Genomic DNA, 107105 nt, shown 5'->3' on the forward strand with positions numbered 1-107105 from the left:
GGTGATGGAGGAGGGCACTTATGGGGAGAAGCACTGGGTGTTATATGGAAACCAATTTGACAATAAACTATTTTAAAAAATATATATATAGATAGATATCAAGTTATTCTGAAAATAAAAAATAAACATCTTTAAAAAATTAAAGAAAATTTATAAAGCATTCAAATATAAAAATAAAATATAATAAAACATAAAGTATATTTTTAAAATACTCTTGTATTTACCCCATAGCTTAAAATGAATATACCAAAGTGTTTGCTGATGCCATATTCCATTCCTAATGTTATTTTCCATTCCTCCACCCAGAGGCAATCATTATCTTGTATATTGTTTAGTTCTCCATGTTTGTGAACTTTATGTAAGCAGAATTAAACTATAACATTTGCCACCTACCTCCCACCTAGACCAACTCCTTAATCTTCTCCGCCCTGCTCTCTACCTGAGTTAAGGGAACTCCTGAACATATTCCCTTGCCCTGCTGTCAGTTTGCTTCTGACAACATGAAGCTCTCAAAGAAAACAGGAGAGAAGAAGAATTAAGTTAGAATATATCATTGCTTCCTAGTGGGACTAAAATTACCACAAAAAAATGAGATGGCTAAAAACAACAGAAATTTATTCTCACAGTTCTGGAGAAAAGAGGTCCAAAAAACAAGTCCCCTATGTGCAGCAGGGCCATTCTCCTCCGAAGGCTGAAGGGAAAAAAACTTACTCTATCAGCTTGTGGTGGCTCCTGGCTTGCCCCAACTGAGGCAGCATACATGATCTGTGCCTCCATCTTCACATGACCTTCCTCCCTGTGTCCCTAGGTCTCAAAGTTCCCTCCCTTCTCTCATAAAGATTCCAACATCATCAAGATTCTCAACTTTACATTTGTTAAGACCTGTAATGATATGTTAAGGTTGCCTTGGGTTGGCTGTGTCCCTCAAATCACTCCTTTAAAATTAGCTCTCACTCCTTGCATTAGACTTCATGTCTGTATTCCTCAAAAATTCATATGTTGAGGGGTGTCTGGTTGGCTCAGTCAGTAAAGTGTCCAACTCCTGATTTGGGCTCAGGTTATGATCTCACGATTTGTGAGTTTGAGCCCCACATCCAGCTCTGCACTGACAGCACAAAGCCTGGTTGGGATTCTATCTCTTTATCCTTCCCCTGATTGTGCTCTCTCTCAAAATAAATAAACATTTAAAAATTTAATAAAAAAAAATCTTCCCCAAAAAAGTACAGTAGGGGAGAAAAATTAAGTACAATTAAAATACCTTTCAGAAATAAAGCTGAAATAAAGATATTCTCAAAGAAACAAAAGTAGAGAGAATTTGTGGCCAGTCAATCTAACCTATAAGAAAGATGAAATGTTCTTTAAGCTGAAGAAAAAGGATACCAGATGAATATTTGGGATCTAAGAAAACGGAGTAATGGAAACAGAAACACGTGGATATGTGGATGAAGAGAAAAACTTTATTTCCTAATGTCTTTAAGAAATAACTAATTGATCAAAGGAACAAAAAAACCATGGGGCGCCTGGGTGGCTCAGTCAGTTAAGGCCAACTTTGGCTCAGGTCATGATCTCACGGTTCATGGGTTCTAACCCCACGTCGGGCTCTGTGCTGACAGCTCAGAGCCTGGAGCCTGCTTCAGATTCTGTGTCTCCCTCTCTCTCTGCCCCTCTCCACTCATGCTCCGGGTTTCTCTCTCTCAAAAATAAATGAAACTTAAAAAAATAAATAAATAAATAAATAAATAAATAAATTGTGCAATTTATAACATGGAGAAGTAAGAGATATTCTCAAAAGCACCAAGGACAGAAAATAAAAGAACACTGCTTTAAGGTAAAGTGATAAATTTTAATTTTTTTAATGTTTATTCACTTTTGAGAGACAGAGTATGAGTGGGGAAGGGGCAGAGATGGGGAGCCACAGAATCCTAAGCAGGCTCCAGTCTTCAAGCTGTCAGCACAGAGCCGTCCTGGGGCTCGAATTTAGGAACCAAAAGATCATGACCTGAGCCAAAGTGGAACACTTAAACAACTGAGTCACCCAGGTGCCCCTAAACTGACATATTTTAAAGTCAAATGAGGGGTGCCTGGGTGGCCCAGTCGGTTAAGCCTCCGACTTCAGCTCAGGTCAGATCTCACGTTCGTGGATTCGAGCCCCGCGTCAGGCTCTGTGCTGACAGCTAGCTCAGAGCCTGGAGCCTGCTTCCAGTTCTGTGTCTCCTTCTCTCTCAGCTCCTCCCCCTCTCGTGCTCTGTCTCTCTCTGTATCAAAAACGAATAAAGAACATTAAAAAAAAAATTAAAAAAAAAATAAATAAATAAATAAAGTCAAATGTGCTTAAGTCAAATGTATATTTTAAAACCTAGAGCTGTGGCTCTCAAACTTCTTGGTCTTAGGACCACTTTATACTCTTAAAAACTGGGTTCCATCTATCAACATGTACTATATGAGTTAAAACTGAGAAATCTTTAAATCTGTATTAATTCATTTAGAAATAATAGAAGTTAAAAACCCAATTCCATGTTGGGGCACCTGGGTGCCTCAGTCAGTTGAGTGTCCAACTTCAGCTCAGGTTGTGATCTCACTGTTCATGGGTGCAGCCAGACCCCACGTCGGGCTCTGTGCTGACAGATCAGTCTGGAGCCTGCTTCAGATTCTGTGTCTCCCTCTCTCTCTGTCTTCTCCTACTTACAATCTGTCTCTCTCTCTCTCTCAAAAATTAATTAATTAAGTTTTTTAAAAAACCAACTGTGGGATGGGGCGCCTGGGTGGCTCAGTCGGTTAAGCCTCCGGCTTCGGCTCAGGTCAGATCTCACATCCGTGGGTTCGAGCCCCGCGTCAGGCTCTGTGCTGACAGCTAGCTCAGAGCCTGGAGCCTGCTTCCGGTTCTGTGTCTCCTTCTCTCTCTGCCCCTCCCCCTCTCATGCTCTGTCTGTCTCTGTATCAAAAATAAATAAAACATTAAAACAAAATAATTAAAAAAAAAAACCAACTGTGGGGTGCCTGGGTGCTCAGTTGGTTAGGTGTCCAACTTCGGCTCAGGCCATGATCTCCCGGTTAGTGGGTTCAAGCCCTGCGTTGGGCTCTGTGCTGACAGCTAGCTCAAAGCCTGGAGCCTGCTTCAGATTCTGTGTCTCCCTCTCTCTCTCTCTCTCTCTGACCCTCCCCTGCTCATGCTGTCTCTCTCTCAAAAATAAATAAAACATTTTTTAAAAACCCCAAAACCCAACTACATGTTGGCATAAAGAACAATTGTTTTCATTTTTTTTCTGAGAGAGAGAAACATAGTACTAGTGGGAGAGCGGCAGAAAGGGAGGGAGACACAAAATCTGCAAAGCAGGCTCCAGGCTCTGAGTTGTCAGCACAGAGTTCCATGTGGGGCTCGAACTCATGAACCACAAGATCATGACCTGAGCCGTAGTTTATGCTTGACCGACTAAGCCCCCCAGGTGCCTCAAAGAACAATTTTTTAAAAAGAACAACTTTGAAACACATATTTTCAAACGGACTTTTTAAAAGTTTAGTGACAACAGCAACAGTTTTACACTGTGCAAATTTCATTTGTGTGTAGCTTAAGAAAATGGGGTCTTGGAGACCACAGAGGTCCTTAATCCACTTTAAAAACCGCTACCTTTAAAAAAACAAAACACAAAACAAAAACTGCTACCTTTGAGTGACCATTAAAGACTGACAGAAGGAAGAAAAAAAGACTGGAAGAAGGAAAAGAAGAGAAGCAAAACTAGTACGTCAACAGAAAAGATAAAATGGAACTTGAAAAGTGCTCAATTCAAGTCAGGAAAGGAAGAAACAAAACAACAAATAGAACATAAATAGCAACACAATAGACTTTAAACCCAACAATTCTGATAATCACATTTACTCTAATTTAAAAGGCAGATTGTCAAACTGAATGAAAAAGTTCTTTTTTACAAGAGATGTCCTTTAAATATGGACAACCACATAGGACTGTCAAACACTAATCATAAGGAAACTGGAGTTAACTATATTAATATCAGAAAAAGAAGGCTTCAAGGCAAGGATATTACCAGAATTCATAAAGATAAAAGTATCAATTCATCAAGGAGTAATTCCTAAATGTATATGCACTTATTAACAGCTTCAAAATTCATGACATAAATTCAAATAAAAAGAAAAATCCATAATTAGAGTTGAAAATTAACATTCATAGGGGCGCCTGGGCAGGTTACTCAATTGAGAGTCCGACATGGTGAGGTCATGACCTGAACTGAACTGACTGAGCCACCCAGGAGCCCCTGCATACATATATTTTAAATGATTATTTATTTGGGGGCACCTGGGTGGCTCAGTCAGTTAAGCATCCGACTTCGGCTCAAGTCATGATCTCATGGTTTGTGGGTTCTGTAAGAGTTACCTTAAGATGGCGACCGAGCGGCCATTATGCTGTGAGTTGGAGAAAAACACCACACACAGACGACTCCCACCCCTCACCTGCAGACCTGGAATGTCCCGCGCCAGTTTGAAAACTGCCAATCATGATGCCCCAGCTTCCCACCACCATGACAGAGGAGGCAACCTATCCCATCCCGCCACGTCCCTGAAATGCCCTTATTTGGTGGTCTGCCCTCCCAGGACCAGACCGGAAGTCTTTCGCCCATAAAATACCTCACCCCTCCCGTACCAGACGCGACTTCCCTGACTCCCCGCTCCCGGAGTCACGGAACCTCGCCCGGGAATCGCAGGTCCCAATAAAGGCTTTCTTGGCTCCATAACTTGGTCTCTTTCTTTCCTCTCATCTCCGCCTCCATCTATTAAACCTTACATTTGGTGCTGAACCCGGGAGGAGATAGAAGCTCAGCAGCTGGCTTCTAGCTGAGCTCTCTCCTTCCCATCCGGGGATCTTGCCTTGGTGCCGAAACGGAAAGTGCCCCGCCAGGCTGAGGCCCTCCTGTGGAGCTTCTGGTCCAGGATCCGAACTCTACCACGCCAACTAATCGGGTAAGTTCCCCGATTATCTGAGCCTCTGCCGCGGATCCTGTCCGGAATCTCCGCAGCGGCCGAACAACCCCTCCGCCGTAGCCCCAGGGGCTACTCTGGAGGTATATAGTCCCAGGGGCTATATCCACTCTGGCCTCCTAGGTTAGGGAGACATCCTAGGGTCAGGGACGAGCCAACCCTCCACTCCGAGTCTCGAGCCTGAACACAGGGACGCGTACTTCAGTCCCGAGACTTTAGGCCAGATAGAATGGGAACTTCCCAATCTAGGTCCGAACTCTCAAAACGAGCGCTCACCCCTTTCAATGCCTTCTAAAGAACTTCTGGCTTCTTGGTTACACTGGTGACCTTTGACCTGGAATGTCCATGCCAGTTTGATAACTGCCAATCATGAAGCCCCAGCTTCCCACCACCATGACAGAGGAGGCAACCTATCCCATCCCGCCACGTCCCTGAAATGCCCTTATTTGGTGGTCTGCCCTCCCAGGACCAGACCGGAAGTCTTTCGCCCATAAAATACCTCACCCCTCCCGTACCAGACGCGACTTCCCTGACTCCCCGCTCCCGGAGTCACGGAACCTCGCCTGTCTAGGAACCTCGCCCGGGAATCGCAGATCCTAATAAAGGCTTTCTTGGCTCCATAACTTGGTCTCTTTCTTTCCTCTCATCTCTGCCTCCATCCATTAAATCTTACAGGTTCGAGCCCTGAATCAGGTTCTCTGCTGACAGCATGGATCCTGGAGCCTGTTTCAGATTCTGTGTCTCCCTTTCTCTCTGCTCCTCCCCACTCATGCTCTCTGTCTCAAAAATAAATAAACTATAAAAAAAATTTTTTAATTTAAAATATATGTATACAAATAGATTAAAATCATAGAGTATATTCTCTGACAATAATTACGTTTTAAGTCAATTTAAAAAAAGATGTGTGTGGGGTGCCTGAGTGGCTCAGTTGGTTGAACACCCAACGCTTGATTTCAGCTCAGGTCATGACCTCATGGTCCTGGAATCAAGCCACATGTGGGTATGGGGCCAGCTTGGGATTCTCTTTCTCGCTCTCTCTCTCTCTGCCTCTGGCCTCTCCCCTTAAAGGGGGAGAAAGGGGAGATGTGAAATATCCCCAACTATTTGTTAATGAAACAATACATTTCTAAACATCCCATGGCTCAAAGAAGAAATCATAATGGAAATTAGAAAATATTCTGAATATACCAGAGTTTATGAGTATTAACCAAAGCACTGCTGGAAGAAATGTTTATATCGAAACAAAGGGCGCCTGGGTGGCTCAGTCGTTTAAACCTCCGACTTCGGCTCAGGTCAGATCTTACGTTAGTGGGTTCAAGCCCCGCGACGGGCTCTGTGCTGACGGCTAGCCCAGAGCCTGGAGCCTGCTTCCGGTTCTGTGTCTCCTTCTCTCTCTGCCCCTCCCCCTCTCATGCTCTGTCTCTCTCTGTATCAAAAATAAATAAAACATTTTAGGGGCGCCTGGGTGGCTCAGTCGGTTAAGTGTCTGGCTTCGGCTCAGGTCATGATCTTACGGTTCATGGGTTCGAGCCCTGCGTCGGGCTCTGTGCTGACAGCTAGCTCGGGGCCTGGAGCCTGCTTCGGATTCTGTATCTCCCTCTCCCTCTGACCCTCCCCTATTCCCACTGTCTCTGTCTCTCAAAAATAAATAAAGAACATAAAAAATTTTTTTAAATAAATAAATAAAACATTTTAAAAAATTTTATATCAGAAACAAGATACAAGAGGTGCCTTGGTGGCTCAGTCTGTTAAGTGTCCAACTTCAGCTCAGGTCATGAACTCAAGGTTTGTGAGTTCAAGCCCTGCATCAGGCTCTTTGCTGACAGCTCACAGACTGGACTGAGCCTATTTCGGATTCATGTGTGCGCACCCCTCCCCCACTCATACTACACCCCTCTCTCAAAAATAAAGTTTAAAACATTAAAAAAAATTTAGAAACAAAACATAAAATTAATGATCTACGTTTCCACTTTAAAAAGATTAAAGAGTAAGTTAAACCCAAAGTAAGCATAAGAAATTATAAAGATACAAGCAGAAATAAGAGAAAACAGATGAGCAACGGATATAAATCAAAGCCAAAAATTAGTTCTTCAAACAGACTAAATCCCTAGGTACAAAAACTAAGAGAAAGTAAAAAGAGAAAACAAAACATCAATATTAGGAACAAAAGAGGGAACATCATTACAGATCCTACAAGCATTAGAAGGACAATAAAGGAATGTATGAACAATTCTGCCAATACATTTGGTAACTCATGAAATCGGCAAATTACTTGAGTAACAAACTACAAAAACAGATAATCTGTTTATAAGTGCATACACATTTAGGAATGTTATGTCTTCTTGATAAATTGATGCTTTTATAAGACATAAAATGAAGTATATGAACAGCTCTCCCAAAGAAATTCATTTTGGTGGCTTCACTGATGAGTGCTATTAAACACCTAAGGAAGAATTAAAAATTTATTAATTAAGAATTAATCTCAGGTCATGAGTTTGAGCTTTAGAGTTTAAAGAAATAAATTAATTTAATTTAATTTTAAAAAAGGAAATAATATCTATCCTCCACAAACTCAATAAATTGAATAGGAAAAAAATTGAACAGGGAACAATTCCTAATTTTTTTTAAATTTTTTTAATGTTTATTCATTTTTGAGACACAGAATCTGAAGCAGACTCCAAGGTCTGAGCTGTCAGCACAGCTCCCGATGTGGGGCTTGAACTCACAAACTGTGAGATCATGACCTGAGCTAAAGTCCGATGCTTACCCGACTGAGCTGCGCAGGCGCCCCAAATTCCTAATTTTTGAGGCATTATTGTGTATTAAAACTAGATGAAATATCTCTGGAGAGCAATTTCCCTCATAAACATGGACATACAGGGGTGCCTGGGTGGCTCAGTCAGTTAAGTGTCTGACTTTGGCTCAGGTCATGATCTCATGGTAATGGATTCAAGCCCCGAGTCAGGCTGAAAGCTTATTCAGAGCCTGGAGCCTGCTCCGGATTCTGTGACTCCTGCTCTCTGCCCCTCCCCCGCTCTTGCTGTCTCACTGTCTCTCAAAAATAAATAAATGTAAAAAAATTATTTTAATAATTAAAAAAATATGGACATACAAATAATGAAATATCAGCAAATAGAATCCTGTGGTATGTAAAAATAATACATCAGGACCACATGGGGCTTAGATGTAAATGTAAAGTTAAATTCACAATCTAGGGAGTCCACCACATTAACAGAAAAACAACAAAAACATATGATCTTAATAAATACTGAAAAAGCATTTGACAAAATTCACATTCATGATTTTAAAAATTGTCCTGGCAAACCAGGAATAGAAGAAAACATCCTTAACTTGATAAAGGGCATCTATGGAAAAACTTTTAGCCAGTATCATACTTAAAGGTGAAAGATCTAGAACACAAAGATGTCTACTCTCACCACTTTAACATTCTACAAAGGTTCTAGAGTTTTCTAAACTACAATTTAGAAAAAGGAAATAAAAAGCATAGACTAAAAGGAAATAAAGTAAAGCTGTCTTTATTTGCAGATGACATAACTGTGACGATAATGTTAAGAAATCTTAAAAAAAAAAGTGAAGGTAGCAAGATTGTAGGATACAAGATCAATACACCAAAAAATTGTTTCCAAAAATATTTTTACAGGATCAAAACTAGGGACGAATTTAACAAAATATGTCGCAGACCTTTATTATAAAAAACAACACATTATCCAATAAAATTAAAGATGACATAGAGATATATCTCATAAGTGAAAATCTGTTAACTTTCAAGATTAGTTGGAAATAAAATCTTACCAAGAAAACGAATGTATACAGTACACAATGTAACCAGACAGAAAATGTGTTGGTTTGATTTCTGGAGAAAATTCTTGTTTCAATTCCAATTAGCAGCAACAAAAAATGAGCTTCAGATACCCAGCTCTTGCATTAGCTACAAACAAATTCACAAATTATATAGCAGCATTAAAAAGTGAATCCAGTAGGGTACAGGAATGCAGGCCAGGTCTTTGCAGGGCACAACAGCCTTCCAACGAGGCGTTGTACTCAAAGTATAACCTCAATGAACATTTCCTTTCCTCCATATTTTAGGTTGAGCCTTAGCTGGATTTTGAATTCTAGGAGGATGACCCTTGGGCGGGGGGCGTTGTAGAATGTGTTATCTGACCCCAGAACACCGGATGTCAAGTTCAGGTTCTTAAGCAAATCAACTAACCTTTAAAGAGTTCTCAACTGCCCTACACAAGAGTAAAATGGAGACTATCGATGCATACCAAAGACTAGAAATAACCGAATTACTCTAGAAACGCGATACTTAACACACAGTAAGCAGAAAATACACTCTCTTGGTTTGCATTTTTGTAGGTGTAGTTTAAAAGGAATTGGGGGTGGGGGGACACGTGAATTGAAGTAGTTTCAAGTCTTGGGGTCCGAGTCTCTCTCCCCCCCCCCCCGCCCGCCCCCGCAGGACTCAAGAGCAGCTTCCAGCTAGAGTTCCGGGGCATAAGGCCTCGGGTACTAAGGGATTCCAGGGGCTGCTGGGTCACACAGTCTCTGTGGAGTATCACATCCACAATGCACGTGGCAGTACGGTCGAGGTCTGGGACATTTGGGTTCACTGTGACAACTAATAAGCGCCACCGTCAACTGCCGGCCAAGCCTAGTGCCATGCCCAGAGCTTACGTCCGAACTGACACCACTCAGCAAAACAGCGGCTGCCTCGGGCAGACACAGAGGAGACTCGCAGACCTGCGGAGGGGACACCCTAGAGGTCAGCCAGGGGGCGGGGCTCGCCCTCACCACGCCCGAACGCGGTCGCGCCGGGTCTGCGCGCTCGGCCCTGAGGCTGGGACGCCCGGGGCAGAAACTCCCTTCCAGCGTGCACTTCCTCGGGGACGACAGGAGCTCAGCCTCGGCTCACTCTTCAGACTTTACCCGCATGTCAGCCAAACAAACCAGCAAGTGCCTCCGCACAGTGCCCGACGGCTCCTTGGCGAGGGCGGAGTCCCGCCGAGGTTCGCGTCCCAGCCCCGGTGCTCACCTGCACCACGCAGTAACCCAGGGCATCCTTCTGAGCGTCGGGAGGGACGATATTCCTGGGCGAAAGGCCCGGGAGCGAGAAGTGAACCATGGCAACCCCCGTCGGCTGGGCGTCGGGAGACAGCGGGAGTCGAGCGCGGACTCGGATCCCGCGAGAGGAGGTGAACCTAGCAGTGAGGCAGCGAAGCAGTGAAGCGAAGCAGCGCCCGCGCCCCGACTGCTCACGCAGTGATCAACGCTGGTCCGTCCCGGCCGCTGGGGTTTTAAAACGCCCGGCGTGGCCACGCGCACGCGCCAGCCCAGCCTCTCCCGCCTCCCGCGGAGGCTGGACCGCCGCAGACCCCGCCCCCAGCCCCGCTCTCTCCTCGCCTGCCGGTGCAGACCACTACCCCACCCTAGAAGGGCCCAACCGTCCTCCATTGGGCACACCAACTCCACCGAGAGAGCTCACCCAACTCCTTCTCATGCCTCTGGGACCAACTTGCCGAAAACCCACCTTAGGAATTGATACCTCACTCCTGTGAGGGCTCTAGAGTATGCCCACAGACTAGCTCTGTGAAATTGGAAAATAGAATATGTTTTTATTTATTTATTTTTAGTATTCTCTGTACCCAACGTGGGGCTTCATCTCACCATCCAAGACTGAGAGTCTACTGTCTGAGTCAGCCAGGCACCCCTTGAATATATATATTTTTTAATACTTTAAAATGTATTTTTTAAAGACCTTTCTCCTAAAACTGGTAATAACACCTCTTTTATCATTCTTTGTTGATTCAACAACTACTGACATTGAATGAATGAAGTATCAAAAACACTTCTGACTTCCTTTACTCGGCTTTCTTGTGACCTGCAAAGTACCAAGAAAATCCTTATAGCCTGCTCCAAGAAAGAAACCCTGAGAGAGCAGTAAATTAGTAAACTTAAGCTAATTTAAGTAAAAATAGGTCTTGAAAAGGGTAGTTCTTAAGAGTATGAGCCTTAAATTTGAATTCTGGATTGGAATGCCAGCTCAGTCATCTACTAATTTGTGAAACTTGAACAACTTAATTTCTGTGAAGCTCAACATCCCCATCAATAAAATGGGATAAGAATGTGTTAGCTGCAGTATTGGTGTAAAGATTAAACAAGATAACATACATAAAACTATGATAACACTTGACACATAACAAGTCCTTAAGAGGATTCAAAATTAGTTATTTTTTAAGTACAAATACTTAGCAAAATGCTTTCTTTTCACATTTATTATTTTATTTAATCCTCGTAAAAGAAAAAAATCCAGAGCACCTGCGTGGCTCAGTCGGTTAAGTGTCCGACTTCAGCTCAGGTCATGATCTCACTCCTTGTGAATTTGAGCCCCCTGTCTGGCTCTGTGCTGACAACTCAGAGCCTGGTGTGTGCTTCCCTGGGTGTGTGTCTCTCTCTCTCTGCCCTTCCCCCACTTGCCCTGTTTCTCAAAAATAAATAATAAACATTAAAAAAAAGTCTTTACAGTAGGTATCTCCATTTTACCCACAAAGAAACTGAACACCTGAGAGGTTGAACAGACAAGTTAAATTTTACCCATGTGATGAGTGGAAAACCTGGGAGTCAAAATCCAGTTTTCTGAGTCCCAGTGCCATCAGTGTTGGGAGTTTATTTTCAGTGGACTGTTTCATAACTTCTCCATCCTAAAACTTTCAATACCTCCTCCCCAAACATATTCTCAACTTCCTGTTTTACTGAAAAAAAAGAAAAGCAATAAATAAAATTGAAAAAAAAGTGCATCCCAAGTTCCCACCATCAACAACCTCTCTGTTTGGACAAACTGTCTTTGCCTTATTATTATCAGTAATAATATTTTGCTCTTACCTAAGTCCAGCTCCTGCACTTGGACTTGTTCACTGGATCTTATCCCCTCTTGCTTATTCAAAGACATCATCCAGCAACATCCTTTCTTTCTCCTGCATTATCATTTTTCCCATTTCTTGGATCACTGCTACTAGCACATAAACAAGCTGAGGGGCACATGACTGGCTCAGTGGGTACAGCGTGCAACTCGTGGTCTTAGGGTTGTTAAGTTTGAGCCCCACGTTGGGTACAGAGATCACTTAAAAATAAAATCTTTAAGGGGCACCTAGGTGGCTCAGTGGTTAAGCATCACCGTTGATTTTGGCTCAGGTCATGATCTCATGGTTCATGGGCTCGAGCTCCTGCTTAGGATTCTCTCTCCCTCTCTCTCTGCCCCTCCCAGGCTCTCTTTCTCTCTTTCAAAATTAATTAATTACTTAATGAATAAAAAATAAATAATAATTTTTTTAAAAAGCTTATCCTCTTCACATAATTAAAAACAAAAAAATGTTTTTGACCTAATTATTCAGGTTGTAAAAGTCAAAAACAAATGGAGACCACCCTCAAAAATTCCCTGAACAAAAAATAAAAAAGCAGTTGTACAAAGTTTAACTTATTTTGCAAGGCTAACTTAACCTGGGTCATTTTTGCTTATGTTTCTGAAAATAATAAGCAAAACTTAAAAGTATGAGATAACCACTGACTAATTCCTTACTATCTAAGAAAACTAATATTATAACAAACCACTGTGAAGAATAATCACTGCTTTCTCACTATAAAAGCTGCTTCATACCCCCAGAGTGTCATTCCATTTTTTGGTTTTCAGTGCTCTTGGTTTGGCAAAGTTTGGGTGTGCACAAGAAACTTTTACTAATGACTACTTTGGTGATTCATTGGTTTTCTATTACTTCTGAGCTTTTGAGAAGGTGCTACTTCCCTATCTCTTCTACTCTGTTTACAGTAAAACCTCTCTAAAGCGTGGTCTGTACTTGCTGTCCTCTGCCATTTTCTTTCACCCTGGCCACTCCACTAAACAGTTCTTGTCAACTTCCAAGTTGATAAATTCACTTTTCATTCTTCATCTTATTTGACTGTTCAGCAGCATTTGACCCAAGTGATTTCTTCTTCTCTAAAATACTCTCACAGGAGCGCCTGGGTAGCTCAGTAAGTTGAGCGTCCAGGTCATGATCTCAGCTCAGGTCATGATCTCACAGTTTGTGGGTTCAAGCCCCACATCGGGCTCTGTGTTGACAGCTCAGAACCTGGAGCCTGCTTCTGATTCTGTGTGTCCCTCTCTCTCTCTGCCCCTCCCCTGCTCACGATCTGTCTCTCTCTTTCAAAAATAAATAAATGTTAAAACATTTAAAAATAAATAAATAAAATACTTTCACAAAAAAATAATAAATAATAAATAAATAAATAATATACTTTCATTTGGCCTCCAGAATATATCTCTTCCTCCCCGCCTCACCTCTTTCTTCTTTCATTCTCTTCTCCTACCTCACTGGCTGCTCCTTCCCATCCTCTTGATTCCTAATCACTCAGAGATGAGTGTATGCCAGGACTTAGTGCTTGAATACCTCTCCTCTATCCATTCTTTTACTTGTGGGGATTTTATCTATTTTCATAACTTTTTTTAATGTTTTATTTATTTTTGAGAGACAGAGCATGAGCAGGGGAGGGCCAGAAAGAGAGAGAGACACAGAATCGGAAGCAGGCTCCAGGCTCTGAGCTGTCAGCACAGAGCCCGATGCGGGGCTCAAACCCACAAACCGTGAGATCATGACCTGAGCCAAAGTCGGACGCTCAGCCAACTGAGCCACCCAGGCACCCCTATTTTCATAACTTTAAAAGCAATCTATATGCTGATGTATCCCTATTTTTTTATGTCTACCCTATGCCTCACTTTTGAACTTCAAACTCATACCCAGCTTTCAACATATCCACCGGGATATATAAACAGCCTTAATGTGTCCAAAAGTAAACTCTTGATATCCTCTCCCTAACTTGCTTTTCTTGCCAGCCTTTCCTTTTTCAGTATATATAAGAAGTTCTTCATTTTCAGCTGCTTATGAAATCTTGAAAATCATTTTTAATTCCTCTTTTATGCTGTCTCCTTTTTTAAGTAGGTTCTACACCCAACATGAGGTCTTAGCTCATGACCCCAAGATCAAGAGTCCCATGTTCTACTAACTGGGCCAGCCAAGTGCCCCCTCAATTTTTATTCTTTAACACCTATTCTACCTGTTGGTTCTATTTTCAGAATGTATCTAGAGATTATCTATGTCCTACCTCTTCCCTGGGCCAACCGCCTGTCATTGCCCACTAAGATTTTTATAGTAACTTCTCTGGTTTCTCAGCCTCCACCCTTGCTCCACGAAATCTGTTTTCAACACAGCAGCTGGAATGATCATTGTAAATGGTCATGTCACCCTTCTAAACAAAACTCTCCAATAACCTCCAATCTCATGAAGAATAAAAAAATTCTTAAAGATGGTGTTCTAAGGGAGGTAAAACATAAGACTCTTTATTTTTTATTTTTTTAATGTTTTATTTATTTTTAAGAGAGAGAGAGACAGCATGAGCAGGGGAGGGTCAGAGGGAGAGGGAGACACAGAATCTGAAGACGGGCTTCAGGCTCTGAGCTGTCAGCACAGAGCCCGACACGAGGCTCGAACCCACAAACCGTGAGATCCTGACCTGAGTCAAAGTCAGACGCTTAACCAACTGAGTCACCCAGGTGCCCCCATAAGATTCTTAAATAGAGACCAAACAGAGGGTTGCTGGAGGGGTGTGGGAGGGGGGACAGGATAAATGGGTAAGGGGCATTAAGGAGTCTACTCCTGAAATCATTGTTGCACTGTACACTAACTTGGATGTAAATTAAAAAATAAGTAAATTATTTTTTTAAAAAGATGGTGTTCTACAAGGTTCTACATAATCTGTTCTCTCCATGTCCTTCTCTCCTTTCATCTTCTGTTACTCTCCCCTTTGTGTATCCCACCTCAACACTGTTGGGACTCCTTGGTATTCTCCTGCATGGCTCTCTTACTTCCTTCAAGTTTTTGCTCAAATACTGCCTTATCAATAAGGACTTCCTTGGCTGTGATACATTAAATAGCAGTCCTCACTACCATCTGTCCCCATACTGTTTGTCCCTTTTGTTCTGCTTTCATACTTAACACTATTTGTCATGCTGTATATTTCTTTAATTTTCTGCCTGCTCCTAAGGAAAGAAATGTAAGCCACTGAGAGCAAAGGCTTTGTTTCTTGTATTGCCAGGCTTAAAACAATGCCTTGCTTTTGAAAGTAGTCAATAATATGTTTTGAAAAAATACATGACTACCAGGAAAAAATGAATTGTAGCTACAGAGTTTCTCCTTGAAATCAGAGACAAGGCTGTAAGGAACAGGGAGGGTGAGTTTTGTGATAACCTGTTCCTCTACCCCTTCCTCACCTAATCTCCTCTGTGCCTATCCCCCACCTAGTTAGTTTTTCACTTCCGTTTAAGTTTCTGAAGATTTAGTCCATGATCCTAAATGATCTGTTAGCAGACTCAACTCTTCTAATTCTTCACCCACCTACAGTGAGGGCTCTACCTAAACTACAAGTCTGATCACCAGATTTCTTCCCAGTATAAAACACTTCCATGTCCCCATTGTCCTCAAATTGAAAATCAGACTTCTTAGGATGGTTTTCAGTGGCCCTTCATGATCTGGCTCCTGGTTCTCTCTCTAGTTTAAACCATGAATACTCTCATTATAATTTTTGCTTTGGCTAATTATGTACCAAAATTGTTTCACTTCCAGAAATGTACTTTTTAAAAAAATGTTTATTTTGAGAGAGACAGAGAGCCTGTGTGAGTGTGCGAGTGTGTCTGTATGCAGTCATATGCCAGCGTTGAGTAAGGGGCAGAGAGAGGTAGAGAGAGAAAGAATCCCAAGTAGGCTCCATGCTGCTTGCACAGAGCCTGATGCCGGGCTCAGACTCACAGACTGGGAAATCATGAGCAGAAACTGAGAGTCGGAAGCTTAACAGACTGAGCCACCCAGGTGCCCTCAGAAATCTACTTTTGCACACTTGTCCACTCTACCTCCCCCTAATAATTCCTATTGACCCTTTAATCTCACTTAGATGTCAATTCCTCTAGAAAGTCTTCAGTGACGTCCCCTACTCTCTTCCTGTCAACTCTGAAGAGAAGGTAGGGGAAAGATTGTGCAGATGCAGATAAATTGAGAAGTTTTAAGAAATTCAACTTTCGGGGTGCCTGGATGGCTGTTGGTTAAGCATCCGGTTTCAGCTCAAGTCATGATCTCATGGTTTGTGGGTTCGAACCCCGCGTCGGGCTCTGTGCTGACAGCTACCTCAGAGCCTGGAACCTGCTTCAGATTCTGTGTCTTCCTCTCTCTCTGACCCTTCCCTCCTCGCAATGTCTCTGTCTCTCAAAATAAATAAATAAATAAATAAAATAAAAAAGAAATTCAACTTTCTCGGTGCACCTGGGTAGTTAAGCATCTGACTCTTGATCTCAGTTAGTTAAGCATCTCAGAGCCGATCTTGATCTCAGGGTCATGAGTTCAGGCCTCATGTTGGGCTCCTTGCTGGGGGTGAACCCTACTTAAAAAAAAAAAAATAACAGAGCACCTGGGTGGCTCAGGCAGTTAAGCGTCTAACTCTTTGGTTTTGGCTCAGGTCATGATCTCACGGTTCATGGGTTCAAGCCCCACATTGGGCTCAGCAATGACAGGGTGGAGCCTGCTCAGGATTGTCTTTCTCTCCCTTTCTTTCCCCCTCCCGCCTCCCTTGCATGCTCTCTCTCTCTCAAAATAAAGACATAAGCTTAATATAAACATTTAAAAAATAATAAAATTAAAAATTAAACTTTGAAATGAAAGAAAACTGTAGTCAAGATCTCTTTAAATCATGGTTGACATTCTTTAAGAATTTTATAAAATCCCTTAAGCTTCATGGACCTGAAGTATAGAGGAAAGATCATGAGCTTTGATGTCAGAAAAGCCTGAATTCAAATTCCACTTCACCTCTCCTTTGGGCAGTTACTTAAAAGCTAATAGAACATTTACCCTATGTGTAATTTTTGGCTTTCAGATAGATAGGATGCTTTCTAATGTGAAGGTCCTGTGACTTTGAGCAAGTATTTGTCTCTGGGCATGGAAGAAGCACACATTGAGCTATTAACATCTATGATTTACCCATATCTATGTCTGTTAACTTTGGTTTATTTCTCCCATTGTGATCAGCAATGAAATCTTTATTATGGGAAGAGACTGCCTAGGAAATAAAGAAAGGAACTGGATGGAACCGCAGAGAAGTACAAAATGTCAGCAGCCCTAAACAGGAAAGGTTTAAATTGATTAAAGATTGGCATTAATGGTTAAATTGGATTTTCCCTCTGTATAGCACAGTGATTAAGAGCATAGATTTCAGAGCCTGAAAAGACCTGAGTCTTAACGTGTGACTCTGACACCTAATAACTTGTGACCCTGGCAAAGTTATTTAATATCTCACAATTTCTGTATCCAAAAAATGGGATAATTATCATCATTACAAGGTTGTTGCAAGGCTTAACTGAGAAAACATACATAAAAAGACTTAGCATAGTGCTTTCCTTGAAATACTTTCTGGTTACATTGGAATTCCAAGTCAATCTTTGGAATCTATCGAGTAGTTACCAGTGTCTGAAATTATAGACACCCTCCAATAGTACTTGGCACATAGTGTTAATTGACCTCAAATCTTAAACTATGGTTGATTTAGTCTGAGAGGTCGTTAAAGGGGAAATTTTTAAACCCACTGCTAATATCTACTAACAATAATGTGATTTATTTCATGAATCAGTTTCAGAGGGCTTTTGATTATCTTTGCTTCGCATTGAAAAACATTAGTTCTAATATTTCATAAAGTAGCAAAAGTTCTACAAATAGTGAAGACGCTAGTATCAAAACAGTGTCTAGGTTTAATCTACAAGTTCCTTTTTGTACTGTCTTATGATTTGAGGCAAGTCATTTGACCTTGTTAGGCTTCCCTTCATCTCTAAAGATAGGGGATATTTATTTTCCCTTACAAGGTATTTGAGGGTTAATGCAGTACTTGGATCATTATTCATAATATCTGCAGATTTGAAGGGTTTTATTTAAGGCTGAATTGATGAGACTGAGAATTAGGTAGAAGTAGTGTTTGGCAACTCTTTAATTTCCATATTCAAATATTACAATCACATCTAGGTATGTAACTGAAAAGGGTTCCTTTTATAATGTATATTAATGTGAAGTGACAGAAGAGCTAATTTTGTCTTTGTAATCCCTATGCCCAAAGTAGTGCTGAGCCAGCCAGGCCCCTGAGCCAAGGGTTTTCATTGTTCTTCCTCTCAGCTCTTAAGAGTCATAGCCCAGTCAAGAAGGGCTACTCATTAGAGATGGTCCTTGACTGAGTCACTGCAAGAGGATTTTTAAAAAAATCTTTTTAATGTTTTATTTATTTTTGATACAGAGAGAGACAGAGCACGGGAGGGGGTGGGCAGAGAGAGGAGACACAGAACTGGAAGCAGGCTCCAGGCTCTGCGCTAGCTGTCAGCACAGAGCCTGACTCGGGGCTCGAACTCACAAACGTGAGATCTGACCTGAGCCGAAGTCGGAGGCTTAACCAACTGAGCCACTCAGGCACCCCTGTGAGAGGATTTTGAACAGCTGTCCTACTGAAGGCATAGAAGTAAGCCATTCATTTGCAGCATCTGGCTATTAGTGTCATTTCCCAAACTTGTTCTAAAGGCTTACTTCTGAAAGCTAACAGCGCACTGTGGGTATTCCCAACCTGGGGCTTGCTCTTTCATAGGCTGGAAACTGTGTAAAGCTGAATTTTGAGACTGCATTAGAATCTTAAATTCTAAGTACAAAACTGATTGATGTGAGTGCCTCATCCCCTCCTCTCAATTCAAGGAGTTAATGCAGTTAGAACAATTCATTGGACTCCTAAAATGCAGATTAATGGGGAAAAGGAGATGGAAGGATCAAGGGAGGAAAGGAGGAATTTAGTCAAGAGAGACTGGGTCAATCTACATAATAAAAACTGTGACAAAGGGAGGGGGAAAGAACAGAGGAAGGCTTTAAAAAGTTTCCTTTTTGGAGTTATAATAAAACTTCAAAAAGCAAACCCAAACCCTGTCATCCTAACACAGCTAGTCTCATATTTGTGTTTTAGTGAAGCAATAGTATTTGTGTTGGGCATTCAGTAACAATTCTATAGCATCCAAACACAAACGCTGCCCTAGAACATCATCCTCAGGGGCAATCTCCACTTGTGACCACTTGGTGCACTCTTTTCTGCAACATTAATTTAATGCCTAATCACATAATGCCTAAGATCTAAGAAATCTCATGCTATTATGTAAAAATATGGTGGGGAGGAGAGGTCTGCCGGATTGGAAGTTTGGAAATAAGAATTGCAGTGCAGTCTGTCACTGGCTTGCTGTGTGACAGGCTCATTTTATTTAAGACTTAGTTTCTTCAACTACAAAATGAGTTTCTGAAACTATCTAAGGTTTCTTCCTGGCTTAAACCTTGTTTTAAGTGCATTTAATGTTATATCAGATAATTATCTCAATAGTTGTGTGAATGAATGTCACCCCAGATATTACGTTCTCTAGGAAGTCTTCTTGGGCTGTCTAATGGGTGCCCAGTCTGGATTAAATGTGATCTCTGTGCCTCAATATTAAGTACCGTGAATTGGCTTGTAATACGATTTAAAATAATATTTATCTGCTTAGTATTTCTTCTCCACAAAACTGTAAGTTCCCTGAGGGATTTATATATATAGAAATTCCAACACTTAAATAGTACTTAGCACAGGTATTTAATGAAATAAATGAATGGAGTTCCATCCAGTAGTAGAAACTTCTGCAGTAAAACCACTGGTAAGCAATTGTTGTAAGTTAATAACTAAGGAATCTCTATCTTGCATTAAAGCAAATAATCTAGGAATAAGGTAGACAAGACACACTTTACATAAAATTTATAACATTTATTTAGGCAAAAAAAAAATTCCCAAAACAAAACTCTGTACACACATTAATACCTAAGTGATGTCCTGATTTAAAATATAGCATGATTCATGTGCAGAACACTCCCATTCATCTGGCCAGGTAAGAACAGTGCCTTCAATCCAGATAATTGAGAGCCTTGGAAATGTATACACATTATATTTCCCAGTGAATTTTTCATATCCTTTGAAAGGAGTTAAACCCTTCCATCAAAATTCAAGCAAAAGATAGCTTTTCTCTCACAAGTCCATGGGAATTTGACAGTGGGAATTCTACAGAACTCAAGGGTTTTAGTTTTATTTTTGCTGATTATCTGAGGATAAATCTTGACATTAATATCGTCCCAGTTTTAAAGAAAAAAATGCACTCAGTAATTTCTTGCTTTTATGAAAGTGTATCTCAGCTTTCATTAGCTAAGTAGCTTCTTGCTTCTAAGCTGATTACAATAAGCTTAAGAACCCATTTGAACAGTTTTCCCAAAAGTTAGAAATTAAACACATAGTATTAATGAACTAGGTTTATGATTTTCCATAGAGTAATTCTGATAAATTTGGATTCTCTAAATATTCTTAATAGCCATTCTATCTAGTTCTAAAGTTTGGTTGTGCCATCCCAACGAACTTCGCTTCATCCAGAGAAATGAGAAATAGCATGGACTTTCCTGTAAGTTCCCCAAAAATATTGGGTGAGGGGAGAAACAGCCAGAGAAAGCACTTTCTCAGGCTACCCATCAGTTAATATAGAATGTCTTAGGTTAAAATTTGGGAACTAAGGAATGCATAATTAGAAGTGTACCGTGTCATGCAAAGTCTATGAGATACTAAAAACGATAAAGCAATTGCTCATTTAAAGCACATTCAGCAAATTCCTATCATACTGCTATTCTCATCACTGGATGAAGGTTGGATTTGCATTATTCCTAAAATAAACAGTACGTGAGTTAAACACTTAAAATGAAAAATGTGTCAATACAAAGCAAATGGTAAAGATTAAACATCCACTATCCACACAATCATTTGAAACTGCTACAATGGATTCGAGAGGGAAGTCGTGTTTGCAAACTTCTCTGTAAGCTGCCTTAGAACACTACTCTGAAGCCCTGCCCACATCAAGTTCCCAAATAAGTAACATACAGATAAAACTGCCCACATCAGCTGACATTATGATACTGCCTTTAATTTACACCTTCAGTTTAATAATACTGTTTATTCCAAAATAAATGTTGCACAATGACCAAATACTGTAAACATGACGGTAGAGGTGGGAGGAAAGGGGTGGGTTTTCCCTGCCACTCGTGACCTCTTTTCAATCTCAGGTTCTGCTGCAGGTTGTTCTATGAGGGCACCATGCATTTTGAAACACTAAGCCAAAACCATTTTTCATTAATGTACCATAATTGAGCACATTAAATATATTTTCATTAAAATGTGCTCCAAAGGGCTAGGAAGAGGCCCAATGCTATCTTGACACATGGCATAATTAAACATATAGCTAAATGAAAGTGACTAGGGAGGAAAAAAGGCCAACTCACAAGGTCTCAATAGTAAGTACAACTTCCTAGGCTTGACAGATTGAGGTTTTTAAACATGAATCTTTGAAGTTTGCAAACAAAAGAGATCATGAAATTAAATTCCCATAGCACCCTTTTATGGTGATTCACCTCCACCTTGGATAATTAAGTTGACTAGTGCCACTAAATGGCATTTCTGTCCAGGGGTAAAAAGCAGCAATATTTAAGGTCAATTCCTTGAACTGTGGTTCTGATATGATTTTTTAAATCCTAAATTAAGATCCGTAACCACTGAGTTCTTAGCCAGAGAGTAAACTAACCCCTTATTACTACTTAATTTATGTTTCTTTTCAACTGCCAAAACAAAAAGTGTAAGGACCATGAGGAAAAGTTTTATGATGTAAAGAACAAGATGCCTTATTTTTGGTTTAATTTTAGACTTTTTGTTTTACTCAATACCGACATGCATCATTATACTTTAAAGTCTAATTCCATTTCCTTTGGTAGATCTAAACCTTGCTGCTGCTTGTGGACTGATGTAGTGATACTTTACAATATCTGAGTGCACCAATGATTTGAGCAACGAGTGGTTCAACCCTAGTCTAAATTGTGCTTGAAACAGCACCTCTAAGCCACTGAAGCGGTAACCCGTGAAGGCACCAAGTACTGTTACATTCTACTATACACATGTAAAAGGGAGGCCTAATAGGTTCTAACTGTAGACACAGGCCAGTTATGCCTCATAATTTCAGTATACACATCTACTATACTTTAGCCAGATTCAAGACCTTACACACAATTCTGTGCCTTAGTTAGACATACAATTTTAAAAACCATCCCAACCACAAAGGCACTACAATTTTTATTTACGAGATGTGATCAATTAGTTTGCTTTTAAGACTCAGAAATATCCCACCATTACCAATGATCAAAGTGGTATATTTAAAATTAATTTTCAATATTCTTGAGTCTTCATCTATCAAGTTATTCTGAGTAATGAAGGGGTTATTGTTTTCTGTACACTTTTAGTTATTTCTGAAAGCAATTTGTAGAGATAAAAACCTAAGCCTAGCCTCTAAGGAACATGCACTTTTGTCTTGAACAGGGCAGAAGAGAAACTTGAAGCCAAACTTCTCAACTAGGCTTTCCCTTAACTTTCCAAGCTAAGAGGACTGGAGATAGTCAACATAGCTAGCGATTTCAAAGCTAGTGCAGGCCACCCTATTTTCTACATTTTGCCTTAAACATTAAAACCTAGGAAAAATGGGGAAAGCTAAAAGAATCTTCCATTTTCTCCCCAAATAGACAATCTGGGAAAATCTATCTTGTGCCTATAAAAATTCCTTAAACCAATTAAGTTAGAAGTAATCCACAATATAATATCGTTTTTAATGGTTCTAAAGACCTATTTTCTTTAAGTTTTCATCCCTGCAAAGGAGTATGAAATAATTCAAGTATGATTTTTGTGATAGTGGTATGAAATATGTATGTCAAAAATGTTATCAGCATAAGAAGCCAGCTCTTTTCTAAATTAAAATGCTTCTGAATAATCACCATAATTTAAACATATCATTTTAAATCTCTTTGAAAACAGTTTGGCCATCTTTGAAAAAAAATGCAATCATCTGAAATTGTGACTAACCTTATTCACAAACTAAAATTTTGGATGGAAATTAAATTTCTTGGTGACCTGCTGCCTCCCTCCTGCCATTACTGACATAATAACTTATTCTTTACTATGCTGTAACGGGTATCTTAAAAGGAAAGGCAATTGTCTAAAAAATACCCATGAAAAAATATTTCCTGTTACACACTACAACTAGAATCATTAAATTTAACAACAGTCCAATGTTTCTCATTCATATTTGGCAGTGAGGTGTGGACATCCTTCTCCAAAATGAGAACATTAAGATACATGTATTTTGGTAAGAAAAAAAAAAAAGAAAATTTAACTTCTTGTGACAAAATTTACTGCTGTTAACTGTAAATACCATGTGTAGTCTCTATTTCGCTGAATAAAATGACTTTGAAATAGAGGGAAAATAATGGTCAGTTTTAACAGGAGACAATTTCATAAAAATTCACATTTTCACGACAGTATGACTTCTAGAGATTCAGACAATTAATCTTTAACATAGACTGTGGTAATATTTTACACTGTGATGTCCAGGGAAATACTTCTAGAGAGTAACCAGCAGTCTGTGTAGGAAGCAGCAGCCCATGCCTCCAGGAAGAACGAGCTACTGCGTACGGCCTCGGGAAAGGTGCGCTCCAGAAGGATCGCCTGTCCCAGTCTAAAAACTTAACTGTAAGAGCAGACCTTTCTCTAGTTCCTTCTCTCTTTTTCCCTCAATAGTTTTCTTTCCAATATATTTTTTCTGCCAACCATCCGGGCTCTAGTTGGTAAGTAGCTTTCAAAGAGGACTTGGATTTCCACTCTTTCACACTAAGGACATCTTATGAAAGGTACACAGACAGAGAAGAGAGGCATTTATACAGAAGCAGTATAAAACTTACAACTGAGGCAGTGCCAGAGATCAGGTTGACAGCTTATCTGAAGCTGCAAATTGACTGGAAGGGACTTTAGGATCAGAAAAGTCTGGCCTAAGGGTTCGTGCAAACTTTATCATAAAACTGTAGAATTTCAAGCACAAGTAAGTTTAAACACAGAAAGATGTGGAAAATTTCCTAAAAGGCAATGATGAAAGGAGAGACCCTTCTTGCCTCAGAAGTTAAAAATCACAAGACAAATCAGAGACTGTTCACATGGGCAGTACTTTACACCGTCAATCCCAAACTGATCTTACGATTCATGTCATAGAAACCCCTAAAACGTCACGGAGGGTAAGATATTCCAAATGAACCTAGGACAAAAAAGATAGGTGTGATCCAGTTATTCGATTACTTATGGCTATCAATTTAGTCTAGCCTGGGGCTGCTTCTTAGAGGGAGGTGGTCTCCCATGGCGCACGATGTGTTTTTCTAAGCTGTCTAGAATGGCCACAGCAATCTGTTGGACGTGGGGATCCGTCTGTTCGTGTTCCTTGATGTTGTATAAATGCTGCAATCCTCCTTCCTCAATTAGCATGCTGCAATACCTGGAGGCTGAAACAGGAGAAAGAGCTTTTCTTAAAACACTTAAAAATTATTCCATACACAAAACAGTTCTCTTCTTCACTTAAATTTAGCTATATTTGTTATTAACCATAATATGTATGCTATATATGCTAAGCATATGCTACTTATATAGCACATACACTGTATAATATATATATGCTAAATATATGCTAAACTTTGAAAAATACCTCTGTGATGATGTTATGTTTACACTGCAAGTCTCCACACCTAACAATGACTCGCTAACTCATATATATGCATACAATTCTCATACTCATGGCCATATGGTTCTTTTACCAAAGCTTTCACAGCTGTGACAGATGTGACATACACATGTCTCTATATGGAAAGAAAGGACAGTAGGAAACTGCTTAGATGTTTAAACCAACCCTCTTCCTCCCTTTCCTTATCCTTTAACTGGGACACAAAAAATAATAGAGGTATGCGGAAATTTTAAAACAGTTATATGGAAAAGCATAGATGATTACTTTAAACATGGTAAAAGAAGCATTCGTATGTCCTTAAAAAAAAAAAAAAAAAAGAAACACCTGTATGTTTTTAGACTCAAAGTTTGATAAAAGTACCTTTCCATGTGGCAGACTGTATATTGATTGGCTAAGTTGAAGAGGTTTCTCCCATGTGTTTTATTAAAAAAAATGAAATGGATAAACCATACTTTACCAAAAATAAGTAAATAAAAACCATAACCTTAAAGCATAGACAGTCTGGGAAAAAAAAAAACAAAACTTCTTTGATCCCGAATCATAGGTAAGATCTGTACTATTACACTTTTATGAATTTCCTATGTATATTTTAAAAATTTAATGGCATTCATATTGTACATGCAATTTTCTTTTGAAATACTTTCTTTGCCTTGTTTTTAAGTATTTCTTCTTTCTTTTTTTTTTTTTAATGTTTTTTATTTATTTTTGAGAGACAGAGAGAGACAGCAGGAGCAGGGAGGGTCAGAGAGTGGGGGAGATACAGAATCTGAAGCAGGCTCCAGGCTCTGAACTAGCTGTCAGCACAGAGCCCGACGTGGGGCTTGAACCCATGAACCGTGAGATCATGACCTAAGCCGAAGCCGGACGCTTAACCGACTGAGACACCCAGGTGCCCCTCTTCTTTCTAAGATTTTTGTTTCTTATTTATTTATTATTATTATTTTGTTTCTTATTTATTTTTGAGAGACAGAGAGGGACAGCGTGAGCAGAGGAAAGTTAGAGAGAGAGGGAGACAAAGAATCTGAGGCAGCTCCAGGCTCTGAGCTGTCAGCACAGAGCCTGACACGGGGCTCAAACCTATGAACCGTGAGATCATGACCTGAGCTGAAGCCGGACACTTAACTAACTGAGCCACCCAGGTGCCCCTATATATACCACTCTTAAAAGTATTTTTAGATTTAGTCATATTTATTAGAGTATAATTTACACACAATAAAATATACCCAATTTAATCTATAATTTGATGAGTTTTGGCAAACGTATACGTCTGTATAAGCACCACCAAAATCAGAATATAGAATATTATAAAAAAGGTTTCCTTCTTCACCTTTGCGATCTCCCCTGCAGCCTTACCGAGGCAACCACTTTTCTAATTTCGATGATATAGATAGACTACTTTTGCTTGGTCTAGAACTTCATGTAAATAGAATCATTCATTATGTATTCTTTTGAGTCTGTCTACTTTTGCTCAGCATTGGTTTTAAAAAAATTTTTTATTTAAAAATTTTTATTTTAATGTTTGTTTATTTTTGAGAGACAGAGAGTGAGTGGCAGAGTGGCAGAGAGAGAGAGGGAGACACTGAATCCGAAGCAGGCTCCAGGCTCTGAGCTGTCAGCACAGAGCCCGATGAAGCGCTCAACCTCACAGACTGTGAGATCATGACCTGAGCTGAAGTGAGCTACTTAACCCCTCAGCAAGACTTGAGATGTGTCCATATTGTTATGCATATGCAGTAGTCTTTTTTTTTTTTTTTTAAGTATTTTTAAAATTTGAGTATTAGGGGTACCTGGGTGGCCCAGTTAAGAATCTGACTTCAGGGGCGCCTGGGTAGCTCAGTCGGTTAAGCCTCCGACTTCAGCTCAGGTCAGATCTCATGTTCGTGGGTTCGAGCCCCACGTCGGGCTCTGTGCTGGCAGCTGGCTCGGAGCCTGGAGCCTGCTTCCGGTTCTGTGTCCTCTCTCCGCCCCTCCCCCTCTCATGTTCTGTCTCTCTCCGTATCAAAAATAAATAAAACATTAAAAAAAAAAACTTTAAAAAAAAGAATCTGACTTCAGCTCAGGTCATGACCTCATAGGTCGGGCTCTCTGCCATCAGTGCAGAGCCCTTTTCAGATCCTCTGTCTCCCTCTCTCTCTGCCCCTCCCCTGCGGTATCTCTCTCTCTCAAAAACAAATAAACATTTAAAAATTAAATAAATAAATAGGGGTGCCTGGGTGACTTAACCAGTTAAGTGTCCAACTCTTGATTTTGACTCAGGTCATGATCTCACTGTTGTGAGTTCAAGCACTGTTGGGGTCTGTGCTAGGCATGGAGCCTGCTTGAGATTCTCTCTCTCTCTCTCTCTCTCTCTCTCTCTCTCTCAAAAAACAAAGGGAAAAAAAGAAACAAAGAAAAAAATAAATTTAAATATTAAATATTTTAAGTAAATATACCATTGCATTGACTATGCTACATATATTTTTTTTAATCTTTTTTTTCTTTCATTTTTAATGTTCATTTTCTGAGAGAGAGAGAGAGAACACGAGTTGGGGGAAGGGGGTGGGGAGAGACAGTGACAGAGGATCCAAAGCAGGCTATGCACTGAGATGGAGAGCCCAAAGCACGGCTCAAACTCACCAACCATGAGATCACGACCTGAGCCAAAGTTCAACACTTAACCAACTGAGCCACCCAGGCTCCTCGAATCTGCTACTTCTTTTTAATGTTATTGTACTTTGGTTTGCACTAACGTATTATACTAATGTACTAATGGATTTACCCCCAGTGTTTTGTTACAATGACTAAAAATGCTATAATCATTCTTGCACAAGTTTTTATTTTTTAATTTTTAATGTTTATTTTTGAGAGAGAGAGAGAGAGAGAGAGAGAGAGCGCGTGCACATGTGTAGGGGAGGAGCAAAGAGAGAGGGAGACACAAAATCTGAAGCACGCTCCAGCCTCTGAGCTGTCAGCACAGAGTCCTACTGGAGGGCTCGAACTCCTGAACTATGAGATCAAGACCTGAGCTGAAGTTGGAAGCTCAACCGACTGAGTCACTCAGGTGCCCCAATATTTTTGTTAATGTTCATTTATTTTTGAGAGAAAGTGAGCATGAACAGGGAGGGGCAGAGAGAGGAGGACAGAGGATTTGAAGTGGGCTCTATACTAACAGCAGCAAGCTTGGTGTGGGGCTCAAGCTCACAAACTAACTCTGAGATGATGACCTGAGCTGAAGTTGGAAGCTTAACTGACTGAGCCCCCCCAGGAGCCAGCACAAATATTTTTGTGGACTTTTTGTTTCAATGATCTTGAGGAGGGGCGCCTGGGTGGCTCAGTCGGTTAAGCCTCCGGCTTCGGCTCAGGACAGATCTCACGTTCGTGGGTTCGAGCCCCACGTCAGGCTCTGTGCTGACAGCCAGCTCAGAGCCTGGAGCCTGCTTCTAGTTCTGTCTCCTTCTCTCTCTGCCCCTCCCCCTCTCATGCTCTGTCTCCCTCTGTCTCAAAAATAAATAAAACATTAAAAAAAAATAAAAAAAAAAGATCTTGAGGAAATACTTAGAATGCTGGGCAAATGCTAAATGTATGCTTAACATTATAAGAAACCACCAAACTGTTTTCTAAAATGGTTGTATAATTCTTTGTTTTAAATATTTATTCTGAGAGAGAAAGAGAGAGAGAGAGAATGAGTGGGGAGTGGGGCAGAGAAAGAGGGAGAGACAGAGACTCTCAAACAGGCTCCCCACTGTTAGCTGGGAGCCTGACTCAGGGCTCAAACTCACAAACCATGAGATCATGATCTAAGCCAAAATTAAGAGTTGATGCTTAACTGAATGAGCCACCCAGGTGCCCCAAAAATGGCTGTATAATTTTTCAATCTGATCAGTAATGAATGAAAAAGTTGTTTCACTTCCTTGCCAACACTTGTCATCACCCATCTTTTTTATTTATAGGCAGCCTTTCTAGTATCTTGTTGTGGTTTTATTTATTTAATTTTTAAATGTTTGTTATTTATTTTGAGAGAACAAGAGTGAGTGGAGAAGGGGCAGAGAGAGAGAGGGAGAGATAGAATCCCATACAAACTCCATGCTGACAGCAAAGGGCTCAAACCCACAAACCCAGAGATCATGACCTGGGCTGAGATCAAGAGTCTGACGCTTGAGGCACTTGGTGGCTCAGTTGGTTAAGCAACTGACATCCGCTCAGGTCATGGTCTTGTGGTCTGTGGGTCAAACCCTGTGCCATGATCTGTGCTAACAGCTCAGAGCCTGGAGCCTGCTTCGGAGTCTGTGTCTCCCTCTCTCTACCTTTCCTCTACTCTTTCTCTGCCTCTCTTTCAAAAATAAATAGACATAAAAAAAAAAAAAAGAGCCTGACGCTTAACTAACTGAGGCACGCAGGTGCCCCTCATTGTGGTTTTAATTTGTATTTCTCTAATGACTAATAATGTTGAGCTTCTTTTCATGCGCTTATTGGCCATTCACAGGATCTCTTTGTAGAAAGTCTACTTAGTCCTTTTCCCATTTTTAACCTGGGTTATTTTTATCATTGAGTTATAAGAGCTCTTTATATATTCTGAAAACGTCCCTCCATCAGATATATAAAGTGCAAATATTTTCAACCTTTCTGTAAATTGTCTTTTTACTTTCTTTTTTTAAATGAGCTTATTTTTTAAAAAATTTTTAATGCTTATTTATTTTTGAGACAGAGACACAGCATTAACAGGGGAGGGGCAGAAAGAGGAAGACACAGAATCCAAAGCAAGTTCTAGGCTCCAAGCTGTCAGCCCAGAGCCCGACATGGGGTTCGAACTCACAAACTGTGAGAACATGACCTCAGCCGAAGGCAGATGCCCAACTGACTGAGCCACCCGGTTCACTTTCTTGATGGTGTCCTTTAAAGCACAAAAGTTTTAATTTTTTTATTAAACCCAATTAAACTAGCTTCTGTCACTTAAGCTTTTGGTGTCCTAAGAAGCTACTACTTAATCCAAGGTTATAGTGATTTATATCTATGTTTTCTCCTAAAATGGTTACATGCAGATGTAGATGTAGATGTAGTTCTTACATTTAGGTCCAGAACCCATTTTGAGTTAAAATTTTTAATGTTTTTTTTAAATTTATTTTTTGAGAGAGCGAGCAAGCAGGGAAGGAGCAAAGAGAGGGGGACAAAAGATCCAGAGCAGGCTCTATCGCTGACAGCAGCAAGACCGATCTCACAAGCTGGGAGATCGTGACCAGAGTTGAAGTCAGACTCAATTGACTGAGCCACCGAGGAGCCCCTTGAGTTAATTTTTAAAAATTTTTTAATGTTTTTTATTTATTTTTTTGAGAGACAGAGACAGCACGATCAGGGGAGGGTCAGAGAGAGAGGGAGACACAGAATCAGAAGCAGGCTCCAGGCTCTGAGCTAGCTGTCAGCACAGACCCTGATGCGGGGCTCGAACCCACGAACGTGAGATCATGACCTGAGCTGAAGCCGATGCTTAACTGACTGAGCCACCCAGGCACCCCTTGAGTTAATTTTTATATATGGTATGAGGTAAGGAATCAAGTTCTTCTTTTACATGTGCCTAGTCAGTTTTCCAAGCACCATATGTTGAAAAAAAATGATGCCTTCCCCATTAAATTGTCTTGGCACCCCTGTCAAAAATCAATGTTCGGGTTTGTTTCTGGACTTTCAATTCTAATACACTGACATATGTATCTGTCCTAAGGATGTTGAACATCTTTTCATGTGCTTATTTGCCATCCATTAATCTTCCTTGGTACAGGATCTGTTCAACTCTTTTGTCCATTTTCTCTTCACTTGTATTGTTTTCTTATTATTAAGTTTTGAGAGTTTTCTTTCTTTTTTAAAAAGATTTTATTTTTAAGGAACCTCTACACTCAACACGGGGCTCAAACTCACAACCCCAAGATCAAGCGTCCCACACCCCACTGATTGGGTCAGCCAGGTGCCCTGAGAATTCTTTATAAAAATTTTGAATACCTACACTTTATCAGACATGTGATTTACAAATATTTTGATCCTGTATGTGTACTGGCTTTTGATTATTTTAACAGTGTCTTTCAAAGAACAAACATCCTTAAGTTTGATCAAGGGCAATTCAGCAATTTCTTTCTTTTACAGATCATGCTTTTGTGCATATTTAAGTAATTTGCAGGGTGCCTGACTGGCTTGGTCAGTAAAGCATGCAACTCTTGATCACAGGGTTGTTAAGTTCGGGCCTCATGTTGGATTGTAGAGATTACTTAAGAAATATAATCTTAAAAAAAAAAAAAAAAAGAAATTTGCCTAACATAAGGTCACAAAAATTTTGTTTTCTTCTAGAGCCTTTTTTTTTTTAAAGGTTATTTATTTTGAGAGAGGGAGAGAGAGCTTGTGCACACAATAGGGGGAGGGGTAGAGAGAGGGAGACAGAAAATCCCAAGGAAGCTCTGCACTGTCAGTGCAGGACATGACAGACATGGGACTTGAACTCAGAAACCACTGAGATCATGACCTAAGGTAAATGACTGAGCCACCCAGGTACCTCTCTTCTAGAACATCTTTTTCTCTTTTTAACATGTATTTATTTTGAGACAGAGTACGAGTGGCAGAAGGGCAGAGAGAGAGGGGGAGAATTCCAAGTAGGCTCCACTTGGTCACCACAGAGCCTGACACAGCGCTCAAACTCATGAAACTGTGAGATCATGACTTGAACTGAAATCAAGAGTAGGATGCTTAACTGACTGAGCCACCCAAGAGCCCCTTCTAGAACTTTTACATAGTTTGTTTCATATGTAGCCCTATGAGCAATTAAGAGTTAATTTTGGGGGGTTCTTGGCTGGCTCAGTTGGAAAATCATGAGACTCTAAATCTTGGGATCATGAGTTCAAGTCCCACTTTGGGTGTAGAGATCACAATCACCCAATCAATCAATCAAAGTTAATTTTTATATAGAGTACAAGGTATGAAAAGGTCCCTTTTTTTTTTCCTACTGTAGGCTCTATGCCTAACATGGGGCTTTTTAAAAGTAGTTTTTATTTTTTGATTTATTTATTTATTTATTAGTAATCTCTACATCCAAAATGGGGCTTGAAGTCACAACTCCAAGATCAATAGTCGCTCTTCTGACTGAACCAGTCAGGCATCCCTCACTTTTTTTTTTTTTTTTTGTATCCAGAGATCTAGCTGTTGTAGCACCATTTGTTGAAAAGATGATCATTTCTTTATTGAATTCACTTTAAACATATGTCAAAAATTAATCAACCATAGGTGTATAAGTTTAATTTTTGTATTCTCTGGACCATCCACTGAACCATCTTTGCCTGTTTCTATTCCTGGACTGGCAACTGGTGTCTGAAGTGAAGGCAGTCTTGTGGGACTGGCCCTTAACCTATGGGATCTGCCTCTATCTCCAGGTAAATGATATCAGAATTAAATTCAATTTGTAGAACACAGTGTCTGCTGAGAACTGGAAAACTGCTAGGTAGAGTGTGGAAAAAGCACGTGTTAGAACTGATGTCAGAAGTGGGGTTTGGATTTGAGGGGCATCTGTGTGGTTGGTTGGTTAAGTGCCTGACTCTTGATTTTGGCTCAGGTCATAATCTTATTGTTCATGAGTTCGATTCCCTGCTTGGAATTTTCTCTCTCCCTCTCTCTGCCCCTCCCATCTCACATGTGCACATGCTCTTTTTCTCCCTCAGATGAAAGAAGAGAGAGGGAAGGGGAAGGGAAAGGAAAGGAAAGAAAGAAGAAAGAAAGAACGAATGAACGAACGAACGAAAGAAAGAAGAAAGGAAGGAAGGAAGAAAAAAGAGAGGGAGGAAGGAAGGAAGGAAGGAAGGAAGAAAGAAAGGAGGGAAGGAAGGAAGGAAGGGGTTTACCATAATGGCTGTGGCTCATAAAAATATGTGGTTTGGGGAGAGAAAAGATGAAAGGGGGATGAAACACCTCTGATTCCCGAGGAGACAGGTATTCACCATGATGTGGAGTACCAGCTGTGCTGCAATCAGTTACTGAAGGTAAAAGTTGCCAACAGAATTTAGAAATGGATCTAAACCTTACCAGCAACTGCTTGTGGCAGTGGTTAGGTGGATTAATCAAGATAAAAGAGCCAGGATTCCTTGGCATGACCCTTCACAGGGGACTCAAAGCCTTTTAGGTAAGACTGGGTAAATTGGTCAGGGAATGGAGAAGTTACCAAAACCCACCAGTGAAGGCCTAATGTAGGCTTGTAATTAGATTGAGAGAAAATAAAAATTTATGGATTGATGGAATTATGAAAGGTGCAACGTTTAAACAGGTTTTATGTAAAGAAGCTGTGTTTGCTTTACCTGAATGTTTTATGGGAATGGGCATAATGTCTGGCTGGGGTACAGTTCACCTACCTAGTAATATAAAGTCAAAATCTATGGATTAAATTCTAATGGAGGCTACAGTCAGGAATAGAATTAAACTAAAAGTCTGTAGGACAACTGGTATGGTTGATTAGGCTTTATGTAAAGTGGTTGTATTTCTTTTACTTGACTGTACTCTAAGGATGGACATTTTATTTTACTAGGAAATGCTTCTGCTACCTAACATTGTAAAACAGAAAGCATATAAATCCACTCTCCGAGTAATATTAAGTAGGCATGCTAAAAGGTACCGGAAGGTTGTCCAAGCCTGTGCAGTGTAGAATATAAGCTGAAGTGCTGGTAGGGACAAATTCTCTGTGCCTTAGAGGAAAAACATACTGGGGCACTGGACGAGAGAGTTTCCAGCTTAGGGGCATTTACTACCTTGTTATCTGACATTAATTGAAGCTACCCTTATGACCGAAGGACAAAAAAATGAACTTAAAACCTGAAATATGCATGGTATTCTGGGTGATGTCAGAGAAACACTCTAATGGGGATGGCAGTGCTAATAGAGTTCCCTAGTGAAATGGAAATGGTTTATATAGGATCATGCCATCTGGAAAATGCAAGGAGGGTATAATCATGAGCAGGGAGCCTCTTTCTCCCTAGGACCAACTTTGAAACTGCACAAGGAGCTGCTGCATTCGATCACCACTTGGACAGTACCCTGTAAACAACTGGCCACTAGCCAACAAAGAGCTGCATGGTTTGTGGACAGTAGTTCCAAGGTGAATAGATAACATCAGGGTTGAAAGGCCAGTGCTCTGACTAAAAAAGGTAAAAAGAAATCAGCTCTGTGAGCTGAACTGCATGCTGTTTACCCAGCAGCGATTCAAGAATTAAAAGTGATAAAAGGCTCTGTTTGGGTTTTTAATGACTTGTGGGCAGCGGTAAATGGTCTGGGCATATGGATGGGCACAAGAGCAATAGAAACAGGATTAAAGGGGTGCTCGTATGGGACATGGCCCTATAGAAATCACTGTGGGAATCTGAGGAGTGCACTAAAGTCGGACATTTCTACACCCATCAGAACTTCCCTTCAGGTTCAGAAGATAATCGGAAGAGACAAGCAGATGAACTTGCCTGGGGAGGCCATGTGGGTCCATGAAATAAGTGGATATGGAGGTACTACAGCAATGCAGATATGGGCTGAATGTAGACATATTCCCCTTGCAATCTCTGAGACACAAATTGCCAGCAACTGTTCAACCTGCCAGCAAAGGAGACAGAGACTGCGGAAGGCTATGTGGCAGATTCCCTGGGGGAAAAGACCCTGATCATAACTGGCAAGCCAGACTAGCACTGGTAGCCCTGGGGGGCTACACTTGGGTCTTGAAAGAAATAGATGCTGACTCTGGACTGGGCTTTGCTCAGCCAGTGATAGACATGAATGCTTAGAATGCAATAAAGCAACCAAAACACAAGATATTGAAACAATTTGGACAGCCGACTGTCATTTCTTCAGATCAAGGAACATACTTCACAGTGTATAATGTTGATGGAGTTCAGAGCATATTGCCCTAAAACAAGGATTCTTGGTATATTGACTGTCCTAAGCTAAAGTTGTCTGAGAAAACAGCAGAAGCAGGAAGATCACTCTGACTTCCCCCCATCACCCTTCTTCCCTGAAATAGGTCATAAAACTCCCATGTGAAAGGTACCCTCCTTGTACCAGAAAGAAGGAAGATATTTTATCACCAGAGACCCAGAACTGGGAGCTGAGGAATCTGTACAAACTAACTGTGTTTAACTTACTCTTATTTTCCTAGTCATTTCCTCACCATTTACTGCCCCTAGCCAAGACATCTTTCTCTTGTCAATTTTTCACAAATTTGTTAATTTATCTAAAAGGTATAAAAACTTGCTGCTCTGTTCACTGCAGGGCTTCATTCTTTTTTGAAGATTCCCACATATATTTAAAGTTATAATAAAGTTTGTATGCTTTTCTTCTGTAAATCTGTCTTTGTTAGTTTAATTTTCAGACCCATCTGCTCCTTTTAGGTAGCCACCTAGGTCCATGAAATGTGTGGATCTGGGGTACTGCAATAATGCAGGGAGAGGCTGAATGTAGCCATTTTTCTTGCAACCTCTGAAGCACAAATTGGCAGAGTGACACTTTTGCCTCCCTTCCAGTGTCCAAAAATGGGCAGAGAGGTATCTTCCTCAGGATAACAGTTTCAAAGAAATGGAATGGACAATTCATCTACTGGTTGTTTTAACAAGGGCATGGGGTAGAGGTGAGATACAGGTTCAAAGAGCTGGATTTCATGCCTTTCTGAAAGTATGCTCATGCTCAATATGAGTGGGGCTAAAGGAGTGTCCCTACTAGATATTCGTCTGTTTTTCTGGTGGATCTAGAGAAAAGGGAATGGGAAAGGATGCTGGTATGACTATGTAATTCTTGCCAAAGGAGGATACTGGTAAAATGACTATACTTTTTTCCCCCTTCTTCTTCTTCCCCGTATCAACTAAGCTTAATTTTTTTAAATGTTTATTTATTTTTGAGAGAGAGAGAGAGAGAAACAGACAGACAGAGCAGGAGTGGGGGAGGGGCAGAGAAAGAGGGAGACACAGAATCCGAAGCAGGCTCCAGGCTCTAAGCTGTCAGCACCGAGCCCGACATGGGGCTCGAACCCACAAACTGTGAGATCATAACCTGAGCTGAAGTCCAGTGCTTAACCAACTGAGCTACCCAGGCGCCACAATTAAACTTAAAAAAATTCCCAAACAGGGTCTCCTGGGTGGTTCACTCTGTTAAGCATCTGACTTCAGCTCAGGTCGTGATCTCACACTTTATGAGTTTGAGCCCTGCATCAGGGCTCTCTGCTGTCAACATGGAGCCTACTTCGGATCCTCTCTCCCCCTCTCTCTGCCTCTTCCCTGCTTGTGCTTGCTCTCAAAAATAAACAAACATTTAAAAAATATTCCCAAGGGGGTACCTGAGTGTCTCAGTCAGTTAAGCATCTGACTTAAGTCAGGTCATGATCTCAAGGTTCATAAGTTTGAGCCCTGCATCAGGCTCTACACCGACAGTTAAGAGCCTGCTTGGGGGGCGCCTGGGTGGCTCAGTCGGTTAAGCCTCTGACTTCGGCTCAGGTCATATCTCACGTCTGTGGGTACGAGCCCTGTGTCGGGCTCTGTGCTAACAACTAGCTCAGAGCCTGGAGCCTGCTTCTGGTTCTGTGTCTCCTCCTCTCTGCCCCTCTCCCTCTCATGCTCTGTCTCTCCCTGTATCAAAAATAAATAAAACATTTTAAAAATTAAAAAAAAAAAGAGCCTGCTTGGGATTCTCTCTCTCTCTCTGTCCCTCCCCCACTTGTGTTCTCGCTCTCTCTCTCGCTCTCAGAATAAATAAATAAACTCTAAAAAAAACCCTAAAAATTCCCAACCTGATGCAGTGGTCACAGGAGCAGGGCTGCAACTACACATGTTGGAAGTTGGATGATTCATAAGCAAAAGTTGTAATTATGCTCTAAAATACTTTTGTCAGGGGGCACATGGGTGGCTCAGTCAGTTGAGCATCTGACTCTTGATTTAGGCTCAGGTCATGATCCCAGGGTTGTGGGATTCACTCCAAGTTGGGCTCTGTGCTGAGCGTGGAGCCCGCTTGGGATTCTCTCTCTCTCTGTCTGTCTCTCTCTCTCTCTCTCTCTCTCTCTCTCTCTCTCTCTCTCTCACACACACACACACACACACACACACACACACACACTCTCTCTCTCTCTCTCTCTCTCTCTCTCTCTCTCTCTCTCTCTCTCTCTGTCCTTCTCCCCTTCATTCTGACAGAATTGGGATTGAAAGTGAATGCAATTATACTGCCTGGAAGTGAAAACAGCCCACTAGTTCTGTATGTATGTAACCTTACCCTCTCTGAATGAGAGTTGACTCAGTGGGAGACATATGCTAGTCAAGTATTACTCTCTGCAATCTAGATCAGCACAGTGGCCAAAACTAATGTCCCTTCCAAAGGTGGAAAAGTCTGGGTAGGGGTTCCTGAGTGGCTCAGTCAGTTAAGTGTCTGACTTTGGCTCGGTTATGATCTCATGGTTTGTGGGTTCAAGCCCCATGTCGGGCTCTGTGCTGACAGCTTGGAGCCGGGAGCCTGCTTCAGATTCTGTGTCTCCCTCTCTCTCCCTGCTCCTCCCCCATTCATGCTCTGTTTCTGTCTCAGTAATAAATAAACATCCAAAAAAAATTTTTTTTTAAAAGCCTGGTATAAAAGAGAAAGAGAAGTAGTAACTAAGGGCCTAAGGGCACAGAAATGAACAAATGGGTCATGTCATAAGTGAAATCCAGTAGAACACTAACACCCTGAAAGAAGCTCAGAGCAAGAAATACCTCTTAGCTCAACTGTACCAGCTGCCTGATAGCAATATATGGCTTTATGTAAGACCACTTCTGCTTTTGAAGCCTTACAAGATCTAATGGAAGCCTGCAAATCTGCTGCAAATCTGGGTAGCCTTGCTCTGACAAACATTTTCATATGCTATGATCATTAATGACTAAACTCTCATAACGTGCCAGTATCTGTTAACTGTTATGATCCTTTTGTTATAAAGAATCTGTGGCAAAGACTGGGGTGGCCTGTGGTAGAATAAGAAATATATCTGGTCTGTGTCCCAGGTTCCTGGCAGAGCTTCTCAAATCCTTGGAATTTCCCAATAGGAATATCTTGTCATTTATCAGGAGTCCCTTCTGAGAACATGCTAATAAGGTGACAGAGCAGAGTCCTTAGACAGCCTCAGGTTGAAGCTGGTGAAGAGAAAGACCCAATGATTAGAGGGCTGGACCTTTCAGCCCCATCCTTGGACTTCTAGTAAGGGTGAGTGATGAAGGCACAGATTTAGCTATATAAAAACTCTTGAATAAGAAGACATGATGAGCTTCCATGTTGGTGAATGCATCCACATGCCTGAAGGATGGTGCACCCCAAGTTCTGTGGGGACAGAAGCTCCTCTACTCAGGATATTTCTGCCCTCTGCCCTATGTGCCTCTTAATCTAGCTGTTCATCTGTATCCTGTATAATATTCTTTATAATAAACAGGTAAATGTGAGTAAATGTTTCCCTGAGTTTTGTGAGCTGCTGTAGCAAATGAATCAAGCATAAAAGTGGGTGTGGGAATGTCTAACTTTTATAACCAGTCAAAACCACAGGTAAAAACCTAGACTAGGGACTGGCATCTGAAGTAGGGGCAGCAGTCTTGTGGGACTGGGGGATCTGATGCCATCTCTAGGTTAACAGTGTCAGACTTAAATGTGTAGGACATCTAGTCAGTGCTGCTGAGACTGGGAGAACTGGGAGAAAACACACTGGAGCCACAAAACACTGTCTCGACTGCTGTAGCTTATACAATGGCTGGAAGTCGGGTAGTGGAAGTCCTCCAATTTTGTTCTTCATTTTTTCTAACTTATTTTAATATTCTTTGCACTTCGAAATGAATTTTAGAGTCAGTCTGTCAATTTCTCTTCAAACGCCTACTGGGGTTTTGACTGGGGCTGTATAAAGCTACAGTAGATTTGGAGAGAATTGTCATTTTAACATTATTAAGTCTTTCAACTCATGAGTATGGTAGATCCCTCCATCTAGCTAGGCCTTCTTCAGGGTCTCTCAGCAGGGCTTTGTTTTTCCGTGCACAGGTCTACACATTTTTGTCAGATACACCCCTAAGTATTTCATAGTTTTAGACGCAATTGTAAATGTCATTTTCCCATTTATATTGGATGTTGCCGGCACACAAAAATGCTACTGATTATTGTGTATATCGTGTATCCCGGAACTTTGCTACACTCAGTTAGGACTAGCTGCCCTTTTGCAGGTTTCATGGGATTTTTCTACAGAGATAATCATGTCATGTTACCTCATTCTTTCCAATCAGGTTATCTTTTATTTGTTTCTTTCCTGATCCCACTGGAGAAAACCTCCATTACAATGTTCAGTATGGTGAGACTGAACACCCTCGTGTTCCTGATCTTGACAGGGCAATATTCACATTTAATTGTTCACTATTAAATTTAATGTTATTCATAGGATTTCCTTAGTTGCCCTTTATCAGGACTGTGTAGTGGATTTTGTTCATTCTTTTTCTGAATCTATTTTCTGCTTTTCTTTTTTAATTAAAAAAACATTTTTTAATGTTTATTTTTGAGAGAAAGAGAGAGAGAAAGTATGTGTGAGAGCAGGGGAGTGGCAGAGACAGAGGGAGACAGAGAATCTAAAGTAGGCTCTGTGTGGTCAGCACAAAGCCTAACATGGGGCTTGAGCCTACAAACCATGAGATCATAACCTGATCTGAAGTCAGATGTTCAACTGACTGAGCCACTCAGATGCTCCCAGATTGCTTTTCTTTCCTCTTCTGGTAATAGGAAGGAACACTGATTTTCAAATATAAACCAACCTTGCCCATTCCTGGAATAGCCTTCCTGGTCCTTTACACTGTTGGGTTCCATTTGTTAGAAAATTGTTAAGAATTTCCTCATCTACATTCAGGAGCCATATTGTTCAGTAATTTTCTTTTCTTACAAGGTCTTTGTCTGGTATTGATTTCAGGGCAATTCTGGTGTTCTTTCCACCACCACACTGCCCCTCTCACCCCGCCCCAAGCTTTATTTCTCTCTAAGCTTCAGTTTGGATAGTTTCTACTGCTATGCATTCAATTTTGCTGATATTTTCTTCCATTATCTACTATTCAGTTCATCCAGATACATTATTTTAAAATTTTAAAACTTTTTTTTAGCGTTTATTTACTTTTGTGAGAAAGAGAGAGACAGAGCATGAGCAGGAGAGAGGCAAAGAGAGGGGAGACACAAATCCAATGCGGCTCCAGGCTCTGAGCTGTCTGTACAGAGCCTGATGTGGAGCTCAAACCCACAAGCTGTGAGATCATGACCTGAGCTGAAGTCAGACACTTAACCAACTGAGACACCCAGGTGCCCCATTCAGTACTTTTTATGTCAAATATTTAAAGTTTTAGCTCTAGTACTTCTACTTTACTTACTTTTTATATTTTATTTTTTCTTCTATTAATATTCATGTTTTCTTTAAAATCTTGGATCATATCTATAAAAATTTTTTTGAAGTTACTTTTCTGGTATTTTCATTATCACCATCACTTCTGGGTCTATTTCAAGTGTCTGAGTCTTCTCCTGGTTATGGATCATATTTTCCTGCTTCCTCCCTCATCTAGCAATTTTTATCACATACTAAACATGTTGTTGAATGCTAGATTTTGTTCTTTATTTTTAAAAGAATGCTCTGGGGTGCCTGGGTGGCTCAGTTGCTTAAGTGTCCGACGTCGGCTCAGGTCATGATCTCATGGTTTGTGAGTTCAAGCCCTGCATCAGGTTCTGTGCTGATAGCTCAGAGCCTGGAGCCTGCATCAGATTCTGTGTCTCCCTCTCTACGTGCCCCTCATCTGCTTGTGCTCTGTCTCTGTCTTTCAAAAATAAATAAACATTTAAAAAAATTAAAAAAAAGGAGTGCTCAGTGGGGTGCCTCGGTGGCTCAGTTGGTTGAGAGTCCAGCTTCAGCTCAGGTTATGATCTCATGGCTCGTGAGTTTGAGTCCCATGTCGGGCTCTCTGCAGACAGCTTAGAGCCTGGAGCCTGCTTCAGATTCTGTGTCTCCCTCTCTCTCTGCCCCTCCCTTGCTCACACTCTGTCTCTCAAAAATAAATAATAAAACATTAAAAAAAAATAAAAGTGTTTAGTTTTTCTCTGGCAGAATGTTAATTTATTTTTGGAGCAACTTAACCATTTCAAGCTTGTTTTTAAGCTTTGTTAGGGTCACCCTGCAGAAGCCTTTATTTTAGAGCTAGTTTAATCTCTTCTGGCATCTGTGCTGAACGCCCCCATGTTAAGTTCTTTCTAGTGTTAGGAACTCTAGTATACCCAAACCCTGTGCGAGCTCCAAGTGTTGTTCAGTTAGCCACTCCTTGGTATTTGTTCTTTCTCAGACCTCAAGGAGTCTCATTCTAGGCATTCACAGCTCACTACTCAGCCAACGACTCAAGAAACCCTTAAGATTTCTGGAGTCTCTTCTAGAGATAGCTATCACCTCTGCATTACTCTGCCTCATAAATTCCACAAATTTGTTCCATGCCTCAATCTCACCAACACTGTCTCCTTGGTTCAATGAAATTGCTGTGCTGTATTTGGTTCTCGTTCAGGGATGGGAATCTTTGCTACCTTCTGTTTAATGTCTAGAAAGGCTTGTTCTAAATCTTTCCCACCCTGTGTTTTCTATTATTAATGGCTAGAGGGCTAGTCTGGTACAAGGTACTCTGTCATGGCCCCCAGAGTAGAAGTTTCTGCTTATATAATTTTCTATCATGTCTCCTTCACTAATAACATACAAATATACCACTGTCTGGGTATGTCAACATTACTTCACATTTATCTATTGCTGGGCCTCTAGTTTACTTAGACTTAATTGTTGTTATAAATAATGGTGTGATGAATATCTCTCACTCAAACAAGTACTTGGATATAATTTTAAAATTAAAGGGTAGACTACTTAAATGTCAATCAATAGGGAAGTGGCTATATAAACAACTGGTAAGTTCATTTATTAAGTATAGAGGAATGTGTTAAGAGTTCAATTATGTCCCCCCAAAAGATAGGTTAAAGTCTTAATCTCCAGTACTTCAGAAAGTGACTTTTTTTGGAAATCGAGTTGTTGCTAATATAATTAGTTAAGATGAAGTCATTAAGGTGGACCTTAATCCATTATGACTGGTGTTCTTTTATAAAAAAGGGGAGATTTGGACACAGAAACATATACACACAGAAAACAATGTGAAGGCATGTGGACAAGATGGCCATCTGACAGGAGAGATGCATATAAAGCCAAGGAATGCCAAGAATTGGTAGCACATACCAGAAGCTAGAAAAAGCAAGGAAGAATTCTTCCCTAGAGCTGTCCCAGAAAGTATGGCCCTAAAGACACTTTGATTTTAGACTTCAAAGCCTCCAGAACTGAGAGACGAACATTCCTGTTTTTTTTTCTAATTTTTTAACATTTATTTATTTTTGAAAGACAGAGACAGACAGATCATGAGCAGGGGAGGGGCAGAGAGAGAGGGACACACTGAATTGGAAGCAGGCTCCAGGCTCTGAGCTGTTAGCACAGGGCCCAATGTGGGGCTTGAACCCACGAACTGGGAGATCATGACCTGGGCAGAAGTTGGACACTTAGTCGACTTAGCCATCCAGGTACCCCACATTCCCGTTGTGTTAAGTTACCTACATGTGGTACTTTGTTATGGTAGTACTAGGAAACTCATACACCATACAATAAAGATTATGTGATTATTAAAAATCATGTCAAAAACTTTCTAAAATATGAGAAAATGCTCATTATAAGGTGTGAAATAGGGGTGCCTGGGTGGCTCAGTCGGTTGAGTGACTGGCTTCGGCTCAGGTCACGATCTCGTGGTTTGTGGGTTCAGGCCCTGCATCGGGCTCTGTGCTGACAGCTCAGAGCCCGGAGCCTGCTACTGATTCTGTGTCTCCCTCTCTCTCTGACCCTACCCCACTCTGTGTGTGTGTCTCTCTCTCAAAAAATAAATAAACATTAAAAAAAATAAGGTGTGAAATAGGTACTATTATTATTCCCATTTAACAAATGTGGAAACTGCGGCCCCAGGCTTACTGATTTGTTCAAGATGTCTTACATAGTAAGCACTGGAACATGATCTGAATCCAGGTAGATCCCTGTGTGCTCTTAACCACTATCTCTTAATTATTAAAAGCTGTAAGCAGCATTAGAATGTTTAATACAAATTGAGAAGTCAATTCCATTTAAATATAAACAAAATAAGCCAGGGAAGCAAGAATACAGAAACCTGAACTACTTGAGTTGGAGATAAAATATTCTAACACCCCCCAGTTACAGTGTGCTTTATTTATTTTCAATTTTTTAAAGTAATCTCTACATTCACCAGGGGGCTCAGACTTACAACCCTGAGATGAAGAGTCACATGCTCTACTGACTGAGCCAGCCAAGCACCCCTACAGTGCATTTTAGAATAATATTTCAGGGTGGTCATCCACAGAGTAAACTTAAAAGAACACCAATATCTAAAAGTAGTAACAAAAATAAATCCTTATATAACAGGCTGTTAAGAAACTAGGGAGTTCTCAGAACCTGTAAGGACAATAAAAGTAGGAAATTTTTGTATCAGAGGCAGTTTAATATAGCTATTGAGGCAGTCTCAACTTTTTAATTCATTTTGAGAGAGAGAGAGAGAGAGAGGGAGACAGTGTGAGGGGTCAAAGAGAGAGAAGAGAGAAAATCCCAAGCAGGTTCCTCATCGTCAGCACACAGCCTGATGTGGGGCGCAGATTCACAAACAGTGCGATCATGACCTGAGCGGAAACCAAGAGTCAGAGGCTTAGCTGACCAAGCCACCCAGGCACCCCAAAGGAAATCTTAGGTCTATGAATGAGCTGAGGAATATAATAGGAGGGGTCAGAAAAGCTCCTAGGTTGGGGCGCCTGGGCGGCTCAGTTGAATAAGTGTCTGACTTCTGGCTTCGGCTCAGGTCACCATCTCATGGTTCGTGGGTTCAAGCCCCGCGTCGGACTCTGTGCTGGCAGCTAGCTCAGAGCCTGGAGCCTGCTTGAGATGCTGTGTCTCCCTCGCTCTCTGACCCTCCCCTGCTCGTGCTGTCTCTCTCTGTCTCTCAAAAATAAATTAAAAACATAAAAAAATTTTTTTTTTAAAAAGAAAAGCTCCCAGGTACAAGTTGAGCTGGGTACAAGGCAGTTTTCTCTGTCACATCCTATTCCCTAAACCCTTATCCTCTGTGGATCTATCTCACATAAAAGAGCTTTTACTGTATTGCCTTTTTGTGTTATGCACTGAGTTTTCATTAAAGAATAAGAAATTATCTAATAAGATGTTACTGCTATTTACTACATGACTACTGTTAAAAACAACTCTCACACTTCCTATGAGTCCATTTATAATATCATCCCTATTGCGGTTCTATTAAAAAAAATAATTTGTAGTTAACTGCCAAGAAAAGCTTTACTTCCCTGTGAGGATATGGAATGGTAATTCCTCCTCATATGTAAAGAGAACTAAGTAGCTTATTATTTGCAGCCCAGGCACAAAAAGAACGTGAATCGCCATGTATAGTCTATGTATTTATATTCTACTATTTTCCTTATAACTTTTAATTTCATTTCACATTATTTTTCCTTGGTCCTAATTTCTAATTTCAAATATTAAAAAATGTTTTTAATGTTTATGTATTTTTGAGAGGGAGAGAGACAGAGCATGTGTGGGGGAGGAGCAGAAAGAGAGGGAGACACAGATCTGAAGCAGGCTCCAGACTCCGAGCTGTCAACAGAGCCCGACGTGGTGATCAAATCCACGAACTGCAGGATCATGACCTGAGCCGAAGTCAGACACTCAACCGACTGAGCCAGGCAGGTGCCCTAATTTCAAATATTTTAATTTATACTCTATTAAAATGTTTCTACTATTAAAGTGTTTTTTCTGCAATGTTTCAAATCATTTATGGAGTTTTTATTAATAAATAACCAACAAAGAGTTGTATCATAACCCTCAAAAAAGAATAACATGGAATCTATCTAAATTCTTGCTTCTCCAGAGACCATGAGTACAGACAGCAATGTCTTAAACAATGAAATTTTGTGTGGATGAAGATTGGGCACTGGAATGTACCATAATCACTGGATCACCTTAAAACTTTTGCTTAGCAAATGGACTCACTATAGGCTCTCTCTCTCTCTCTCTCTTTTTTTTTTTAAGGCCCAACGTGGGACTTGAACTCACAAATTAAGATCATGACCTGAGATGAGGTCAAAAGTCAGATGCTTAACCAACTGAGCCACCCAGGTGCCCCATGTGGATCCTAATTTTTATATTCCATGACATCAGAACAGTGTCTCATTCATCACTGTATTTCAGTATCTAGTATTACTGAACTAATTCTGAAAGAATAAATTTAGTTTATAACCTAAGATTCTCTCTTTTTTAAAATAATCTCTCCACCCAAAGTGGGTGGGAATTTGAACTCAAGATCCCGAGATCAAAAGTTTGCATGTTCTACCAACTGAGGCAGCCAGGCACCCCCCCAAGGTTCTTATATTGTATCTTTTAAAATCTGTGTCCTTAAAAAGAAATTACTTCAATATACCATTCAGAAATGGTTTTCCTGTATAAGGAGAATTTCATTTGAAAAAGAAAAACATAGTTCTCTTTTTGGTACATACGATTCTTGCTGCAGACATGTTGCATGGCCCAAACTGCCCATAGCTGGACTCCTGGTGTTGTGAAACAGCCAAGTAATGGGAAAAATGGATTAAAGGACCTAAAGTTTCAAAAGAAAAAATAAAAGTTACATCCTATAGGATGCCATTTCTAAAGCAGTAATTCCTAAGCTTTTCATATTAGAAATTTCATCTAACTATTTTTAAACTAATATAAGTGAACTATAGACCATCTTTTCTTGTCTTAGACACCTAAAAAAGGATCATATTCATATCAAGTTTTGGTACAAAAGACGGAAGGTGATCAGAACAAGGTACTGACAGAAATATCTTTTTCAAAAAGATAAACCTTTAAAGAGTAAAAGACCTTGTTTGGTAACCTTAGAAAAGGAGGAGTTGATCGGTAACTACCTGGTAAAACACCATGAAAGTGTATGTTAGTCTTTCAGTTTCTACCGGTTTTCTGCCTTCTGCCCCACAATGGGTAGAACATAAGTTGGGGAAATAAAAAACGTTGGCAGTATCAGCATTTATGAAGTAGAGAACAAAAAAAATGCAATAATGTTATTTATATGGCAATATGAAGTACTTTAGGTAATTAGTAACTTAGCTATGAAGTCAACTAACTGTCATCAACAGTTAGGCATCCAATGTACACTTTAAAAAATTATCACAAAATGTTTCCCCAAACTAAGCTGGTGCTACTTCTAGTTCTTTCAGTGTGTCACCTTGTCCTGGACCTCTTTGCATTAAGACATTATTTCTTCTTCCTAAAATCTTCTGCCCCTACTTAGTTATCTCTCAAAACTCAGCTCATAATCTACTTCCTCTGGAAGCTTTTTACCATTTTCCAGTGCATTTAAGTACTGTCATCTTTCATTTCATAGCATTCTATGGATAACACTAGCTTAACAAGTGAATTATATCTGATTCACGTTTGGTGTCCCTCACCCGGCTGTAAGGTCCTGGTGTGGGGGCAACATGTCTTGCTCATCTTTGAATTTTAAGAGCATAGAACAAGTCCTTGGCACTTGTCGTCAATAAATGTGTAAAGAAAGAATAAATGATGAATGACAGCAGAAAAAGGTAAAAATATTTCGATCCTTTTAAAGCCAGTAAGAAGACAGATGTCTGAGGGGAAATGGATTATATATCTAGCGGGAATAACCTCCAAACAAGTGAAATTTAGGTTACTGGCTTAATATTAATTATCTTGCTAATTACCTGTATGCTACCATCTCACACTCTGGAGTTGGCCACTTCAAAATAGCCGAGTGCTGCAAGACACAAGAAAGATTACAGTATTTATTTAGCACTGCAATATTGCATTATGAAACTCTGATAGCTTAACTATAATGAATGTTGTTTGTATGCTTCTAGAAAACACCATTGGACCCTACCAGATCATCCAGAAGAGAATTCCTCTGACTACGGCTCAATGTCCAAGCTTGTTCACCTCTAGATATTAAATGGGCAATAATTCCAGCTGCAAAGTAACTGACTTCCACTTCAACACTATGCAGGAGGCTACTGATGTGGTCTATAAAATCCTTCCACATTAATTCAGAATGCAATTCTTGCACTTCAGCTATATTATTCTGGGAAAAAAAAGAAGATATAAAAATTGAAGTAATATGCATAATAAATGGCTAAATGACCCTTTGCATTCCAAGAAGGAACAGAGATTGCAATAATTTAAATACATATCTGCAGGGATGCCTGGGTTGCTCAGCTGGTTAAGTGTCTGACTTTGACCCAGGTCATGATTTCACAGTTTGTGAGTTTGAGCCCCTCATCTCTCATTGCAGAGCCTGTTTCAGATCATCTATCTTCCTGTCTCTCTGGCCCTCCCCCACTTGTATGCACCCTCTTTCTCAAATAAACTTAAAAAAAAAATAAACATGTATCTGCATACACATAAAAGGTGAAGACTTTTGTTATTTTAGCACAGTGGGTTTATGGGTTATTTCTTTCCTTCCAAAACAATAAAATAATACAAAAACAATACTGAGTTCCTTTTTCGGGCAAAATAATGAGCTAGGTAACCTAAAAAATCTCCTCCTATAAAATATATAAAAGTGGTAGTTGAAAAATAGCTAACAACCTTCCTTCCTTCCTTTCTCTTTCTTTTTCTTCCTCTTTCTCTTTCTTTCTCTCTTAAAAAAAAATGTTTACTTATTTGAGAAAGCATGTGGGCACAAGGTAGGGGTGGAGAGAGAGGGAAAGAGAGAATCCAAAGCAGGCTCCGTGCTGCCAGCACAGTGCTTAGATGCGGGGCTCGATCCCATGAACTAAGAGATCATGACCTGAGCCAAAATCAAGCGACAGACACCTAACCAACTAAGCCACCTAGGTGCCCCAAAAACCTTTAAATATGTAACTTGCTGGGATAAAAAGCAAATAGGGAACCAAACCAGAGCAGTAACTGGCCATCACGGACCTGTAGAAGCAAAAGCACCAGGCTTTAATAGCCATGCAAGGGCAGAAAATAAGGACTGGATATTGGAACTATGACTTCACATACAAGACAAAGACTTTCAAAGTGTGACACCTCAGAAAAAGCATAGACTGACATAGATGAATGAAAAAGAAGCCTATTGTAATCTGGGATCTGGCCCAAAAGGAAAAGTCTTTCCTTGTCATTTATAATAAAGGGGTGTCCTCATGTAAGATTGTAGTTCAAATTTATACCATCTATGTGATCTGGAGAAACTCCAAGCTGAGAAGCAACTAGGAAAGTATGATTATCAAAAAAGCAGAGAGGGGTGAGTGTATCAAAAAGATGAAGGGATTAGCAACTCTGAATAGTGTGGAAAGTATAAATAAAATGAAGGCAAAGAAGTATCTCTTTGGGGTGCCTGGGTGGCTCAGTTGGTTATGTGTCTGACTTCGGCTCAGGTAATGATCTCACAGTACTGCACTGGGCTCTGTACTGACAGCTCAGAGCCTGGAGCCTGTTTTAGATTCTGTGTCCTCCTCTCTCTCTGCCCCTTCCCAGTTCTCACTCTCTCTCTCTTTCTCAGAAATAAATAAATGCTAAAAAAATTTAATAAAAAAGCATCCCTTTGAGTAATATAGTGATTTTTTAAAAAGATTTTTTATTTTTAAGTAATCTCTACACCTAACATGGGGCTTGAATCTACAACCCTGAGATCAAGAGTCATATGCCTAACCAACCAAGCCAGCCAGGCACCCCTCAATATAGTGATCTTGTATCTTAGAAATTTCACAGCCTTAGACCTCCACTGAATGCCAGAGTTTGGCTGCTGGCCTATATAAGGTAGATGTTTTATCTGTATCTGAGTTTGGGGTGTGATGGCTTCCTTACGCAGTACATAAGGAAGACCTCTGTTCACATGGAAACAACTGAGGGACTTCCAATTTAGACTGTGGGTCCAAAGGATCTCATATCCAACTTAACATACTACTCTGAAGATTAATGCTCATTCTTGAAACTTCATCTGATCTACTATAAAGTAATAATTTTCTTTCTAATATGTTGATTCCATTTCTTAAAGAACCAAAACCCTGAACTTTTGATTAAGAGACTATTTGCTCCCTAGCTTAAGTCACTCTATAATAAATGAAAGTGAGAGGCATCATGTACAAATATATTCTCTGTAATGACTAACAAGTTTTCTTCTTCAACTATGAAAAAGAGGGCAGAAGTGACAAGTTTAACTATATACTACATGAATGTATATAATCTATTTTTCCACCAGCATCAATGATTAATCATTGCTCTTCTCTAATCTCACATATTCAAATATGAAAAGGCATTTCCATTCATTTTTCTTTTTTTTTTTTTAATGTTTATTGAGAGAGAGTGCACGAGCCCATGCATGCATGTGCAGGGGTAGGGAAGAGAGAGAGAAACAGAATCCAAAGCAGGCTCCATACCGCACACAGAACATTTACAAAGATAGATCATATTCCAGGCCATACACAAGTCTCAATAAATTCCAAAAGACTCAAATTAAAGTGTATTCTCTAAACACAAAACTGTTCCATTAGTTATTATAAACATGTATTCTTTTTGAAATTAAAATAAATTTTTAGGCCCTATGGAAGTTCTCTTAAAGCCCTATGAAATACTTAAATTCCACCTTTCCTCTTGTGGTGAGGTGAACCAACTTCTTTATCTAATAATCCTATGAACCCTGAATAAAATAATCAAACATTGCAATTTATTTAATATTTCCCTATTTCTGGGAGTTTAGGTCTTTTTACACTTTTTATTTAAATAACTAAAGCTACAATGAACAGATAGGTCTTCTTTAAATGCCAACCCTCAACTTTCCCCCAAAATCCATCTCTCATTGCTCAGTATCTCATACTCTTGCATCGGTAAAACAGACACTGATCTATATATATTTTACTCACTAATCTATGCCTCCTATGATCTAATTCCCCAAGAGCAGAGATCTGCTCTAAAGAGCTTTTACCACACAGGCAAGCCTGTTGCAGTGATTAAAGTTTTTTAAACGTTTGACGCTTCACCTTTGCCTCAAACTCCTAGAGGGCTCACTTTATTTGTGTGTGTGTGTGTGTGTGTGTGTGTGTGTGTGTGTGTGAGATTTAAGCTTTTTTTAAGTTTATTTATTTATTTTTGATAGAGAGAGCATGAGTGAACAAGGGGAAGAGAAGGAGGTAAAAAGAGAGAATCCCCTCAGGGAGAGAAGAGAATCCCACGCACGCTCCCCACTGTCAGCTCAGAGCCTGAGGTGGGGCTCCAGTTCACCCGCTGCAGGGCCTGAGCTCACCCACTGCAGGGCTTGCAGCTCGACAGACGCCGGCTCGAACTCACCCTGTGCCAGGCTGGAACCCACGACCTGTGAGATCATGACCTGAGCTGAAATCAAGAGTTGGGACACTTAACTGACTGAGCTACTTACGTGCCTCTGGAATATCTAATTTGTTAAGCAGTCTTTTAAGTAGTAACTATTAATTACCACACATAGCATGTAAGAATACTTATGGTTTAGTGACATTTTTTGAGACTTTTTTCCCTGATTATGAAAGTAAAATTGCTCACTATGAAGCTTTGTATTATTCCAAAAAATATGTAGAAAAGTGTGTAATTTATATGTTTCCTTTTAATGTGGTGAAAATCTTAATATGAATACATTGTTTTATAGCCTGCTTTTTTCACTTTATTATATAGTATATATTTTCTAATGTCATTAAGTGTTTACAAAGAAACAACTTTCAACGTACTCAGAAGGAAAATAATTAATTACAGCTTGGAATTTAGGAGGAAATGTTTATATCTTACCAAAAGTCCTAGAACTTTCTGTTGAATGGATGACTCAGTTGGGAAAGACTGTAAGAAAAAAGAGAAACCCATAACTACCTAAAGAACCAAATATAACAAATGATTATTTTAATCAATCAATCAATGTCAAAACTATTGGCTAAATTCCCATTCTAACCTCTAGAACCCGCATGAAGAGTTCTAACCCTTGGTTTTCAATAAAATGTCTGCAAGTGGTTGGAGATTCATCTGTGAGGTTCCAAAGTGCACTCAAAGTAAACTTCAAAGTAGTGTCCACTGAATTTTGATTGGTTTTCTGCTTCACTATTTGAAGAAGTTGCTGAAAGAAGGAAAATATAATGAATTTCTTATCACTAAGCTGTTACTACAATTAGTGGTAATAAATACAAGTCATGAGGATTGGTCTCATGACTTGAAACATTTCCTGGAAAGGTTTTTATAAGTACAAGAAACAGCTTCTTGGAGCAGATTTTTCCTTCAACAAGAAATAAATATAGGATCTTCAGAAATACTTTATTATTCTCATCATCCCTAAAATCTAATACCCTGTAAATAAAATCAAAAGCAAAATGATTAAAGCTTAGGACAAACTATCTTACCCAATCAGTCACAGCATATATTCATTTCAGATCCTAGGATAAAAAAAGTGGAGGGGGAAATGAAACTAACATTTATTATAAACATTAGCAAATTATATTCTATATTGTAATATTATTATACCTATTTTGGGGGAAAGGAAATTGAGTATGAGAAATATTAAGTTATTTGATCATAGTCAACTTAGTATGAGAAAATAAAGAATTGGAAGACCTAATTCTATATAATTCCAACTTTTCCTTAAGAAAATAAAAGGACAAATTAAATATAATAGAGAATTAAAGTTTATATTGGATTTGAATAAGTCACAGCTTTGAAATTCTATTTGTAAAATATTTCTACTACAGCCTTAACCTAAGAAATTTATTTTGAAAGGTAAATGTTTTGAGACCTAGATAAGGCCCCCAATATTTCATCTTTATATTATAATTTGGGGGGAGGGAGCTCCACTCAAATAGATACAAGAAAACACTGATGAACACTATTACATACAATTTATGAAAAATTTTTTATCACGTGCATCTAGGTGCAATTATGTAACTTACTAGCATAGTGGCTAAGAGTGTGGTACTAGAATTTGCATCTGTGTAACTGTTTGCTAATTTAATTCTTCGATTCCTCATCTGTAAATTGTGGGTGATAACTAAGAGCTTAAAAAAAAAAAGAAAAGCCAGTGGTCATCACTACTGCTACTCCTACTACTAATACCTGCTTAAACTAAGCTTAATTTTCCCCCAAGCCATATAAGTGGACTACTTCCTTAAAATCTTTAACTATATCTCTAGCCAAAAGTACTAAAACACATATATAGAAATAAAAAGCCATATTTAAAACTAAAAATATCATTCCTGATTCCTGAAAATAGTAAAAAACTAAGTAAAAGTAGCATATTTTTCTACTTACCTAACATATATTGTATTTTGTGCTAAGCACTTAGCATACATTCCTTCAATTAATTTTCTTTAAAGTAAGCTCTATGCCCAGTATGGGGCTTGAACTAATGACCCCCAGATCAAGAGTCTCATGCTCTACTGACAGAGCCAGTCAGGCACTACCCCTTCAATGAATCTTGATTTCCTCTTCATTTAATCTCCATAATAATTGTATAAGGAGTTTATAGAAACTATAGCTAGTATGTGATAGAACTGGGAATAAACCCCGATATGTTGACTCCAGAATTCCTATTCTTTCTCTCATACCCCAACAGCACTCTCCTCTCTTTACATTACTCTTTCATTCATATTGCTATTATTATACTTAGTAGATTATATTACAACCACGTCTACATAATGATTTTCTCTACTACTTCTTATAGACAGACTACTCTTATGGACAGAAATTATAGATATAATTAAATGTGAATCCCTCATCTAGTAAGGTGGTAGTTACTTGTTAAGTATCCAATACATATTTATCTCATTATATACATAACTCGTAAATCATAGAAAAAGGAAGCCTGGCTGGCTCAGTCGGTGAAGCATCTGACTCTTGTGGGTTGAGCCCCATGTTGGGTGTAGAGATTACTTAAAAATAAAATCTTACAAAGGGGAAGTCTTTCATTTGACTTTTCTAGCTACCATTATTGTTCACATACTTCATGCCAAGATTGTAACAAGAAACTCTGAAGTAGACTGCTCTCCTCCAGTCTTCCCAAGGACATCATTTGTATTTATTCTGTTTAAAGCTTTTAAACTTTTCACTGCTCATTATATCATTTCCTCAACTGAATATAAACAAGCAAAATCATTTGTCAGTTATTTAAATTATCTTCCCCCCCCAAGCATGTTATGACTATAGCAGTCTCTTCATTTTCTTCATAAATAACAAAATAACAATTTTAGAACTAGAACTAGATAGGAACTTAAGGCTTATTTAGGTTCCAATGGTTCACATAATTTGTTTAAATTCACAAACTGAATTTACAGGCTAGATCCTAGGTCATCTGACTCCTAGTTCAGGGGCTTCCAACTCTGTTAGGGAATAAAGCTACCTCCATGAAAATAAATTAATACAACAAGTTACAAGTATTGAAATATCAGAAGATAACATAACACTGCCTGAAAACAATGAAAACAAAAACTCTCTAATGGTCTGCACAGAGGAGATAACAGACTTACCCTGACAATGAAGAGCTCAGCCCCAAGCTGTGCAGTTTGCTCTGTAGAAAGCTGCAAGCAATCAGAAGACAAAGTAAATGTCCAAGAACTCGTTAGTTACTATCAGTTTAATATCATTCACTGTAACAGACTCTAAAGGTCAGACTAAAATCTTTACTCAACATGGAGTTCTGCAATACTGAATGTAGCCTGAACAAACAGAATGGCAAAGAGGTGTACTAACTCTTCTGGCATATAGGTTACGGGAAAATAGTAGCTGTAAGGGAAAATAGTTGCCAACAGAAAATTATTCAATCATAGGAGTTCAGGTACCTTGGCAGCCAGGATGGAAATGATAGCAACTGCCATCCTTTGCATGTTTTGATCCTCATGGTTGCAGAGCCACTGCATGACAAGCTTGGCTGCTTCAAACCTGAAAACACACAAAGGGTTTCATGGATGAATCCGGGAGGCTCAAGCACAGTCTTAGAGATCTAGCTGAGAACTGATGCCACAATTCAGATAGGTGTGAAAGGGGAAATTCTTCTGATGCAGACTAACAATTATACTTCAGCTTCTGGAGATGGTGCCTCATTGTTAATTCTGACACTCTGTAGAGAAATAAGAGTTTGGAAAATATCAAAACTATCTGGCATTCATTTTCTAGATTATAACATATTTCTATTCTGTAGTAATTTCTACACTGTATGGAGTTTTTTTCTGGGTTCCTTATACTATAATAGATATACAATATACACCTAGCACAACAGAAGTAAATATTCATTCATTCATTCACAAACATTTATTGAGCCCCTGCTTTGTGTCAGATATTGTTCCTGGTGCTGGAGATCGAGCAGTGAACAAAACAGAAGAATATCTCTACTCTCATAGAGCCTACATTGTAGTGTGGATGACAGATCATAAATCAAGTAAGTAAAATACATGGCACATGCTACAGAGAAAAAAAAATTAGGCAGGTAAAGAGGATAGGAAATGTTGAACTAGAAAAAGCCTCACTGAAACTTCTGAGGAAGCAAGAGAGCTGGCCTTGTGGTTATCTTGGGGAAAAGCATTCCAGGCAGCGGGAATGGCAGACACAGGTCCCTGAATAGGGAATATGCCTGGCAGTTTTAAGAAACAGCGTGGAAGCCAGTGAGGCCAGAACAGAGAGAACAAGAAGACGTGCAGTGCTAAGAGATGAGGTCAGAGGTAACAGGGGACCAGACCTTACAGAGTCTTTGTAAAGAACTAGCTTTTATTCTGAATGAGATGGAAAGCCAGAGAAAGATTCTAAGCAAAGATGTGACATGAACTTTCTTACATTTTAAATAGGATTATTCTATTAGCTGTGTTTAAAATGAACTTCAAGAGGACAAAGAAAGAAGCAAAGAGAGCAGTTCGGAGGCTACCACATGATTCAGGAGAGAAATCACTTTTAGTCCAGTCCAAGTGTTAGAAATGGACGTGAAGAGAAATGGTTGAATTCTAGATATATTTTGAAGATAGCTGGATTTGTCAAAGGACTGAATGGGGTGTGAGACAGGAGAGAAATCAGGATGACACCATGGAATATATCTGATTATCTTCCCCATAATTTCATCTTTCAAGACTCAGCTCAAATTTCACTTCCTCTGAGAAGCTTTCCTTGACAAGTTTATCACTGCCTTCTCACTGCTTCTTAGCATTTGTTTGTAACTCTGAGAGTTGTGATTATCCTAGCCTCACCTGAGTTCCTCGAGGTAAAGGCCCATATCCTATTTAGTCCTCTTTACCAAGAACCCAATACAGAGCTTTACACACAGTGTTTAATACATGTTGGCTGAATTACAGTGATACAAAGTATCCTCTGCAAATTCCATCAAATTTACTGTTACCTTCTTTCTATTCCCAAAGCCATCTCTGACTCTTTTACAATGGATTCCTAATAGGCCATTCTGCCTCCCTTGTTTTCCCTTCAATTTGTGTCTACACATCAGGAATACATAAATCTGTCAGAGAACTTACGATGTCACTCCTGTAGTCACAGTATTTTTGGACAATGGGCCCATACTTTCAAATCTTTTTTCCTGCCTATCCTATGCTTACTGCAAAGTGGACTGCTTATTAGTCTCCAAACATGCCCAGTTATGAGTTAAGATAGCCTGATAGTTAAGAACACAGATCCTGAACTTCCTTATATTTTGGGGTTTGAATTTTAGTTCTAACTAATGTTGCTGATAAAAATAAAATAAATTCTTTTATCTCATGAAGCAGAGCAGTAAAGTCATTAAGAATATCACACGCTCTGGAGTCAGCCCATATTCAAATACCACTTCCACCACTTACTAACTTTGGGAACTTAGGGTAATTTCCTTAATCTCTATGAACTTCAATTTTCCCACCTGTAAAATAATAAAATCTATTCTATAGGAATGTTGTGAGGATTAAATGATACTACATATAAAATTTAGGATTTAGTATAGAACCTGGCACATACCAAGCTTTTGATAAAGGTTATTTTTTTTATTAGAATTATTATTCTGTCTTTATTTGTGCAGTTTCCACAATATAAAACAATCAGTTCGACCAGCTCTTGTCTTCAAAGCAATACAGCATGGATGTAAAAAGTAGAGGTTCTGGAGCCATTCTGGATTTAAACCTTATTTCTGCACTTGCTATCTTATCACCTTAAGAAAGTTACGAAACCAGGGCGCCTGGGTGGCTCAGTTGGTTAGGAGGCCGACTTCGGCTCAGATCATGATCTCACAGTGTGGTTCGTGGGTTCGAGCCCCGTGTCAGGCTCTGTGCTGACAGCTCAGAGCCTGGAGCCTACTTCAGATTCTGTGTCTCCCTCTCTTTCTGCCCCTCCTTCACTCATGCTCTGTTTCTGTCTCAATAATAAATGTTTTTTAAAAATTAAAAAAAAAGTTACTAAACCTCTCTATGCCTCTGTTTCTTCATCTATAAAATTAAGATTATAAAGTAACAATTTCACAAGACTGTAAGGACTGAATAGCATAAGTAAAACAGCATAGCATCTGGCAATAGGAAGTGCTTTTATACAGGTTAGTTGTTATCTTTATGATCTCAATGCCATCACTAACATGAAATCTTTAATGATCACCAATCAGATGAAATCTTTCCCTCCTCGTTTGGGGGCCCAATGCATTGTCATCTTCTTCTATGAAAAATTCTGTCTTCTGTTATACTCATTTTTCATTCATTCATCCACCAAACATCCACTTAAGCACTAGAGACAAAGAGATTAACCAATCACAGTCTCTGACCACAAAGAAGCTCAAATCTAGCACAGTGCATTGGCTAGAGCAGAGGTAAGTAAATGATAGTCTACATTTAGTGATCTTAAAGCTATGGGTCCAGCTGCCTGTTTTCTACAGTTTTATGGGAACACAGTAAAATTCCCATTTATTTATTTTTATATATATTGTCTATGACTGCTTTGGAGGTACAATGGCAGAGTTAAGTACCTCAAACAGAGACCCTATGGGTCATAAGCCCAAAATATTATTAGCTGGACCTATAAAAAATTTTTTTCCACTCTTGGGTTAGTTGATCATTTTCTTTTAGTAGAGTGACTATGTCCTTCCTACATATGACTTCATGTAATCAGTACAGTTGCTCAATATTTATAAAATAAAATTAGTAATCTACATGAGATATCTGCTGTTATATTCTTATCCAAACTATTTATGTGAAATAGTAAATGCAACACCTTATTCCTCAGCTGTGCCAGATAACAGTGGACTCTTATCCAAATAAAAGTCAGTCACAGTAAAATTGCTGCTTGAGATACACACTTTTCATAAAACTATAAGATACATTTTTTTTTAAATACCATCATTAAAAAATCATATTTAAAATATTAAGATGACAAAAAAAAATCACCTTTTAAGCTCTCAAATCACAACATCCTAGAAAACAAAGGAACTGTTTATACTTGAATCCATTTACCTAACCTCCCTTAACCTCTGCTTAAGAAGCTTCTTCTATAATTCAATATCAAATAACAGTAATAATAAGAAATATGATACAGAGAAAGGACACTAGAAGACTTGAGTCTTTCTGGCCTTGCAGTTACTAGACACAAAACCATGAGAAAGACATGGAATCTAAATGCCTCAGTTTCTTCAGCCCACAATATTGTCTGGATAGTCTAAAAACCATAATATAAAATATGCATTTTGAAGAAAAGGGCTATGAAAACGGTCAGGACAGTGCTATCAGGAATGTCAAAGTACTAAATTAGAGAAAGTAGAGTTAGCATTCTATGAGGTAATGCACAATCCCATCCACTTAATTTAACTGTACACCAAGGATATATCAACTGTAAGAAATGGCCCATAACAGATTTTGCCCCATTTTAAGTTCTAGGGCTATCACTTGCCTGTTGAATGGAACATCTTGAAGGATCCGGTCACTACAAAGTGAAAGGAGGCAATTCTTCTGTAACTAAAGAACCAAAGGGAGAGAAAAATTCCTGAGTGAAATATTGCTTTGTTATTTATTAACCAGGGGTAGCCTTTATAAAAAAAAAAAAAAGTGACTGATGAAATACTAATTATTTCTTACAACTTTATTCTCCCTGCCTACTATTGGAAGACTAACTTCCACTGGATCCATACAAGTTTACTTGCACATATTTTGTCTTTTCCATTAGATGAAATAGGATAAGAAATAGAATTAATACCAGTTAATCGTCTTCCTTTCTGGTGGCCTTTGGGTGGGTTCCGCTTTGTCCTCTGTCTACCTGGCTTCCAGAGGCCACAAAAGCCAAAGCCTAAAGTTCATCCCATTTGGCAATTACCCTCAATGAAGTAAGCCGTCTTTAATGATACATTCACCAATCTGGGTTGTCATTTTTACTTAGTTTTTCCCCTCTTGAGTATTTTTTTAACATAATTTTTTTGTCTTCTTTTTTTTTAAATGTTTTTAAAATTTATTTTTGAGAGAGAGAGACAGTGTTGAGCATGGGAGGATCAGAGAGAGAGGAAGACACCCAGAATCTGAAGACAGGCCTGGGCTCTGAGCTAGCTGTCAACACAGAACCTGACACGGGGCTCAAACGCACAAACTGTGAGATCATGACCTGAGCCCAAGAAGGACACTTAACCGACTGAGCCACCTAAGTGTTCCAACATAATTTTTTTAAATGTTTATTTTTGAGACAGATAGAGAGGTAGCATGAGCAGGGGAGGGGCAGAGAGAGAGGAAGATAGGACCCAAAGTGGGCTCTGTACTGACAGCAGTGAGCCCAATGTGGGGCTTGAACTCAAGAACTGTGAGATCATGACCTGAGCCAAAGTCAAGATGCTCAACTGACTGAGCCACTCAGGCACCCCAAGCTCTGAGTGTTTTTTTATTAACTTATCAACTGCCTGCTAAATTTTAATTAAGAATATAGGGACCCCTGGGTGGCTCAGTTGGTTAAGCATCTGCTGATTTCAGCTCCTATCATGATCTCACGATTCGTGAGACCGAGCCTTGCGTGCCAACAGTGTGAAAGCCTGCTTATGATTCCCTCTCCTCTTGCTCTGCCCTCCCCCTGCTTATGTGCCCATATGCTCTTTCCCAAATTAAATTAAAAACATTTTTTTAAATATAATTCAAGCAACATTTTTAGTTTTCATCCCAAGGATAGGACAGGCTACATATGTAGTCCACCATACTGCTAGAAATAGAAAATCCACGTCTTATTCGTTTCTGCAACCCAGTACTTGGTAGTGCCTTGCCCAGAACAAACAGGCTACGGCTGTTTGACTGAAATTATCATAAACTCAAAATTGAGGTGGAAGATGCATTTTTTTATGATTTGCACTATTTCCCTCAACATCTGGATTTAAATACTCTTAGGCAGGGAATGCACTCTTCAGTTTTCTACTTCTCTGTTGTCCTACACTCAATTATACCATAAATGTATGACTTAACAGCCTGCAAAGCCATTTGGATTTCCAGTCTTGGTCTACTAAATTGAACTTTCTAGAGGTAAGGAGGTAGGTAGGGGATACTAAAAGGACTACCTGATTAGGAATTCCCACATGCTTACCTGCTGGTGATTGGGAAAATGTTCCATGGCTTTGAGCAGCAAATGGGTCACATCAGCCAGCAGTCGGACAGGCATTCCTGCAGCAAGATCCTGCTTAGTTAAGTTAAACACACAGGCGCTTGCAGCAAGTTGTACTGGCAAATTCATAGGGTGGTTTCTCATCCCAGTAACCACAAGCTGGAAAAAAAATTTGTTCTCTTTATTTACAGTATAAATACAAGCCTTCTTAACAGGGGTCCTTACTTTGTTGATCTATGATAATTTCTAAGATGTTTTATCTTTTTTATCCTCAAGTGCAAAGAGCCTAGGGCACAATAGTCACTCATCAACATGTAGCTCCAGCTCTCTTCCCTCCCCTATATGAATTTTTCATTCTGGAGTGGAACATTCATATCAGCACAGGACAAACAAGCTATTTTTCTCCCATCTTAAAAAAGAAAAAAAAAGCCAACTACTTCTTCAGTCAACTACCATGTTTTTCCTTTGCGCTCCTTTGTAGCTAAATTCCTTAAAAGAATTGTCTATATTCTTTCACGTTTCTCTGTACCATTCTGAATCAATGAATGAGTAAGTATTTTAGATGAGGACTAGAGGTCCTTGGTTGCTTAGGTTCATAGTAACCAAAACCAAAAAAAGATAATTCCCATACCAAGTGTTCATATACCAATATCCTCCGGTATATATGGAGGGGGTGACAGGTGTTAGAGATAACAGCATATCAGTGATTGAAATGTTAAGTACCCCATTCTCAAAATTTAAGATAATTGGGTAGTTTAGTCACTTTTGGCTCTGCCACTAACTTACTGTTACATTATTTATCTCACAGACCCTCAGTTACACAATCTGTAAAATAAGAGATAAAATTTATCTTTTGGGATTGTTGTGCCCACTAAATGAGGCATCAAATATAATAGTCCTATACTCACTGGCTTCAAATGTGTATAAGAATTATCTTTGGATGGGGTGCCTGGGTAGCTCAGTCAGTTAAGCATTGGACACTTAACTGAGTCACCCAGGCACTGTAGGCATCTGATTCTTGATTTTAGCTCAGTTCATGATCTCATGGTCATGGAATCAAGCCCCAAGTTTGGCTACATTCTGGGCCTGGAGTCTACTTTTAAAAAAATCGTCCTTTCTTGGCCTTCAAAAGCTGTCCTGGTTACGAGATTTTAACTAAGGAATAACATAAATTAATTATGAAAGCACAGGTGGTCCATAAGTGTCATGGAAAGATGCCTTACGGAATTCCAATATTGTATTTCCATAAAAAGTCTATATGGAAAGCAATACCATGCAGTGTTGTAATTCTAGTGTCATAATTCCATTTTCTACTATAGATGGTGAAAAAAAAAATCACACTGGTCACTGGCTTTAGGTAGTTAAATATCAAGTGGAAGGCATTGATACTGCTTATTGAGACTACTATAAACCTTCAAAAAATTTACACAACTATCTTCTCTCTCATTTATAGCTAAAAATTAAAATCATACATCACCAATCGTTACCCACCCCACCCCCAAAATCCAAAGATCAAATGCAAATTTTCACCAACTATCTTCACAAAACCATCATCTATATCCAGGGAGAAAATTCCAAAATCTTCGTATCTAGTTTCTTATTCTTACCTTTAAAATTTCTGGCTTTGTTTTTTCCATCACATGAGTCAGGCTAAAAAGGTGAAACAGAGCTTCCCGGACAAAGAATGCTCGTTCGCTGTACCGCTTTAATGCTTCTGCAATCTGAGTTTCATTGGCTTCTCCAGACACCTTTAAACATAGCCAGATTAGCTTTTAGGATTTTTTCAACCCTCTAACTTTCTCTATCCAAACCCCATTTGTACAGATGGCACCCAGGATAGCTATGTAAGGCCTGAAACAAATGGGGATGATTACTCTCCAGCCCGCCCAGGATAGTCATCCCATGAAGGTGCACGTATGCTAAAGAGATGTTAGATGGGCTTAGACCCCACGATAAGCCTATGGGTAAGATTTTCTATACTGCACCTAAAGTAAAGCTTAAGATATTTAACTCTATTTATAAAGCCTTACAATATGATTAGGCTCTTACTTCCCCTAACTAGATGTTAAAGCTACATTGGCCTTTTTTCTCCGATCTTTTTTTTTTAATGTTTATTTATTTTTGAGAGAGAGAGAGCACACACATACACACAAGTGGGGGAGGGGCAGAGAGAGAGAGAGAGAGAGAGAGACAGAGAGAGACAGAGAATCTAAAGCAAGGTCCAGGCTCTGAGCTTTCAGCATAGAGCCCAATGTGGGGCCTGAACTCATGAACTGAGATCATGACCTGCGCCAAAGTTAGATGCTTAACCAACTGAGCCACCCAGGCGCCCCTTCCTGATCTTTCAATAAGCCAATCTCTTTCCCAGCAAAATTATATATAATATTCTTTCTGACTGAAATCTTCCTTTCTTTGACTAATTTCTACTAATCCTTCCTAATTCATGTTAAATGACATTTCTTTGGAGAGGCCGTCCCTGACCCACCAATCTAAAGCAGGTCCCCCTGAAACATCTCCTTCATAACTATTATTATAATCCCCCCACTCAACCGACCCACTCACCACTGTACCCCAACGATTAGCCTTATGTGTGGCTCAGAATAAGCAGTCAATAAGTATTCATCAAATAACTGTCAATTAATTTCCCCAGATTTATCTAGCTTCCATTCAACATCAAGAGAGTCTGTTTAGGAGTGCCCGTCTGGCTCAGCTGGTAAAGCAAGTGAACCTTGATCTCAGGGTTGTGATTTTGAGCTCTATGTTGGGCACAGTGTTCACCTAAAACAAAATATTCTGTTCAAAAGTAGGTCTGAGGAATTTCTTATTTATACAGGTTAATACATCTCTCTTAAGTTGTGGTTCACACAATATTAGGTGACTTTCTATAAAAATAATACAAGAGCAACTGGGTGGCTCAGTCAGTTGGTTAAATGTCAGATTTCGGCTCAGCTCATGATCTCACAGTTTGTGGGTTTGAGCCACAGCTGTGCTAACAGCTTAGAGGCCGGAGCCTCCTTCAGATTGTGTGTTTCCCTCTCTCTCTGTCCCTCTTTCTCTCAAAAATAAATAAACATTGCGGCACCTGGGTGGCTCAGTTGGTTGATTGTCCGACTTCAGCCCAGGTCATGATCTCACAGTTCGTGGGTTCGAGCCCCGCGTCGGGCTCTGTGCTGACAGCTAGCTCAGAGCCTGGAGCCTGTCTTCAGATTCTGTGTCTCCCTCTCTCTCTGCCCCTCCCCTGCTCATGATCTGTCTCTCTCTGTCTCTCAAAAATAAATAAATGTTAAATAAATAAATAAACATCAAAAAAAATTTTAAGGTAATCCAATTAAAAAATGCAAAGGACATGAATTAATGGAATGAAATACTGGGTGTCAACAACCACTAACATCACAGAATGAAAAACACCATACATTATATACTTTGTTACTGAAAGAGCAGAACACCTAAGGGTCTTACCAAAGGGATCAGACATAAGTCTGATTAAGCCTCCAATCTAGCCACTAATTTTCAGAAAATACAAAGACAGAGAAATACGCACCATGAGTATACAATCAAGAATAACCAGGATTAAAAAAAAAAAAAAGAATATTCAGGGTCCCCTAGGCCCTAGTCAGTGGCACATGCAACTCTTGATCTTAGGGTTGTTAAGTTCAAGCCCCACATGGTTGTAGTGTAGAGTACTTAAAAATTCAAACAAAAAAAAGTCATAAAAAAAGAAGACAACCAGATCCAGACTGAGGGAAAGTCTACAACTCAAAAAGGCTAGGTCAGTTAATAGACAAATTATAAGGAAAAGAAAGGAACGGATAAGGAATTTATAAATTAAAAGATACTCAAAAGACATAATTTTGAAAAATAAGCAGATTAAGTAAATGCCTAGAGATACACACGTGGCTCATAAACCTATTAAAAAAACCAAGGACATGGGGTGTCTAGGTGGCTCAGTTGGTTAAGGGGCCGACTTTGGCTTAGGTCATGGTCTCATATTCATGAGTTCGAGCCCCACATCAGGCTCTGTGCTGACAGCTCAGAGTCTGGAGCCTGCTTCAGATTCTGTGTCTCTCTCTTTGCCTCTCCCCCACTTGTGCTCTCTCTCTCAAAAATTGAACAAAAAATTAAAAAAAAAAGCAAGGACATATTATTCAAGTCAAAAGAGAGATTATAGGAAAGAGGAGGCTGTGACCTAGATGGGGCACATAGAGGAACTTCAGGGTAGCTGAAAACTCTACTTATTAACCTGAGTAATGGTCTCAAGTGTGTTCACCTTATTTGCACCTTCTTTTTTTTTTTTTTTTTTTTGAAATGAAATGACTTTAATGTATCTTGAGAAAAAAAAACTTCTAGGAATCAAAAACAAATTTGAAAAATGACATTTTCCTAAAATTGTACATTCTAAATTAACTGACTAATACTTTATTACAGAACACAATTCAAACTATTTTGATATTTCAATATATTCCTAAAGAAATAGTTAAAAAAAAAAGTTCTCGTACACCCAAATTGGAACAGCGTTTATAATTCCATTTATGGCTATGAAATGGCAATCAAATTCTACTTAAAACTGTAACCACCAATGATGAAATATACTTCAAAAAAATAAACATTTGGTCTGACAGTCTTTAGTATTGGTTAAAAAAAGAGACTGATGTTTGCTGCTTATGAAAGTTATTTTAATTCAATGTGCAAAAAAAAAGTGCAGCTGTCTACTTTTACTTGAAATACATAAGACCAACACTTCTACACTATTTACACACTTAAAAGATTTTCAATTTATTAATTTAAGCAATGATATTACATCTCCTATAAATCACGTGCTGGAGAGAGCCCAACCGCTTGATGACATTCTCTTAAGTGACACAATATATGTGGAGAATGTATGTCCTAATTTTGACCCTAAATAAAAATAAAAATCCAATTTCAAAAATCAACTAAGCATTATTTTGATTTAGAAAATCTTGGAATTGTTGCAAACATGAAAACCTTGTCCCTGAGAGCCAGGTTCCTATCCTCCCTTTGCTATCCCTCAAATAACTGGTCTACCACACAAACCCCGTCTGCTGCTAAGTGACAATGCCCCAAAAGAGACGAATAAGAAGAACTCAGCCCCCAGACCGCCATCCTCCCTGTGGATCTGCTCAGCCTGTGTTCGGGACTTTGTGACTTCATCTTTTGGGGTAAGTATTTGCACCTTCTTTAAGCTACACATTTGTTATTTATGGTCTTGGCATCTGTCCTACTCACATTAAGGTAAAAAAAATGCAAAACAACCCCACCTGCCATTCAAAGAGCTGTATCTCAAAGTTAGAAGACTCAGACTAAGGACAGATGTGTGCCAACTGACACAAGAGTACATATTAAGCATTTGTAAGACTGTAAAAGTAACAATGGAAGTGTTTAGTTTTTTTTTTTTTTTTACAAATGCTTTTTAAGCTAGATAAAATATACACACATACATATTGGTCTTGATTATGTATTCACATATATAAATGGTTATTGAATAATGAAAAATTTCCAAGTGTTCAGTTCTTTTTTAATCATCCTGAACTTTTTCTTAGATTTTCTTAGATTTGGAAACACATTAAAATATTATATGAAATGAAAAAGATTACAAGCAGGAAAATGTATAACAATGATCTCAGTAATACTTGATTTACCCCACATTTGGTTGATTCAAGTACTTTTTAGTATCTATATGAAATACAGCCTTGAGTTATCTTTAAATGTAAAATTAAAGAACTTTTGTTACTGAAAATTAAATACTCAACAAATTTCACTGCATGTATGCTTTATTCAATGGTCAATACTTCTCTAGCCAGTGATAAACCTTCAAATCAAGTAGTCTGGTTCCTCAAACTATAAGCATCTTCAGTTAAGTCAAGTTCATATGCTAGATGATAAAAAAAAACATGTGTCTGTAAATCTGCAAACTATTTCATTAATTTATTTAAGGTGTTTACTGGTTTCCCAAGAGTGTAAGTCGGGGCTGGGGGTGGGGGGGCGGAGACAGGGGAGTGGGCAAAGAGAGAGGGAGACCCAGAATCCCAAGCAGGCTGACAGGAGCTCAATCTCAAACGTGAGATCATGACCTGAGCCAAAATCAAGAGTCAGACATTTAACTGACTGAGCCATCCAGGCACCCTTAAAAACAATTTAAAACAGTATACTATTTAATATACTGAGAAAAATTAAAATTTATATTCTAAGGAAAAATTTACCTTTCTTTCCTTTTTTTTAAATGAGTATTTATTTTGAGAGAGAGCAAGCAGGGGAGAGACAGAGAAAAAGGGAGAAAGAGAATTCCAGCACACAGCCTGATGTGGAGCTCAGTCTCACAGCTGTGAGATTATGACCTAAGTGGATTTCAAGAGTCGGATGCTTAATGGACTGAGCCACCTAGGTGTCCCTACGGTAAAATTTTTTTATAACACTCTGTATATAACTCATCATAGCATCTTGCACACTGAATTAAAGCTATTTTAAAATTTATCTGTATCTTCTCCACTAGATCAGAATTTCTCGAGAGCAGGGGCACTAAGATATCTTTTTTTTTAAATTTTTTTAATGTTTTTATTTAATTTTTGAGAGACAGAGATAGACAATGCGAACAGTGGAAGGTCAGAGAGAGAGGGAGACACAGAATCTGAAGACAGGCTCCAGGCTCTGAGCTAGCTGTCAGCACAGAGCCCAACGTGGGGCTCGAACCCACGAACTGTGAGATTGTGACCTGAGCTGAAGCCAGATGCTCAACCAACTGAGCCACCCAGGCGCCCCTAGACATCTTTAAAACGTACTTAGTAGGAGACTATCTTTGACGCCATTCCTGAATTTACAACTGAGAGAACACGGCAGCCCAGAAAGGGGAGGGGAGATTGATCCTGCGGGAGAAAGGTCTTCATCATGGCAGATGACCTAAAGTGATGTCTATATAAAAAATTACTAAGTTCAGGGAGCCTTGGTGGCTCAGTTGGTTAAGCATCTGACTTCGGCTCAGGTCTTGATCTTGTGGTTCGTGGGTTTGAGCTACACATAGGGCTCTCTGGTGTCAGTGCAGAGCCTGCTTTGGATCCTCTGTCTTGCTCTCCCTCTACCCCTCCTCTGCAAAATAAAACAAAATAAATAGGGGTGTCTGGGTGGGTCAGTCAGCTAAGTGTCCGACTCCTGATATCGGCTCAGGTCGAGATCTCACAGCTGTGAGACTGAGCCCCTCATCTCATTTGGGATTCTCTTTTCCCTCTCTCTCTGCCTCTTCCCCACTCTCTCTCTCAAAAATAAATAGACTTAATTTTAAAAAATTAACAAGTTCTGGAGCTGGAAGTCCAAGATCAAGGTGCCAACATGGCTGGATTCTCATGAAGGCCCTTTTTTAACTTGCGGATTGCAGACTTCTCATATCTTCATATGGTAGAAGGAGGGCTAGCTAGCTCTCTAGCCCTAAATAAGGGCATTATTCCTATTTATGAGGGCTCCACGCCCATGGCCTAATTACCCCCCAGAGGCTCCACCTCCAAATACCATAACAGTGGGATTAAGGTTTCAACATATGAATTTTGGGGGTAACACATTTAATCCATTACAAACATGTGCTTATACTTGTTATTATGTAAGTTGCTTCCAGTATACACTATTCAAAACTGTGTTTTTTTTCATTTAACAACATACTTTTGAGATCAGTCCATCCCAGTACCTATAAAGAGCTGTTTTTTTTTAATAAAAAGTACTTAGTGTTTTTTGAAATGCATCAATTCTTCTGCCTAAAAACTTCTATAGATCTTTACTGAATGTTGATGATTACAGTTCACTATATTAGTCTTAGTTCAAGGAAGAAGTCTAGCATACAGAGTTTAGGACCAAGAAATGGAACACTCCAATATTAGAGACCTGGGAGCGGAAGAACTATTAAAGGAAATTAAGACTGATAGTCAGAAAAGTTTGATAAAAACAAGACAAGAGTGACATCCAATAAGCTGAGTAAAAATAAGTATTTCAAGAAGGAGGTTAACAACTGTGATGAATGCCACCTTAGATCAAATAAGATAAAGACTGAAAATTAATATTGGGTTTAGCACATTTCCAGTGATTCTCAGAACCTGGAAACCACAGCATGCTAGATAACCTCAAAGTCTAGGAATGAGATGGCCAACAAATCCTAATTGTGGATGGGTGCCTGGGTGGCTCAGTTGGTTAAGGATCCAATTCTTGATTTCAGCTCAAGTCATGATACCACAGCTGTGAGATTGAGCCCAACATTGGGCTCCATGCGTGTGGAGTCTGCTTAAGATGCTCTCCCTCACCCTCTGCCCCCCTTCCCCATTCATGCTCTTTTTCTCTTTCTAAGGAAAGAAAAGAAAAAAGAGAAGAGAAAGCCAAGAAAAGATCATAGTTGTGGAGAAGTGGAAGATTGAGGAAACGGATGGTAACAGAAAAGCAAATTGGGTGGGAAAATGTTGATGACAGAAATTCTATGGCAAGTAGAACTTAAGATTCTCAACCTGAGACAATGAGATGTACTGGAAAGGCACATGCTTTAGCATCAAAGAGTCCAAGACGCAAAGGTAGACTCTGATATCAGCTGGCTATAACCATTAAAGACATTTCCTCTCACTGAAGGCAATAATACCTCTCTCAGAGAGTTAAGAAATCCAATTAAGTAACACACATGAAAGTGTAATAAACAAAACACTTGTTCTTATATCCACCAATTCAGAGTATTACATAATGTCTTATAAGGAATATTAGAGAGTCACAGTGTCTCTATTTCTTGCATTCCTTAGTGTGACCTAAAAAACTGAGGCTTGTAAAGACAAAAAGCCAATCTCAAGTAATTTAAAGCATCACAATACTAAGACAATCATTTCAGACAAGTTTATCATCAACTTTGCTAAACTGGATGATTTTTTTAAGTCTTTATTTATCTGTCATAAATAAGTCTGCAAAATCCACTAGAAAGCAGTCTCTCTGCCCCTCCCAACTTGCTTGCTTTCTCTCTCTCTCTCTGTCTCTTTCTCTCCCTTTTTCCCTCTCTCGAAATAAATAAACTTTAGAGAAGGGGCACCTGGGTGGCTCAGTCAGTTAAGCATGACTACAGCTCAGGTCATGATCTCATGGTTCATGGGTTCAAGCTCCATGTCAGACTCTGTGCTGACAGCTCAGAGCCTTGAGCCTGATTCAGATTCTTTGTCTCCTTCTCTCTCTCTGCCCCTCCCTTGCTTGCACTCTGTCTCTCTGTCACTCAAAAATAAATAAAGATTAAAAAAAATTATTTGGAAAAAGCTTTAAATTAAGTCATATTTGTTTAATATTCTCATACATAATATTGTGTATCTTCCAGATTCTTAGCACAATACAGTTTAAAGCATATATACGTGTGTGTATAGTATATATAAAAAATATATGTGTGACATATATTTAAATATATATTTAAATGTGTATGTGTGTATATATATTTAAACCACACACACAATGTTGGCATATGATATTTGATTGTCTGACTCCCTCACTAAATTATAAGCTCCATGAGGGCAAGATCATGTCAGTCTGGCCTCACCATCAAATCCCCATGCCCAGCAAAGTGCCTCTTGCATAGGCACATAAACATTGAATGAATAAAAAGAGTGACTCAAAATCATTTTTTACATTCTATTTTTTAAGTCTAAATTTACAAATAATTTAAGAACTTAGATGTTCATAAGATATTTATAACTAACTTTTCCTTTTCCTCTTTTGAGTCAATGATAGTTACTCAAAAAAGATACCTTGCCATTTGGGTCACAATATCCACTTCTGGGCCATCCTTGACTCTGCTCCAGGTAGGATCAAAAGATGTTTCTGCTTAAATAGTATTGATAGTAGGGAGAAAAATAGGCTCTGGAATTAAATGTAAATCCAGATGTTGGTTCTAACTAACATAAATCATATAATTTCTATGAGTCTATGTTTCTCATCTTTAAAAGTAGGGGGAAGTTAATACCTATTAATGTAAAGTATTTAGAGGATACAGTGTATATTAGAAAAATATTAGTTTTTCTTAAACTTGCCGTAATTCTATCCTTCATGGTCTGACTCAGATACTATTTTTTCCATCAAGCCCCAAGTTCTCCAGCTAGAAGAAATTTTTCCTACCCTTACAGCAATTAAATCCTTGGATTTACAGTGGTTTATAATTGTACCCTCATCACTCCTGTCAGATTTAGCTCCTTGGAGACAGATCCTGTGTGTTTTTCATCTTTGAATCTCAAGCTATACCAAGCAGATGAATTTAAACCGTTAGGCATTAAAAAACCTTAAGAAAAGCAAAATTTCACCATTTCTACAGTAAAGATCTCCTTGGAGAACTTGACTTCCCAATGGATATTAATTCAACAAGAACTTTTTTAAAGTAATCTATTAGTGGGGCGCCTGGGTGGCTCAGTCGGTTGAGTATCTGACTTTGGTTCAGGTCATGATCTCATGGTTCATGGGTTTGAGCCCCACATTGGGCTCTGTGCTGACAGCTAGCTCAGAGCCTGGGGCCGGTCTTCAGATTCTGTGTCTCCCTCTCTGGCCCTCTCCTGCTCATACTGTCTCTCTCTCTCTCTCTCTCTCTCTCTCAAAAATAAAAATAAAATAATCTATTAGAAATGGTATGTTTCAGTGGTTCAAAATACCCAAACATTACCACATTGAGAATTATCACTTATCCATGGCCTAGTAGGACTTGCACTTTATATATATGATTATTAATTTTCAGAATTCTGTAAGAGTATCTGTTTTACAAATAAGCAGAAACCCAAAAAGTAACATCATAGCTTGCTCTGAGTCACAAAGCAAGTAAGCTAGGATTTTTATCAGGACTCTCTCACTCTAAAGCAAGGCCTTTCCACTGTATGATGCCCTTTCACGACCATGGTCCATATATTGTTAGACATTCATCTTAATGGAGTCTTATGCAAACTAAGACATTGGTCAGCCTAACAAAATAATACTTAAAGTCTAACCTTCAAATGTCCTTCGCCGGTGAGGAATTCAGAGTAACCTGCATCAGTGGCCAGCAAACCTACAAACTGCATGCTGGGCCGTTGTTGTATAAAGGCTTCAACAGCTTTATCTGTCACATGCTTTCTCCCAGAAACATCTAGTGAGACGAGGTTGGGTAGGATGTCCTTTTGTTCTAGTAAGCGAAGAGCTATGTCTGATGTAAACTGTTTATCATCTGAAATGTCAAGATGATTCAGATGTTTTAGTTCCCGAACAACATCCAGTATCTGGGTAGTTGTCATTTTTAAACATTTCAAGTGGTGCATGGTTAGAGACTTGAGTCGGTCTTTGCAGGCCAGCAAAGCTGTGATGTCTGTGATCGAGGTGTTAGAAATATCCAGGCTCTCTAATCTTGGCAATGAGGCAACTTCAGCCAGGTCTTCATTGTAAAAGAGAACGTTAGTGATGCTTAATGCTCGAAGGCCAGAAAGCCGGCTGAAGCATCGCTCGTAAGGATCTTCGAGGGAGAGAGTTAATGAGTTCAGCACTAGGCACTGGAGATTTTGCTGGATCCATTTGTTACTGCCAAGCCCACTGATAATGTCTGTAATTGTGATGTCAGCATTCACACCTGTGGCATCAAGTTCCACTAACTTGTGGTGACAGAAGGCTTTTCGGAAAGCAACGGCAGAGATCTTGGCCTTGCGAATGCAAGCTCGCTTTAAGCGCATCTGGTTGCCCCTGAAAATGCCTACAGTTCCATCATTCAGTAGACCTGGAAAAAAATAAGCAGCACTTTAATTTCAAAAAGTGATTAAAGAATGGCTAAAATTTCCAGCATACTTTACATTTCGAAAGTGCATCCATGTAACTGTATTTCATATAATATATGTAACAATTCCACGAGGTAAGAATATTATTATCTACAACTTATAAATGAGTAAACCGGGGCTCAGAAAAGTAGCTTTCCAAGATCAGAGAGCTAGTAAGTGGCAGAATCAAGGCTGTGGTAAATATTACAGATATTCACTGATATCTGGTTCTACTTGCCTTCCTGGACACAGAGACAACTACATTTCCCAGCCCATCCTTGGAGTTAGATGGGGCCATGTGCCTAGTTCTGGCCAATGGGCTATAAGTTGAAAGACCTGCAAGTCAATGCATGATTTCCCATGTTATTTTTTCCTGCCATTTCAAATGAGTCTTCAAGTTCTAGACAGTATAGTTTTCTGAGAGTGGTGTCTCCATCAGCTTAGATCCAAGGGTAACCATGGAACAGAACCCACCATGTACTTGCAGAATTTATGTACCATAAATGAGGTATAAATAAACTTAGTGTTAAGCTTTTGAATCTGGGGAATTAATGTTACCACTACATTATGAGTTTATTCTTCAATTTCACTGTAACACATTATCATACACACACACACACATATATTTACCACATGCATGTCTATAATTCATTGAACCACTGGCTAGATCCAAATGTTATTAAAAGGATCTAGAGGTTATAATCCCCTTCTGTCAGATGAATTCAAAGTGGATATGGCAACTTCTGAAACTCCTTTAGAGAGCTGCCTGATCTTAATAGTGCCAGAAGTATATGATGCTTTGGAATGACATCTATCTCAACAATATCAAGAATCAATTAAACAACATTTACTGTAAAAGAAATAATGGCTATCCCAATATAAGGTGGCTTATGAATAGTTTGGGGTAAGTGAATAGTTGGGACCAGGTCAATAAATAGCCTGGAGTCAAGGGGAAAACTCTAAGTCGTACTTCAGCAGACTCATACTAAAAATAGAATTTGGGTGGCTAACCCGTCACTCTTAAATCAGAACTAAAGTATTTTTTTTTAAGGGAGCACTGCTTTCTAGTGGATTTTGCAGACTTATTTATGGTTAAAGAGTTAAAAATCAAGAGAACCTTTACCTATCACAGTGGACAAAAATGACTATACATTAAGAATTCCAGGGGCACCTGGGTGGCTCAGTAAGTTAAGCATTGACCTTGATCTTGGTTCAGGTCAGATCTCACAAGTTCGTGAGATAGAGTCCTACACTGGCCTCTGTGATTACAGCATGGAACCTGCTTGGATTCTCTCTCTGCCCTTCTCCCATTCTCTCTCTATCTCAAAATAAATAAACAGAGGCACCTGGGTGGCTTAGTTGGTTAAGTGTCTGATTTCAGCTCAGGTCATGATCTCATAGTTCGTGGGTTCGAAACCCGTATCAGGCTCTGTGCTGACAGCATGGAGCCTGGGGGCTGCTTCAGATTCTGCGTGTCTCTCTCTCTCTGCCCCTCCACCACTTGTGCTGCCTCTCTCTCTCTCTCAAAAATAAATAAACATTTAAAAGAAAAAAGGAAGGAAAAAAAGGAAGAAAGAATTCCATTATTTAAAAAAAAAATCCATTATTGTGGAATTACTGTGCTGTCCAATACAGTAGCTACTTAGCACACATAGCTACTGAGCATTTGACATGCAGACAGTCCAAACTGAGGGATGCTGTAAGTGTAAAATACATATCAGATTTTGAAGATATAGCACAAAAAAATGTAAAATATCTCATTAATAATTTCTTATTAACCATATGCTTAAATGTTATTTTGGATATATTAGGTTGAATAAAATTATGAATTAGGTTCATGTGTTTCTACTTTTTAAGTGTGGTCACTTGTAAATTTAAAATGTCATGGGACACCTAAGTGGCTCAGTCGGTTAAGTGTCCAACTTCAGCTCAGGTCATGATCTCACATTTTGTGAGTTCGAGCCCCACATTGGGCTCTATGCTGACAGATCAGAGCCTGGAGCCTGCTTCATATTCTGTTTCCCTCTTTCTCAGCCCCTCCCCCACTCACACTCTGTCTCTCTCTGTTCTCAAAAATGAATAAACGTTAAAAAAATTTTTTTAAACTTTCATATGTGACTCACATTTGTGGCTTAAATTCTATTTCTATAGGCAGTGCCATTCTAGAGATAGCCTTAAACCACCTCAGTTCTATTTCAGGGGAATTAATTAAATAATTCACGGTAAGTTTCCAGTCATTGAACAGTTATTAAACAATTATTATATGTCAAACACTACCAAATGTTTTTACAAAGAAAAATAAGATATGACCCTAAACTCAAAGAATTAAAAATTCCATTGAGTAAAAGTCTCAAACAATGGTTAACAAACTAAAGTATACAGTATACCATAACTAAGTACAAAGTACCATGGAAACAAAGAAAAGGAAGCAACTCATCATGCCTGAAGATCTAGAAAGATTCAATGGAAGAGATGATCTTTGAGTAGGTCCTTCAAAGACGAAGAAAAATTCAAGGATGCAGAAAGGTGAGTGAGATTAAGTGAAGAATAAACAGCATAAACAAAGTCTTAGCATACATATATCAAATCACGCTTTACACTTGAAATTGACTTATATGTCAATTTTATCTCAATTAAAAAATGCCTTCCCAAAGGCCTCAGAGATGTGAAAACACAAAACACATGTGGTTAGAAAATGGCAAGTAGTTCTACATTGCTTGAACATAAGAAAGGGGTAGAGCTGCATTTCCCTGATAAAGAGGGGAAGAAGAATGTAGGCAAAGACCTAGATGAGTAAGAACATAGTACAATCCCAGAAATTTAAGCATACAAGTGGGGAAAGACAAGAAACAAGGTGGGAAGGTGAGTTGGGGCCTAGATCATGCATGCTGAAAGATAAAGAGAGGAAAAGCAGATCAGCTAGGGACCTTGGGACCCAAAGAATGACATGATGAAGTTCCTGAAGTTTTTTTTCCTTGCCTCATATACCCCACTTAACGTTGAAGCACTTGGCAACCCAGAAATGCAGACAAGCACAGATGAAAAAAAAAAAGGCCGCCCCCCCCAAATCTTTTCATTCTAGCTAAAGAACCAGGAAGAACGCAACCTAGCAAGACAAAAAACTTTTATTTTTAAGATTTAATTTTTGCAAGTAATCCCTACACTCATCAAATCTACAATCTCAAAATCAAGAATCCTATGTTCCACTGACTGAGCCAGCCATGCACCCCTAGACAGAAAGCTTATAGGCAGTAACTACTTCAGCCAACCACTACAGAAAAGACTGTGGTCTCACCCTCACCTATACCAGCATATGCCAAGAGGGGAACCTAGACTTTTACCCTTGTTAGCTGTAACTAGTTGCCCCAATCTCCCCACAGGAAGGTGTTAGAGAAGGTGAGCAGGGAGCCAGGTCTCTCATCCTTCTTGGGTTGAGAAACTGCCAGTTTCTCCCCTGTGGTGGCAGTGGATACCACCTGGGGAGCTTGGACTTTCACATCCATCTGGCAGTAATGAGGTGCTCCTCCCCCTCCCTGCTGGGATGGTTTCATACAAAGCCTGATGAAGAGTCAAGCCTTTTGCCAATGCCCAACAATAAGTAATGAGGCCACCTCACCCCAACGTCAGTGAACGCCAAATGGAAGAGAAATGAGGTAGCCACACCCCTATCTGCTAGGAAGATATCAGTAGAATCCTAGTGGGGGACCAGAACTCCATCCCTTGCGTAACAGTATGAGAAACCCCATGTCTTGGGTGTCAACAGAAGTCAAGAGGGGAACCAGAACATCTGCCCCAATCTGGCGATAACAAGGTAGTACCCCTACCTTCTTCTGCTGGAATGGTGTCAGGGACACAAACTAAAATAGAAAAGTCCCATAATAATTCAAATGTCTAGATGTCAATCAAAAATCACTTATTATACCAAGGAATCATTTATCATAACATAAGATCTCAAAATGAAAAAAGATAATTTACAGATGTTAACACTGTAAAAGAAATGTTAAAATTATTTGACAGATTTTAATACTTTTTAAAAAATGTTTATTTACTATTTTGAGAGAGAGAGAGAACAGGCAGGGGAGAGGCAGAGAGAGAGAGAAAGACACAATCCCAAGCAGGCCCTGCACTGTCAGTGATGATCCCAACACAGAGCTCAAACTCACAAATTATGATATCATGACCTGAGCTGAAAGCCTAACCGACTGAGCCACCCAGGCGATACTTGACGTATTTTAAAGAAGCCATCATAAAAATGCATAAGTGAGCAATTATAAGCAAGCTCAAAAGAAATGAAAAAATAGCCTCAGCACATAGAAAATATAAAAAGAACTAAATGGAAATTTTAAAGATGAAAAATAAAATGATGGTTGAGCACAACAATAGAACAGAAGGAACAATAGAAAAAAAATTGGTGATCTAAAAGATAAAACAACAGGGGTGCCTGGGTGGCTCAGTCAGTTAAGCGTCCAGCTTTGGCTCAGGTCATGATCTCACGGTTCGTGGGTTCAAGCCCCGCAACGGGCTTTGTGCTTGCAGTTAAGAGCCTGAAGCCTGCTTCGGATTCTGTGTCTCCCTCTCTGTCTGCCCACCCCCCTCACATTCTGTCTGTCTCTCTCTCAAAAATAAATAAACATTAAAAAATTTTAACATAAAACAACAGAAATTACCCAAATTGAAATAACCGGAAAATATATAATACTGGGAAAAAAAATGAATAGAGCTATTTATGTAGCTGAAGTCCCAGAAGAAGAGAAAGAGGGCAGGGATGCAAAAATACTTAAAGAAACTACTCAATACTATCAGGATGACTCAAATAAAAAACAGTAATAATACCAAATGCTGGCAAGTATTTGGAGAAACTGAATTAGTCATATATTGCTGGTAGAAATATAAAATGGTACAGCTATTTTGGAAAACAGTTTGGCAATTTCTTAAAACCTAAACATGCAACTACCATACAATCCTAAAAATAGAACTCCTGGAAATTTATCCCAGAGAAATAAAGACTTATGTTCACACAAAACCTGCACATGGATGATTTATAGCAATATTCATAATATGAGATATTATATTCATGACCGCTAAAAACTGGAAACCCAGATGTCCTTTAGCAGATGAACGTTTATATAAATTGATGTATTCCAAAACACAGACTACTATTCAGCAATAAAAAAGAATGAACTGATACATGCAACAGTCTGATGAATCGCCTGAGATTTATACTGAATCAAAAATGCCAATCCCAAAAGGTTATATATTGAATGACACCATTTATGTAACATTCTTGAAATGACAAAATTATAGAAATGGTTGCCAGGGGATTGCAGAGGGGGATAGGGCAGGAGAGAAGTAAATGTGGCTATAAAAGGGCAATATGAAGGATCTTTGTGGAGATGGAAATCCTAACCATATCAATGTCAATAACCTGGCTGTGACATTGTACTATGGTTTTCCAAGACACTACCACTGAAGAAAGAGGATCTCATCCATATTACTGCAACTCCATGCGAAATCAACAATTATCTAAAAATACAAACTTTGGGATATTTTTAGTTGTGGTATTGTCTTACAGTTTTCCAAGACACTACCACTGAAGAAAGAGGACCTCACCTATATTAATCTAAAAACATAAACTTTAGTGGGGTGCCTAGCTGCCTCACTTGGTAGAGCATGTGACTCTTGATCTCAGGGTTGTAAGTTTGTACACAATGGGTGTAGAAATTACTTCAAAATAAAATGTTAAAAATTAAGTAAGTAATTAAAAACAAAGTGTAATTTGGAAAAGAAAGAGATCATTCTGAGGAAAATTTGAAGGTATGCTGACATGGAGTTAAGGGAATTCCATCCAATGACCTCAGTTTTCTTACTTAGAGTAAATGATAAAGAGTCTGAGGACAGCAGAGAACATGTAAAACAAACTTTAGGAGCACTGGGTAGCTGATCAGGGAAATTCTCAAGAATCCCTGGGAAGTGCTGAGAGACCCCACTCTTACATCACGGACATGCCTCCTCACCATGCAGGTCTCAGCGAGTTACTGCCTCCCTGGAGAAGCTTTCTCTGACCCTCCAATCTACAGTAGATGCCTTCCTTTTTTACTCTCCCTGACAGAGAATTGATTCCAAGTTGTAATTCCATATATATTTGTTTGCTCCTTAACTACAGTTACGTAAGTTGAGAAGTCCCACTGAATTATATGTTCCATGAGAGCAAGATTTCTGTGTTCAACAGTGTGCACTCAATAACTAACAGAACACCAGGTACACAACAGGTGTTTAATAATTATCTTTTTCTCCAGAACTTCCTTCTTATACATTTTACTTCTACTAGGCCTCTTCTGAACCCACTAGTAATTCCTTCCACACAAATCTTAAGGATCTTCCGGTAAGGACTCTTACACAACCCAAAAATGGAAATAGATCCTGAGTTAGGATCAATGTTTTCCTGTTTATGCCACAAAATATATCTGCACATATTTTTTAATGTTAGTTTTGTCTTTTATAGATGAAACTTTAGACTCTTCAGTTAAGAGGGGGCCAGTGGTGCAATGAATAGACTCTTCAGTTAAGACTGATTTTAATCTTATAGTGACTGTCACAGTACATTACAAACTTTGCTCTCAAATTTTGATATCATACACATATGTTTTGTAAAATAGGTTACTCCTGGCCTCTCTGTGTTAATCTATATTAAGTAAATTTTTCTCTTTTTAAAAATATTTATTTATTATTGAGAGAGAGGAGCGGGTAGGAGGGGTAGAGAGATGGAGACAGAGGATCCAAAGCAGGCTGGGTGCTTTCAGCACAGGGCCCAGTGTGGGGGCTCGAACTCAAGAACCATGAGCTCATGACCTGAGCCAAAATCAAGAGTCGGAGGCTTAACCAACTGAGCCACCCTGGCACCCCAAGTAAATTTTTCTAATAATTAACTTTAAAGGTAATTAATAATTACATTTAATAGTAATAGAACTAAAACAGCAAAGAATTTTTTAAAAGAGCACAATATCTAGAAATCAGTCCTGTGTTTAAGTCCTGGTTCCAACGTTTATTGGCTATTTGACATTAGACAAATTATTCCACAAGTCTAAGACTCCCTATCCATAAAATGTGAAAAATTACATCTCTCACAAGGACTGCTATGAAGATTAAATAAGACAATATATTAAAAAAAGCATTCTGCAAACTGAAAGCACTACCCAAATGTCATTACTACATCTGAAGGAAACATTTCCAGATAATCTTCCCCTTCTTTCAAAAACCAACACATTAAAGAATCACCTACTTTTCCCCATGACCAATATTGTACTTACTACAGTATATTTAAGTTAAATCTTCCTTTATTGTCATACTATCTACATGGGGTTGTTAGTTGGCAGCCTGTCCCCTTCAGATGATCAATTCTTAATTTGTTATGGTTAAAGAACCAAGGGGGGCACTTGGTGGCTCAGTCAGTTAAGCATCTGACCCCTGATTTCAGCTCAGGTCGTATCTCTCAGTTCATGGGATCAAGCCCCATGCTGGGCTCTGCACTGAGAGCCTGCTTAGGATTTTCTTTCTCTCTCTCTCTCTCTCTCTCTCTCTCTGCCTCTCCCCCACTCATTCTCTCTCTCTAATAAATAAACCAACATTAAAAAAGAAAGATTTTTCTCAAAAAAAAAAAAAAGACCCAAGGTAACTAGAACCATGTATATTTAAGAATATGCTCCAGATTACCTACACTGATGTGGTATTATTTAGGAGTATTAGTGGGACAAGGTGGCTTAGGACCCTCCTACTCCACCATCGTTCTCAGTACTGCTATTCAAGAATATGCTCTAAATGAAGGTTCCTCAAGAACCTCAAGAAGTGAAGTACAGAAGCCTAAATGCAAGGATTTTGCCCCAAAGCATTTTTTATTTCTTTCTGGTTTAGGCTTTAGACAGCAGAGATGGTCAGCAATGTGACTTCCAAATAAGCGGGGTACTCCTCTGGAAGTATGAACTCCCAGTCACCTGGAAAGTCCAGTTGGCTATTCCAGATGCAATCCATAATGTTTCATAAGGTATTGCTCTTTTCAATTTAATCTCCAAACAGAAGGCTGTGCATGTCACAGTGTATCAGTTTAGATTGGGTACAGAGGTATTACCATTAGGTGACAAAATTCTTATTCTGATTCTTAACTCTTACACACTCATTCCCTGGAAAGATTTAGCACCATGACACAGAATAAGCAAAGATTATGGCAAGAGAATCAAAGATCCTAATAAGTAGAACTCCTTACCATCTGGCTTATTTTATTTAAGAAAAACCTTTTTTTAAACATTTATTTATTTTTAGAGACAGAGTGAGATGGAGCATGAGCAGGGGAGGTGCAGAGAGAGAGGGAGACACAGAATCCGAGGCAGGCTCCAGGCTCTGAGCTGTCAGCACAGAGCCCAACATGGGGTTTGAAACACTAATCGTGAGATCATGACCTGAGCCAAAGTCATAGGCTTAACCAACGGAGTCACCCAGGTGCCCCAGCATCTGGCTTATTTTAATAATACCTGCCAACAATATCATTACTCTTTTGAATTGGGTAAATAAGAACTTTTGAATGTAAATAAGCCAACTATTTTATAAAATCATTATGCTATTAGAAAAAATACTATAAATCCTAAAAGTATTCATAGGACTTCTTCCATTTTACTATGAAAATTTTATAATACAAAGAAAAACTGATGAAACAACTTTTAAAAATCATGACAAAAGTTGGCAGTATGTTCTTTTGCATATTATCAGTAGTATTCACTTGTTTTTGTTTTTCAATTTTTCATACTTTAGTTATTATCTCTTAATCTACATTTGACAAATACATAAGTTGAATTTCAATCTTGCAATGTAATATATAATAAAGCCTAGAATTACTGTAAGGCTTTTTTCCACAGATTTCTACTTTAAAAATTTTTATATTTACTTTTGAAGTATAGTTGGTATACAATGTTATGTTAGTTTCAGGTGAATAGTATCCACCCTTGATTATCTGAAAATGAATATGATTTTTGCAAAGAGATTAAATAATTCAGAACATTTTTTGGCAAATAAGGCAGGTAATCACATTGGGGTAACACAATGGGAGAGGAGGTTATTTCTCTGACTCTCAGTTTCCTCATCTGAAAGTAGCTTGCAAAGGAGAGGTAGAAAACACATTTTGATGAAGCATATAGCCTCTCCAAGACACTACTTATAATTATTTAGTTACACTTAAAAACCACTTCCATAATTTTACTTATATAAAGCATCTGATACAGTGCCTGGTATGTAATAATAAGTATTCAATAACTGTTAGTTGCTATTATTAGCTATCAGTAGTTCTATTTCAAAAACAACCTGGCAAAGTTAAAATTGTAGTTAACATTTATTCTTTTTTTTAATGTTCATTTTTTTATTTTGAGAGGAAGAGGGAGAGAGCATTTGGGCATGGGGAAGGGGCAGAGAGAAGGGGGGACAGAGGATCCAAAGAGGGCTCTGCACTGACAGCAGTGAGCCCAATGCAGGGCTTGAACTCAAACTGTGAGATCATGATCTGAGCTGAACTTGGACACTTAACCGACTGAGCCACCCAGGCGCCCCAACATTTATTCATTTGATTTACAAGATTAGTTATATGCATGTATATTTAAATTGAGTATGTTAAGCATAATCATTAAACTAAGACTAATAAGAAATGTTGGGGCGCCTGGGTGGCTCAGTCAGTTGAGCGTCTGACTTCGGCTCAGGTCATGATCTCATGGTTCGTGGGTTCGAGCCCCACGTCGGGCTCTGTGCTGGCAGCTCAGAGCCTGGAGCCTGCTTCCAATTCTGTGTGTCTCTCTCTCTCTGCTCATGGTCTGTCTCCCTCTGTCTCTTAAAAAAAATAAATGTTAAAAAAAATTAAAAAATAAAGACCTTTAAAAAAAAAAAAGAAAGAAAGAAATGTTGGCACTGTCATAATCTCTTAAATTATTGCCCAGCTCTGAAAGGGATCTTTAACTTTACCATATATAGTACCTTTGAAATTTACCCTACTTCCTTTTGGCAGGCTAGAGAATTCAGAGACCACACACTTGAGCAATTTAGTGCAAACTAAGGAGTGCAGATGTCTTCTTTCCAAAATTATTCCCAAATGCCTCAATTACAGCCTCATTTCTTCCACCCTTCCTTGGAATGCATTATCTGGATTCAAATTTAATATATTTTTAAGGCCAGAGCAAAAATGTATAGAATTATCTGGAATCCAGGAGCAGGGATATCTCTAATGGGGATGTAGAAAGGTTGTGCGGCAGTGAAAAACGCACAGACTTGGAATCAGACATGTAAACCAGGACTCTGGCATTGTGACCTTTAACAAGTTACTTCTCTGAACCTAGGTTTCCTTATCTGCTTATAAATAAATGGGATAATAAAGGCTATTTTAGAGGGTTTTTAAGAAAAAATCAAGAAAAACATAAAATGCCTGGCATGTAACAGGCAATCAATAAATGATAGTTATCATTATCGCCACATTTTCTTTCTATTTTATAGTTGTGGACAAATTTTATTTCCTACTTGTAAGAGTTTATAAACCAGAAATACATAAAGGCATTATCTCTTTATCAACTTAAAACTTAGGCAGAAATAACAAAAATCCTCAATATATATAAATAATCTCAGAGAGAAGATTTTCCCAATTTACTTTCAGAATTTGTTTTTGAAAACAGAAGTACTAAATTAGCTATGCTTTCCCAATTCAAAGGTCAACAGCAAAAGCCAGTTTTTCCCTAACAGTGTTTATTCTCCCACTGCCAAATGAAGACACAAGGCAGTTGGTTGAGCATCTGACACTTGATCTCAGCTTGGGCTGTGGTCCCTGGGCTGCGAGACTGAGTCTTACATGAGGCTCTGCACTGGGCATGGCGTCTGCTTGGGATTCTCTCTTTCCTGCTGCCCCTCCCCTGCTTGTGTGTGGTTTTGTTTTTGTGTTGTTGTTTTTTTTCTCTCTCTCCCTCAAAAGAAAAAAGGAAAAATGTAAGGTATTTTATGCCAGTAAATTTCTAAATGGATATTCTAAAACTTTAGATAAATTATTTTTGCCATTAGAAAAGCAGGAGAAGAAGAAGAAGAAGAAGAAAAGAAAGATAAAAGACAATTTTCCCAGATTAGAAAAGAAAAATGCTTATTCCAAATTACACAGTAAGGGGCAGGATAGGCAAAAATAAATGAATTTCTTTTCCTGGAATCAGACTCATCTGGCCTTTTCTAAGAAAATGATTAAATGGCTACAGCAGCACTTCAAAATCCAATGCCAATTAACAGCACATAATTCTGGTTTCCTGTTTAGTTTTTACCATGAAAGGCCATGGTCTGAAGCAGTCGATCAGCCACCTCCTGTGGGAATACTCCAGGTTCCTGAAGACACAATGTTCCATCTTGTCTTGCTGAACAGAACTTCTCAAGGTGAGTAGTCAGGAAATTCAAGCAGATATCAAGTAAGGAATACGGAGATGCCTCCTCCTTGGAGCCCAGGAAAAACATAAAAGGAACACAAAAGCCAACAAGTTAGTTTCCAGAAAAGTAGGGAACAAACCTCATTTTCTCGTTCAACAAGTATTTTTATTCCCTCCACCACGTTAGATACTGTGTTAGGCAGTGGGAATACAAGTGGTGACCCATGTTCTTCAAGAAGCGGAAGAGAAACACTTAAACAAGTATTTACATAAAGTACATTAAATACTGTATTAGAGGACATACAGGGTAGTATGTAAGTACAAGCAGGGTGCCCTAGTCAGTCAAGGAGGTCAGGAAGACCTCAGAGGTAGAGCAGATTAATCTCCTTAAGTTACTACTCATGACCCTTCCCTGCTCAAACCTTGAATGGACTTCCATAGGCCTGAAGAGAGAAGACAAAATTCTTAGATTATTAGACTGATGCTTCAGTCCTTCCAAAATCTAGCCCCATTTTACTTTCCCACTTGATTCCCACAAAATCCCCATCTGAATTTGGTAATTCAAATATGATTAATTTATTTGGGTAAAAGAATTTGCTACAGGTGTTAGCATCCTCACAATATAAAAGGTTAACCCCGTTATTCAAGTCTGAAGAATAAAGAACTAATCTAATAATAATAAGTAATAAGTACAAAGATTTAAGTGTAAGTGCTTTAATTATGGAAATAAATACTCTATAATAATAATATAACTATATAGGAGCTATTATGCATTACATGCTTTCTATGCAACTGTACTGAGTATCTTACATGAATTATCCATTATTTCATTTATTCTTTCACTCCTATTCCAAAAAGTAGTGAAGCATTATCTTCATTTTTAAAGTTTTAATTGGAAACTGGTTCAGAAAAGTATCATCTTTCTCATCATTCTGCACATAGTGATAAAGTATAGCTTCAAATTAAAACCTGACTCAGGAGAACAAATCTTAACCACATTATACTACATGTGACATTTTAATGGCAGCCATTAAAAAGTATAGTTCAAAGATATATTACTGACATAGAGAGGTACTCAGGAGGTAAGGTATAAAAATAGCTTATAGAACTTCCTCAACCTGATAAAGAGTATGAAAAACCCAGTCAGTATCATACTTAATGTTTAAAGTCTGAATGTTTCCCCACTAAACTCAGGAATCAGACAAAGATACCTGCCTTCACCACTTCTATTCAGTACTGCAGTGAAGGTCTAAGAATTAAGCAAGAAAAAGAAATAAAAAGCATACAGATTGTAAAGAAAAAGTAAAACCATCATTATTTGCAGGTGACATAAACTTGTGTAAAGAAAATCCTAAGGAGGGCACTTGGGTGACTCTGTTGGTTGAGTGTCCGACTCTTGATTTTGGTGAAGGTGATGGTCTCACGGGTTGTAGTATCGAGGCGTGGGTGGTGCTCTGTGGTGAAGTGGAGAGCCAGCTTGGGATTCCCTCTCTCCCTCTCTCTCTCTGACTCTCCCCAAATAGTGCGTTCCCTCTCTCGGAAAATAATTAAATAAACATTGGAAAAAAAAAAAAAAAAGAGGAGCACCTGGGTGGCTCAGTCCATTAAGTGTCTGACTTCAGCTCAGGTCATGATTTCACAGTTCATGAGTTTGAACCTCACGTCAGGCTCTGTGCTGACGGCTCAGAACCTGAAGCCTGGTTTGAATTCTGTGGCTCCCTCTCTCTCTGCCTCTCCCTCGCTCATGCTCTATCTCTCTCTGTCTCCCAAAAAATAAATGTTAAAAAATAAAAATTAAAAAATAAAGTCCTAAGGAATTAACAATAAAAACTATCAGAACTTAAAAAACAAACAGAAAACAAAAAACAGGTTCAGCAAGGTTGTAGGATAGAAGATGTTTTATTTACAATACATAATATCAATTATATCTATGTATTTACAATGAACAATTTAAAATGAAATTAAGAAAACAATTCCAGGGGTGCCTGGGTGGCTCAGTCAGTTAAGCATCCGACTTTGGCTCAGATCCTGATCTCATGGTTCATGGGTTCAAAACCCACATCAGGCTCTGTGCTGACAGCTCAGACCATGGAGCCCCCTTCAGATTCTGTGTCTCCCTCTCTCTCTGCCTCTCCCCGATTTGTGCCTTGTCTCAAAAATAAATAAACATTAAAAAAAAAAAGAAAAAAGAAAATTCCATTTACAATAGCATCAAAAAGAATAAAATAGGAATTTAAGAAAAAAAGTGTTACAATAAACCTTAAAGACCTAAATAAATGGAAAGACATCCATATTCATAGACCAGAAAACTTAATATTAATTGATCTATAGATTCAATACAATCCCTATAAAAATCCAGCTTACTTTTTTGCAGAAATTAACAAGCCGATCTTAAAATTCAAATAGAAATACAAGGGATCTAGCCAAACTACTATGGAAAGAGTCCAAATGTCCATCGACTGATGAATGGATAAAGAAGATGTAATATATACACACAATGGAATATTACTCAGTCATCAAAAAGAATAAAATCTTGCCATTTACAATGATGTGGATGGAGGCAGAGTGCATTATGCTAATGGATAAGTGAGTCAGAGAAAGACAAATACCATATGATTATACTCATATGTTGAATTTAAGAAACAAAACAGATGTACATATGGGAAGGAAAAAAAAAGATAGGAGAAACTAACCATAAGAGACTCTTAATGATAGAGAACAAACTGAGGGTTGATGGCTGGAATATGGATGGGAGAATGGCTAGATGAGTGATGAGAATTAAGGAGGACATTTGTTATGGATGAGCGCTGGGTATTGTATGTTAAGTGATGAACTACTGAATTCTACTCTTGAAACCAATATTGCACTGTACATTAACTAAAAGCATTCAAATAAAAATTTGAAGGGAAAAAGAAAGAAATACAAATGACCTAGAATAACTGAAATAATCTTGTAAAAGAACAAAGTTGGAGGACTCACACTTGTCAATTTTGAAACTTACTATAAAGCTACAGATAGTGTAGTAATTGAGATAGAATAGATATATAGATCAGTGAAATAGAACTGAGCATCCAGAAATAAACTCTATTTATGGTCAATATTTTTGACAAGCATGCCTGGACAATTAAATGGGCAAAAGAACAGGCTTATAAACCAATGGTGGTGGGATAAGTGGACATCTACATGCAAAACAATGAAGACGGGAGTCCTATCTCACATCACATACAAAAATTAACTTAAGATGGATCAAAGACCTAAATGTAAGGGCTAAAATTATTAACATCTTGGACAAAAATACCAGTATAAATCTTCCTGATTTCAGATTACTAAATGGTTTCTCAGATACAACAGAAAAAGAACAACCAAAGAAAAAAATAGATACTTTGGATCTCATCGAAATAAAAACTTTTTTATGCCTCAAAGGTCATCATCAAGAAAATGAAAAGAAAGTCCACAGAATGGGAGAAGTGAGTTGCAAATCATATATCTAATAAGAGATTTGTATCTAGAATATATAAATAACTCTTGCAATTCAATAATAATAAAAAAAAACAACTCCATTAAAAACAGGCAAAGGTCTGAACAGCTGTTTCTCCAAAGAAGTATAAATGACCAATAACCATATGAAAAATGCTCATCATCAGTAATCAGGGAAATGCAAATCAAAATCATAATGAAATAAGTACCTCACATCCACAAGGGTGCCTATAATCAGGGAGTCAGATAATAAGAGTTGGTGAAGATATAGAAAAACTGGAACTCTCATACATTGCTAGTGGGAACATAAAGTGACGTATACACTTTGGAAAAAAAGTCTACCAATTACCATATAACTTAGTTCCACCCCTAGGTATTTACCTAAAGGAAATGAAAAACTTGTATGGCAATGTTTATAGAACTCTTATTCATAAGAGCTAAAAAGTAGAAACCCAAATATCCATCAACTGATGAATGGATAAACAAAATATAGCATATCGACAGAATGGAATACTATTTAGCAAAAAAAAAAAAAAAAGAATCCTGATATATTACACAACATGGATGGACCTTGAAAATGGATGTGGGGTACCTGGGTGGCTCAGTCATTTGAGCGTCCAACTTCAGCTCAGGTCATGATCTCACAGTTCCTGGGTCTGAGCTGACAGCTCAGAGCCTGGAGCCTGCTTCTGATTCTGTGTGTCCCTCTCTCTCTCTGCCTCCACCCCCCACTTGTAATCTGTCTCTCTCTGCCTCTCAAAAATAAATAAATGTTAAAAAAAAAAAAAGAAAGAAAGAAAATCGTATGCTAAGAGGGGCATCTGGCTGGCTCAGTTGGAGGAACATGTGACTTGGGTTGGGTACAGAGTACTTAAATAAATAAACTTAATAAAAAACAGCATGCTAAGTGAAAAAAGGAAGAAAAGAACACATATTGTATGATTCCATCTATATAAAATGTCCAGAATACACAGACAGCAAGTAGGTAACTGGATGCCAGGGTTGGATGGAGGAAGAGTTGAAGGAAAATGAGAAGTGAATGCTAATAGCTATAAGGCCTTTTGTGTGTGTGTGTGGCAGGCGGTGATGAAAATGTTCTAAAATTCATTGTGGTTATAGTTGCACAACTCTACAAATAGATTAAAAACCACAGAATTGGGATATACTTTAAATGAGTGAACTGCATGATATGTGAATTATATTGCAATAAAACTGTCATAAAAAATAGTTTATAGGGAGAGGCACCTGGCTGGCTCAGTTGGTAGAGCATACAACTTTTGATCTCATGGTTGTGAGTTCAAGCCCCACACTGGACATGGAGCCTACTTTATTTATTTTAATGTTTATTTATTTTTGAGAGAGAGACACACACACACAGACAGTGTGAGAAGGGAGGGACAGAGAGGAGACGCAGAATCTGAAGCAGCTTCAGGCTCCGAGCTGTCAGCACAGAGCTCGATGCGGGGCTCAAACTCATGAGCTGTGAGATCCTGACCTGAGCTGAAGTCAGACGCCCAATCGACTGAGCACGCAGGTGCCCCTGGAACTACTTTTAAAAAAAAGTTTATAAAACTGTAAATAAATGCAAGACTAGAAATATATATAACAAAATGTTAATGGTAGTTAAGTTTGGTGATGTTATCAGTTTTCTTCTCCAAAAATAAATCAAACTTTCTATGCAGCATGGATTTCTATAATCAAAAAATGTTATTAAAATATTTATGTTATTTTACAGTTTACAAAGTGCCTTCACATTCACACATTTGATTGTGTAATAACTGAGTAAGGTCAGTAACAAATATATTATTTTATAGATAAGAAAACAGACTTCATAAAAGTTAAATGGCTGGCCCAGTATAACATAGACTATTGGCTGCCAACCCTAGTATCTGTTCTGTTTCTACTTTAATAAAACATTTTATTTTTACCTGAACACACACCCACTTCTAATAAAGACCAGATATCCCAGGTTCCTCTGCAGCTAGATGTAGTAAGGACACATTAGAACAATTTCAAAGGAAATAAGTCATCAAATTCAAGTGCTGCCACATAGAACTTTGCCTATACTATCTTATTTCCTGAGTTGTAACTATCAATTCTTCCTGCCTTTTCGTCATTGTACCATCTTCCTAAATGTTTAAAATTCATTCCCCAGATGAAACAAGCTACTCTTTCACCTCTGTTGGTATACTTCAAAATTATTTATTTTGCAGATGAGAAAATAAATGAAATTGTGTAAATGTCAGAGGGAAGATTTAAAACCTTGTGAGTATATGCTTTTTATAATTTTCTAGATAGCTGCTCCCCTGTTGGAAAGTGCATCTGCCTAATAGTTAATAACCTGGGCTTTGGAGCTAAAGTGCACATCCCAACTTTTTACTTGCTAACTGTGTGACATCATATATATTACCCAACCTTTTGTTCCTCAGTTTTCTCACTTCTAATAGAGATAATCATAATACCTATCTCATGACGTTGTTGTGAGGATTAAATGGGATAAAGCAGGAGCCAGAGAACTTAGGATAATGGCAGTGTGTCTGGAAACATACAGCTTGTAAGGGCAGAGCCAGAACCGAAACCCAAGAAATGTGGCTCCAGAGCCTACGACTTTACACATGGCAATACACTACCTTTTCAACTTTATGTAACAATGTTGAATATAGTATCTCACCTGATACTCAAAAGTAGGCCTGTGATATCAACAAGGATAATCACCCCATTTAAGAACAGAGAGATTATGGAGCCAGTGAAAGAACTAGAACTGTACTTAGGTTATCTAAACCAAGATCTAAACTTCTGTGATTCCCCCAAATCCTAGGAATTTACACTAACACAGAAGTATTGAGAGATCAGTGATTTGTACCTTATTTTTTTTAAGTTTATTTATTCTGAGAGAGAGAGAGAAAGAGAGATTAAGTAGGGGAGGGGCAGAGAGAGAGAAAATCTGAAGCAGGCTCTGCACTGTCAGTGTAGACCCCAATTTGGGGCTTGAGCTCACAAACCGTGAGATCATGGCCTGTGCCAAGATCAAGAGTCCAATACTTAACCAACTGAACCACCCAGACACCTCCCTACTTTACTTTATTTTTAAACAAACAGCAGTAGCATGGAAGACTAAAAAAGAAAGGATAAAGGAGAAGCTGGAATTCAGTGTCTAAAAATTTATCTCTTAGAAACTCCTGCTCAGAGATTTTCCCTTTTACCAACTGTGTACACCCCAGGCAGAGTAAGAACAAAGCTCCTACCAAAAATAGTAGAAGAGAAAGGTCAAATCTGACTTCATTTGAATATATATATTTTTAAGTTTATTTATTTATTTTGGGGGAGAGAGAGCGGGGGAGGAGAGTAAGAATCCCAAGCAGGCTCCTCATGGAATCCAACTTAGGGCTCAAATTCATTTATGATCTGAGCTGAAACCAAGAGTCAGATGCTTACCTGACTGAGCCACCCAGGCGTCCCTAACTTCATTTGGATTGTAAAGTAATCCACACAGTTCAAAGACTAAACAATTTCTAGGAAGAACAAATAGGAAATATATGTATTTTTTGAGAGACAGAGAAAGAGAATCTCATCCGTGTGTGTTGAGAGAGAGCAAGTGTGGGGGAGGGGGTAGAGAAAATCTTAAACTGGCTCCTAACCCAGCTCTGAGCCCGACAACGTGGGGACTTGATCTCACAAACCATGAGATCATGACCTGAGCTGAAATCAAGAGCCTGATGTTTAATTGCTTAAGCGACCATGCCACCAGGCACCTCCGGAAAGTTCTTTTTAATTAATTGAAATGCATCAAGCCCAACCCAGCTCTTTAAGGCACAGCTCTTATCCTATTACTCTACTTCTAAAAAACAGTTTCAAAGGTGCCATATTATCTCTAACCACAGTTCTCATGCTGGGAACACATACAAGGGGTTCCCAGCAGAGGTGCGTCAGGGAACTAAAGCTAAAAGATAAACTTGGCACATCGCAGAACATTAAACATACCCAATGATTATCTGAGGGGACAAAAGTATGGGAGGATGGCTGAGAGGGAATTATATAACTAGTAAGTAACTTCGAATATTTTTTTATTGAAACAAATATATTATGTAGAGGGCAAACATTGCATAACTGTGTGAATTTTAACACAACAGAAGATTATCAAGAAATTAACGTTTGTAACATCAGTATCTAGAAATCCCCTTTCCTATCCTACAGCAAATTTAAGTTTCCTCTGTTGTTATAAGTTGGAAAAATAGGCCCCCGCCGGGGGGCCCAGTCAGTTAAGCATATGACTCTTGATTTCAACTTGGGTCATGATTTCACAGTTCATGACTTAGATCCTCACAGTGGGCTCTGCACTGACAGAGTGAAGCCTGCTTGGGATTCTCTCTGCCCTTCCCCAACTCGTGCTCTCTTTCTCTCTCAAAATATACAATTAACTTAAAAAAACAAAAAAGAAGTTGGGAAAACAAGTACCTTAAGAATAAAGTGTAAACACTTTAGCAAGGTATTCAAAATGTTTTACCAACCGGCTCCATCCTTCCTTTCAACCCTCATTTCTCACTGTTCCCTTCTCCCTCCAAATATGCTACCTACCAGGTACACTAAACTGTGAGTTACTTAACACAATCTACTACTTAGCACTGTTCCTTAGGTACTGTAACAGGCACATTGACACCTCTGAGACTTTTTTTTTAGATTAGTACTTCTATGTGGTAAAATCTCACATGCCCTTCAAAATTCAAACATCACTAGTTCTGTGATGTCCTTGTTAATTTCCAAAGCAGATTTTTACTCTCAGCACCTGACAAATTAAATTGCACCATTAACAAGAGCTTTTAGGTACTGAATGACAGCTCTGTGGTACTAGGCACTAATCTACCTACTTTATATATGCTTGCAATCACAAAACAACTTTGTTTTGAACAAAGAAGATAAACTGAGGCTCAGAAAAATTAATTTACATGCCAAAGATAAAACAGCAAGCAGATGGCAGAGCAAGAATAAAAATTATAATTGCTATTTTTCATGAAACACTAAGTTTCTGGTTCAGAGTTCTTTTAGATACAGGAGTTCTTTCCATTTCCATCAATCAAGCACCATTACAAGATGCATTTTAAAAACGAGGAAACTGAGGTTTAGGTTGAATTCAAATTAGAACTAGTAAAGAGACTTGTCAAGTGTCACAGTATTTCTAAGAAGTAGAGCCAAGACACAAATCCAGATCTGTTGATAGTGAAGTCCACACTTCTTCCACTATACCATCCCATCTCAGAGAACAATTATTATTTTGGCACTGATACAAATTCCAAAAAACTGTTTGGGGACCTAGCGGTTGTTACAATGACTCAGACCTGAGGTGATGATGCTGTGAATTAGGGTAGAGGCAATGAAAATGGAAAAAAAAATCAAAAGTAAATAATTTGAGGGAAGAATTGACAACATGAAGTAAGCATTTATGAATCCCAGTACCTACCCCAATGCCTGGGACTCCACTAAACAAGGCAAATACTCTTTGAAGGACTGACCAACATTCATATAGCATACTTTTGACACACATTATCTCATTTAGTCCTCACAACAGTTCTGTGGAGCTGGTATAACAGTCAATTTGTATATAATGATACCAGACCTCAGAAAGAATAATATCCAAATTCATCCAGTTAGAATGGCTAGAACTGATTTTGAATCAAGGTATTTAGTTCCAAATACTATGCCCTTTTCCTTATCTTAGGCAGCACCCTAAGGTGAAGAAGGGAAGTAGGAAGAACGGAAGCTGAGATTAAAAAAACAATAAAAAATTTTTTTAAACCCTCCAAGATTTAAAGTATGAATTAACCAGGAGAAAAAAAGTGTGTGTATGTGTATGTAGCAAAAGGAGAGCATAATAAAGCACATGGAATAAAATACTAACATTTTGGGCAATTTTGGTTACTGTTACATAAGAATTCTTTGTATTATTTTTGCAATTTTTTGTAAGTCTTAAATTGTCAAAATAAAAAGTTGGAAAATAAAAATAAAAAATGAAATAGTGATTAATATTCCCATAATCTCACTGACAAAACTGACAAGAGTAGGCAAAGGATTATTTCTTCAGAGGAATTTGTTGCAGTCATGAAGAGTCTATCTGCTTAGGCAAGTGTAGAAAAGGAACTAATGCTGTGGTGAAAGAACGGAGCAGAACATACAGATTTAAACAGCATCCCCTAGTGGTGACAGTGGAATGGTAAGAATAGATGAACTCTCAGAGGGAGTCATCAGTAGAGATTAACCAAGCCCTATAATTAACTTTCACAAGTACAGCAGGCAGAATGACATGGTCCCTGAACAATGGCTGAAAAAATATCCTATGGCAAATAGGAAAAACAACAATTCCAGCACGAAGGAACAAATGTAGGTCTTTTAAAAATTGTTTTGGTTAATGTGGTGTTTTCTGGAATAGGATATTATCCTGACACAGTGAATTATTCAAATAAAGTTTGCCCAGATTGGTCTTCTCCAATACTGCTGTCAGAGTGTAAACAGGCACAATTGTTCTGGGTATGAAAGATTTAATAATAGTCTTTAAAACATCCACACTCTTGATGCAGTACCTCTTCATCCAAGACTTTGCCTAAAAAATTGTAAATAATCAGAGATATTAACAAAGGTATTTACACAAAGGGGCTGATCACAGTTTTTCTGACAAAAAAAAAAATCAACACATACAGATGTCTAAAATAGGGGGAGGGGGTGCCTGGCTGACACAGTTGGTAGAGCACATGACTCTTGATCTTGGGGTTGTGAGTTTGAGCCCCATATTGGGTATTGAGATTACTTGAGATTACTAAAAAATAAAATCTTAAAAAAAGGGGAAAATGGTAAGCAAATCAAGGTGTATCAACTCTACAATATTACATAGCAATATGTATGTTTCTGAATAAATTTTAATAACATGGCAAAACACCAAGTTAAAACATTAATCTAAATTAAATAAAAATATATGCAGGATTTTAATTAAACACCTATGCAGTCATAGGAAATTATATTGCCTGAAAATCATTTCAGATTAGAAAGCTGCCTCCAAATTAAATAATATGCTGTGGTATATCTATAGTGAGGATACCTCAAGGGTACAGGAAGTGGCATAAAGGAATGGTGCACAGAGTGAAAAAATGCTCTATTTCTTAAGTGGGGATGCTAGGTTTTTAGATATTTGTTTACTATGTTTCACGACTTATATAAATGTTTCATATGGTCCTCTGAATATATCAAATTATTAAAAATGGAAAAAATACTAATAAAAATTAGTGGAAAAAAGCTGTATTTGTTTCTGCTTTTTGAATATTAATGATAACCAAGAAACTGTCATTTTATCAAAGATGATATTTTTCAATAGAATAGTTTCATATTCAAACTAAAATAGACATTTTATTGGACTCAGTAAATTAAATTTTGAATAACATGTATATGTACACATATATTATTCCTGAATTGACCATAATGTAGCTTCTCACTACTGCTCTTACACCCTTTCCCAATGCAGTTTTACATTCCCCAGAGTTTTACCATCTTGCTAGTGATGGACTATTGGAAAGGGAGTTTTAGGAGGGCTTTCAGAAGAAAAGCAGAGGAGCAGCTTTGGTGTATGAGGGAAACAGACAGGAAATAAAAAGAGAATTTTGAGAAGCGTATCTGTGAAAACCCTTCTCCTTCGCAATGTTCCAAAATTTGCAAATAAAGACTTACATTTATTTTGAAATGACTTTTGGGCTGTGGGGGGTTATGGTGCATGGATTATGCCACTGCTAAAACTAGATACATAGGTCACAGTTTAAACAGTTATATATAAGTGCTTAAAGAATTTCTCCTTCTATTAAAACTAGGTGTATACACAGATCTTCTCTTTTGTACCTGCCTTGAGATATCACAGAGCAGAGCCCTGAAGGAACAAAACAGAGGAAAAGAACAACTAGAATGAAAGGAGGTCAGAAGAGGTCTTGACATGTTATTACCTACGAGAGACACAGAGGCTCTCAAATGTTGGAGGAAGAAAGGAAGGAAATAATCAGAATATTCATTATTATATATCTATCTAGCACTTCAATTTACAAAACCTTTCAAAATAATCATGACTCTATGACTTACGGAGAATAGATATTATTTCTGTTGAAGAAACTGAGGTTCAGAGAAAGAATGTTACCAGAGGTACCAACTCATGCCTCCCTTTCTTTATATATGCTATTCCCTCTTCTTAGAATGCCCTTCCCCACCTGTCCATCTATCAAATTCCTATTCCAACCACAAAAACTAGTACATTATGTCTACTCCTCCATGATATTTCTCATATACCAAAACAGACATAAGCACACTGGACTTTGTATATGGTTCTATTACAGTCATCTACTGTATAACTTTTGCTTAGATGGCTATCTTCCCCTCTAGACTATGAATCCAAAGAAAGTTAGTAGTTCTCAATTTTTTTGTCTGTGGCCCACTTAGGTGGGGCAAAAAAAACCCTTCATAGCTTACTTGGTTCCCAAGTTCCAGTGGGAAATTAACAATGAAGTATCATTACAAGGAAATTTTATAAATATCTGCTTTAACAAGAAAATGAATGTTTCCTATTTGATTAACAATACATTGTCAAAGTCTAAATTGGGAAATGAAAAAAATTTTTTGAGAGTGCACAAGCAGGGGAGGAACAGAGAGAGGTTAAGAAAGAGAATCCGAAGCAGGCTCCATGCTGTCAGCAGAGTCAAATGCAGGGCTTGATCCCAGAAACTGCAAGATCATGACCCAAGCTGAAATCAAGAGTCAGATGCTTTTTTTTAAAGGAATTTTTTTTTTTTTGGTGATTTTAAATGTTTATTTTTGAGACAGATCTTGAGGCAGGGAGGGGCAGAGAGAGAGATACACACAGAATCAGAAGCAGGCTCTAGGCTCTGAGCTGTCAGCACAATGCAGGGCTTGAACCCATGAACTGTGAGATCATGATCTGAGCCAAAGTTGGACACTTAACCACCTGAGCCACCCAGGCGCCCCTAAATTGGAAAACTTTTATGTCGAGAGTACTATTAATACAAACATACATCACTACACACTAGCTTAACCAAATAAAACACAACAAATGATACCAATAATAAAGTTAAATTAATGACAAATCATAATTAAGATACAGAACTAGCTACAATAAAAAAGTACCAACTCAAGACTGCTGATAAACTGATTACAAAGCTCTCTTCCAAGAAATTACAGAAAATCCAACAAGCCACATTTGTACATATGTTGTAGGAGCTTTGCAACACTTCCAAGTGTCAGACTTGTTCATAAAAGACTAGAGTCTGCAGTTAACTCATAATCTAGTAATTTCCTAAATTGTAGGGTTTTTTTAATGTTTATTTATAATTTTTGAGAGAGAGAGACAAAGCGCAAGCTGGGGAGAGGCAGAAAGGGAGACACAGAATCCAAAGCAGGCTCCAGGCTCTGAGCTGTCCTCACAGGCCTGACACGGGGCTCGAACTCACAGACAGCGAGAACATGACCTGAGCCAAAGTCAGACACGTCACCAACCGAGCCACTCAGTTGCCCCTAAATTGCAGGAATTCTTAATTACATGCTAGTAGTTCTCTAGTATGGATATATAAAAATTAAAAGTCTGGGGGAACTGCATCGTTTGCCAGCCCCTAGGAGTTAGAAAAGGATTTTTAGAACAATTCATCATCTTATCAGGAGGAGCTTTCTGTCTCACAAATTGAAAACGACTGGAGGTAAGATCTATGCCTTACCCATTTTTGTATCCCCTACTCTGGCACAGAGCAAATGCTTGATGTCTACTTGAGTATGTGAATATGTGAACTACCTGGAAGCAGATTCCCTGCTTTTGAAACGCTGCTTCTTCTAAGAACATGGCACAGCTAGGGGTATGGGATAATGAAGACAGGGCAAAAAAAGAATAGTTCCTCAAAACAGCTTTTTCCACTTGACTACTTTTTGTGGCAGGTACTAATTTCTAATAGCAAGAAAATGTCTTACTGAGATATTTTCTCTCTCTCCAGAAATGACAAATAAGCACTTATAGCAGTAGATCTTTTGGGATGCCTTTCCATTTCTACAGAACCCAGCTCCATACCACCCCAAGAACAAAGAGGATCCCTCCTTATCTATTTCTCATTAAAACTCTGGGTCCAGCATTCCTCCTACTAGCCTCTGGAAAAGGCACTTCATTTTTGTGCCTCAGCTTCCTTATCCACAAAATGACATCTGTAATATTTTTCCTTTCATTTCATAAGGTTATTGAGTCAAGTGAAATAAAGGATATCGATACACATTTTTACTCTAAGACATTGTTACTAGGGACATCCATAAAGTGTATTTTTCCTTGTAATTAACCAAGAAAGAGACCTCATTACTCAAGAGATTCCAGAAGCCACAGGGTATCTTTGAGGAAGCTCAGGTGGATACTCATTAGCTCTTCCTAAACCTTCTCATGGCTTTCTTTTAATCTCCCTTAATTTTTTTTTTTTTTTGCTTTCTTATATTCTCTTTCCTTGAAATAGTCATCTATACAACACTCAGTTAGAGGAAAGGCATTCTCAGTCTCTTCCCCACTACTTAGTTATCTAGTTGTAGGATGGTTTATTTTATAAATATAAAAGCTTCATCTGTTACTATATTGCCAGGGTCAAGGCAAAGCACACTTCACTATTCCGAGCAGTGGCCCAGCCATTCCTACCAGGTGGGAAGGTGAGGGACAACGGGAATTGTCTGTATATCACAACTGCAGTCCGCTGTTGGAGGGGACTGGGGCTTCCACTACTGCTGGCATGACAAAAAAATGAAAGACCAGGCATCTTTTCTTCTATACTTGGAAGCCCCATAAAATTTATCCAGTAAGTTATTTTTTGAATGAATTAGTAAATTACTAGATGGTAACTTGTCTCAAAACTTCTTTTATTTCTCCTAACGACACTACCTCAGGAAACATCCAATATAAAAAGTGTTAAAATTGCCTTAATTCCTTAAGACAGAACTTGTGGGCTTTCAGGATCAATGAATATTGAGGTCTCTCTTTTGATTAATTATAAGAAAAAATATACTTTATGGATGAAGTCGGTAACAGTGTCTTACCATAAACAAAGCAAGCTCACACTCTTTTTACTTCATTTGACACAATAATCTTATGACACGAAAGGGAAACTATTACAAATTTCATTTTACAGATAAGGAAGCTGAGGGACAAACATGAAGTACCTTTTCCAGAGGCATTGTGGTTAGTAGTAAGAATACTGACCCAGATTTGAATTCTGGTGGTGTTAAACTGCAAATTACCTAGCTTTTCTGCCCCTCAGTACTGTCCTTGGTAGAATGGGGATGATATTGGTACTTCTCTCATGATGCTACTGTCAGGATGAAATGAGAAAGTGTGTTCAAATCCCACAGCACAATGCCTGACAGATATTACTCAGTAAATATTTCCTTCCTACTAGCCATGATCTCATGCAAGTAATATAAATTTAAGTTTCAGACACATAGGACAGCAGGTTCATGGTTGTAAACTCTCAAGACTTTTCCCATCCAGAGTCCATGTCAAGACAAAGAAGCTTCTTTTTCTCCCTACACCAGCAAGCAGATGATTAAAAAAAAAAGTAACATTTATTTACTTTTGAAAGAAAGAGAGACAGAGCATGAGCAGGGGAGGGGCAGAGAGAGAGGGAGACACAGAATCTGAAACAGGCTCCAGGCTCTGAGCTGTCAGCACACAGCCCAACGTCGGGCTTGAACTCACAAACTGTGAGATCATGACCTGAGCCGAAGTCGGACGCTTAAGTGAGTGAGCCACCCAGGCACCCCAAACAGATATTTTTTATTTTATCTTTTCACTAGGGGTGTAGACATTTTAGGATCCTGGCTTTTTGTAGTTGTCTCAGTCCTGACTCATGTGAATCAGGCTCAAAATGTCATCTCCTACCTGAAATGTTCCTAAACTTGACAAATCCTGCAAGAAAAGACAAATGGCTCTGATAGTGGTCCTTTTTTTTTGTATCCCTGGATAATTTTTTTCCCTTAAGACTAGGCTAAAAAACCAGGTGACTACAAAGATTACCAACTTAACAATTTTATTTATTATTAAAAATAAAATTGTTATAGACATCTCTCTGAAGGACTGTAATACTGTTCTGAAAAGTGGTGGTTTGAGAGTCAGCCTGCCTAGTTTACAATGCCATTTCTACCACTTACAAAACAATAGAATCTTGGGCAACGTACCTAATCTCCCCATGCCTCAGCTTCATGATCTGTAAAATGCAGACAGTAAAGGTACTTACATCATAGGACTATTGTCAGAATTAAGTAAATTCTAAGTGCAAGACACTTAAAACAGTGACTGGTACATTAACTGCTCAGTAATAATTACCTATTATTATAGTGAGAGTAGGGATGGGCTAAATGGATAACCGGCATTAAAGAATTTACTCCTGAAATCATTGTTGCACTATATGCTAACTTGGATGTGAATTAAAAAATAAAAATAAAAAAACATTACCCATTATTATAGAATATAAACTTACTAGAACACACACTGTTTTATTCACTGCTACATTTCCAGAGCCTAACATAATGCCTACTACACAGTGGGCACTAAATGTTTATTGAATGAACAAATGAACAATCAAGCATAAATTTATTGTTACATGTACTTAAAATATTTTTTCCCCTAGATTAAAAGACTATATGTCCATAGAGAAATATTAAGTCCTACGTCTAGGCCTGAAATTAAAGAATGGGAATGAAAGGCAGACAAGTGTCATTTGAGTTCCCAGGTATAATAAGAAAGTTCAGATATTGGACAATCTTTGACTCCTCATTTTAGTAGCACTCTAGGGGAAATCTGCTTAGTTTATTGGTTTAGGTTTTTTGTATTTTTTACTACTAGATTTTCTACTACTAGATTCAACCAAGCAATAAACATCTAAGATAACCTTAGACATGATCTAAACCTTTTACTTTCTCCTTCCCCAAACATAATCATTTTAAAAATGAGGAAGAAGGTAAGGAAGGTAATACCAAGGGCACAGATACATTGTGTGCAAGGGTACAGATTTATAGAACTATTTGGCATGGACTATAGGGTCTTATCATTTTAGATCCCTAGATGCCAAATGAAAACACAGGTAAGACAAATTTCTTGTATGTATCACTTCAAGGCCTGCCCAGTGTGGCATACAGCTATGTGCAAAAGGGCAAGGAGCTAGAGTTCTATCTAAAAAAGATCAAGGCCTAGAAAGGTAAATAAATCCCCTTCTCTTCCATTTTAACTCCTGTAAAAAAACAATCTAAGAAAAAAAACAAAAATTCAGGTCAGTAATCACTGAGCATATGAGCAGATCCTAGGAATCGCTAACTCAAAGAGATACTTCAGCATTATTTTTCTCCTAACTACTAGCATGAGTTTTGAAATATAATATGGTAAACAGAGAAGCCAGGTTAATAATGGAAAGAACATGGGGCCTGCAGTCCGTTCTGACTCTGCTACTTAGTAGCTGTGTGATCTCGGGAAAATAAGCTAATTTCTCAATTTTCTTACCTGTAAAATTGATGCTAAACTTACATCTTGACCAGTTTACAAAATGGTAATGAAGAATAAATGGGACATGTATGAAAGTGCCCTTAAAATATGACAGTACTATTCAAATATTAGCATAATGGAATGAAGAGTTTTTGGTGTGAAAAGTTGGGTCATGGAGAATAAGAGCTCAAGCACCCTGACTCCACAGTACTATAGCTAATAGAATGTATCTACTATATAACAACTTACCTTTAACTTGCTAGAATCTTTTTTTAAGAGGTAGAAGGGATCACAGAGAAGATTTAACACAACTTTTCAATTTTAGTAATTTTTAAATGGAGGGGCATAAACAGGTGAAATGATTTGCCAAAGATTACAAGGTCTACAAAAAGAAAAAAACTGACATTATATAACCAAGAACATTCAAACTTAAAAAATGTCCTTAGGAGAATATTACATTGAACGGGCATTAAGATGCTGAAGAGCTAAGAAAATGTTTGTATTTGGGAGAACTAGAGATAGGAAAAAAGAAAAACAAAAGATCTTTACACAGAGCTAACAAAATGTTTAAATAATTAACTACCCATCTAGATTTACCAGTAACTGATTCTTTACCATCTGTGTTTAAATATGCTATTCTCTGAAAGGACATCTCCACAAATTATAGACAAATAACTGGCAAGTATTTACACAAAAAGACACTACTTGGCAATTCATCTCAAAATCATCTGGCTTCCTCCCTAAGTCTTCCTGTTGAACTCTTCTGGACAGAATCATTTATCCTAAGTCAAAAGCACCTCTTCGGGGCTAGTAAGAGAAACTATCTGAGCCAACATTTCTTGCCCATCAAACCTCTTTTTCTCTGCAGGGGACCTGTGCAGAGTATTCATCTTTTTTTCCTTCTTTTATAACTCACATCTCAGTTAACATTACCTTACGCAATTCTCTACAAAGTACACACACTCTTTTACTGAACAAATATTTATTTACTTACTATGTCTCAGGCATCATGTTAAATGCTTAAAACATGAAGTTGAAAAACACTTTCTGTCCTTGTCCTCAGAGAGCTCACAATCTGGAAAGATTAAGCCACCCTCCTTAACAAATAATACAAAATACAGGAGAGGCAAATAGAAAAGAGTAACCCAAGGCTGCCTGGAGATAACTGAAGGCTTCACAAAGGAGATAGGTCTTAAGGAGACACTCAAAATCAAAAAGTCAAGAAGGGAGACAGCATTCTGGACAAAAGAAACAGTGTAAACAAAACTTAGAGGCACAAAAAGCACATAATGTGTACTTAGTATTACTGAGCATAAAGTGCAAAGACTTTTCTATAAAATGATTAGATCATTAAAGATTAGATAAGGGTCCTACCTAGTACACTATGCAAAACACATTCATTTAACAACTATTTGCTGAACCCCTACTATGTGCTACACACTGCCAAGTACACAGGATACAGATCTCTGTAGACCCATTGCTGTCCATATGCATAGTTGCCACCTGAGTTGTACAGTACAATTTGTGTGCCTCTAGCAACCCTATAGGACCATTACAATAAACTAGCAGGACCCAAACTGCAGGCCCTTTGAGTATAACTGAGTCCATAAATTCACATGCATACCACATATGCTCTGCATATAATAAAATCCTGAAATATATACGATTTTCAACGTTGTTAAAATTAAGAGTGCATTATCACTTTAGAAGTTAAAAACAGAACTACCCTATGACCCAGCAATCACACTACTGGTTATCTACCCATAGAATACAAAAACACTAATTCAAAGAAACACATGCATTCCTATGTTTATAGGAGCATTATTTACAAAACCCAAGACATGACAGTAGGAGCGCCCAGGTGGCTCAGTCGGTTAAGCCTCCGACTTCAGCTCAGGTCATGATCTCATGTTCGTGGGTTCGAGCCCCATGTCGGGCTTTGTGCTGACAGCTCAGAGCCTGGAGCCTGCTTCCAATTCTGTGTCTCCCTCTCTGCCCCTCCCCACTCCTCATGTTCTGTCTCTCTCTGTCTTAAAAAAAAAAAAAAAGACATGATAGTAACCTGTGTCAAGTGTCCATCAATTGATGAATGGATAAAGAACATGTGAGAGATAGATATATATCCAGGCATAAAAAAAATAATGAAAAAGGATGAAATTTTGCCATGGATAGAGCTCAAGAGTATAATGCTAAGCAAAATAAGCCAGAAAAAGACAAATACCAAATGATTTCACTCAGATGTAGAATTTAAGAAACAAAACAAAAAAGTAAAGAAAAAAAATGAGAGAGGGTCAAAGCAAGAAACAGACTTTTAATTATAGGCAACAATCTGATGGTTACCAGAGGGAGAGAGTGGAGGTCTGAGTTAAATAGGTGATGAAAATTAAGAAGTGCGCTTGGGATGAGCACAGGGACTGCTGAATTACCATATTGTACCACCTGAAACTAACATAACACTGTACGATAACTAACTGGAATTAAAATAAAAAACTTAAAAACAAAACAAAAAGAAATGTGGTAATAGTTATAGTCAATTTGACTTTTCATTTACTGGAAATGAACTATCTATACTTCTAATGTTTTATTTGTGAAAACAGGCTTGCAAGTAGTGGCCTGAAACCACTCCTTTTATTTTGTCATTTAGAAATGAAACAGAACAGGGGCGCCTGGATGGTGCAGTTGGTTAAGCATCTAGTCTTGACCTCAGCTCAGGTCATGATCTCACACACAGTTCGTGATTTCAAGCCCACGTCCTGCCCTGTGCCATCAGTGCAGAGCCCACTTGAGATTCTGTCTCTCCTTCTCTCTGCCCCTCCGCTGCTTATGCACAATCTCTCTCTCTCTCTCTCAAAATAAACTTAAATCTTTTAAGTTGTTAGAAATAGAACAGCACAAAACCTTTTGATTTTTTAAGTACAAAAATGCAAGAATTCCAAATGTAAGGTTAAAAAGTCAGTTCTTATCTATTGTGATGCCACAGTTAATTTCAATCTACATTGCAATATATTAATTTTAAAATATGACAAATAGTGCTTTATCTTACATTAATGTGTCATCTGTTAAACAGGAAAAGGCTGAAATTTGTTTTAATATATTTTGTTCAATGTATTATTAAACCACATAATTTAAAAATAAAGTATATTTTACTTAAAACTACTCCTTTTTAAAAAATATTTTATTTATTTAAGTAATCTCTATACCCAACGTGGGGCTCGAACTCATGACCCTGAGATCAAGAGTCACACGTTCCACATGATCTGCCAATTGAGACACTGGGCATCCCAAAACTACTCCTTTCTTATGCCACCCCAAAATCCATTAAAAAATTAAATAAGGTTGGAAAGTGATGATTCTCTTTATGTGACCTAACACATGACCTTTGGAAGATCTACTGTACATAAATAAAGTCTTTGGTATAATATATTTACTATATAATATACATATATTTGGTATAGTAAATTTACTTTGTTTTAATATTCTCCTAAATCCTTAACAGACTGAAGCCCAATGAGCAAAATTGCAAAGCTGTTAGTAAGTCTCTGCTGCTTCTACAACCCCATACTAATGCCTCTATGAAAAATTCACTTAGCCAAAAAGTAGAGTGCCAGATCTTCATATTTTATTTCCTTATATTCTCCTTCCTCTCATTTAAATCACCACCACAACAAGCCTAGAGTGAAAGTTCATACACTTACATTTCACCTAGACTAGTGCAATAGTTCTTCCCACCCCAAACCATGTTTCATGTAGATTTAGAGTGATAACCTTCAAAATCTCTTAATTATGATACTCTCTCACACAAGAAAACCTGACAAGGTACTCTGGGTCTTTATAATGTGGCCAAAACTCCTGAGCTTATGACTCAAGGTCCTCCATGATCTGACCCTAGGCTCACCTAGTCTCATCTTTTCCTGTACCCTCAATAGGAAAGCCATATATTTCCCAGAATACACCAGGCCTGCTTCTGTCCCAGTTTTTATGCTCAAGCTTGCCCCTTAGCCAAGAATGGCCTTCCTTCCCCAACTTTTACCCAATAAAATCCCAGTTATTAAAACCCCCGATTCAAAGGTCCCTTTCTCAAAAATGCCTCTCTGACTTTACGATCATCCCCACAGCCATTCATTCATTTAACAAATATTGATTGAGCACTTATAATGCACCAGGCACTATGTGAGTGTTAAACATACAATGGTGAGCCAAACAAAATATGGTCTCTACCTTCACAAAACTAGTACTTTTCTCATTGGGTTGCTATGACGATTAAATGAGATAAAACAAAGTACTTAACACAATTATTTTCAATAAATATTAGCCATACTATCTAAAATAGTTGCCACACACTCATATACCTGACCCTTAAACCATATGGGTTTGAACTCTGTGAGTCCACTTATACACAGATTTTTTACAGTACGATACCATAAGTTTATTTTCTCTTCCTGGGGCACCTGAGTGGTTCAGTCAATTAAGCATTCAACTCTTGGTTTTGGCTCAGGTCATGATCTCATGGTTTGTGAGTCTGAGCCCCACATCAGCTTCTGCACCGTATGTCTCTGTCTGTCTGTCTGTCTGTCTCTCTCTCTCTCTCTCTCTTTCTCTGTCTCTCTCTCTCTCTCTCTCTCCCCCCCTCCCTTTCTCTCTGCCCTTCCCCGATCGCTATCTCTCTCAAAAATAAATAAACTTTTAAAAAAATGTATTTTCTCTTATGATTTCCTTAGTAACCCTGTTTATCTTACTTTATTATAAGCATACAGTATATAATACATAACAACGTAAAAATACGTATTAATTGACTATGTTATCAGTAAGGGTTCCAGTCAACAGTAGGGTCAACTATACAATGTCATTTTATATTTTTATATTTTATTCTGATTTCTTCTTAGCATTTATCACTAGTTTTCATTATAATTACAATTGATAGGTAGTCTATGAAAGAAGGTTGGTTACATAACAGAGAGGTTGTGACTTAGGGTTTTTCTTTGGGGGGGTTAGGGGGGGCAGATGAGGTTTCCCAGAGTTCCTTGAGCTGAGGACTCCAGGATATGCAGAGTTAAGCAGGCAAGAAACAGTACCACCTCAGGTCATTGACTGTGCTATTCCTTCTATGTGGTTTTCCACAGTACAACTCCTAAAACTTATCCTTCGGTTTTCTTCCTGAAAGTCAAATCCTGTGAGAAGCCAGCCCTGACTATCTCACACCATGATCCCACAACTTGTCTTAGTACCCTTCACACTGAAAATTACTCTTTTTGCTTGATGTCTATGCGTCCACACACAATATACAAAAAGGCAAGGTCCATACCTGTTTTATTATGTGCCAACACAGTCAATGGCACTCAAAAAAAAATTAAGAATAAAAAGAACTACATCTTAAACCAGAGGTTCTCAAAGTGTTGGTTACAAAACGAGAACATAAGCATGACATGAATACTTGTTAGAAATGTAAACTATCAGGTTCACTCCAACCTAATAAATCAAACTCAGGAAGTAGTGGCACAGTCCTCCAGCTGATTTTGATTTATGGTAAAATCTGAGAACCCTTGTCTTAGACAACTTAACTATTCAAAATACAACATAACAATGTTGAAAAATATAAAATACAAAGCTTCATAATAATGTTTAACTCTATTTACTGAGTGCTTACTACATATATTACACAAGGAAATAAAAAAGAATAGCCTCTAAAGATAATTCTTAGCTATTATTTTGCATTCTCTTCATTTCTTCCAAACAAATACCCTTACTCTGTATGTATGTGTTTTAACAAGTAAAGAAAATCAAGTTAGTTACAGGCAAAGTTGAAATTATTGTCATCCTAATATATTGTTCTAGTTACATTTCCTAGGATACATCCTCATTTCCTCGTCTCTCCACGCTAAATCAAGGTAACCCTGCTACGTACAATATACTCTAATTACTTTCTACTCACATTCACAACAAAGTATTCTTTGCCTTCTTCAGATTATCTAAATCATATTCATCTTTCAGGCCCAGCTCAAATGACACTTCTGGATCCTAAATACCAAAAAGAGTTTAAATCTTCTCCCTCTGTACTCATAAATTCATTCTCAGTGGGAGGGCCAACACTTCCAAAACCCTAGAAATTGGTGTGTTACGCAGGACAGCTCTTTATTCTAAAGAGACCATCTTACCAAATTTATTTTTTGCACCAAAAATAGAATTCTCAAACTCACTCTTTCTATGTAGTCCCCTAGTTACCTCATATTTCAGTTTAAAATCATACTTGTCAGATAGGAAAACGAGACCACAAAGTGAATCATTCAACTATGTATGTGGCCTGGGGACTGGGAATAGCAGGTACAAGTAAGACACAATCAATGCATAGAAAAACACACATTTCAGGGGAAGAAACAGGTTAACACACAAAGACAGTGTGATGGGTTGTTTCTGTGAAGGGCTGTTGTTGATGCAGACAAAGAATAACCTAAAAATGTAGTTAGTTAGGGAAAGTTCCCAGATTAAATGATTTTAAAATTAACCACTTTCCTAAAAACAGACGGAGGAAGAACAAAAATTGACTAACTTCGTAGGAGAACATGATTATTAGGACTTAGTTTTGATTGGAATGTCTTATTCCTCCCAGAGACTAAAATTTAAGTTGCTGTTTTTGATAGGACAATGTGTTCATTAAGTGTACTGAAAACCATGTGTAACCCAACTCAATGAAAAACCAACTGAAGCCTCAACGTTTTTCGAAACAGGAAGGAGAAAATGCACAAATATCAGGGTCTCTCAACTAAAGGCAGAAAGAGCAAAATAAATGATAGTATTAGAAGGTATCAAAGAAGACTGTCACAATCTGACTGCCAACCCGATTTTCAGGCTTCTGATGCCCTGGTCTCTACCTCCAAATAAAAACAAACCATTTGTTCTAAGCAATAGTCAAGCCTGTAAATAAATATTTTTAAATTTCCCAAACTGTACCTCCACACTAAAAGACACACAAAATAAAAACACATTTCAAAACATGTTTAATTATTTGTCAAAAGGCTGGATATCTCAAAAGGTCATAGTACAGATGCCGGCCCTCACCCCATGCTTCACTAAAAACACACAATCACCCAGGTTTTGCAATAACGCGTCCAGGCTCTCCCCAATACTTCCCATCTCCTTTCCTTCTACAAAAAAGAAAAGGAAGAAGAAAGCCCCTGAATCCCTATCTGCCCGCCCCACTGTTCCTGGGAAGTAATCGCCCTCGAATTGTTTCTGCATAGACCCCTGAAGCCTTAGAAGGAAATGGGGACAGCTGTGAGAGCGGGGGAGCGAGGACATCCGATTAAGGGGGAGAGGAAATGTGGCTGGCAGAGGACGAAGGGGAGAAAGGATACGAAGAGGAGGGGGCAGTAGAGATAAAATGATGAAAGGGAGTAAGAAGCAGGAGCGAAAATGGGGAGGAAAAAGAGAGGAGTAGAGATCCTAAAACAGAAAAAGGCAAAATGATAAAGGAAGGTCGGGTTAAAGGACGAGGAGGGGGCGGCAAAGGGGA

The 107105-nt window shown here is 38.6% G+C and overlaps 1 protein-coding gene across 1 annotated transcript; it reads right to left on the reverse strand.

The window, feature by feature from the left end:
• Window positions 1–19890: 19890 nt before the first annotated feature.
• On the reverse strand, window positions 19891–82662 carry ZYG11B (zyg-11 family member B, cell cycle regulator). The gene is made up of 14 exons (XM_029948117.1): window positions 82498–82662; window positions 70385–71139; window positions 69164–69208; window positions 61016–61156; window positions 59391–59567; window positions 57732–57796; window positions 53681–53780; window positions 53369–53419; window positions 50812–50973; window positions 50655–50702; window positions 46780–46977; window positions 46604–46656; window positions 45383–45480; window positions 19891–24539 (listed from the first exon to the last, which is right to left on the reverse strand). Exons 1-14 carry the CDS (start codon window positions 82508–82510, stop codon window positions 24349–24351), a joined length of 2097 nt encoding a protein of 698 aa, XP_029803977.1. The 5' UTR covers window positions 82511–82662; the 3' UTR covers window positions 19891–24348.
• Between the last annotated feature and the right edge of the window lie 24443 nt (window positions 82663–107105).

Source organism: Suricata suricatta, chromosome 8 (genome assembly GCF_006229205.1).
Source record: "Suricata suricatta isolate VVHF042 chromosome 8, meerkat_22Aug2017_6uvM2_HiC, whole genome shotgun sequence".
NCBI lineage: Eukaryota > Metazoa > Chordata > Mammalia > Carnivora > Herpestidae > Suricata > Suricata suricatta.

What these genes read in the sequence shown, in the direction of transcription:
- ZYG11B (XM_029948117.1), bottom strand. An exon ending in CCGGCGAAGGACATTTGAAG is followed by an intron (nt 69,209 to 70,384) that starts GTTAGACTTTAA and finishes TACCTGGAGCAG; the next exon opens with AGTCAAGGATGGCCCAGAAG. An exon ending in TCTTCATGCGGGTTCTAGAG is followed by an intron (nt 50,703 to 50,811) that starts GTTAGAATGGGA and finishes TTTTTCTTACAG; the next exon opens with TCTTTCCCAACTGAGTCATC.